We start from the raw sequence: 144,179 nt of genomic DNA, 5'->3' as shown, positions 1-144,179 counted from the left end.
GTTGTCTGAAAGGATGGGGTAGTGGAAATGGCAGAGAACTCAAAGATACGTACAAGATAGAATTACAATATTGATTTACCTTGACAACCGTATGACCCATCTGAACCCATAAAACACTCAGCTATAAAACAGGACATAAATATACTAGTATTATCCTTCTGGTAACATATGAAAAAGAATATATGTGGATTTTATATACTATGAAAAGTGATAAGTAAGACTCAGATTGGGAAAATTAAGGACTCTCAAATTCATCCTTTCTTCCTATGGCTTTAACGAAAAATAGAAACAACAACAGCAAAAAACCAATGGTGCTAGTATGGCATGGAAGTGAATTTTCAAACCAGAGCACAGACCCATTGTTTTATGGCTAATATAATTAATGCAGGCTGTAAATCCCAACTTTATATTAGAAGTACTACATAAGTAAACCCAGCTCGTATTTCTTCTTAACATACATTCATTTCAGATAGCAAGAAAAAATAATTTCTTTTATAAGCCATGAGAATTGAATTTGAATTTGAGAATTAGTTTAGTTCTAAACCGCACATGGATGACTCATAAAGTTAACACTCATCTTTGAATAATAATATGTCCCTAACAAAAGAATGAACAAAATCTCATTAGCAGGTTGTGTTATGTAAATTTTATTGTATATGACCCTTGCTAATTTCTCCATTATTCCATTTGCATTCTCACTGGCTTTGTTTTTTCCTCGTTGCTAATTACTTAAGATATTTGTTTAAGAAAAATTTGTTGTATGTTTGCACTGCTCCAAATGCTGTAACACTGCTGCAGATACAAAAGGAATCAGAAACACCCTCTGTCCTTGTTTTCAAAGGGCTGCTAACTGGAAGGTGGCTTCTCTCTGCCACAGGGTCTTTGCATGGACTGTCCAGTCTGTCTATAAAAGCTCCCCTCTTACCTTATCCTCTTGAGATGTCCTTGCCCCATTCTCAAAACAGTCTGCACTTTTCCTTTGCAATATTTGTTGCAATGGTAATTAAATAATTAAATAATTACTTATGTAATTATTTATTAAATGGCTTTATCTCCCACTCTAACACTGAGAGCAACTATGGTTTACCTAGAGCCTTACACAGTGCCTGGCATATAGCAGAGGTTCAAAAATAGTTTTGGAATGAATCAGTGAATGAATGAACCAACAAATGATTGAAAAAGGAGGCAATTGCCCAGAGAGGGCAGAGGTAGGAAAGGAGACAAGCCAAGAACAGACCAAGGTCATCAGTATTTTAGAGGCAGACACTGCTAAGAAAATTAAGAAGTAGAGATACCTAAGAAAAATCTCTATGAAAAATAAAAGAAAATTAATAAATTAACTTTAAACTTAGAGTTACAGTGTCAATATGTGTTAAAAGTGATAAGCTGTAATCTCAAATAGGTCTCCCTGACCCCTTCATTGCCCCATCCTCTCATCCTTCTTAATCTATCTTCACAGCACTTATTGAATGTTTTATATACCACATCTATCCATCCATTCATGAGTACACTTGGGTGTACTATTTTTATAAATTTCATTATTATTATATAAACTATATAAATTTTTATTATCCTCTTAGACCACATCTGTAATGGTATTGGGGAATGTGTTCTCTCTGATAGCGTAACAAATTTCTTGGGAAATTCCTGCTCAAGGAATGTTGGGGATTTGAGGATCACCTAAATCTCTAACAGTCACAGAATTTCTCAGTCCAGGCTTAGAGTTTCTTTGACAATATAAATCTCTCAAAAATTGATTCTGAATAGTTCCTCAAGCCAATAACTACACCCACAGATATTTCTTTTTTAAGTAGCTCATAGATCTGTTTTCTTTCTCTCTTTTCTTGTCTCCTTACTTCTCTCTCAATTTGAAGGAGGCTTCTCTGAGATTTTTCCAGCTTCTGAGTGAAACTTACACATTTAACCTGATTTTTCCTGAGTCAATTTATGTTGTTCTGGGGTTATAACGGTAGGTGCGAAGGCCATTTCTTTTTGTCACCAAACTAGATTTTAGTTAGGCTTTATTGTGCAAAGGCCTTCCGTTTTTGTTCTCAAAGGAGTCAGCCGTTCTCAAATTTTAAATCTTTCAATTTTCAAAATCTCTAGAATATCTTTCATTTCTTTGCTGAAATACACCTCTTCTTCTAATATGCCAAATGCAGTCATTTTCTCAAAAAATCACACTTCTGTCCTCCGACTCTTTCTCTGATGCTACAAGTTCATTAAACATGCATGCTTCTTTACAGATGATAGGAAGCAACAGTTTTACTAAATATTTTATTTCTGTAAAATGTGGATTGCCATGTTTCCAAATTTCAGCATGTTTCCTTACAATCCTAGCCCTGATTGCCAAGCCAATGCCACATCTTTTGATTTCATTGTTAGTGGAACAGTCCACTCCTTGTGCAATTTCTATATTTGTTGGGATAAATTAACCTGTGTTTAAATAGCAAATTACCCCTAAATCTCAGCAGCACAATCCCCCAAATTTGATTTCTGTCTCATAAAAAATGAGAGCCAAGGTATGTATCTTAGTATGCTGTGCGGTAATTCTGACTGCCTCAACCTAGCGGCCACACCATCTCAACTCAACCCCTCACACACAGTTTCCAAAACCCAGGAAGTACACTCTTGCAAACAGATTGGGCTGCCTTGTTAATGTCGGAGTGAAGACTACTGCTTGTCTGACTCAGAGCTACAAGCCAGACTTGGAAGTTGAAGAGTATGACTGAGCTTTGGAAACTCCTCTGACTTGTGGCAGCAAGTGGATTAGGCTTTCCCCATTTCTTCTTTTAGATACAACTGATCTGGTTTATAGTTTACTTGTTCTTAGAGAAATTCCTGAAAGATCAAGCAGTTCTGGTCAGGGTGATTGGAAATGCATCTTCATATTTACCCTTCTCTTCCTCTGCCCCACTCCTCAAGTCCAGGACTCATGTTCCCTGGATTTGCACTCCTAAAAAAGTAAGAGATAAAACAAAAATGAAGATAGCATCTAAGAAGTCCTCTAAATTGCCTGAGAAAGCAGCCGAACTGCTGGTCCAGTCCCCCTGACTGTGAAATGTCATTTGCCCTCAGAAATCTCTGGTTTGTCCATTCTGAAACATTGACCATAAGTTGTCATTGTACCTGGTAAGGTATTGATTGTTTTCCTTACTAGGAAGACAACTTCTGGGTACTGTTTATACATTAATACATTTTACCAATAGTGACTGAGAGACAGGCTTTATACAGTTCCCAGAAAAAGAATTAAACCGAGAAGACAGAGATGCCTCCTAAAGTACTGGTGGGAATGGTCAACCTGCATTCAGTCATTCAGTAATTAAGTCCTGACACCAGAACACAACTCAGATCAACCTCAATTTCAGAGCCACACTCCCATTACAAAGCTCGACTCATTCTCTCAATATTTATGACTTGTTGCACTCTTACGATGTGAGTATAGTGAGGAGTATAGTGGGTTATTTATTTTCTACATTTGGGTCTGTGGGAGTGTTAAAGGTCAAGTGATGGTGAAAGTCGTTATGAAGGTGCTGCTCGGAGGATGTCTCCTGCAGAACTCACATGAAAACGCATTTGAGGAAGGACAGTTAAAACCCTATATGTAGCCATGTAAGAGGAAAGTGTTTTTTTTTTTTATTAATTTTTTTGGCAAAAATAAGTCCCTCTTGCCTCCCTTCCCCTTTCGTTCCCTTTCTTCTTTCCTTCGTAAGCACTCTGATTCTTTTGTGTTGTAACCTTTATCTCACATCTAAGTAAGTTTTCTAATTCTCAACATTACAAAGATCACTAAAAAGCAACTATGATATATTCACTTAACCACAAGGCACAAAAATGACACTCTTCTTAAAAAAATAGCTTCTACCAGTTTTTTTCTTTTTTTTTTACAGTGTTGCAGAATTCTTCAGTGTCTCACTTAATTCCTTTGGTGCTACGATGCAAATAGTAATGCAAGTTTAAAAAAATCAGTGAAAAAACTGATGAGTGAAATATCATTCAGTTTGGGTACAAAGCATACTTTATTTTGTTATGGATTCAGTATTTGAGGGAATGAAAAATCTTAATGTGAAATCTCTGGAAATAGAGCCTCCTAATCTAAAAGTTAATGCAGAAAGCATTGTATCATTTGCAAATCAGTGATGTTTTTCATCTCTAGAAACTCATGTAAAATATTGCATCATTATTTTATTAGTAATTTTTCTTAATTTTGCTTTATAATATATATTAAGCATCCTTGATAAGATACAGAAAAAGTTTCCCTAAAATGTAGGGAGCCAATTTCATTAGTATAGTCAGCCTGACAGTTGGCTTTCACAGACAAAAATGTAACTTGATTTTTAAAAGTAGAAACATGGCCCAATTAATTTTACAATTAATTCATTTGTTCTAAAAAAGCTTTGATTGTTTTTTTCTGCCTAAAGATTTTATGTAGGACAGTTAGAAAGACAAGCTCTACAGTCAAGATGGATAATTATTTTGTTCACCAACTCTTCTAAATACAAAGCTACACTAATAATAGGAAAATTAAAAATGATGATTAACATAGTAATCTATGAAAACAAACTACCTTTTGGCTGGATGACTAAAAAGTTATAAAGCATTATATCAGTGTCCCTAACAATAGATGCTGATTTTGACAAAAAGTCTCATAATCACAATATTTTGCTTTTCATAAAGTGTGAAATTACTTGCTCTAAATAAGTTAGGTATCATCTAAAATAAATGATCACCTGTGTCTACTTCTAAGCTAATGGAACCAAAATTAATACCAAGACAGAGAAAAGTGTGAGAATTGCAAGTAAAATTTTGAGAACAGTGGCCCTCAAGTGATATTAATACAATACCAGAATGATCACATTGTCTAAGCCGGAGGATGTAGAGGATCCTCCATGTAGGATACGAATTCTACAAGTTTAATTCAAGGCTCAAGATAGTAAACTTGCTGAACATTAGGGATTCTAGATTTTTAAGTGGTATGTGATGGGATTTGGTTTGGTTTTGTGGCTTAAAGTTAATAACTTCCATTCAAGGAAATTGCAATGCTTTCTCCATACTATAAAGCTCTTCATGTGTATGTGTAAGATTAGAGTGGCTTTGAGGCTACAAACATGTCTCATGCGTAAGTGACAGTACCTTGGTTTACAATGCAAATTTTATGTTATGTGAGTTGCAAAACAATGTTTAGTACATACTGTTGTTTCCTTAAAAAATTATTAGATTACATAAGTTTATTGTATATTTGCATATGATATGGGATTTACATTTGATCCATTCACTTTAAGGTTGCAGATATAAATCTAACAATTAATAAGCTTATAACTTAATAAACATGGTTTTCTTCATCTTTAATCAGCAAAGAATAAATCATCTGGATAAGAATTTTATAAGAATATAAAAAGATTTTATGAAGAAAGAGCTAAGTAATGTTCATTTAAGATTTTATTCAAAAAGAATAACATAGAGTCTGTGGACAACTTTGCATATAAAAATAAGAGTCTGAAGCCTCAAAGGAATCAAATTCATAGTTAATTTTTCAAAGATGAAAAGCAAAACTGTCAACCAGTCACATTATATAAATGGGCCACTAATGATAAATAATGAAACAGTTAATTTTCTTTAGTGAACAATGACAACAAATTTTGAAATTTAAACATTTAATTTCATGTCTATTAAAAAATAACAAGGTTTGATTTCAATATTTAAATGAGAATGAGCTAATATTGTCTTGGCCTATCAAACAGTGACTCTAAAATTCTTTTGAAGTGTCTGGGACTTGTAAACTTCAGTTTACTTGGTTTCACTTTATTGGCTGGATATTAAATTACTGTATGTTATTTGCTCATCCCATCAATATATTATTTGAGCTTTATAGGATAAATTAGTCTCCAAACATGTATTGAGTGCTTATCCACTACAGTGTGCTAGATGACACAAAAATTAATTGAGAAAATTCCTCTTTCCCAATTATCCTCCCAAAGCAATAGACTCTCAAGTTACACTTATTAAAACAAAATCTAAGAAATGCATATACATTCTCAGTCCATCTATAGCTAGCCGTTTCCAATCTGCTTCTCATTCTGTGCTCTGAAAGCCATGGGATTACTTCTAATGTGCTCTTCCAAGTTTCTCTGCTCCATCAATACTGATTCAGTATGTGCTACTCAGACTATTTTGTGGCTGTATTATTTACTCCAATATCTACTGCTCAAATGCTGAGAAGACAAGATGTTAAAAATGACATAACAGTAGTATCAGGAAAAAAAAATCTCAGCTACTCTGTCCATGTGGTAGAGACAGAACAATATAGTTAGTTTTTTGGTTTGATGGGATTTGGTCAGGTTTTATGGTTTAAAATTGATCATTTCCATTCAAGGGAATTGCAATGCCTTCTCCTTACTGTATAGCTCTTTGTGTATACTTATAAGATTAGAGTGCTGTTTTTCCCACTTCAGAGAAATGTGGTTAAAGCAGAAATTTAAGATATGGAGGGTTTCCCAGGCAGATTCTTTACCACAAGGTTACTTGTGGTAAAGAATCTGTCTTCTAATACAGGAGATGCAAAAAACACCTGTTAGATTCCTGGTTTGGGAAGATCCCCTGGAGTAGGAAATGGCAACCCACTCCAGTATTCTTGCCTGGAAAATTCTATGAACAGAGGTCCATGGGGCTGCAGAGAGTCAGATACGTTGGGCATGACTCAGAGACTAAGCACAGCACACACCAAGATTATTGAAAAGACAGTACACATCAGAAAAGAAGAGGAAGAAGACCCAGTGACTTAAGTCATGTTTTACATTTAAAAGAAAGGGAATTGGTGATGTCACACAAGAGCAACAGCAAAAGGAGCAAAAACTGGAGAGAAATCACGTGCCATCAAGGTTGAGAAAACTGTGCTGACATGAAAGAAGTGTGCTAGAGGCATGAAAGGACTCCTCGTGGCTCAAGGACTAGGGGTTTGTTTGCAAATGATACATTTTCAGGGACTTCCTAAAATGATGAAAAGATTTTGCAGATGGCCAAAATAACGTTTAATTATAATTATTGTGACTGTATGTTTACTCCAAGGTTATGCAGCCGATTTTGGTATTCTGTTTCCCCTTCCACTCACAGCCACATTTCTAGAGAAAACAGTCCATAATAGCTGTCTCTATTTCCCCACTTTACTCACCAGTAATCGCCAATGCTGATCACCCTGAAATATGGCATCTTTCGTTACCAACGGCTCTTGCCTTTGGTTAAGATCACCAGTGTCCTTCAAATTACCCAGTGGTGGGAGAATTTTTGTCCTTGAACTTCCTATAGCATTGATGAATTGAACATATTCTCTTTTTCAAACACCTATTTTCTCTTTGCTCAAAATGCTTCTTGCCCTAGTATTTTTCCTCCAATGTACCGCTTTCTTGCAATTTTTCTAGCTATTCCCCTAGTTTCTTTAGTTTCTATCCATTTGAAAAATATGTCTCTTCCCTGGATTGTTTCACTGACCCATTTTGCTTTGCAATTCATACTTCTCAATTTGCCCTCAATTCACACTCTGCTTAGGTAATTTCACCCACTCACATTGATTCGTATGCCAGTTAGAAAGTAAAAGGAATCCAAGAGTGTCTTCTCTGTATTTTATTCACACAGTTCAAAAAAACTCACCTCCTCCAGAAAGTCTTCAAAGTTAGTTGAGTCGATTTAAATACATAACCTGTTTTCTTTTACAACTCATTTATATTTACCCTGTAAACATCAAGAGCCCACCTGCCAACGCAAGTAGACATAAGAGACGCAGGTTTGATCCCTGGGTTGGGAAGATCACCTGGAGGGGGTCATGGCAACGCACTTCAATATTCTTGTCTGGAGAATCCCATGGATAGAGGACTCTGGTGGACTACCATCCCTAGGATCGCAGAGAGTTGGAAAACTGAAGTGACTTATCACACACGCAAACATTATTTACACCCACCTTATTCCTTTGATGTTCTGAGTTTTATGTATCTTGTGCCCCTGTCTTTTCTTAATTATATTGAAAAGAAAGTAACAATTTATGAAATAGTAAGATTTATAGAAAAGCAGTAAATTTTCATTTGGGTGCTAAAAATACTCTTCAAAAATTTTCAAGGACATTTTTGACAAAAATCATATCAACATCTCAGTGCTTTTAAAATTTCAGCTGTATATACACTGATACACACACATAAAGAACCAGAGTTTGTCACATTACTGGGAAATAATGATCATGATCTATCTCAAAGATATTTTTGTTATATATGGTTTTCCATTATTCATATTTTAAGTAAGAAATCTTAAAAACTAGAGCATCGCATACAATGAAATGAAACCAGCTGGAGAGTCTTTAAAAATTCTTGGTGAAAATCAGACACAAATCTAAGACTAACAATATAAGGTTATAAAAAAATACAGACCTTTGTTGGCAAAGTACTGTTGCTGCTTTTTAATATTCTGTCTAGGTTGGTCATAGCTTTTCTTCCAAGGAGCAAGCATTTTTAAATTTCATGGCTGCAGGCACCATCTGCAGTGATTTTGGAGACCAAAATGAAGTCTGTCACTGCTTCTATTGTTTCTGGGTCTATTTACCATGAAGTGATGGGATTTCTTTGGAAGGAATGATGCTAAAGCTAAAACTCCAATACTTTGGCCACCTCATGCGAAGAGTTGACTCATTGGAAAAGACTCTGATGCTGGGAGGAATTGGGGGCAGGAGGAGAAGAGCACGACCGAGGATGAGATGGCTGGATGGCATCACGGACTCGATGGACGTGAATCTGAGTGAACTCCGGGAGATGGTGATGGACAGGGGGGCCTGGTGTGCTGCGATTCATGGGGTCGCAAAGAGTCAGACACGACTGAGCGACTGAACTGAACTGATGGGACCAGATGCCGTAATCTTCTTTTTTTTAATGTTGAGTTTTAAGCCTGTTCTTTCACTCTCCTCTTTCACTTTCATCAAGAGATTCTTTAGTTCCTTTTCACTTTATGTCATATCTGAGGTTATTGCTATTTCTGCCAACAATCTTGATTCCAGCTTGTGCTTCATCCAGCCCTGCATTTCGCATAATGTACTCTTTGAAAGTGAAAAGTGAAAGTGAAGTCGCTCAGAGATGTACTCTGTATATAAGCAGGGTAACAATATACAGCCTTGATGGACTCCTTTTCGTAATTTAGAACCAGTCTGTTGTTCCATGTCCGGTTCTAACTGTTGCTTCTTGACCTGCATACAGGTTTCTCAGAAGGCCGGTAAGGTGGTCTGGTATTCCCATTTCTTTAAGAATTTTCCACAGTTTGTTGTGATCCACACAATCAAAGGCTTTACCATAGTAATAAAGCAAAAGTAGATGTTTTTCTGGAACTCTCTTGCTTTTTGGATGATTTAGTGAATGTTGGCAATTTGATCTCTGATTCACTGACTTTCTTAAATCCAGCTTGAACATCTAAAAGTTCTTGATTCATGTACTGTTGAAGCCTGAATTGGAGAATTTTGAGCATTACTTTTCTAGAGTAGGAGATGAGTGTAATTCTGCGGTAGTTTGAACATTCTTGGCATTGCCTTTCTTTGGGATTGGAATGAAAACTGACTTCTTCCAGTCCTGTGGCCATTGCTGAGTTTTCCAAATTTGCTGGCATGTAGAGTACAGCTCTTTAACAGCATCATCTTTAGGATTTGAAACAGCTCAGCTGAAATTCCATCACCTCCACTAGCTTTGTTCGTAGTAATGCATCCTAAGGCCCACTTGACTTTGCACTCCAGGAGGTCTGTCTCTAGGTGCGTGATCATGCTATCGTGGTTATCTAGGTCACTAAGATCTTTTTTTGTATAGTTCTTCTGTGTATTCTTACTACCTCTTCTTAATATCTTCTGCTCTTGTTAGGTCCATACCATTTCTGTCCTTTATTGTGTTAATATGAGAACTAATTTCATTTATTTCTTAAATTTATATTCAAAAGTTAAAGTAAACTTAAACACATTGATAAGCTGCCATTGATGAAAAAGATAAAGTTTGACCTAAAATTATGAGGGTTTAGTGTCTTCATTGATTGATTATGCCTTGGCTCTTCTCATCCTCCATTTTGCTGATGGAGGTTCAGGTAAAGAGCTTATTATCATCGAAAAGAAAAGCTTCAAAGTGTGCATTTACTGTAATGCTTTGGAGAAATGTAAAAAGATCTAAAGCATATGCTTTTTCCACAACTGTGTGTACATAACACAGAAAAACCCTTAAATGCATTTTGCATTAAAAAGTTTGAAACATTTCATAATTTTATATTTGAAAATAATTTCTAATGACAAAGTGTTAGTCACTCAGTCACGTCCAACTCTTTGTGACCCCATGGACTGCAGCCTGCCAGGCTCCTCCATCCATTGAATCTTTTCAGGCAAGAATACTGGAGTGGATAACCATTTCCTTCTCCAGGAGATCTTCCTGCCCCAGGGATTGAACCCGATCTCTTGCATTGCAGATTCTTTACTGTTTGAACCATTGCTTTTCTGTAACTTCTAATGATAAAAGGGTCTACCTATTTCCCATACTTGTGTATTTGCCTTGGAGCTTAGAATTCCTGCAATGATTTATTTATTTTCTTTTTTGCTTTCAATCTCTTTCTATTGTCATATAATCTCTTTTTTAATCTTTATTTTACTTTGAGCTTTCATTTCAAAGTGAATAAGAATAGCACAAAGTGCTTACACTTATACTTAGTACTTACTAAACACTCTCCCCAAGCACTTTGCTTCTATCACATCATTTCCTTCTTTTCAAGAATCTGTGAGGTAGGTAGTATTATTATCTTATTCATTTTACCACTGAAGACATTGAAACACAGAAATAATAAGCAATCTACCAGGTCTCCCAACCAATAACCTGCAACCCTAGGATTGAATCCCCACATGGGTCTGGCTGAAAGACCATGTATTAACCACTACACTGTACTGACTGTTTAACATTTTTGAAACAGAGATGAAGAGTTCTTTCAAATGTCCTTTTGCTGGCTGGCTTATTTTTATTGGCCAGTATGTAACAATTTTGTGTGTGTTTTTTAAGTGAATTGGTTTTATATAATTCCATGCTGGTTCTTTTATAGTGTTTGCTCACATTTGAGTGAGGGAAATCTTTTTTTAATAATTTAATTTATTTATTTATGGCTGTGGCTGGGTCTTTGTTGCTGTGCACAGTCTTTCTCTAGTTGTGACTAGCAGAGGGTACACTCTAGTTGCCATGCACAGACTTCCCATTGCAAAGGCTTCTCTGGCTGCACACCACAGGCTCTGGGGTGCAAGGGCTTCAGCAGTTGTGGCCCCCAGGCTCTTGAGCACAGGCTTGCTAATTGTGTAGCACATGCTCAGCGGCATATGGGATCTTTCCAAATCGGAGATCAAACCTGTGTCTCCCACATTGGCAGGTGGATTCTTCACCACTGAGCCACCAGGGAAGCCCCTGAGTGTGGGAAATTCTTTTAAAGCTAGTTATTTTCCAGAATTTTGAGTGAAGAAGTGGAATTTAAGGAATTGATCTGGCAGCTTCAATTGACAACCAGCATCTCTGAACTTTTCCCCAGGTCTGCACTATACTTTAATCTGGTCATGTGCATTCCTACACGGCATGGGATATTTGAAAGTTGATCATTTACCTTCAGCAGAATGTAGTCAGCTGCTGGAAAGCTCATAGCCACTTCCCCACTTCCTCACCTCGCCTTGCCTACACCATGCTTGCTTAGGTTTTTATAAATGTCCTTTATTCTTGGTGTCTCTTGCTGTTCTGAGGTATAGAACCAGATTCAGGAAATCCACAAAACTTGCCTATGACTTTGGGATTTGTTTTCACAAGTAAGCAGAAAGGATGTTTCCTCATATTGGAGAAATCTGGCCTGGATAGGACATGGAAGTTTATCTGTGACTTCCAAATTCCCAGACCTCAAGGACTCTTCTGAACCCATCTAGGATGCACAGTGATGTCTCTCCATCTTTATTTGAAATTTTGTTCTTGCTTAGTTAGCATCAGTAAGAATAATTCCTCCTGTCTCTGATGTCATTTTTCGGTCCTGCTTTCATCTTGTTTCTTCATCCTACTCCTTCAACACTGCTGTTCTCCAGGCTTCCACACACGATTCTCCCGAGATGAGATATATGTTTCTTTGATGATCTTATCTCCTCCTCTCATCAAACAAGAGCCTCACTTATGCAGGTAACTCCCCTGATGAAGCTCAGTCTGGCTTTCCTACTGTTTATTTTTACATTTGCCTGCTGTTCCTGTACATTTCAAACTTGATGTCCCACCAGCATCCTTTGCCATGTTCTGAAGGGACCCAGCTTTCTTTCCTTATTAACTTGTTCCTTATTTATGTTTTTATGTTGGTTAACGATATTGCTCTGTTCTCAGTTAACTAAACTCTCCCTACAGTTTTCATTTTCCACATCCTGCTTTTCTCACATGACCACATCCTTCTGTTCTGTCTGTGTCTGTCTACCACATTTCTTTTTTCCCCCTACGTTGCACAAGCCACATCACCTTACTTTAAGTCCTCATCAAGCATCATTTGCACTAGTGCAGTTATCTCCCAATCTGTCTCCCAGAATCCATCTTACAGGCTTACCTGGTTGCTCAGTGGTGAAGAACACACCTGCCCATGCAGGAGATGCAGACTTCATCCCTGGGTCAGGAAGCTCCCTGGGAGAAGGAAATGGCAACCCACTCTGGCATTTTTGCCTGGGAAATCCCATGGACAGAGGAGCCTGCTGCACTGCAGTCCATGAGGTCACAAAGAGTAGGACAAGACCTAGTGACAATCCAACAATCTGTCTTACATGCCTCAGCTACCCTGCCTCTCTTGCTGTTAGAGGAATCTTTCTAGTCTTCAAAATTGATTGTATCACTTCTAGGAGTATTACTACCGGTGTGACTCACGCTCTCAATTCTTCCATTTCTTTCGCTGCAACATGCAGACAGTAGTACTTCCTCATAGTATTGTGTTCAAAATCAAGTGGACAAATCAGGAGAAGTGCCTGGCACACATTAAGTGCTCAAGAAAATATGTGCTCACTTATTCTGAATGCTTGATATTCCTCCAAACTGGACTTTTTCAGTTTTCTGACCATACCCTTGTCCCTCTCATCTCTGGCCCTTCACAGATACTTCTTCCTGGAAGCCTTTCCTCCTTTAGCAGAATAATTTCTAATCATCTCTTGTGTTTCCACTTATCACTAGATGACATCTCTGATACTTGGAGAGCCAGTGTCAGTGCCACGTGCTCCCAAAGCATCCTCCGCCTCCTCAATCTATGGATATCTTTATATTTTAGGCACTGTGAGAATCCAGCACAGTACCTGGCATATAGAAATGCCTTAATATTTTTGAGTGAAAGGATAATGATGTATGTTTTAAAGGTTCAGAGTATAGGCTTTTAGATTGGCCCATATTATCTTTTATAGTTAAATTTGGTTACTTGTAATTCAGCCCTCATGATAGAACACTGCAGCTCAGTCACCTGCTGTGCCTATTAACAGAACTCAAATCAGGATGCCTGAATTCTGGTTGCTCTGATCCACTATAAAACTAACATGGATTCAATCAATGGAAATGAATCCCCACCTGTTTTGTATCATTACTTTCTTCTAACATGATCTCTGACCTGATATTTATTTACATAGCCAACAATCTGGTTAATCTGTGAGATCATTATTCATATCCTGTCTTCAGCACCATGCTGGCTATTCTCAGTTGCCAACTGCCCCCCACCCCTCCATTCTCTGCTTTTAGTTGTCCTGCCCTTGAAGCCTGACCCCTGTGGACCATATCACCTGGGCTCCCTTCTTCCTGGCTTCCCTGGGGTCCAGCCAATGGAGTCCAGGAAGGAGGTGATGGGCAGAAGAGGCAGTTCCTACTGGGAGACATTCCCTCCTCATGTCCTGGTAGCTACCATTCTAACTGTACATCTGATTATATCATTTTTTCTTGCTCCTTCAAGTCTAGTGGTAAAATTAATGGCTTTCTGAATTCCCACTGTTTTTAATCTTGGAGACCTGAAAAAGTCACTGTAGATTTTTCTAAACTTTGCCCATACCTCTGTAAATAGACCCTTTAAAATTTTACTTCAAAATCTCAGCTGAGAATTTCCAGCTCTTCTTACCTGCTGAGATTGCTGCTACTGCTGCTGCTGCTGCTAAGTCGCTTCAGTCGTGTCCGACTCTGTGTGACCCCATAGACGGTAGCCCACCAGGCTCCCCCACCCCTGGGATTCTCCAGGCAAGAACACTGGAGTGGGTTGCAATTTCCTTCTCCAATGCATGAAAGTGAGAAGTGAAAGTGAAGTCGCTCAGTCGTGTCCGACTCTTAGCGACCCCATGGACTGCAGCCCACCAGGCTCCTCCATCCATGGGATTTTCCAGGCAAGAGTACTGGAGTGGGGTGCCATTGCCTTCTCTGCCTGCTGAGATTACATATGATTAAAGGAATCTTCTGACAAATAAATGATATTGATAAATCAGAATTTGTTAACTAAGCACACAAAGTAAGTGAATGCATGAGATTTAGTTCATTCAGCCCATCCCCCTTTGTGAAAATCTTGCTTTTTCATTATTAAATAATCTGCCCAGATGGGTACAATTAGTAGTCATCAATTATTATGAGTCTTTGAGAACTTAATTTCTATTGAAAGTATTAGTCATTCAGTCGTGTCTGATGCTTTGCAACCCCATGGACTGTAGCCTACCAGGCTCTTCTGTCCATAGAATTCTATAAGAGAGAATACTGGAGTGGGTTACCATTTCCTACTTCAGGGGATCTTCCCAACCCAGGGACTGAACCCAAGTCTCTTGGATGCAAGCAAACTGACAAAGTATAATAACCAACAAAAATATCTCTTTAGAATCAAACAGTCTCTCTGTAACTTTTCATATCTGGCAGTATGTTGCTCTTTAAAAAAAACCCTGCATATTTCATAAAATATATATGATTTTTAGGGGAATATTTTGCTATTTCAATGCAGGCATAGATGGATTCAAAGTTGGTGCAAGAGGAAACGCTGTTATGGTTGTAGTTGGAATGTTTAGTGTCAGAAACCAGCAATGCTAATTTTTAATGTAAAATGTATTGCTGAATATTATCTTTCAAGCTGCATATCTCAGCAGTCTATTACATTAAAAAGTATACACATGGATAGATATTTCATAAGACCTGTAAATTATCTCACAGTTGGTTATTGATCAGCTTATAAAGACAAGTAAATAATTACTTACAGAGAATAACCAGGAAAAGAATGTGACAAGATTAAGGAAATATAATAGATGTTAAGGAAGAGAGCAGTTATTACACCAGTGAAAACTAAACCAACAAATCCAGGAAACAGTGTTAGTTTTACCTGGAAAAACAGATTCTTCCTTTAAATAATAAGTTTAAGAATTATAGACTGTTACATTTTTTGCCCCTGAAAACTACCCTAGTATTGTGGATTCTAAACATAGATTAATTTATCCAAAAGTAAAAAAAAATAATATTTCTGACAGTTTGGCTAAACAGTAATTTAGTAAATATTTTGATATGGTTTCCTTATTTTTAATAATTGAGGAACATTACTGAGGGCCAAAGCAGCTCTACTACAACAAAAATAAATTGAAAGTAGATCTATTCTTTTCTATTTCATAGATTGGACATATATACCATGGGATTTTATTAGAAATGAGAGAACAGATCATCTTGCTCATAAAATATTTAAAATGTTTGTTAAGGAAAATGCCATCCCAAAGACTTCATACAGACATATCAGCTATTTTATGTCACAACTACCACTTAAAAAAGAATGTCCCAAGGAGTAAAAAGGCAATTGCTGACTATTTTTCTTTTATCTCTCCTGTTTTAATTTTTACTCTGTGGTCATCTCCCCTGTAGAAGATTTTAGGTGAAAATTACATTTATCGTTATATTGTATTGTTCTCATTACCAATGAGTAGACACACTAACTATAGTAAATTTAGATGTGCACAATATGTTAAAAAAATTATAGGGAACAATCTAGAAAGTTTGCTATTAAATTATGTTAAAGAATGATTTTGTAAGTTAGATTTATCTATTCAGGGGCTAGGTATACAGATGTAGATATTTCAATTTAAAATTCTAAACATATTTAATGAAAGAATAGGATTTCGCTGAGTTAATATTTGCTAAAGGAAACTAATTAATAGATTTCAGGAACCTTGTCTAGCTCTTTTCAAGATGATGTGAGGTGAATAAACCAACCTGTAATAAAGGTGATCATTTACTAGTTTATAGATTGACACGACTCTCACGAAGGTTAAGTTTTCTTCCATCCGTTTTCTTTTTTTTCTTGTTAAATTTCTTCATGCTGTTTTCTACAACATGTTCTCTGATGAGCCTGGAATCATTGGTGCACACAGGCAAACAGCCCATAAATTCTCCCCATAAATACAAATATGTGCTCACATTCACATGCCCGTAGAGACAGAGGTTTCGGCTCTAAGGTGAAGCGATTTTCAAGCTTGTGTGTTTAGGACACTTTTATTCTCAGCCGTCAGGATGCAGTGCTGTAAAGATCCTCGGAGTGGAGCTCAACCCCAGCCCACGGCAGTCTCTGAGGGCCTCACCACCTTGGTGCAAGGTCATTCACATCCCCTCCCTCCTCCTCACTCCCCTTTAGCCAACTGGGAATTCAACAATACAATCTTGACTAGAGTCTTCAGACTATACCATTAGCTTATTGAGCAACTGCACCTGCTTTTAAATTTTAATGATGCATTTTTAATATGATAAATAGAGTATACTTGAACAGTTTTATGCAAGTCGGATAAACTGATCTTTGTTACTCTTCAAATATCACTTTCTGAAGAATAGACTTCTAATCATAAGGTTGATTTAGTTACAGAGGTGCCTGTGGCTTTCAAACGACTGCTGTTTTGTCCCAGTGAACAGAAAATAGAGATTGGGAGCAAGTGTTTTAAGGGTTTTATAAATGGAAGCATTTTAACTTAGAATTGATGAGAAAAAAAAATAAGTTTTACCAATACTCTCACTGACAGTGTTTAAGGAAACTTCTGTTTACTGAAACACTATAAAGGTGACATGTAGAAATCACCATGAAAGTGATTCAAGACTCCATTATTCCATTGCTTAGGAAAACAGAATTCAAGAAGATTTGCTATGGTAATTGCCTGATTAAGACAGGAAATCATCTGGAAATCAGATTGGTTTAAAACCTGGGATCTTCTAGCACATCCTAGACACCTTTAATCTTATAATTCCACAGGGAGCTGACAGTGACCCAGAAGGAGTGACAGAAGGAAACAATTTTATTGCGGAGAAGAAGACTACGTAATCTGAAGTAAAATAGAATACTGAGGGGGAAGATCGAGGCCATTCCCCAGGTAATTTTAATTACCCCAGATATCTAGGTATCTCACAGAAAGAGAAGACACTTGATTTAAATGAATAGGATATTAAATTAGTTTCTGAAGTTTTACTTTAGTTTCTTAAAAAACATTTTTTGAAACACCATTATCTTTTAAGGTGTCATTTCTTTGTAAATATAAAAATCTCTATCACTGGATAAGAAATATTTTGTGTTTCCTGAATAAGTGACATTCCTTGTTTGTTTAAAATTTTGTTTGTTGTTCTTTCTGATATAAGTGCTATTGCACATACATTTATCTTTGTGTGGCTCTTTTGAAGTGTTGCATATATGTACTTTAAAAATACATAAGAAGCTGCATAGCTAAAATCTGAAATAATCATCTTAAAATAGTCTTCATTTAAAGATAATTATAGAAGGTATCAGGAAGTATCAGTGTTTTCTGCAAAGGAGCATTAGCAAAGTAAACCTAACGCAATAATACAATATTATAAAAATGGTCCAATTTAGTCCTAAATTTCTCATAAAGCATAACACAAAGTCCTATAGAACTACAAAGGAGGATCTTGAAAACACATACGATGTGCATATGCATTTATATCCAAATTACTAACATTCAAACAAGATTATGGACAATGCAGGTGATTTTAAAAGGAAAAAAATTCCTTTTTAACATGTATATACAGGACTAGAGAAAATAAAATTCATATGATAAGAATCTCATTTTTTTAATGAGACAATTCACCAGAAGAGTGTGCATTTTTTTTATGACCAGGAAGAAGAATCATTTGTTTTATCCAACAGTAATTTTATATACAGCTACTCCTATATCTTTCCTTCTGTCACGGAATTTGGCGATGGTTCAGTATGAACTAAACCCTGAAGTTAATTTAATAAATTGCATAACCCGCAATAGTGGAAGGAATCAAGAAATTAGACAGGAATAATAGATAGTGTAATGTATCTCACATATCAAATGACAATATTTATCATCATGCTTTGCGATATATTAACTAATTTGTGTTACTCTTTTAATATATTTTAAAGCTTTTTTTATACATTTAACTAATTTGTTGATTCTGCAAACCAGCTGGTTTTAGAAAACAAATCGACTTTCTGGCAAATGGCAAGATGAGAAACCAGAACCAGACTAAGATCTTCCTGGTCTCAGGAGACCTGGGTTCCATCTGCCTTTGAGGAACCAATGGGATATGTGGGCCCCTTTTCTCTCACTTGATTTGGAGTCAGTGATGCTGCAGTTTCTTTCAGATCTGGTTTTTTGAATGTGAGGGTATTCATGTTTCTAGTATGGCACATCTCAGCCAACACCAAGGTGAATCATTTGTGGGTTTTGTTCTCCTCGCTAGACTGTGAACTCTTCCTGAGCAGGAATTGTAACATCTAATGTCAGCATCCTGAGAGCTGAGCACAGTGCCTGACACATACTTATGACCTAAAAAGATGGGATTAAAAAAAACACACACACATATAGATATAGACATATAGTATATATAGGGCTTCCCTAGTGGCTCCGTGGTGAAGAATACACCTGTAATGCAGGAAATGTGGGTTCAATCCCTGGGTTGGGAAGATCCCCTGGAGAAGGAAATGGCAACCCACTCCAATATTCTTGCCTGGGAAATCCCAGTGACAGAGCCTGGCAGTCTACAGGTCTATTGCATTGCAAAGATCCAGACATGACTTAGTGACTGAACAACAACAACAAGATATGTATATATCTTGTACATATGTATATATGTACATATATATATGTATGTATACACACACACACACACACCCCTATGATTTTTCTGGTAAACATCAACAGTTCAATGAATTTCACTCTACAGGGCCTCTTATGGAGGCAAATCAACTAAACACATTATGCCTCCTTTCCACTATCTAGAAAAAGGGTAAAATATATTCCTTATCATAAAAAAAACAATAAAGCTGCACACGTTTAATTCATAAGCATTATATAGAGACCATGGGCAAGATAACCTTCTGGAGGAGAGGAAAGATGAAATTCTAGGGCTCATGTGCACCCTGGCCTCTTTGGTGATATTACAAACATGTGCACATTTGCTCTCATGTGCTTTTGGACATTAATTTACTCGAAACTGAAGTGAGTCCAAAATCTATTTCTATTCTGGCAGAGTAGCATGCCAGAGCTCTTTTTCTTTATGTACTTTTGGCATATATTCAATTATAATTAATTCTTAAATATAATATTTCCGTTTCATTCTGGTTTGAAAATTCCAAGTCTCGTGAAAGTTTTCTTGCACAAATAAGGACTAATCTTTGCCTAAAAAATAGTGAAAGTAGAGGTTGGTTTTGTAAATAACAGTAAAAGAGGTAAGATTTTTCAAATACAACACATGAATTGAAAAGGCTTCTATTTGTACTTGTAAGGCAGAGTGATTTAATCCACACACTGAAACTTAAATTCTGTTTTTCACTTTTTAAAAAATTTTGTTTCCTTTTTTGTTTTCAATATCTTCCATTAGAATGCAATGGTAGATACATATTCTTTTCTGCTGTATTCTTAGTGCCTGATGTATAGTGGTTATTTAATAAATATTTACTGAGTTGACTAATACAGTTCCAAGGATCTGTGGAACACCTACTATGTGCAATATTTTGCTAGTGATTAAAGATGCTCACTGATATCAAGAAGCAATGGCTAGGTCACATATAGTAATTAGAAAAACATAAAAGATAATCTATAATTAAGTGCAGAGAAATTGCTGTAGAAGATATTTTTTGATAAGGGTGCTGATATAATCAGTAAGTTCATATGGTTTAGTGACAGATGTCTTCATATAGGCATTAGCACTTGAGCTTAACCTTGGATAATGTGTTATGTATTATATATATTAGGGCTTCCGGGTGGTTCAGTGGCAAAGAATCTGCCTGCACTGCAGGAGATGCAAGAGACGCAGTTTTGACCCTGGGTAGAGAAGATTCCCTGGAGGTGGGCATGGCAACCACTCCAGTATTCTTGCCTGGAGAATCTCATGGATAGAGGAGATCTGGTTGCCAGCTCACAGCTTATTAACTCATTCAACATCATTATTTGTCACTTACCATGTGCTTCCCTGGTGGCTCAGAGGTTAAAAGCGTCTGCCTGCAATGCAGGAGACCTGGGTTTGATCCCTGGAGAAGGAAATGACAACCCACTCCAGTATTCCTGCCTGGAGAATCCCATGGATGGAGGAGCCTGGTGGGCTACAGTCCATGGGGTCCCAAAGAGTCGACAATGACTTCGCTTTCCCTTTCACTTTCGCTTTACCATGTGCTAGATAACATGCCAGGCAGGAGGGATCCAAGTGCGGAAAAGAAACGCATGTTCCCCTCCTCCAGGAAAGAGGTACTATCCTCCCGAAATCCTCAGTGTGACTGGCAGGAAACCAGACCTACAGACTCTGCCTTTTGGAAGAGAGACATAGACAAGGTGAGCAGCATGTGTAGAAACTTGAAGGAAGAGAATCTAGAACATTCTAGAGGGTAGCTAAATGTAATCAAAGTATACACATTCTACTCAATTCAACTTGATTCTAGCTTTGGCCTTCACCTTGGCCTATGTCAGTCTTGAAGTGAAGTGAAGTGAAATGAAATTGCTCAGTCGTATCCGACTCTTTGCAACCCCATGGACTGTAGCCTACCAGGCTTCTCCCTCCATGGGATTCTCCATGAAAGAGTACTGGAGTGAGTTGCCATTTCCTTCTCCAGGGGATCTTCCCCACCCAGGGATCGAACCTGGGTCTCCCGCATTCCAGGCAGACTCTTTAACTTCTGAGCCTCAGGGAAGCCCTATGACTGACTATTATGTTGGTCATAAGTTCAATACAGTTCAGTTGCTCAGTCGTGTCCTACTCTTTGCTACCCCATGAATCGCAGCATGCCAGGCCTCCCTGTCCATCACCAACTCCTGGAGTTCACCCAAAGTCATGTGCATTGTGTTGGTGATGCCATCCAGCCATCTCATCCTATCGTCCCTTTCTCCTCCTGCCCCCAATCCCTCCCAGTATCAGGGTCTTTTCCAGTGAGTCAACTCTTCACATGAGGTGGCCAAAGTATTGGAGTATCAGCCTCAGCATCAGTTCTTCCAATGAACACCCAGGACTGATCTCCTTTAGGATGGACTGGTTGGATCTCCTTGCAGTCCAAGGGACTCACAAGAGTCTTGTCCAGCACCACAGTTCAAAAGCATCAGTTCTTCAGTGCTCAGCTTTCTTCACAGTCCAACTCTCACATCCATACATGACCACTGGAAAAACCATAGTTTTGAGTATACGAACCTTTGTTGACAAAATAATGTACGTCTGCTTTTTAATATGCTGTCTAGGTTGGTCATAACTTTCTTTCCAAGGAGTAAGCATCTTTTAATTTCATGGCTGCAGTCACCATCTGCAGTGATTTTGGAGCCCAAAATATAAAGTCTGACACTGTTTCCCCATCTATTTCCCATGAAGTGATGGGACCAGATGCCATCATCTTGTTTTCTGAATGTTGAGCTTTAAGCCAACTTTTTCACTCTCCTTCACTTTCATCAAGAGGCTTTGTAGTTCCTCTTCACTTTCTGCCATAAAGATGATGTCATCTGCATATCTGAGGATCTGAGGTTATTGATATTTCTCCCAGCAATCTTGATTCCAGCTTATGATTCTTCCAGCCTAGCATTTCTCATGAGGTACTCTGCATATAAGTTAAATAAGTAGGGTGACAAAATACAGCCTTGACGTACTCCTTGTCCTATTTGGAAGCAGTCTGTTGTTCCACATCCAGTTCTAACTGTTGCTTCCTGACCTGCATATAGGTTTCTCAAGAGGTAGGTCAGGTGGTCTGGTATTCCTATCTCTTTCAGAATTTTCCACAGTTTATTGTGATCCACACAGTCAAACTAGTGCACAAAATGTGGATCCATTTCTTAGGATAAAATTAAAACATGCACACTAATTAAATATAATGAATGTCCATAAGGGTGATGTACACAAATTTACATAAAAATTAATAAGTAACTCCAGGCATTTTTGGTTAAGAAGGACTTAGCAAATCATCAATGTTTTTCATAGAAGTGATACTATGTGGCGTTCTGGTTACTTATAGGTCCTATTTTGTCCGTTCTACTTGGAATGAAGTATAACTGAATCCTCTGTATCCTGACAAAGGTATATCCCACACAATATCACTTCATTCACTAATATGAGAAAGGAAAAACAAATTTGCAACATGGGTCCAAGAATCTTCTATAAAATAAGAGACTGAGACCTCAGTTTTTTTTTCATCTCTGCAGTTAAAAATTAGGGCAACCCATTGGGCTTCCCAGGTGGCTCAGATGGTAAAGAATCTGTCTGCAATGTGGGAGACCTGGATTGATCCCTGGGTTGGGAAGATCTCCTGGAGAAAGGAATGGCTGCCCACTCCAGTATTCTTCCCTGGAGAATTCCATGGATGGGCAGAGGATCCTGGTGGGCTATCATGGGATCGCAGAGAGTTGGACACGACTGAGCAAGTAACACTTTCAGTTTCACTGGAAAGAACTAAGGGGGCTAAGATTAAAGCATTGAGAAGACATTAATGGTTCCAAAGGAAAACTTTAATCCAGTGACCCAAGCATAATCCACGTATATACGTGTTGAGAGGGAGGGCAGATCTAGCACCATGTGTGAGTGAGACTAGAGCCCATTAGGACTCAGAACTCCTGGGGTTCTATCATGCTCACAGGAAAACAACTGTAAATATGAATATAAACTGGTATAGCCTGAGGCCTAAAGCAGTTACAGAAAAAGATCTGTTAGACTGCCTGTGTTCAGAAACAGCAGCAGTAGTGAACTGAATAGATTATCCAGTTCTCTCTTGCTGAAGGGTTGGATTGGCCCACCTGTGAATCAGGAAGACTGGACAAGCTGAGATCAAGGAGGTCACAAAGAAAAGACAGAACCTTCTGCTTAAAAGAATGGTGTGTGCATTTTCAAAAGATTAGCAGAAAGAGGGGAAGAGTTGTAATTGCCAATACTGCATAGGATTGTTGCAAGGATTAAACAAATTCACACAGAAACAGACTTACAGACTGAGAGAATAATTTATGGTTACCAGGGGGCAAGGGTGGAGGGAATAGTTAGGGAGTTGGGGATTGAGATGTACACACTGCTATATTTAAAATGGATAACCAAGAAGGACCTACTATATAGCACAGGGAACTCTGCTCAATACTTTGTAACAACCTAAATGGGAAAAGTATTTGAAAAAGAATAGATATATGGATATGTAAAATAAATAAATACCAACAAGAAAAACACAAAATCTAATCATCATTAGATAACTTTAAATATACTTTATATAATCCATTTGAAACATGTATTTAGAAGAGTAGATTGAAATAATAAGGCATAACAGTGAGGCTTTTCTGAAAAATAATACACTTAAGCTAACTTAACAGTTTAGAGGTAATAAAGTATCATTGTGCTTACCCCAAAACAAATAAGCAAACAAACAAAACACTTAGAACCATGCATGATGTATGTTAAGTCCTCAATATTGAGAACTTGATTTGGTGAAGTGGCTCATACCAAAAGATATGGAAAAGATCTTTTCTTGGTAGAGAATTACTACCTGGAAAGCAAAATCATCAGAAGTATACTTCACGATCATGAGACAAAAACAAGGTCAAGTTGGTGTTGAGTTTTCTTAATAGGATCTGTATGGATGATAATACCAAAGGAAACATTGTGATGAAGTCCAAGTGGTGAAGTCTTTCGATGCCCTGGGCAGTTTCAACATGAGTGACCTTAATGCTCATTTGTTGCTCTGCCTTTTCTCATTTGGGGCTCACCAGCTTTCTTCCACTTTTATGGGTCATATTTTTTTCTTAAGTCATGTTAACATAATCAACCATGTTAACATGTTAACATATTCAACCAGATATTGTCATACACCTGGGAACACTTCTGTCCCTATGTTTGAAATTTAATCTTAGTGTTATGTGGCATGCACCCTAATGGGTGTCCTAATACATTCCATTAAAACCATCTCTCCATAGACATTGAGGAGAGAAGATGACAGAGAGATGAATTTAGAGGAAAAGCAGTGAAGGATATGTTTCCTGAAGCAGATTTTAGGTCATAAACTCATTGGATAGGCTTGAGGGAAGGCCTTGTCACACAGTATGTCTTATAGGTCTTCCAGCAGAACCACTTTAGGATGAAATTCTTCTGCATTCCTACATCATGCTTCATCTGATCTGGTTGTAGGAGCGAACCATTATTTCCTGAGGTCAAAAGAATTTGTAGAAGTGCTCTCAATGTTACCATCAATCATCCCTGAGAAAATAAGAAGTTATAAGATTATGGGTGGGAGACTGTCTCATTTTAGTAACAAAAAAGGATGTATTTTAAAATCTATAAATCATGATCCCACAGCTTGTCCCTACTAGTATTCTAGAATAGTTAGTCAACATAGCAAGTGACACTAAAAATCAGCATGGATTCAAAGGCTGTGCTTGCTAATCCCATTTCCTTCTAGATAGCATTGCTGGATCACAAGATGATGTAAGAGGTGCTGAGTATATCCGACAACTTGTCGTGAAACCACTGTGGGTAAAATGAGAATGTGGTGACTGGATTATGTCAGAGGGACCTTCAAGTGACTGATCATTCAAATTCAAACACAAATATAGCAAAGAGCAGAGTCTTATGTCCACTGCTATGGAACTGCTTAGGTATTCTTTCTTCCAATGATGAAGAGAATTTCTTCTTAAAACTGTAGATAGAATTGAGTGGAGAGGTCTATCAAACTACCAGTTGGATAAGTATGGGATTTGAACACATGTCTACAGGCTGTACATAAAGTTCGAACCAAAAAGATCAAGTCAGTGTCCCCTTGGAGTGGTTCTCCGTCAGTCAACTTTTACTGAAATACATTTGGAAAAATGACCTTGAACTCAGTCTATGTGCCTAAAGAGAAAAGTACTCTATTACATATTTCAATGATCATTGTTCCCCGCACAAAAAGACCTTAGGAAAGGAAGAATTCCAAAATGGCAGCTACTACTTGAACAGAATGTAACTGACACATTGGAAATTTGACAGTAAGTACAATTGTATGCACTCCTTGCTTCTCCCCTAACACTTGGGGGTCCAGTTATGTATAATAACAAGAATGTTTCTGATTAAAGGCATACTCTGTATTATATGCATACTTTTAAAATAAGTAAAATGGTGACATGCTATTTCTATTTAGATTTCTGGGCTCAACACTGGATTCTACTAATGGACATTGAAATAAAAGTTAAATATTTTAGCTGCTAACTTGTCCTCTTCCCCAGAATTCCAGGTTTTGCCAAAACAGTTTCACCTAGGAATCCCAACTGATATAGGAACAGTTGATTAACCGTCTTTGGAAAAAGGGCCCTACTCACCCTGATAGAATCCACTGGAAATGTTCTCTGGTGTTGGTTTTGTGCTTCTTTTCCTACAGTATAAGCTCAGTGAGGACAATAATTCCTTGTACACCTGTACACAAATTCTAGTATGTTATTTATTATGGAATAAAATTTCAATTCTCATTGTTGCCCTGTTGACAATAAATGTGTGTTCTCCCCGATCCCTTCTCTCTTGGTGTTCTCCAGTTGATTAAAGCAGATTGCCTTTCTTTAGAGAAAAGTTACAAACTCAAAGTATTTCATCTTCTTAGTGAAGCCCAACTATTCTCTTTTAGGTTAGTAAGCAGACAATGGATCCATACAGCATATTCTGAAATATCCATAGGATATTATCTATCAACATTAACCTCATTGGTGGGAAGCTACTATTTCTGCACAAGTACTATCATTTCGATAGCTCCTCCTTGTCAGTTTTTTTAAACAAAATGTATTAGAACTGTACTTTAGAGAAATAACAGAGATTTATCTCTCCCCTTTATCTTGTAGAAGAAAGCATGATTACACTGATTTCTCCCTTCAGGTTTTTGCCTGGAATAGTGAAAGCTAAAATATTCATTTTGGTATCATTTACCAGAGTTAATTATAACACAATCACTAACCCAAAATACCTTTGTTTCCAGCTTCATTTAACTCCATTATAATTACCCTTTACTTCAGTCTGCAAAGTCCTTTGCTTTTGAGGGTGGGAGTAACTGGGAGGTACAGTGTAAAAATATTTTAGGTGTTAGAAGATGAAATGACCTTTTGTATTACTCACTTTTGAACCATATTTCACTTTTTGGCAGCTAAAAAGTACAAGTTGCCATGGAAATGAACAATGGTATTAAATGTGGGTATGCACTCAATGGTCTCTATCATTCTCCTAAGTAAGCAGAAATGTTTGAGTTAAATGATAGGAAATGCAAGATGCTCTTACACATTATTATGAAAAGATGTGCAATTTTGGATGATGTGCTGTAAAATTCGATACTCCATGCAGGGCAGGAAACTCCAGTGGTACAGAATTAGGGAATAATAAAAGATATTCCATTAATAGATGCTGGAGGAAAATGTGTGGAATAAAAATGTTCTGGAAGTTCAGATTCACAGTTAGGCTCCGTAGTTTTATTTTGGACTGTATATTAAGTGCACTTCTTTTTTTTTCCAACTTGTAATATAAATCTCATTACAAGGTACAGATTAAGTACTTAAAAATCTTGAGTTTGTGCTTCAACTTGATGGGCAATGAGTCAGAGATTTCAACCTTTATAAATGAAATGTATTAATATGCATGTAGAGCTGAATCCTACCTAGATGTCTGGCGAGCAGAGAGATAATACTGAAATTTCAAGATGGGAACTATAAGAGAAATGTGGTGTCTAGAGTTAAATAGCTGGACTCAGAAAACACGAGTTCTGGTCTTGGAATATGAAATTTGACCAGATATTTTTGATTCGCCATCTCCCCTTCTTTTTTTTTTTAATGAAAAGTGCTAGTTTTGTGTTCTGGAAAGAAGTGGAAATGTGGGAATGAATTAATTATTTCATAAGCCCCTTGAAGATTCAAAAACAATCACTGAACAAGTGCCAGAATCTGTAAAAGGTGCAGCCTTCAATCACTCTTCTCACTCTTCCGCATACCAGATCTAAGGGCTGTGGAGTGCTTGGTTCCCCAACTGTTCTCATCATGGGCAAAATTTTGAAAAAAAAAAAAAAAGTGCTCAATTTATGTTTTTCACACCTAATGAGGTGAGAAATTCTAGGCAGGCCCCCAAAACATTTTTGGTGTACTGGAATTTGATCTCTGTGAAATTTAGCAGTTTCATCGTGACAGTTTTAGCTGAATTTTGCTTAGTTCTCTATGCATTGTTTTAAGCTTATGCTACATTTTCATTGCTGATAACACAGATGGCACCAAAAAGAAGCCAGTGAAATCCTACTTTTTTTTTTTGAAGTGCAGAAAAAAGTGAAAATTCACATGAAAAACTCTCAAGTTATTGAAGTACCCTTTAAAAATATAACGTTAGAATAAGAATGTCACAACGTTCCTTGGGACATTTTATTAAAAAATGAAGAGAGGACATAAAATATCTTTGCCATTAAAACACAATGTTTACTGGATATCAATCATAATTTATGTCTGTAAAGTTTTTAGAGTGGGGGCATTTTTTCAAGACATTGGAAAAATATTTGCCAAATGTGTTTGTGTGTTAATGAAGTTTTGCTCTTTTTCCTACATATATATTAGTTAACTCTTCAAAGGTATGTCAATTCCTTTAGGTCACTAGACATTCAGAGCTGTCATATTATTACTTTTGTGCAATTAGGTGATAATCTTCCCAGGTTTTAATTGATACTAAGGAAGCAACTTAACTCACCAAGGAAAGAAAACTAAGTATACTATTTGATGAATTATCCAATCATCTTGTCAAGTCTAGATAAGTCGGGAGTGAGGGTGATTGGTAAATCTCTTTTAAAATTGAGAGGAGAAGATAAACTGTATACTACCAGCTACCCATTTTTCTTCACAATTGTATTTTCCCATTCCAACAATATCATAGATAATTGCAATGACTTTTTAACCAGTCCCTTTGATCACAAGGCTTATTTTCCAAAACTAATGTACATACTGATATGGGATGTCTTCCTGAAGTACTTCTTTAGCCATTTCTTTGCTCAAAAACAACCAATAGCTCCTTATTGTAGCTGAGATTCTCCATAATATGTCTTAAGTTTTAGCCTGCCGTTCTCTCAAAATCCACTTGGTGTACTGAACCCTGCTGAAGATAGGCTAACTGTGGACCAGGCTGAGTTTGAGAACCAAACTCAGCACTCACTTAGATTACTTACACACTCTGTACCCCATCTGCTGAATGGGGATAACAATAATAGTACCCACCTTCTAGGTCTTTTGTGAAAATGAAATGATTTAAAACAGGTTAATGCCTAGAGTGGTGCCTAGCACACAGGATGAGTTCATTCAGTGCCAGAGATCACTTTTCCTACAGCTGGCCCTGTGACTAAGCTCTTGCTGTACCTACCTGATGTGTCTCCCTGGTTCTGCATATCCAACAATCACTCCCCTTCAAGGCCAGAGTCAGATGCTTTGTTGCTGTTGTTCAGTTGCTAAGACATGTCTGACTCTGTGTGACCTCAGGATCTGCAGCATGCCAGACTTTCCTGTTCTTCACTGTCTCCTGGAATTTGCTCAAATTCACAGCCACGGATTTAGTGATGCTATGTAACCAACTCATCCTCTCCACTCCCTTCCCCTTTTGCCTTCAATCTTTCCTAGCATCAGGGTCTTTTCCAATGAATTGACCAAAGCATCAGAGCTTTGGTTCAGCATCAGTCCTTCCAATGAATATTCAGAGTTGGTTTACTTTAGGATTGACTGGTTTCACTCCTTGCAGTCAAAGGGTCTTCTCCAGTACCACAGTTCAAAAGCATCAATTCTTCAGTTCTCATCCCTCTTTATAGTCCAACTCTCACATCCATATTGGAAAATCCATATGACTATTGGAAAAACCTTAGCTTTGACTAGATGGACCTTTGTTGGTTAAGTGATGTTTTTTCTTTTTAATATGCTGTATAGATTTGCCATAGCTTTTCTAACAAGGAGCAAGTCTTTTAATTTCTTGGCTGCAATCACCATCCACAGCGATTTTGGAGCTTAAGAAAATAAAATCTGTCACAACTTCTACTTCTCCCCCTTCTTTTGCCATGCAGTAATGGGAGGAGATGCCATGATCTTTGTTTTTTGAATGTTGAGTTTTAAGCCAGCTTTTTCACTCTCGTCTTTCATGCTCACCAAGAGGCTCTTTAGTTCCTTATCACTATCAGTTATAAGAGTGGTAATATCTATATATCTGAGGTTGTCGATATTTCTCCTGGCAATCTTGATTCCAGCTTGTGAGTCATCCAGTCCAGAATTTTGCATGATTTTTCATATAAGTTAAATTAGCAGGCTGACAATATACAGCCTTGACATAGTCCTTTCCCAATTTTGAACCAGTCAGTTGTTCCATGTGAGAATCTCAGTGATTGTGTGTGTTAGTCACTCAGTTGTGTATGACTCTGTGTGACCCCATGAACTGTAGCCCACCAGGCTCCTCTGTCCACGGAATTCTTCAGGCAAGTATACTGGAGTGGGTTGCCATTCCCTTCTCCAAGGGATCTTCTCAACCCAGGGATCAAAACTGGGTCTCCCATATTGCAGGCAGATTCAAATGTTGCTTTTTGCTTTATTATGAAGTTTGAATGATGATTAAAATCAAATGTGATACTCTGAGTTACCAAAGCATCTTTCTTTTTAAAGATTTTTTTTTTCAGTGTGGACCATTTTTAAAGACTTCATTGATTTTGTTACAATATTGCTTCTGTTCCATGTTTTGTTTTTTTGGCCACGAGGCATGTGGAATCTTAGTTCTGCAACCAGGGACTGAACCCACACCCTGAATTATAAGGCAAAATCTTAAGCACTGGACTCCCAGGGAAGTCCCCAAAGCATGACTTACTCCTATCACAATGCATTTCTCTTAGCTTGCCTTATATTCTAGTTACATGCATGGTGCCTTTATCTTGCCTGTGGGAGATTGAAACCTATAGGGGTCAAGATGGCATTTCATGCCTTATAACCCTCAATATGTCAAAATAGTAATTATTCACAGTAAACATTGAAGAACATCTCATTAATAACTATTACAATATCTTCCAAAATGGGAAGTTCATGTTAGTCTGTGTCTAGATTCCATTTTGTAGCATGAAATTTTAACAAATCTTTTCTGATAGTTCAGATGGTAAAAAAAAAATCTGCCTGCAATGTAGCAGACCTTGATTTGATCCCTGCGTTGGGAAGTTTCCCTGGAGAAGGAAAGGGCAACTCATTCCAGAATTTTTGCCTTGAGAATTCCATGGACAGAGGAGCCTGGTGGGCTACACTCCATGGAGTCTCAAAGAATTGGACATGACTGAGTGACTAACACTAACTAAATAAAAGTTCTCTAATAGATGGTTTGTTAGCATTAGTTTCCCCTGGGTTTAATGAAACAAAACTAGGATAATTTCTTTTGAGAAAAAGTTATATTTTTCTTTATGGTAGAGTATACATTTTGTGTTACATGCTACTGTGTAATGGTCTTAGATATTTAAATTTAATTTGTAGAGTTTTTAAAGTGCATGGCTTAATATTTTATTTTTCTCCTCATGGGGTCATCTATTAATACCTTCATGCATAGGGAAAGTCATTCAAAATTCACATTATGGTATTGGCCCACTGAGATCTGTTCAGATTTCTAAAGATCTTATCCCTCTTTCTTCTTTCTGTTCACCCATGTTCCAAGCATAACTTAATGCTTGAATTCTAGGTTTCAAGAGAATATGGAGAAGTATATTTACAAAATCCAGATATTTTTCATCCGAATTTCAGCCAAGAAACAACTTATCATGCCACTGAAGCAAGATATGTCACTATGGAATTTGATTTATTACATGCTTCAGCTCTTAATGGAACAGAATAAGGCAATCTACCATGATTGTTGCTTCGAGCATAAGGTTAGGGAAGAAGTAATGCAAACAACTTCAAAATGGGGATGATGGAACCTGTCTCCTTCTCTCCAGGCTTCTGGCTGACACCCACCTTGGATCCTCGGGTCACCCTCAGTCAGATCATCTCCATCATCAGCCTCCTCTCATGACATCTGAACAAGCTGAAAAATTATTTTTTTTAAATTGGAAAAATGAGTGGTTCTCCTGCATCCTCTGTGGAAAATTTGGAAGACTACTTTATAAATATGAGAAATTCATGAGGCTCAAGTGATTTATATCCTCCTTCAAGAGAATAGGGACTGAGGTAACAGAGAACCTTCTTATAACTCATGCAACTCATTGCAAGGTCAGTAGCCAATAAAGACATCACCATTCATGATTAATTGTGGACGGGTCCACCCATTTGATTCCTTTTATCCCAGAGTCCTAGATAAATGCCATGATCAGGCCTTCAGTGTTCCAGCTTTGTCCTTCTTAGGTACCTAGCAAGACATAGCAAAGGAGGAAATTTAAAGAAAAAATGTTAAGCTGGTAAAATTTCATCTTAGAAGTAAAATACCACCTATACTGAAGAGATGTTTTTGCAGCATAAGAAATAAAAAAGAACTATTTGACTGATGTGAGTGTTATCTTAATATGCTTGGCAACATAATTTACAGGTTTCTGCATTTTACTTTGTGTCTTCAAGATACCTAGTTCATTGCTTTTTTAGTAAATGAGAAATAAATTTGGATTTTTGTGGGTAAACAGTGACTCAGACTTCTTCTCTGATGATATTTAACTATACTCACAGAGATAATCACTTATTGGTAACAGTTTCTAAGGTCACATTCATAGGTGGTCATTCTTACTCATTTCCATAAGCCGACTGATAAACTCAAATACATATTACAAGCCTTTTTATTATCTCATGTTCATTTGGAACTCACTATGTATTTTACACAGGATTCTAATTTCCTCCCCCTACCCTATGTTTGCAAAAGCAGGGTACACAATGTTTATGTACTCTATATACCACACCAGCCTTATCCACAGTGGAGAAGATAAAGACTAGTAACATTGCCAAGTGTTTGTAGGAGACTGCTCAGTTTTCAAAATAATCTCATATTTTTTGATACATAAAGTAATCCTATAAGACACACATAGTATATCACCATTTTAACTCCAGTTTGCAGATGAGCAATGAGGTATTAAAAAATCAGATTATTAGCCCTTAATAAGTATCAAAGCCAAACTGTGTAAGAAGTAAGGATACCTGGGATTCATATTTCTTTTCCTCTGAACCTGGTCCCCAAATCTGTTTAATCTTTAGCAAGCATTAACTATGTTCGAAACTGCAATGTGCAGAGCTGAAGGAAGCATACTGAAAAAGCAGGTTTTGGCCACTGCGTTTCAGAAATGGCATTTGTAGAGGAGAGGGAAAATGTTACTATGCTACGGTTCAGGATTGGGAACTCATGTACACCCGTGGCTGATTCATGTCAATATATGGCAAAACCAATACAGTACTGTAAAGCAAAATAAAGTAAAAATAAAATTAAAAAATAAATAAATAAAACACAATTCTGCCCCTAAATGTGCGTGTGTGCTAAGTCACTTCAGTCGTGTCTGACTCTTTGTGACCCCATGGAGTAGCACTCAAGGCTCCTCTGTCCATGGGTATTCTCCAGGCAAGAATACCTGAGTGGGTTGCCATGCCCTCCTCCAGGGTGTTTTCCAGACCTAGGGATGCAACCCATGTCTCTTACATCTACCTGCATTGACAGACAGGTTCTTTACCACTCACACCACTTGGGAATGTGATTTGTTTCCAGTGTAAATGGCTTTGATCAGAAAATAAGTCTTCCAGGGTAGGCTTTCAATGGAAACGCCAAAACAAAAAGATAACCAGACTTCTCTGTGTTAGAAGTGAATGTGAATTTCAGGGTGAAAGGGCAAAGAGTAAAGGAAGGAAGAGATGAGTGAAGGAAAAAGTTTTCTATGTCAGAATCAGGATAGCTACATAGAATACAGGCTGAGTGACTTCACTATCACTTTTCACTTCCATGCACTGGAGAAGGAAATGGCAACCCACCCCAGTGTTCTTGCCTGGAGAATCCCAGGGACGGGGGAGCCTGGTGGGCTGCCGTCTATGGAGTCGCACAGGGTCGGACACGACTGAAGTGACTTAGCAGCAGCAGCAGCAGGGAAATTATTCCAAGAGAAGGCATTTGCATATGGTTCTGAAATTGAATTCTCACTTGAATCCCCAATCTGCAGTAAAATTCTCTATACTCATATGATCTTCATATGTATATATCCCCCTACCCTTGAAATCAGGAAAAGGGTCTGCGTTTCACAAATGGGTTTGTGAATAGTGTATATAAACTAGAGGAGGTGAGACAAGAAGAGCCTGAGAGGGGATATAACACCAGATAATTTGTTGTTGCTGTTTAGTAGCTCAGTCCTGTCTGACTCTTTTTGGTGACTCCATGGACTGTAGCCCACCAGGTTCCTCTGTCCATGTGATTTCCCAGGCAGGAATGCTGGAGTGGGTTAGCATTTCCTTCTCCAGGGGATCTTCCCCATCTAAGGATTGAACCCGTATCTCCTGCACTGGCACTCAAGTTCTTTACCACTGAGTCACCTGGAAAGCCCAAAACTAAATAATAGTGATTGTCAAAGCAAAAACAGTTGGGAAGTTTCCGAGATTTGGGAAAGGTTAAGCTTTTTAGAAGAAAAGGTAAGCTCTTAGGAGACCAAGCACAAAATTACAGTGAAGTGATTCAACTTGCTCATTCTGTATCACCTCAGTTTATTTCTAACTTGCTTAACGTCTGTACTTTGATTTTTTCCCCCAAAGTACTTCCTCCTAGTGGTTAACAATATAATTGTGATGTCAACTAAACTGTGAAAACGCATATCGAATTCAGGAAAGGTGAGAAAAGAAGCCTAACTCATCCAAAAATTGTTTACTTAATGATGGAAAGATGGAAAGGAAGAAAGTTTTGACAAAAGAACAGTCTCTGGATAGGCTCTCAGTGCCTCTTTGTTCTCTGACGGTCAAGGTGAATTTAGGACTCAAAGTTTCTTGGACTTGTGAATGTTGAAAGTTATCCTTTCCCATGATTCCTGAGAATTTCCTAAAAGTTGCGCTTACAAGCTTTTAGAAAAAATTACTTTTCTTGAAGTTTAGTTGATATACAATGTGGTATTAGTTTTAGCTATACAGCAAGGTGGTTCAGTTATATATATATATATATATGTATACATATATTCACTTATATATATGTATATATATATTGTTATTATTTTTCAGTCATATCCAACTGCGACGCCATGGACTGCAGCATGCCAGGCCTCAGTGTGTGTGTGTGTGTGTGTGTGTGTGTGTGTGTATACCCTTTTGAAATTTTTCTCCCTTATAGATTATTTTAAAATATTAAATATAGTTCCTTGTGCTATAGAGTAGGTCTTGGTTAGTTATCTATCTGTTAATCCCAAACTCCTAATTTATCCCATCCCCCCCCCATTTCCCCTTTGGTAACCATAAGTTTGTTTTCTATGTTTGTGGGTCTATTTCTGTTTTGCATATAAGTTTATTTGTATCATTTTTATATTCCATATATACATGATATCATATGATATTTCTCTTTCTCTGTCTTGCTAATTTCACTTAGTATGATAATCTCTAGGTCCATCCATGTTGCCTTGCAAGCTTTTTGGCTTCCTGTTTCCCTCTTTTTTGAAAATCAAATCCTTTTAGCAGAACTCACACTCACACACACATGCATATCCACTCAACATTTTTTTTGTGTGATTGACCTTATTAAACCTTGGGACTTCGTAAGAACTGTCATAATGTACAAACCTTCTTCGTTTTCTTTACTTCCAGTCTCTTCCTATCCCCTCCACTGTTTTTCCCCCCTTTCAGCCTCTAAAGTAGAAAAAATTTCTCTCCACATTTCATATAACTTAAACATACCTTGTATAGTTCAGTCAGTAAAGAGTCTGCCTGCAATGCAGGAGACCCTGGTTTGATTCTAGGGCTCTGAACATCCCCTGGAGAAGGAAATGGCAACCCACTCCAGTATTCTTGCCTGGAGAATCCCATGGACAGAGGGAGCCTGTCAGGCTACAGTCCATGAGATCCCAAGAGTTGGACACGACTTGGTAACTAAACCACCACCAGGTATATCCATTGACTCCAGATTTATCTAATTTGTATATAGAGAAGGTAATTTAATTAAATGTTTTATTTGAAAAAAAAAAGTAGATTAATACATCTGTGCTTTCAGGGGTTATCTGGCTAATAGAAATCCTGTTTTAGAAATCTTTGAATCCAAACAAACTCAAACAATGGAAACAGCATTTTCTCTTTCCTGTTTTCACCTTTCTATTTCATCTGCTATTTCACTTTGGTACCAAATTGCTCTTCAAAAAATCTTAAGCCCATTTCAAATTCTCACTAATTTCAAGTGATAACTAAAATCATTGGTTATAGATCTAGTGTCAAATAAGTCTTTATCTCTTCCTGTGGGCGGCTATCTTCTTGACTGATGTAAGTGAAAGAAAGAACTGCATTTCTTTTTTCTAGTTGAAAATGGACAATTTAGCCACCACATGTCTGCCAATGTACCTCCATATGAGATGTAATTATATGTGAAATAATAACCTTGCTGCCAAATAGTTTTCAGTGCTTTGCTTTATATGAGAAACAATACATTTTTCGTTCCAAAAGGCAATAAGATAATGACATTCAAGTCAATCTCTTGCTGCTTTTACTTTCTTACTAAGTTTTAAGTCTCTCGCTCATCCCTCTCTAGTTTTCAATATGTTAAGATGACAATCTCTTATTATAATTAAGATAGCATAGCCTTTGGTTAATTTTCAGCTTAATTTTTTTTCTCTGAAAATGTATGTATTAAAAAATGTCTATTCTCAATTTATGATAACAGGTTTTAGAAAACACTTCTCTCATATAAACCATCATCTATTGGGAAGTGTTAGGAATTTATAATAAACTATTTTCACTCATTTATTTTAGTGAATTAGAAGCCTGTTCAAATATAGAAGGAGTCAAGCAAAAGTCAGTAATAATAACCAATATTTATTTAGCACTAACCATAGATCAGTTTTCATGCTAAGCACGCTGCTACTGCGACTGCTGCTACTGCTGCTAAGTCACTTCAGTCGTGTCCGACTCTGTGTGACCCCATAGATGGCAGCCCACCAGGCTCTCCCGTCCCTGGGATTCTCCAGGCAAGAACACTGGAGTTGGTTGCCATTTCCTTCTCCAATGCATGAAAGTGAAAAGTGAAAGTGAAGTCACTCAGTCGTGTCCGACTCAGCGATCCCATGGACTGCAGCCTACTAGGCTCCTGCATCCATGGGATTTTCCAGGCAAGAGTACTGGAGTGAGGTGCCATTGCCTTCTCTGGCTAAGCATGCTAAGATCTTTAAATGCAGTCTCTCACTTGTCCCCTTCAAAACACCTACAAAGTAGTTACTACCTCCTAATTTCCATTTTACATATGCTAAGTTGAATTTTTTATACAGAATTTTTTTTTCCTGCTTCTCAAGAAATCAGCCAACCTCTGTATCCAAGGCTGAGTATATTTGCCATTTATAGGTGAAAGCAAAGTTGTCAGACACACAGACCTTTCTCTTGTCTCTTAATTTTAATATCCCAGACTCCCTGAGGTAGAAAGATTGCAAGAAAGAGTGTACTAACATTTTAAGAAGAGCAAAATAGGGGAGAATGGAAGGCACAGAAACAGCAGAAACTTAAGGACTGGAAAATGAAAACATCAATAGAGACCAGCTGTGTTAGTGACTAATTGCTGTTAAAACTAACCTCAATGCTCTGTTGATCAATTATCTGTTGGTCAGAAATTCAAGAGCATCCTAGCTGGGTAACTCTGGCTCAGGATCACTTATGATGTTGCAGCCAAGATGTTGTCCAAAGCTGCAGCATCTGAAGACTTGAATAGAGCTGGGAGATCTATTTCTAAGATAGTTCCTTCCTAACTGCTGCTGGCTATTGGCCAAAGTCTGGCTATTGTGTGGATCACAATAAACAGTGGAAAATGCTGAAAGAGATGGGAATACAGACCACCTGACCTGCCTCTTGAGAAACCTATATGCAGGTCAGGAAGCAACAGTTAGAACTAGACATGGAACAACAGACTGGTTCCAAATGGGAAAAAGAGTATGTCAAGGCTGCATATTGTCACCCCGCTTATTTAACGTATCTGCAGAGTACATCATGAGAAACGCTGGGCTGGAAGAAGCTCAAGCTGGAATCAAGATTGCTGGGAGAAATATCAATAATCTCAGATATGCAGATGACATCACCCTTATGGCAGAAAGTGAAGAGGAACTAAAAAGCCTCTTGATGAAAGTGAAAGAGGAGAGAGAAATAGTTGGCTTAAAGCTCAACATTCAGAAAACAAAGATCATGGCATCTGGTCCCATCACTTCATGGCAAATAGATGGGGAAACAGTGAAAACAGTGTCAGACTTTATTTTTGAGGGCTCCAAAATCACTGGAGATGGTGACTGCAGCCATGAAATTAAAAGATGCTTACTCCTTGGAAGGAAAGTTATGACCATCCTAGATAGCATATTCAAAAGCAGAGACATTACTTTGCCAACAAAGGTTCATCTAGTCAAAGCTATGGTTTTTCCTGTGGTCATGTGAGAGTTGGACTGTGAAGAAAGCTGAGCACTGACAAATTGATGCTTTTGAATTGTGGTGCTGGAGAAGACTCTTGAGAGTCCCTTGGACTGCAAGGAGATCCAACCAGTCCATCCTAAAGGAGATCAGTCCTGGGTGTTCACTGGAAGATGCTGAAGCTGAAACTCCAATACTTTGGCCACCTCATGGGATGAGTTGACTCATTGGAAAAGCCCCTGATGCTGTGAAGGATTGGGGGCAGGAGGAGAAGGGGACGACAGAGGATGAGATGGCTGGATGGCATCACTGACTTGATGGGCATGAGTTTGAGGGAACTCTGAGAGTTGGTGATGGACAGGGAGGCCTGGCGTGCTGTGATTCATGGGGTTGCAAAGAGCTGGACACGACTGAGTGACTGCACTGAACTGATGGCTTCAAAGCCCTGCTTTAAAATCTTTGTATAACTACTGTTGATACCAATTGCAAGTAATGATTTTCATTAATTTTGCATTATGATCATTAAGCTTTCCTTCTACTACAGTTTAAATTCTTTCATTCTGACCTCAGGTAAAATATAGTATAACCTGCAAACTGCTGTACTTCATTTTTTAAAAAACCTTTTATTTTATGTTGGACTATAGGCGATTAACAAGGTTGTGATAGTTTCAGACGGACAGCAAAGGGACTCGGCCATACATACACATGCATGCATGCCCAGTTGCTTCAGCTGTGTCTGACTGCAGTCCCAACGGACCATAGCCTGCCTGGCTCCTCTGTCGATGAGATTCTCCAGGCAAGAATACTGGAGTGGATTGACATGCCCTCCTCCAGGGGATCTTCCTGATCAAGGGATTGAACCCACTTCTCCTGTGTCTCCTGCACTGCAGATAGATTCTTTACCACTGTGTGGTTGGGCTTCCCCAACCACACATATACATGTATCCATTTTCCTCCAAACTCTGCTCCCATCCAGTCTGCCATATAACATTGAGCAGAGTTCCCTATGCTATACAGTAGCTCATTGCTGTTAATACATCTTAAATATAGCAGTGTACACATGTCAGTCCCAACCCCTCTATCTCTTCACTCCATGCCACCCCTCTGCCCCATACCCTACCCTAGCAACCGTAGATTCATTCTCTAAGTCTGTGAGTCTGTTTCTATTTTGCAAATAAGTTCATTTGTATTTCTTTTTAGATTCTGCATATAAAGGATATCACTCTACATTTCTCCTCTATCTGACTTACTTCACTCAATCTGACAATCCCTAAGTCTGTCTATCCATGTTGTTGCAAATGGCATTATTTCATTCTTTTTAATGATTGAGTGTATATGTACCACATTTTCTTTATCTGTTCCTCCATCAATGTATATTTAGGTGCTTCCATATCTTGGCTATTGTTAACAGTGCTGCAATGAACACTGGGGTGCATGGATCATTTTGGACCATGCTTCTCTTCTGGGTATATGCCTAAGAGTGAGATTGCAGTGTCATATGGTAGCTTTATTTTTAGTTTTTAATGAAACTTCCATACTGTTCTCCTTAGTGGCTGTAGTGATTTATATTCCCACCAACAGGGAAGGAGGGTTGCATTCTCTCCACTCCCTTTCTAGCCTTTACTGTTTATGAATGTTCTGATGGTAGCCATTCTGACTGGTGTGAGGTGATATATTGTAGTTTTTATTTGCATTTATCTAGGAAGCAGAAACCCACTCCAGTATCCTTGCCTGGAAAACTCCATGGACAGAGGAGCCTGCTGGGCTACAATCCATGGGATCGCAAAGAGTTGGACACGACTGAGCACACCATACCACCACCACAATAACTAGCGGTGATGCCTCTTGGCCATCTGTATGTCTTCTTTGGAGAAATGTCTGTTTAGGTATTCTGCCCATTTTTTGATTGCCTTGTTTGTTTTGATGATGTTGAACCTCATGAGCTATTTATAAATTTTGAAGTCTAATCCCTTGTGGATCACATCATTTGCAAATATTTTCTCTCAATCTGAGGGTTGTTCTTTTGTTTGGATTATTGTTTCCTTTTTGCAAAAGCTTTTAAATTTAAGTAGGTTCCTATGTGCTCATTTTTGTTTTTATTTCCATTACTCTGGAAGATGGATTGAAAAAGATATTGCTGTGATTTGTCAGAGAGTGTTCTGCTTATGTTTTCCTCTAGGAGTTTTATGATGTCTGGTCTCACATTTAGGTCTTTAATGTTTATTGTCTTAAAGGAATTCTTGGTTTGAGTTGGAATTCCGCAGACTTAATAATCATGAATTAATTAATTAATTAATGATTTTGATGGTGTTTATATTGATCCTGCAGTTCTTGAAGCATAGCATATCTCAAGATAGATGACCCAGGAACTTCCTTGGTGGACCAGTCGTTAAGACTCCAGGTTTCTAATGCAGGGGACATGAGTTCAGTCCCTGGTCAGGGAAATAAGATCCCATATGCCACATGCTGCTGCTACTGCTAAGTTACTTCAGTCGTGTCCGACTCTGTGTGACCCCATAGACGGCAGCCCACCAGGCTCCCCCATCCCTGGGATTCTCCAGGCAAGAACAATGGAGTGGGATGCCATTTCCTTCTCCAATGCATGAAAAGTGAAAGAGAAGTCGCTCAGTTGTGTCCGACTGTTAGCAACCCCATGGACTGCAGCCCATCATCCTTCTCTGTCCATGGGATTTTCCAATGGAGTGGGGTGCCATTGTCTTCTCCAATATGCCACATAGTGTGGCCAAATTTTTTTTTTTAATTAAAAAAAAGATAGGTGATCTAGATATGTGCTGCATAGGGAAGTTGTTGGAAAGTAGTCTTAGGGCAAACAGAACAAATAAGTTTGAGACAAGTTGTGGAAAATTCTGTAATTAATAAATTTATTTAAATACACTTAATCCAGAATATTCTAAATGGTTTCTCTAAGTTATCTGAACTGAAACATATTTTTAAAAAATTTGATTAGTATCTATGGAACACTAGTTTTTGAGGGGATAGTAGGATCTTTCGAAAAGCAAGTAGGAAATATTATTGTGAAGATTTATGAATTTTATGTTTTGATGGCCAGAACTTAGTATTTTTGATATATAAAGAGAACACCAAAGAGTAATTCTTTTTTTAAAAAAATGAAAGAATTTGTTAGGTTGATTGCTGATTTTGAATGTCTGAATGGTAATTCTGCTCTTAATGGATTAAAAACATTAAAAAAAATGAGTGTTTTTAATTTTCTCTTGGGTAGTATAGCCTAATTGGTAAAATGTTGGATGGTGTTTCTGTCCTCTTTATTTTCCACTTCTAATATAGAATCAATTAAGAGTAAGCAGTTGGAAATAATTCTTAACATAATTCTGTGATCCCTTTTATAATATAGTTAATGCAATTCCTTCAAGTAAATGGATATCAATTTCAATAAGTTTCCTAAATGGAGGGTGCTGTATGAGGCCTTTCATCCTGCCCTTTCAAAATTGACAATTAAGTACATAAGAAATAAGTGGTGATTTTATTAGAACCCTGCAAATACCTAGCAAAGTTAACTGCTTTTACTACAGTCATAACTTTTTTTTGTTTAAAAATATGAGAAATGAATTTTGTCCGTTTCATTCGAGGCAGTTGTAGCAATTAACTAAATATATAGTAATATCCAATATATTCACATAATTACATATATTAATTTATGCATTATATAAACAATTTTGTCTATATGTAATTTTATCTACTGTTTCAAGTTTATAGAATCATAGGCAAAGCTAAGAGATGAGAATGATGGTCACAGATTTAGAGAAACAAACTGGTGGTTACTAGTGGGTAGAGGGGAAGGGGGAGAGGCAGCATAGAGGATGAGGATTAAGAGGTACAAACTATTAGGAGTAAAATAAGCTACAGGGATATACTGTACAACCTGGGGATATAGCCTATATTTAATAATAGCTATAAATGGAGTATAACCTTTAAAAATTATGAGTCAGTGTATTGTTTATCTGTAACTTATAGGGTGACCCTGGTGGTAAAGAACCTGCCTGTTATTATAGGAGACATAAGAGACAGGGGTTCCATCCCTGGGTCAGAAAGATCCCCTGGAGGAGGAAATGGCAAGCCACTCCAGTATTCTTGCCTGGAGAATTTCATGGACAGAGGAGACTGGCAGGCTACAGTCCACAGAGTTGCAAAGAGTCGGACACAACTAAAGCAACCTAGCACACAGCACACAACTTATATAACATTGTACAGCAACTATAAGTCAATTAAAAAAGGGAAAAAAAGAGAAAGGAGTAACATAGATACATAGTAAACGTAGAACAAAGACTAAGTGAAAATGACAATATTCATTTATTCAGCAAGTATTAATTATCTACCATGTAAGCTTTTGGAGTTTCAATTCTAGATAAAGGAGAGCATAGTAAAGAAAATATACGAGTAAATTGCACGGTATGTTGGAAGGGAAAAAATATTTTTGAAAAAAACAAAGCAATGAAAAGGAAATAGAAAGTGCTGGTAGGGGGTAGTTATAGCCTACACGTGTTCATTAATGAAACTTCAGCAGTACTAAATTATGAAAGAATAGGTTTCTTAGCATAATGTTGACCGGCATATTAAATATATACATATGTATATGTGTGTCTGTACATTATATTACATGTGGTTATATTTTATATAGAGAATAACCACCTTTGTGAGAGTCTTAATTACATCTCTTAAGGTCACCTGGTGAGCTTATTTCATCTTATTTATTTTATATCATTTGATATTTTTATCTCCAGTTTATTTCTACAGTAATAGTATATTACAGTGTGTGAATTCCACTTCCCTTTATCTTCTTTATTCTTCTGAACCTATATACACAGTTTTAATACCTCATATATTTTTATTATTGCTTTAATCTCATTATCCTTATTACAAAATATAAATGCTTTGACTTTATTTTAATGCAAAAATCATTTTAAATAATCCTTCTTTACATATTTGCAAGTCATATTGTGAAATCAGAGTGAAAAATTTAATGTTGTGATACATTAAAGTTACACTAGAACATTATTGCTTGATGCTCCGTGTGAAACAATTTAAACTTACATAAATGTGAAAACATTCTATTCAAAGTGTGTTCCTATTACGTTGTATAAATTGTAGCTTCTGAAAGAATATACTGCATAATAATTTTCAAGAAATAAATGTTATCATCTGATAGTCTTTTTTCAATGAAGATTTGATATGCTTAAATATAAAGACTCAAAATATGCAGGAAATAAATTTGAATAAAAGTTGAATACAAAAGATATAAAGAAGTATCTTCAGTATTTTTCACTTACCTTTTATTTTACATGAACTTGTATTATTGTTTTTCTCTGCCTTATCGAGGGTAGTAACGTCCGACCTTGGTAAGCATTACATCTCAGAGGAAATATAAAGCCTAGTCATTTGATTTTATATGTATTCACTTACCATGATATGGTAAATTATGGAAATATCATAATGTGTGTCTTCTACTACTTACTGAGGGTACAAATTCTAAAGATAGTTTTAATTTAGTGGCATAGACAAACAAACGATTAAATTATCACCAGTAGGTGGAAAGCACCAAAACAAAGGTATCCAAAGATGCTATGAGAGCCTGGATGAGGGACTGCCTATCAAAGTCATAGGGGAAGAGTTCAAAGGATATTATGAGAATTCAAGGAAATAATAGAATGTAAGAAGAGCATTCCAGGTACAGTGAAGAACATGAATCAAAAAGTAGAGGCGTGCAATCCAGCACCCAGATGAGAAATGGTGGCTCCAACAGCGCTGAAGAGCAGCAGCTGGGGCGGCAATGGCGAGCGTGGCCGAAAGGAGCTACCCCACATCCAAGGTAAGGAGCAGCTGCTGCGCTTTGCTGAGCAGCTGTGAAGAGATACCCCACGTCCAAGGTAAGCGAAACCCAAGTAAGACAGTAGGCACTGAGAGAGGGCATCAGATGGCAGACAGACTGAAACAGACAACTAGCCAATCTGATCACATGGACCACAGCTTTGTCTAACTCAGTGAAACTAAGCCATGCCGTGTGGGGCCACCCAAGACGGATGGGTCATGGTGGAGAGGTCTGATAGAATGTGGTCCACTGGAGAAGGGAATGGCAAACCACTTCAGTATTTTTGCCCTGAGAACCCCATGAACAGTATGAAAAGGAAAAACGATAGGACACTGAAAGATGAACTCCCCAGATCAGTAGGTGCCCAAAATGCTACTGGAGATCAGTGGAGAAATAACCCCAGAAAGAATGAAGGGATGGAGCCAAAGCAAAAACAACACCTAGTTGTGGATGGTGATAGAAGCAAGGTTTGATGCTGTAAAGAGCAATATTGCATAGGAGCCTGGAATGTTAGGTCCATTCATCAAGGAAAATTGGAAGTGGTCAAACAAGAGATGGCAAGAGTGAACGTCGACATTCTAGGAATCATCAAACTAAAATTGACTGGAATGGGTGAATTTAACTCAGATGACCATTATATCTACTACTGTGGACAGGAATCCCTCAGAAGAAATGGAGTAGCCATCATGGTCAACAATAGAGTCCGAAATGAAGTACTTGGATGCAATCTCAAAAATGACAGAATGATCTCTGTTTGTTTCCAAGGCAAACCATTCAATATCACAGTAATCCAAGTCTATGCCCTGATCAGTAACGCTGAAGAAGCTGAAGCTGAACAGTTCTATGAAGACCTACAAGACCTTCTAGAACTAACATCCAAAAAAGATGTCCTTTTCATTATAGGGGATTGGAATGCAAAAGTAGGTCAAGAAACACCTAAAGTAACAGGCAAATTTGTCCTTGGAGTACAGAGTGAAGCAGGGCAAAGTCTAATAGAGTTCTGCCAAGAGAACACACTGGTCATAGCAAAAACCCTCTTCCAACAACGCAAGAGAAGACTACACAGGGACATCATTAGATGGTAGACACTAAAATCAGATTGATTATATTCTTTGCAGCCAAAGATGGAAAAGCTCTATACAGTCAGCAAAAACAAGACCAGGAGCGGACTGTGGCTCAGATCGTGAATCCTTTATTGCCAAACTCAGACTTAAATTGAAGAAAATGGAGAAAACCACTAGACCATTCAGGTATGACCTAAATCAAATTCCTATGACTGTACAGTGGAAGTGAGAAATAGATTTAAGGGACAAGATCTGATAGAGTACCTGATGAACTATGGATGGAGGTTCATGACATTGTAAAGGAAAAAGGAATCAAGACCATCCCTAAGAAAAAGAAATGTAAAAAAGCAAAATGGTTGTCTGAGGAGGCCTTACAAATAGCTGTGAAAAGAAGAGAATAGAAAAGAAAAGCAGAAAAGGAAAGATATACCCATCTGAATGCAGAGTTCCAAAGATTAGCAAGGAGAGATAAGAAAGCCTTCCTCAGCAATCAATGCAAAGAAATCGAGGAAAACAACAGAATGGGAAAGACTAGAGATCTCTTCAAGAAAATCAGAGATACCAAGGGAAAATTTCATGCAAAGATGGGCACAAAAAAGGAGAGAAATGGTATGGACCTAACAGAAGCAGAAGATATTAAGAAGAGGTGGCAAGAATACACGGAAGAACTGTACAAACAAGATCTTCATGACCCAGATAATCACAATGGTGTGATCACTCACCTAGAGCCAGACATCCTGGAATGTGAAGTCAAGTGGGGCTTAGGAAGCATCCCTATGGGAAAAGCTAGTGGAGGTGATGGAATTCCAGTTGAACTCTTTCAAATTCTGAAAGATGATGCTGTGAAAGTGCTGTACTCAAAATGTCAGCAAATTTGGAAAACTCAGCAGTGGCCACAGGACTGGAAAAGATCAGTTTTCATTCCAATCCCAAAGAAAGGCAATGCCAAAGAATGTTCAAACTACCACACAATTGCACTCATCTCACACGCTAGTAAAGTAATGCTCAATATTCTCCAAGCTAAGCTTCAGCAATATGTGAACTTTGAACTTTCAAATGTTCAAGCTCGTTTTAGAAAAGGCAGAGGAACTGGAGATAAAACTGCCAAGATCTGTTGCATCATCAAAAAAGTAAGAGAGTTCCAGAAAAACATCTATTTGTAGATGTTTTAGAAACATTTAATGACTATGCCAAAGCCTTTGACAGTGTGGATCACAATAAAATATGGAAAATTCTTCAAGAGATGGGACTAGCAGACCAGCTGATCTGCCTCTTGAGAAACCTGTATGCAGGTCAGGAAGCAACAGTTAGAACTGGACATGGAACAACAGACTGGTTCCAAACAAGAAAAGGAGTACGTCAAGGCTGTATATTGTCACCCTGCTTATTTAACTTCTATGCAGAGTACATCATGAAAAATGCTGGGCTGGAGGAAGCACAAGCTGGAATCAAGATCGCTGGGAGAAATATCAATAACTTCAGATATGTAGATGACATCACTCTTACGGCATAAAGTGAAGAAGAACTAAAAAGCCTCTTAATGAAAGTGAAAGAGGAGAGTGAAAAAGTTGGCTTAAAGCTCATCATTCAGAAAACGAAGATCAGGGCATCCGGTCCCATCACTTCATGGGAAATAGATGGGGAAACAGTGGAAACAGTGTCAGACTTTGTTTTTCTGGCTCCAAGATCACTGCAGATGGTGACTGCAGCCATGAAATTAAAAGATGCTTAGTCTTTGGAAGCAAAGTTATTACCAACCTAGACAAGCATATTGAAAAGCAGAGACATTACTTTGCCAACAAAGGTCCGTCTAGTCAAGACTATTGTTTTCCCAACGGTTATGTATGGATGTGAGAGTTGAACTATAAAGAAATCTGAGTGCTGAAGAATTGATGCTTTTGAACTGTGAGGTTGGAGAAGACTCTTGAGGGTCCTTTGTACTGCAAGGAGGTCCAACCAGTCCATCCTAAAGGAGATCAGCCCTGGGTGTTCATTGGTGGGACTGCTGTTGAAGCTGAAACTCCAATACTTTGGCCACCTGATGCTAAGAACTCATTCATTTGAGAAGACCCTTATGCTGGGAAAGATTGAGGGAAGGAGGAGAAGGGGACGACAGTGGATGAGATGATTGGATGGCATCACCTACTCAATGGACATAGGTTTGGGTGGACTCCAGGAGTTGGTGATGGACAGGGAGGCCTGGCCTGCTGTGGTTCATGGGGTTGTAAAGAGTTGGGCATGACTGAGCAACTGAACTGTACTGAACTGAAGATCATGTGGACAATATTCTGTCAAAAGAAGGATGATGGAGGTAAGCAAGTATCATGCTTAGGCTGGATGTTAAAAATTTCACTGTGGCAGCAACCTGGAGAATAGAAAGTAAACGTAAATATGGTGGCTATTTATCCTGTGATTTCAATAGTCCAGGAGAGAAATCTTAAGCCACTTGAATGAAATCAGTAGTGGTATGTTTGTGGTATGTAGAGTGTAGGTAAGCTCAAGAGATGTAAGTGGTAAAAATTGATGTGATAATATGATGGAAATAAAGGGCAGCACAATGGCTTCTGAAAGTTGTGAGGATTCAGTGGGATGAGTTATGCCTGTTGGAGATAAAGAATATAGGAGTAAGAGTAGGTTTGTGTGGAAAAGAGATGAGTGCAATTTTTGAAGATCCTTGAGATATTCAGGTACAGATGTTCAGATCCAAGAGACATGTATTTTGGCAACATGTTTCATGAAATATTCAGAGAAAACCTTGACACAGAATAACCAAATATATATATATATATATATATATATATATTTAAGAACTCATCAGAAGTGGTGTTAGCAAAGTAAAAGAAATACTTGTAATAGAAATGATGGAAAGCAGAAATCCAGAGAGGTAATTGGGCACTGGAGCCTGTTTTGACCATAAGGTAGTCTGGCAACCCTCAGTGTCTCAGGGGCTGGGTTAATAGACTAACAATTTTTAGAGTCAGGAGACAAAATGTGGGCTGGAGGAGGGAGGCAAGCAGGAAATGGAGATTTTTCCATTTCGAGGTTCAGAAGAATCCATGGCTCAAGATTTAATGGCTTATTGGGAGGGCTAGCACTCCCATAGGTGACACCCATAGTAGACAACTAGAAAAATCTAACCGTAACAGAAGATAGTAGGTATGCTTATGTACCTTGACCTTGGCTCTTGGTCAAGTAAAAAAGGGGATAAACATATCCTTTGAGACTCTGTAGCTATAAGCTCTCACCATAGGATTGGAATAGAAAGTCTCATGATTTATCTGTCTAAGGAAAACCTAAATAAAAATTTAGTTTATACTAGCCCCTGGTTGATACTATACACAGAAACTGGGTAGAATGGATTTGATAGCTTCACTAGAAGGACAGTTGCTTTCTTCCTAGGTTTCTCTGATGCTGAATCTGTGAGGCCTATATATAGCTACCTGGTACATTTCCACACGTGTGGAAGTTTAAGGGCAGGCTCTACCCAATCAGGCATGGGATCTAGTTAAAAAATGCTCCTCTCTTTTATCTGTTGGAGGAGACAGTCCTGAAGGGCTGGCAGTTGAGAATGAGTAGACTTAAGCCCCAAGTGCCCACACTGATGACATAGTTTTCTCTTGGCTTTCTGTTCCAAACTTGCCATCTCCTAATGTAAGCTCCCTTCATCCACCCTTATGTTTCAGTCTCTGCCTTATGTGGAAAAGAAGGATATGGACTCTGCTTTCTCTGCTGAAAGACAAACCCAGGTTAAGACAGATGGGACTACAAGTGACTCTAAGAAGTAGACATTCAGGATGAAATTCTGGAACTGTCATTGATGAGAAAAGGTGAAGTGGTGATAACCTCTGCCATGCAGTTATAAGTACTGACTCTCACTGGTGAATAAAGACAAAATTCAAGTGGGAACTTGTGCAGTGGCAATGGCACTTGAAAGATACGAGGGCAATGATAATTATAAGGCTTCTGGGGTTTGCTGGCCTTTGTTATCTTCTTTAGGAGCCTCAAAAAAAAAAAAAAAAGAGAGAGAGAGAAAGAGAGAGAAAATGACAGACTCAGGCTAACCAACTATCATTTAAGGTATGCTTTGAAAGCAAGAGGGTCTCTATGTCAGTGTTTAAATGTCTTTTATCTCACACAGCCATGTGACAGATAGTGATGAAAACCAGCCCAGGGTTTAATTGTAAAGTTAACAGAATGACAAGGAGACAGCAGAAAGCACAGACTAAACAGCCCTACGTTAAATGCAGGCATCTATTAGATAAACAGTGGTACCTTCAGAACTGGCATGAGTACATTTGGTCAATAAGCCAGAAAATCTTGAGCCATGGATTCTTCTGAACCTTGAACTATGCTTTCTTTACATGATGAACCTGGAAAGATCTCAGCTGGGGCAGCTGCCACATTAGCTGTACATGTCTTCCTCAAGATTCAGTCCTGTCCTCTCTCACACATTCCAGACCAGTAATCAAGGTCAGGTCAGTATAGCCCAGGCAGGGTAATGCTGATCCCTTTTTGAGAGGAAGTAGAATAAACAGGCCCAGATTGCAAGACATGTACCAGAAGGAATTGCTAAAACATGTGATTGAGTGGAACTCGGGAGTGGTGGATCAGGGCGGGTGTTAATTGATGTTGGAGTATTCTCCGTGACTCAGTCTTTAAGATCCAGTCAAGGGATCGCTATGCAGGTCAGATGGGTCTCTGATGCTTGGACAGATTTCTGGCCTAAAGAAAGGAAAATCAGAAGCCTCAGGGAAATGACAGTTTTAAAATAAACTCTTTACAGGTGATTGGAGTATACTCACTACTTGGGTTCCCTGGGAGGATTCAAAATATTCCCTTCAGTACGTTACTAAGAAACGTACTGGTGAGATGCTTCTTTTAGAAACTGGGTTGTGGCTTTCCTCTATGGGCTAAAGCTGAACATGTGGTACATGAAGTTTTCTTAGTAACGGGAATAATGATTCAAAATAGCAGAAGCCATGTTGTGACAATTAACCAACAGAGGTAAGGTGGACATAATTTTTATTAATGACAGCAAGACTACAGCGGCAACTGAATGACTTGGCCAGAGGGATTGTGGTGACAGCTGATAGTCTGTAGTGGTGGTGCTTGTGGTAAAGAACCTGCCTGCCAATGCAGGAGACATAAGAGACACAGGTTGGATCCCTCTATCAGGAAGATCCCCTGGAGGAAGGCATGCAATCCACCCAGTATTCTTGCTTGGAGAATCCCATGGACAGGGGAGACTGACAGGCTACGGTCCATAGCATTGCATAGAGTCAGACACAGAAGTGACTTAACAGTAGCAGCAGATAGACTGTAGTATGCTTAAGGATTACATAGATAAGCAGTCAGAGGTGTTCCTTGACATGTACAACCAGGAAAAAATATTGGGATCTGGCAAGGTGAATGGTGAAGTCGACTGCTGCACTGGAAAATCAGGACGTTTCATTAAGTTTCTGTTCTGAGCTAGTTTTCTGACTCAGCATTGATTGAAGGGAAGACTCAAGATCCCTTTGAGTAAGAACCTTAACACATTACCACAAGTTTATATGACAAATTTCCTCCCAATCTTTCCCTAAACGGGCCGGGCCTATCACAACCTACTGGATTATATTCTCAGCTGACATGGATACTGCTGCTGCTAAGTCGCTTCAGTCGTGTCTGACTCTGTGCGACCCCATAGACGGCAGCCCACCAGGCTCCCCGTCCCTGGGATTCTCCAGACAAGATCACTGGTGTGGGCTGCCATTTCCTTCTCCAATGCATGAAAGTGAAAAGTGAAAAGTGAAATTGAAGTCGCTCAGTCGTGTCCGACTCTTTGCGACCCCATGGACTACAGCCCACCAGGCTCCTCCATCCATGGGATTTTCCAGGTGAGAGTACTGGAGTGGGGTGCCATTGCCTTCTCCGGACATGGATACTAGGAGACTTAAAATAGCATCCTGGTTGCCCATACGGAGTAGAGGCTTGAGAAGGTGAAGGGACAAATAGAAACCTGGCCTGAGTTGACCTTATATTGATCCAGTGGACCTGGGAAGCACAAAATAAGTTGGTAGATACCAACGTAAATGGTCTATACTGTAAAAGTAGAGACCATTTAATTGTAACAATGATGCCCAAATTAACTGTACTCTATTTGTAAAAGACACAGCAACAACAATGAACTCAAAAAAGCTGAAAGGAAAGACATTCTAGGTAAATGAGCAGGCAAAAAAAAAAAACTCAAAAGAGAGCTGGTGTAGTTATATTACTATTAGATACAATAGACTTTAGGGAAAATTTTAAGTATTAAGAAATTATCAGAGTCTCATATTCCCCAACATAAGTATAATTGATTAGAAAACAATAATAAATACATAAGTATATGTTTGAAAAAGAACCTAAATAACTCATAATTCAAAAAGCAATCTTGTAGAAACTGAGCTATAATATACAGCTATTTATCAAAACTTGTGGGAGGCAATTAAGCTGTATTTAGAAAGTAAGTTTCAAAGATGGATGAAACTGGAGCCTATTATACACAATGAAGTAAGCCAGAAAGAAAAACACCAATACAGTATACTAATGCATATATACGGAATTTAAAAAGACGGTAATGATAACCCTATATATGAAATAGCAAAAGAGACACAGATGAATAGAACAGTCTTTTGGACTCTGTGGGAGAAGGCGAGGGTGGGATGATTTGAGAGAATAGCATTGAAACATGTATATTATCATATGTGAAACAGATCCAGGTTCAATGCATGAGACAGGGCACTCAGGGCTGGTGCATTGGGATGACCCTGAGGGATGGGATGGGGAGGGCTGTGGGAGGGGGGTTCAGGATGGGGAACACATGTACACCCATGGCTGACTCATGTTAATGCATGGCAAAACCACTACAATATTGTAATTAGTCTCCAGTTAAAATAAAGAAAGAAAGAAAGTTTCAAGATTAAGTGTTAATTTTAGACAAGAACTGAATAAGTTAACAAGAAAACAAAATAAATTCAAAGGAGACAAAAAGAAAGAAATGCAAAAATAACTATAGATGTTATGGGGAGGGAGGTGGGAGGGGGGTTCATGTTTGGGAACGCATGTAAGAATTAAAGATATTAAAATTTAAAAAATAAAAAACTAAAAAAAAAATAACTATAGAAACTAATGAAACAGTAGGCATGATGCACGGGAGAGGATTAGCAAAGCCAAATGTTAGATCTTTGAAAATACTCAGAAATCAGATCAAGAAAAAGGGAAGCCAGAAATAAATATTAGAAATGAGGATATTACTCAAACAACAGCAACAGAAATATAATAAGAAAACATTTAAAACATGCATGTCAATATATTTGAAATATTAAGTGAAATAGGCAACTCCTAGAAAAAAATTAAATTAAGGAAAATGAAAGGCATGCAGTTACCTTCAGTGAAAAATGTTAGCAGTATTTCAAATTTCTTTCCAAAAAAAAAGAAAAAGAAAGGAGCAAGGCCATTCAGCTCTACTCAACATCAAGAGAAAATAAAACTCTTTCAGAAAGTAAGGTTTGATGTCAAATTCATTTTGATTCTAGTGTAACTTTATCATAAAAACTAATAAAAACACAAAGGTAGAATTTATGAACCATTTACACTAATGTACATAGGTGGAAAAATCCTATGTTGGCAAACTAATGCCAGTAATTAAAAAGGAAAAAAATGCATCATAATTAAATGAAGTTTATTATAAAAATATAAGCTTCTGGGTTCAATATTAGAAAACTATTATAATTTACTAAGTAATAGATTAAAAGAGAAAAACTATCTTCTCAATAAATACATAAAAGTTATTTGATAACATTTATTAAGTTTCCTTGAAATATACACTTGCATATGCACACATATTTAGCAAGCTAGGAGGAGAGGAATCTGCCTTAAATTGACAAAGAATAGCTGCAACAGTGGCAGCAAAATATCCTATTCAATGGGGAAATGTTAAAACCATTCATTCCAAGAATCAATCATAGGCATATCTATTTAGCATTGTATTGATGATCATAGTAAGACATACAGAAGACTGAGTAGTGTCCCTCCAAAATTCACTCTCCTCTTTCACTCTCATCAAGAGGCTCTTTAGTTCCTCTTTGCTTTCTGCCATTAGAGTGGTATCATCTGCATATCTGAGATTGTTGATATTTCTCCCTGAAATCTTGATTCCAGCTTGAGATTCATCCAGCCCAGTATTTCGCACGATGTACTCTGCAGATAAGTTAAAGAAGCAGGGTGACAATTTACCTATGTTGAAAAGTCAATCCCCATTTTACACCATAAAAAGCACCGAGTTCCAGATAGACTGGTATTTAGTGTGAAATGCAAAAATTTTAAAACCTTCATAAGAACATATCTTCATGAATTGCAATGAATGATTTCTTAAGGCAGAAAAAAAGCACAAATCAAAAAGGAAAAAAGAAGCCATTTGCATATATTAAAATTTTAAACTAAGAAAACATCTAAAAGTGAGTATATAACAAATTAAATATTGATAGAAAATATTTATGACAAATATAACTGGCAAAATATTTAGTACATTGAATATGTAAATATAATTAGTAAGAAAAAGATAAGTAAATGGCATTATTGTCAAAAGACTTAGACATTTCACAAAAGAAGAAACATAAATGGACCTCAAATATAAAAAAATACAAGAAATGCTCTCAATCTTATTAGGAAAAAGGAGAGATTAAAATCACAATGTGATGTCATATTACAACCTACTGATGGCAATGTATTATGACAATATCAACTTCTCAAACATACACTGGAAATATAAATGAAAATTGATCTAACCAGTTTTGAAAATGAAGTTTCTATTACCTGCTGTCTAGGAAAAACTGTTTCCTCTACTAATGCTCACAACACTTTGACAACATATGTGTGGATTCCCCCCGATACACACACCAAGCAATTTGGCAACACCAGGTGAGTGTCCTACAATTCAATTCAGTCTGACACTATTTACCTGAAGATAGCATCAGATTCCACAGGTCAGGAGCTCAGTCTCACAAGACTGCTTGCTACCACCTTTCCATCAACCCAAGTCCAACTTGTTATTTGTACTTCTGATCGATGGACTGCAAATCAGAGGTTCCCACAAGCCCCTTCTCAGATTCAATTAATTTGCAAAAGCCACTCACAGAACTCAGGAAAACAGTTTACTTACTAGATTACCAGTTTATGACAATATATATTAAGGGTATGAATGAACAGCTAGATAAACAAATACACCCCTCACAGAGTGAGGTCCAGAAAGTTCCAGAGCACAGAACCTTCTGTCCCTGTGGACTCTGGGACACACCATTCTATTAGTGTGTGCATGTATTCTTGTTTACCATCCCAGAAGCTCTTTAAATCCCATACTTTGGGAATTTTTATGGAAGTTTCATTATGCACATATGATGGGTCATTTACTCAATCTTCAGCCTGTCTTGGCTTACTAGAGGATGGGCAAGGAAGCATTCAAGTTTCAAGAAATTCCAAGATTCTAATTAGGGGCCATTATATGTACTACTGTGGACAGGAATCTGTTAGAAGAAATGGAGTAGCCATTATGGTCAACGAAAGAGTCTGAAATGCAGTACTTGGATGCAATCTCAAAAATGACAGAATGATCTCTGTTCATTTCCAAGGCAAACCATTCAATATCACGGTAATCCAAGTCTATGCCCTGATCAGTAACACTGAAGAAGCTGAAGTTGAACAGTTCTATGAAGACCTACAAGACCTTCTAGAACTAACACCCCCAAAAGGTGTCGTTTTCATTATAGGGGACTAGAATGCAAAAGAAGGAAGTCAAGAAACACCTGGAGTAACAGGCAAATTTGGCCTTGGAGTACGGAATGAAGCAGGGCAAAGGCTAATAGAGTTTTGCCAAGAAAATGCACGGGTCATAGCAAACACCATCTTCCAACAACACAAGAGAAGACTCTACACATGGACATCACCAGATGGTCAACACTGAAATCAGACTGATTATATTCTTTGCAGCCAAAGATGGAGAAGCTCTATACAGTCAACAAAAACAAGACCAGGAGCTGACTGTGGCTCAGATCATGAACTCCTTATTGCCAAATTCAGACTTAAATTGAAGAAAGTAGGGAAAACCACTAGACCATTCAGGTATGACCTAAATCAAATCCCTTATGATTATACAGTGGAAGTGAAACATAGATTTAAGGGTCTAGATCTGATAGATAGAGTGCCTGATGAATGATAGACTGAGGTTCCTGACATTATACAGGAGACAGGGATCAAGACCATCCCCATGGAAAAGAAATGCAAAAAAGCAAAATGGTTGTCTGAGGAGGCCTTACAAATAGCTGTGAAAAGAAGTGAAAAGCAAAGGAGAGAAGGAAAGATATAAGCATCTGAATGCAGAGTTCCAAAGAATAGCAAGAAGAGATAAGAAAGCCTTCCTCAGCGATCAATGCAAAGAAATAGAGGAAAACAACAGAATGGGAAAGACTAGAGATTTCTTCAAGAAAATTAGAGATACCGAGGGAATATTTCATGCAAAGATGGGCTCGATAAAGGATAGAAACGGTATGGACCTAACAGAAGCAGAAGATATTAAGAAGAGGTGGCAAGATTACACAGAAGTATTGTACAAAGACAGACCAAGATAATTACGATGGTGTGATCACTCACCTAGAGCAAGACATCCTGGAATGTGAAGTCAAGTGGGCCTTAGAAAGCATCACTACAAACAAAGCTAGTAGAGGTGATGGAATTCCAGTTGAGCTGTTTCAAATCCTGAAAGATGATGCTGTGAAAGTGCTGCACTCAATATGCCAGCAAATCTGGAAAACTCAACAGTGGCCACAGGACTAGAAAAGGTCGGTTTCATTCCAATCCCAAAGAAAGGCAATGCCAAAGAATCCTCAAACTACTGCACAATTGCACTCATCTCACATGCTTAGTAAAGTAATGCTCAAAATTCTCCAAGCCAGGGTTCAACAATTCGTGAACCGTGAACTTCCAGATGTTCAAGCTAGTTTTGGAAAAGCAGAGGAACCAGAGATCAAATTGTCAACATCCGCTGGATCACTGAAAAAGTAAGAGAGTTCCAGAAAAACATCTATTTCTGCTTTATTGACTATGCCAAAGCCTTTGACTGTGTGGATCACAATAAACTGTGGAAAATTCTGAAATAGATGGGAATCTCAGACCACCTGACCTGCCTCTTGAGAAACCTGTATGCAGGTCAGGAAGCAACAGTTAGATCTGGATATGGAACAACAGACTGTTTCCAAATAGGAAAAGGAGTACATTGAGGTTGTATATTGTCACCCTGCTTATGAGAAACGCTGGGCTGGAAGAAGCACAAGCTGGAATCAGGATTGCCAGGAGAAATCTCAATAGTCTCAGATATGCAGATGACACCACCCTTATGGCAGAAAGTGAAGAGGAACTAAAAAGCTTCCTGATGAAATTGAAAGAGGAGAGTGAAAAAGTTGGCTTAAAGCTCAACATTCAGAAAACGAAGATCATGGCATCCAGTCCCATCACTTCATGAGAAATAGATGGGGAAACAGTAGAAACAGTGTCAGACTTTATATTTTGAGGCTCCAAAATCACTGCAGATGGTGACTGCAGCCATGAAATTAAAAGACGCTTACTTCTTGGAAGAAAAGTTATGACCATCCAGTGGTCATGTATGGATGTGAGAGCTGGACTGTGACGAAAGCTGAGCGCTGGAGAATTGATGCTTTTGAACGGTGGTGTTGGAGAAGACTCTTGAGGGTCCCTTGGACTGCAAGGAAATCCAACCAGTCCATTCTGAAGGAGATCAGCCCTGGGATTTCTTTAGAAGGAATGATGCTAAAGCTGAAACTCCAGTACTTTGGCCACCTCATGAAGGGTTGACTCATTGGAAAAGACTCTGATGCTGGGAGGAATTGAGGGCAGCAGGAGAAGGGGACGATAGAGGATGAGATGGCTAGATGGCATCACTGACTTGATGGATGTGAGTGTGAGTGAACTACGGGAGTTGGTGATGGACAGGGAGGCCTGGCGTACTGCGAATCATGGGGTTGCAAAGAGTCAGATATGACTGAGCGACTGAACTGAGCTGAATTAGGGTTTGGTCTTTCTAACACTTTGAGGAGCTCTCCAAGAGTCATCTCATTAGAATAAAGACACTTTTATCATCCAGGAAATTTCACAGGATTTAGAAATCATTGTCAAAATCAAATATTAAGATAAAAGATGCTTGGTACTCTTATCACTTAGAAGATTATAAGAATTTTAGGGACTCTGTGTCAGGAACCAGGGGGCAGAGTGTCCAATTCATATTTGCTATTATTTCACAGCTCTACTGGTTGATTATGTTTATGACTCAGCAATTTGACTCTTATCTAAGTGCCCTTCCTAATCTTCTGCACCAGGATATAAGAATATTGATAACAAATTTGTCTGTAATAACAAAAAATCAGAAATCATGATGAGGACCAACACTGAAATTGATAATCATTTCTTTATATTGTATTCCAGTGACAGTGAATGAATGAGATCTATAAATATCACCATGCAAGAATCTCTCAAGCATAATGATAAGTGAAAACAAAACAAGCTTTAAAAATTCATTTGTGACAACCACCAATCTTTCTTTCTACTACAGATGGTCTTTATTGCTTTTTCTTGACCAATTAGCCCAGCTAGAACCTCTGGTACAATGTTGAAAAAAAGTGAAAAGAGGAAAAAACTTATCTTATTCTTGATCTTGGGAAAGCCTTCAGTCTTTGGTATGTTGTGTTTCACTTGATTCATCTAAAAGTATTTTCTAAAATTTCCCTTGTAATGTCTTCTTTCATCTATGCATTATTTAAGAGTACACTGTGTATATATATAACATATATATGTATATATATAACATATATATATAAGTATATATATAACATATATATGTATATATATATACATATATATATTCCTTCTGTTACTGATTTAAAGCTTTACTCCATTGCAGTTTGAAAAGATACTTTGGAGTATTGATGCTCTTTAAATTTATTGAGACTTGCTTTGCAACCCAACATATGCTCCAGTATGGAGAATGCTGCATGGACACTTGAGTTTCATGTGTATTCTGCTGTTGTTGAGAAATATGTCCCATAGATCACTGGCAGGTCTATTTCTTTTAATGGAGAAAAGCAACTACATTTATGTACTGACAGTTATGACACAGTGAGATAAACAACTGAAAAATAAAAGATGAGGGTGGGGCATAAAATACTCATCGATTTGGGAAATGTAGACTACAGTTCAGATGGAAGCATTCCCTTGTAGAAGAGATGAAAGTGAAACTGTTAGTCGCTCAGCTGTGTCCGACTCTTGCAACCACATGAACTGTAGCCCACCAGGGTTCTCTATCCATGGAATTCTCCAGGCAAGAATACTGGAGTAGGTTGCCATGTCCTTCTCCAGGGGATCTTCTCGGTCTAGGGATCAAACCTGGGTCTCCCACACTGGAGGCAGATTCTTTACAATCTGAGCCACCAGGGAACTCATGGCTTTTCCTTTCTATAATGGAAGGAAATAAATGGGAATGGACTTAAAATTATCTGACTGTTAGCTTGTAAGAATAGAAAGTTCAGTCCATGCATAGCTATTTCACTGCCCTTTAAAGACATCAAAAATAAAATATATGATAAAATTGAAAAGCTTTCTGAAATTTCTAGCTTTGAAAATATTTGCTATGCTAGAAGTTGCAGCAGACCACAGACAGATACTTAACTGGAAGTAATAAACAGTTCCTTTTTATATCTCACAAATCTAATATAGTTGAAGGAGGAAATGGCAACCCACTCCAGTATTCTTGCCTGGAAAATCCAATGGTCAGAAGAGCCTGGTGGGCTACAGTCCATGGGGTCACAAAAAGTCAGACATGACTTAGCAACTAAAAAGCAAAAAACCTTGTTTCCTTTGGAATCCTGACTCTATAATTACAGTCACTAAAATCCATCTCCAATGCAGGAGATGCAGGCTCAATCCGTGGGTCAGGAAGATCCCCTGGAGAAGGAAATGGCAACCCATGCTAGTATTTTTCCCTGGAAAATCCTATGGACAGAGGAGCCTGGCTGGCTATAGTCCATGGAGTCGGGAAAAGTCGGACGTGACTTAGCAATGAAACAGCAATGGATGGAATGATTCTCAGATTATTTCTGAGGCGAGGCAGTAAGTAATTTCATTTTAGTAACCATATATCAATTAGCTCAAGGTCTCCTGAATATGTTTTCCATCTTTCAGGTATCTTGACTCAGATAATTTCTGGGAAACTCAAATGAGGCTTCTATTTTCTACAAATCTTCCCTGGTGCTAAATGATTGTAGAAGCAGTATGCTCAGAGGCTGCCTCTTTCCTTTGACATCCTCAGTTGGTGCCATTTGTCCCAAGTGTATGCATGAGTTTCTGTTTTAACGAGCCCCCCGCTCCAGTGATCAAAGGCTTCCTCTGTGGTTCAGTAGTACAGACTCCGCCTGCAATGCCGGAGAGATGCCTACAATCCCTGAGTTGGGAGGATCATTTGAAGGAGGAAATGGCAACCCACTCCAGTATTCTTGCCTGGAGAATCCCATGGACAGAGGAGCCTGGCAGATTACAGTCCTTGGGGGTCACAAAGGAGTCAGACGTGACTGAGAGAATGAGCACACACAACACACCTAATGACCGAAGTTTGATATTTAACAAAGTATTAAGAGGAACTTGGGGCAAAATATGAATACATATACAAAGTAATTTACATCTATTATTCAAAATGTTGATTTTTTTTTAGGATGAGCTCCAACCCAGTCCAAACCTGACCTGGAATTTCTGCCTAACATCTTGAATTTCTTCATGGAGTATGGAGAATGCCTTAAGCTTTTGAATCTTTAGATGGTTTCCCACCTTGGAATCCAGACCCCAGAAATCAAAAGAAATCTCTTCCTTTCCTGCTCAGAGCCCACCTCATAGTACTACCTCAAGATAATTTTCAGGAGAACATCCATATTTGTCCATTTCCCTTCTTACCTTTGATTGTGTAGCATTTTTAAGATAGAGCATTGCTCCCTTGTCCTTTTTTTAAGACCTTATTTTTTAAACAAGTTACATACTTTCAATGTGTTCTAAAATAGTCCAATGTGTAAAGATCATATTTACACCTTTCCAAATTTCAAGATTATATTGTTATAGGTAGACATATGAGAAAGGCATAAGGAAGGATGATCAGAAAAGTAGATTAAATGTGTGAATGAGGTGCTCTGAAGTCTCAAACTTTCTTTTGAAGTCAGTGAAGAAATATTATAGTGATAAAATTTGAGGTTATTAACTCAATTTTGATGGCACTATTATATAAGAAAGATGGAAATATGTGCATTAATTTTTAAACTTTTTTGCTTTATTTTCTTTCTTGCTTTTAGACTCAGAAATATAAACAACAGCATTAATAAAGATTTTCTGGCTTAGCTGAGAAAAGTTATCCATATGAGTACTATCTTCTGAGATACATAATACTGAGCTAACTATTGGAAGAATGAAGATGTGGAACATATAAAATTCCATAACCAATCTGGAAAGACAGCTTAAATGTATTATTGGGTAATTCTTCATGATGTCAAAGATAATGTCTTCCATGAATGTATTATCTATGTGATCATAAATACCTGATGAGACTTAGCTGGGAATGGCCAGCTAGGATATATCTTAGGTAGCAGATATAAGAAGTTTATTAATTTAATGGACAGAGAGCTCTCTTAGCTAAATTTCCTTTCTTGTTATTGTTGACAATCAAAATTCTGGATCTCTGACCCCAGACTTTCTTTTGAAAGTAGAGATATTTGAAAATATTAAAAAAATGAATTATTCTGAAATATGCCACAATTAATTTCATTTATTTAAATTGGTCTTGAAGACATCCTTTGAGATTGAACATCATGAAACATGCAAAGAATCATGAAAAATGTTGGTGGAACTTCAGAGCTGAGTAGCTTCCATAGTGTTTCTGCTCTGATAGATTGGGAAATGAGGTTTAAAAAAAGATGATATGAAGAAATGTATATTTTTTTACTTTATTTTTTAACATTAGGTGAGAGAATGCTTATAATTTCAGTCCCAAAATAATCCTTTAACAAGAGATGTGAGAACTAAAGAAGGGACAAGTGAATAACAATATCTTTGCTGAAAAGCATAACAATGGAAATAATAGAGGTGATCTTGATTTTTTTCTAGCTTGAAAATACATCCTTTGGATTCCATGGTTTCTGTAATAGGCAGTTACTTAAACAGTTTTTAAAAGTGATTTTCCATCATATTATACTAATGTGATATTTTTAATTATTCTATATTCTTAAAATTAGCATTTCATAGAAATTTAGTGATGAAATGGACCTTAGAGATAATATTGTCCGAAGTGCAAAATCATCATTTGCATTCTTCTTTTTCCTGGTAATGATTCAATTAACTTCAGATGTTCTATTTTTCATCTGCTTGATAGCTTCCCTATCATAGTTGGAAAGGAATCCAAGTTGGAATACTCAATGATTCAATCCATTACCAGGTGCTACCACATGGCTTTAAAAAAAAAAACTAATTGTATTCCAATCTAACTCATGTATGTGTTGGTAAATCCAAGAAATATAGTCTAATAAACTTTATTTTATAATAAGCATAATCTTTTGTTTTATAATAACTAAATCTTCGTTTCTGTTTCAGAATAGGAGCCATAGCTTCTTTCCTGGGCTTCATACTTTCTTTAAATCTAATTAACACCTAGATATTAATTCTCTCATCCTTACCCTGGGCTTTCCAGACATCTCGTGATTTCTTAACCTATAAGGCAAAAATTCTGTCCAGTCAGGATACTTTGTTAAACCTTGAAATGCTGTGTGAGATTTTTTGGAGCTTCTGTTTAAAACTCTATATTAATGACTTAGTAATTATTAAATTACTTTTCCAATAAAGTTTGGAGTCAGTAATTTAAAGGCTCCTACTTTATCTTGGTAGCACCTACCAACTCTGTTTCAGGTCAGAAATCAAATACTCTTCCAGCAGTTTTTAATAAACCAAAAAAGGAAAAAAAATTGATTTTGAATAGTTTTTACTTTGAGATTGTTTGCCAGTGGAAAAGCATCACAACCTTTGCCAACCTTGCCTCTGACGTCTACCACAAATATGCACTGATCATGTTACTTTTAGAGTCATTCGAAGTTTAAAGGAATAATTTAATACCTGTATTTCTCAAAGCAAAATTTGTTGAGTGAAAACATTCTTAATATTTCAAATGTTCCAGGATCTTAAGATTATTTTTGATAAATGATCTAGAACATCATAGCTACCACTTATCCTTACCACCTTTGTAAATTCTCAGAAATAAGACAGAACTTTTCTTAGTTGAAATCTTGCAATTTGAGCACAAGACTATATTTCCCCACAAATGGGGAAATTTGAACCCAGAGAGGTTGAATGACTTAAGCTCACAAAGCAAAATACCTTAAGTTGGAATTTCTCTGCTGAGACTTTCCAATAGTAATTTTATCATGCATGTTTATTATATTTGACTGAATTGTATTCAAATCATGTGTCCGTGTTTCCCCAGAGATGTTAAACTCCTCAAGGTCAGGACCTCATGACTAGCACAAATTAGGCATTTGATAAGCTGACCTGACCAAATGCTTTTTCTTTTAGAATTAAGGAATAATATACTCCCACAGTTATGCCTTCACATAAGCAAATAATCTTTGCTTAAAGGTTATTAATGCATATTTGTCAGTAAATCAGACATATTATCAAAAATATCAATGAGGAATTTTGGGATTAGGAGATGGCAACTATTATAGAATAGATAAACAACAGGTCCTATTGTATAGCACAGGTAGCTGTATTCAATAGCCTGTGATAAATCATAATGGAAAATAATATGAAAAATATATATACATACATATATATACTTGTATGTATAACTGAGTCACTTTGCTATACAGCAGAAATTAGGCAACACTGTAAATCAAATTCAATGAAATTAAAAGCATATTATATGCCTAAGTTTTCTGCCTGGCAGATTCCAGATCATTCTGGAGAATCTATAGCATTTCCATTGATATTGTTGATACTGGAGGCCTTATTCACTCACTTCTTATTTACTCACATTTAACAATTAGCTGTTCAGAGTTCTAAGCTGAGTTTGTTTATCAAATGAGTTTAGGAAGTGTAACTGGAAAATCGGATATTAAGAGCAAAAGACTGAAGAATTAAATTCAACCTGCTCGTAGAACTTATCTTTTTATGTAAGGTGCCTTATGTTATTGTTTTAGAAGGTACTCTTTGTATTTCCTTGGTTCCATTGTGCTTTGAAAATACTTGCATGAAGTCATTGTCTAGAAGTTACACTTGGTAGTGTATAATTGACTTTGATTTTGTTACATTTCAGCCTATTTGACTTATGCCTCTAAAGCACGTTACTTTTCCATTAAGAAGTAACTTGTCAAGTGGTGAATCTTCATGGAGACAATAAGATAGCAATATCTAACTGTAAAGGAAAAAACACAGTGGAGTGCTTTCCTTAGAAAGGCATATTTACAAGGTTGGTCCTTTGCTGGCATCTGGGAACTTGGGTATTGAGAGAGTTTCCAAATCTTAACTGATAGGAGTGGATCACTGCCCAAATAGTTTGTGCAAACCATATAATTTATGCTGGACACCTGCTTTCCTTTGGGGAGTCTGAAATCTTGATACGTGTTAGGCAAATGTGTCTATCTTACCAACTCCCAGTGAAAAGCCTGGGCTCAGATTTTCTCCTTAGCTTCCCTGATAGCCAACCCTTCACATGTGTTATGATAACTCATTGTTGGGGTGCTTAGGTATGTCCTATTTCACTCTGCTGGAAGGACACTCTTGGAAGCTTATGTCTGGCTTCTCCTGGATTTTGTATATATATACATACATGTATATTTACATACAAAGTAGTGCCTTTTCCCTTTGCTGATTCACTTTGTATCCTTTAACTGGAATAAATCACAGGCATGGTTCTGACTATATGCTGAGTTTTGGGAGAGCTTCTTGTGAGAGTGATTCTAGGGTGTTTTTAAAGACCCTGTCACACTAACTTAAATAATAATTATTCTGGCTAAACTGTACATAGCATTTAACCTTTTGTAGGCACCATTCTCGGAGAAGGCAATGGCAGCCCACTCCAGTACTCTTGCCTGGCAAATCCCATGGACGGAGGAGCCTGGTAGGCTGCAGTCCATGGGGTCTCTAGGAGTCAGACACAACTGAGCGACTTCATTTTGACTTTTCACTTTCATGCATTGGAGAAGGAAATGGCAACCCACTCCATTGTTCTTGCCTGGAGAATCCCAGGGACGGGGGAGCCTGGTGGGCTGTCATCTCTGGGGTCACACAGAGTTGGACACCACTAAAGCAACTTAGCAGCAGCAGCAGCAGCAGCAGCAGGAGGCACCATTCTAATAATATTATATACATGAAATCATTACTTCCTCACTCCATCTTCACTATATACTCACTGTGTATACTATTATTAACATCCCCATTTTAATTATGAAGAACCCAAGGCACAGAGAAATATCTTGGTAAGTTTTAGAGCCAAGATGATAAAAGGAAGGCAACTATAAAAAGAGCTGACGGGAAAGACTTCAAATCAGTGAACCACAAACTTTAATTTTAACCTTATTTAGCTCAGTGTTTGGCTAATGATGAATAACTTGAATATAAATTTTATTTCTTTTTTATTAAAAATAAATAGATGATATGATTAGATTGTTTCTATGCAATTGCTACTATGAGAACACTAGGTTTTTATTTTCAACAGTGATTTTTTTCACTTCTTTTAATATTTGATGGGCAAATGGTTTCCCATCAAACAGCCCATGCACCTGTGTTTTCTCTTATGCCACAACAGTTATGCAAATGACATTTTCCTTCTTAGGCTGCTCTATCAAGGTAAAAGAAAGAACAAGGAAAGTCTGAAAATGTACCTAAAAACTTAAAAAAAAACTCTTCTACAATTTTGTCACCAAAACCATTAGTCAAACTCAGAATTACATTTAATTAAAATACAATAAAAGGGATATTTTTGATCCAAAGAAAATTATTTGCATTTGTTAGACCAATTATCTAGTATCATGGATAACTTCTTTTTTATGAATACTATTCTGGAAAGTTTTCATTCTTGTATAGATCATTTAATTCTAAACTGTACTGTATTTAGTTTTATTACCCATAACATAAAGATGGTGGGCAAGGTGAGAGGGTAAGCTGAACTAGGTTTATATGAATGGTGAGTCAAAGGACAATTGATTCTTAGATCACTAAATCTGGATACCCAGAAACCAGCTCTCTGTTAAAATTTTACAGAGGATGAACATACATACGACCCTCTCAAAAATGAGAGTATTATGAGAAGACACTTAATCATTACAGAGAAACCAAGAGGAACAATTTAGCGGTGAAGCCTGGTGGATATCACCTTAATCAAGTAACTGGTGTTAACATCACAAGTTAAGAAAAAAAAAAAAAAGTCCTGTGACTACTAATATACTGCAGTGAATGGAATCCAGTTCTGCTTGTAAGATACTTTTGCCAAAAATGCATAGTCTGGGTCCAGTCAGGGTATACACCAGACAAACTCAAGCTAAGGGACACTTTACAAAATAATTGCATGCTTCAAGAATGATAAAAAATTCTGATAGTTTGTTTCAGATCAAAAGAGACTAAAGAACCATGACAATTACATATAATATATGATCTTGGATTGGGTCTTGGGTCTGAAAAAGTAAATGCTACATAGTTTATCCATGGGACAAGTAGTGACATTTGAATAAAACTGGTATATAACAATCATGATTTTGATAATTGTACTGTGGTTATATTATTGACTTAAGGAAATATACTGAAATATTTAGGGCTAAAAGGGCACTATGTATCAGATGTACTATTTAATATACTATTTAAAGTATTGCTAAAACTAATATATATGTGTGTGCATGTTTGCCCATGTGTATATGTGTGTGAGAGAGAGAGAAATAGACAGATACATACAGAGAGAATGATAAAGGCAGACAAGGTAAATGTTAATGTTTGTAGAATATGGGTTAAGGATCTGCAGTAATTCTTTGTACTAACTTTTCCTGGATCAAATATTTTGTTTTTGTTAATTTTTTCTCCTATTTAAATCGAAGTATAGTTAATTTACAATGTGTTAATTTCAAGTGTACAGCAGTTAGACACACACACACACACACACACACACACACACACTCATAATTTATCTCTCCTTAGCCTGCTATCCCCTTTGGTAACCATATTTTTTTTTAATGTCTATTGATCTAATTCAGTTTTGTAAATAAGTTCATTTGTATCATTTCTTTTTAGATTCCACATATGAGAGATATTTTATGATATTTGTCTTTGTACTACTTTTACAACTTGGCAGTAAGTCTAAAATTAATTTTAAAAAATTTTTAAATTTTAAAAATTTAAATTTTTAATTTTAAATTTTAAATGCCTGGGCCAGGCATTCTCCTACTAGACGTTAGCATGAATGAAAGGAACAACAAAGCCCCCTGCCCTCCTGATGCTTATACTCCAGTGGGAGATTACAGGTACAAACACAAACAACGTGATATAGACCAGGGAAACTGGAAAACACATGGAAAAATAAAAATAGCCTAGAGCCAGTGAGACAGACAGGCACGGAGGCGGCAGTGATTATTGGCACAGAGGCTGCGTGTCTGGAGGACTCTCCACATGCCCATGAGAGCTCCTGTTCAGTGCAGGCCCACAGGGTGACAGTCCCTGCGACATAATCACTGCCGCCTAGACAGCTGGATAACTCGCCTAGGCTGGATACAGGGTTTTCGTTTTGTTGTTGTTGTTGTTTGCCAAAAGTACCCATTTTTATTTACTGGGAAAATATGGCCCATAGCAAGAAACACAGTACTATTTCTCTGACACTAACAAGGACTGATATTTGATCCAAGTTATGTAGGTGAGTAAAGGTTAGGTTTAGGTTTCAGGTAGGTTATTTTACAAAATCCTTTGAGAGAAATAGCCCAGAGTTTATACTTTTGATGATATAGCTTCCCCGTTGAAACCTTGCACTTTTGCCCACATTTGGGCTATGTGGTCCTCTATAATGGTGAGGTGCATCCTCAGGTCATGGGGACACTTACCTTCACAGGAAAGAGGCCCCAGTTTTGTTGTTCAAATGACTTAGCATCAGGTCAAACTCATCACGCCCCATTTGAGTAATTGAGTCTTTGCCTTATTCTTAGAGCTTGTCTGCAAATGCTTTCCACCTAGCTTTACTCAAGGGACTGGAGACCTACCTGTGCAAGAGAGACAGGTCAGTGTGCTCCCTGCTGACTTGACGGTGACAAGAAACACTATTTATCAAGTGCTTAGTCTGTGCCAGATACTGTGCTAATGTCCTTTGTTCCTGATGGGGGTGACTGGATGGTTCTGGACACAAGAAGGAAACCCTAGAGAGTGTGAGTTAACTAAGGTTGCCATAGTATTGAGTTTTAAATCCAGCAGTCACTCCAGAGCTAGACTGTTTCCTTACTGCTGATTTCAACACATTGAGATTTTCATATTATATTCTTTCCAATCTGTCTTTTCTCCTGCTCTCCTCTTATCCGACTTCATTCCTCTCTTGCTAGATTGACACCGGTGTCCACATAGGGTGGCTTTTTAAAAAATTAAATGTAGTTTATTTTAAATATTGTATTAATTTCTGGTGTACAGCAAAGTGATTTAGTTATACAAATATATATATTTTTCAGATTCATTTACATTATAAGTTATGACTAGATACTGAATATAGTTCTCTGTGCTCTACAGTAAGATATTGCTGTTTACCTATTCATTATAGCAGTTTGTATCTGCTAATCCCAAATTCCTGATTTATCACTCCCCCTGCCTGCAATGCAGGAGACCTTGCTTCGATTCCAGGGTCAGGAAGATCCCCTGGAGAAGGGAAAGGCTACCCACTCCAGTATTCTGGCCTGGAGAATTCCAGGGACTGTATAGTCCATGGGGTGGCAAAGAGTCGGACACAACTGAGCAACTTTCACTTTCCACTTCCCTTTTGGTAACCATAAGCTTGTTTTCTATGTCTATGGGTATGCCTTTCGGTGTCTTTCCTTTTGCCACAAAGTAAAGGTGGCATCTTACTTTCTGGTGACTAACCGAAGTTTGTTTTCTATGTCTGTGAGTCTGTTTCTGTTTTGTAAATAGCTTTATTTGCATCATTATTTTTAGATTTCACACATAAGTGATATCATACTTGTTCTCTGTCTGACTTACTTTACAAAGTATGATAATCTCTAGGTCCATCTATATGTATATGTGTCAGTTGCTCAGTGGTGCAACTGCAACCCCAGGGATGGTAGCTCGCCAGGCTCCTCTGTCCATAGAATTATCCAGGCAAGAATACTCTAGTGGGTTGCCATTTCCTTCTCCAGGGGATCTTCTCAACCCAGGGATCGAACCTGGGTCTCCAGCATTGCAAGCATATTCCTTACCATCTGAGTCACTTGGGAAGCCCACATATGTCTATATCTGGAACATATATTTTCCCAGTTTCTATAATGATTTTGAAAGGAATTGAATTTAAGAATGCTGGGCTACCAAAGTGGTTCCAGCCAGCTTTCCCCACTAGCACACCAGCAAGATGCCAATAGGCTTCATCAGGAGCTGTGACTCACATTGGGGGAATTATTTTCAACAACAGAAGAGCAGGCAGTTTTCCAAGAGGGCATTTAATCACTTCTGTAGGGTGGGGTACAATTTGAAAAATGCCTCTGAACATTCCTGGTGTACCTCCCCATTGAAAGAGAGCATGTAGTTCTCTGGAAAAATATTTCTTTTCTATTAAAATCTGGATTGGAGAGGGAAAAATTTGAAGAGCCCCTGAGTTATTCTTACACCCATATAACCACCCCTCCCCACACACTCTTTGAGGGTAGGATTCACCCTGGCCAGCTGAAATATCATTGCAGTGACCCCTTGCAAATACATATATTTTTCACAGCAGTTGAAAAATTCTTCATGCCTATGATCTGCATGATAAATGAACATCCAAAGTATGTCAGCCTAATGTTGAAACAATTACGTGAGTTATATGTGGTTCCATTTGAAATTCATGTCTTTGATATCTTGGCACTCTAGTAATATATTCCCTTTCCTAAAACCATTTTACAATCAAGTTATTCTAATTAATTTTCAGGAAGGATTTTGCCACATATATATAATTTTTACCTTTTCAGCCTGTAAAGTGACTAATAAGATTATATGAATATACCAAAAGTGTTATGCAGTCTCATCACATAATAGTGTGACATATTTATTTATTATTTTAAATTCAATATAAATATTCAGACTACATACATACATATATGTTTACTTAAATTGATTACATATATACCATATACATATGATATTTTAGTGTACATGAAAATACATGACATCATACCTGACATGATAATATCAAATAAATATGATCTTTTTCTCTTTTGTAAATGGAATTGGAGAAGGGTAATTGAGAATGTGATGAATGTAGTTCCGTTGAGATTTAAGAAGATAAAAAGGGATATGAATAGCATTAGTAGTCTTCATAATGCTAGATAAATGGTAAAGATGATAAGGGCATAGCAAGATGAGTAAGGACTGTTGGAAAGCTGATGAGAAACTCAAGATAAGGGGTGTGGACAAGAGCCAACCTCAGGCCACACTGATGCTTGAAATGCTCACAATCCTCCTTTAATTGAGACCTGCGGAGAAATGAGGGAAACTCGTATTTACTGAGCTCCTCCTACATGCTAGACAATGTCAGATACTGTTCTTACCTTATGTCTCTTAACTTTCATAAGAATTACACACCAAATAGTCATTATTAGCCCCACTTGGTAGAAGAGCCTAAGATTCAGAGAGGTGAAGTTACTTACATATCCAAGCATGCATGCCCACTAAAGGGCAGTTCTGGAGTTCCAGTGTGGTGTGTCCCTTTTAAAGTCTAAAACCCTTGTTTGGTCCATCCTGCCAAAGCACCTCCCTGAGCCTGTACTCCTTAGTGAATGCAAGGCAGAGCACAGCCAATTCAGCCTGAGTAAGGTCTTGCAGTTGTAGACACTCCCAACATACAGCATAGCCCAAGAAAAGTGCTTCCCTCTTGACCTAGTCAGTTTTATCTCCAAGTTCATCATGTACTCTCTGAACAAACACCTGGGAAGCCCAGCAACTCATTCTAGCTTCAAATCCAGGCCTGTTTCTCTATTGTCCCAAGATGGTCCTTGTGAGGGTCAGCAGCCACAAGGCTGGCCTCAACCAGCTAAGCTTCTGGCCCGGCCTCCTTCTGATTTGCCTAAAGGCTCCCTATCACCAGTTCTGACTGTCTCCTCTGGATGGCATGTGACCAGCTGTCCACCATGGCATCTTCCCACAGCCCTTTATCCAAGTGAAGTCCTTCCCTTCTTCTCTGTTTTCACTGTGTTGACTTCTGCAGGTGATCGTAACATTTTTATGATTAAATTTATGTAGAGTGCCCTGCCAGCTTTCCAATTTGCCTTCTATTTCTGAAGACCGCTGTGATTCCTTTTTTGAATACTGTCATTTTGCAGAGCCATTGCTAAACATAACTGCCAAATCTATATATACTTATTTGAGCACAAAAGTCAAAAGGTGAACCAAACCATCATAAGTGAGAAAACATTACTTAAATGAGTGGCAACCATGTCATAGTGTGCGTCACTATACAGAAAACGAAAGCATACATGGATCAGTGTATTAGTTTCTCAGTGGTGTTGTAACCAGTTGCCACAATCTTAGTGGTTTAAAGCAACACAAATGTATCATCTTATAATTCTGGAAGTCTAAAAATAGACAGGCAGGACTGCGTACCTTCTGAAAAACCCTCAAGGTGAAAATCCGTTTCCTTCTAGGTCTTTTCTAGCATCTAGGCTCTTCACACATTCCTTGCCTCGCTTCATTGCATTACTGACCTCTGCTGCAGCTATCATATCTAGTCCACAGTCAGTCTCTGACTGACCCGTCTGCCTCTCTCTGATGAGGATCTTTGTAATTACATTGGATCTACTCAGATAGTCCTCAAGATCCTTCTCTTGAACACATTTGCAAAGCCCTTTTGTCACATAAGGTAACATATTGTAGACATTATAATGTGAGTGTTGTGGGTGAGTCACTACTTCACCCAGAACAATCAGAGAGAAGAAAAACTCTGGAGTATTAAACTAGTAGAAAGATGATTAAAGGAAGAAGACCAAAGTGCAGGTTCCATCAGCACCAAATGGCGATGCCTACTACTAACACTTTCTAATACTACTTTAGGACAGTAGTAGAAATGCCTTGGGTGGCTCAAGTGGTAGAGTCCACCTGCAAATGCAGGAGACATAAGAGTTGTAGGTTCAATCCCTGGGTTGGGAAGATCCCCTGCAGGAGGGCATGGCAACCCACTCCAGCATTCTTGCTCAGAGAATCCCATGGACAGAGGAGCCTGATGATTTACTGTCCATAGGGTAGCAAAGAATCAGACACAACTGAAGCAACTTCGCAGGCAGACAGGCAGAAATGCATTACTAGTGAACTATGAACTGCAAAATATCAGGAGTTTAGACTGTGCTTGTTCAAGTTGGATTAGATAAGCTAATTAAAGTAGTCCCATGATGAGCATTTTTGATAAATCTGATGACAGAAACTGAACTTGAAACATCTGATTTGTTACTCACATGTCATTATTATTAGCTAAAATAATGCGTACAGGTATGCATGTTACTGAACCAAACTTGGATCTGTCTGTGTGCAGCAAAGCCAGTCTACTGACGTTGGGTTGTGGTGAGGGAAAGGGGCTTATTTATTTCAGGGGGCCATTCAAGGAGTCCAGGCAGCTAGTGCTTAAAAAGCCTGAACTCTTTGGTGGCTTTTAGGAACCATGGCTGATTCATGTCAATGTATGGTAAAACCAATACAGCATTGTAAAGCAAAATAAAGTAAAAATAAAAATTAAAAAAAAAAAGACAAGGTGATGAAAGTTGTGGGTTACCTGATCAGCTCATGGATATTCTTCTGACTGGTTGGTGATGAGGTAATCAGGAGTCAGCATTATTCACCTTCTGGTCCCAATCGGCCTGGGGTCTATATGCTTGTGGACAGCATTCGTCCACTTGGTGGAGGTTTCAATATCTGCAGAACAGCTAAAAGGATAAGGCTTAGAATACTATTTACAGTCCTTGAGGAAGGTCCCTGACTTTGTTTAATGGCTAAACTATTATTCTTTTATCTTGTTGACAGTTTTCCTTTCTTTCTGTATTTTCTCACTTCCCTGATTAAATTTGTTCTTTGGAACTTGGGGGAGATGCAGGAGGCTAAAGTTTTTCTATACCCAAGAAGCAGGCAGAGGACATGGGGCAGTGGTCTGTCTTGAGAAGACCCCAAGGGGGCGGGGTCAGTTATGTCCATGTATCACACACACCTCTATACACATATATAGTCACACATGAACAAAAATATACATAAAAGTATGTAATTAATGCATCTGTAAATAAAGGAGTTAGGAATGTTCAAATTAGAGATGAAACTTCAGAGAATTTCTGGATTATCTCCACCTAAAAAGTATCATCAATCCTATGTTCTTTTGACACAAATAATACCTTATATATATTTTTGTCTATAAACAAGAAAGTTGCAGTCTTAGAAGTGTTCCAGCACTTCCAGGCTTCCAGAGGTCTCATGTGTTCCCTCCACGTGACTTTCCAGCAGGTTGTTCAGTGGGCACGCATGTAGTCTAGTGGACAATGCAATGTCATCAAAAGCACTGGACATTTAAGACTGTTTCAGTGGCCCCATATTTGTTATTAAAGTCCATGAACTCATACACATGAAAATCTTCTGTCTCTGTATATGGGTTACGATCAATAAGAGGCAAGGGGGAAAAAATAAATGTCTTTTTTCTCAGAATATGGCACATAAATACCTGAAACAAGGATTTCATAACAAAAGGGCAAGCTAACCTTACTAATGCTGATTACTCCGTGTATAATAGAAAAGGAAATAAAAGCGTTTTTATAAAATGTATCAAATCCTAAGAGTGCTGTTAAACTCATTAAAGAAAAAATGAAGTTAGAGAAACTGGTCTTATTTTTTTTCACTCCCAGTAGAGTTCATTTCTACTTCAACAACTAAGCCAAGGTCACATTTAACTCACTTCAATTTCACCCAGTGCACAAGCTAATGTCAATAGTACAGCTGCCATGCAGAGCTAAAGACTGATGGTTAGACAAAGCCATTTACACAAGGCTGGGTCTTTCATCTTCTCTCAGCCAGTGACATAAGAAAGCACTGAGGTTATTCTCAACTAGAGACGAAAACTGGCGTATTAGAAAGAATGTTATTCTCCTTAGCTGTCACACAAAGGATCTGAAGAAATGTAGAAATGTTTTTTTTTTTCCTCCCCTCCCTCTGGTCATCTGGGGAGATCACAAAGTGACTCTAATAGCCTTCACTCTGAAATTTTCTCATGGTTTAAGTGATTGCCAAGTCTGATATTTTCCATTTACACTTCATTGCCATCAGAAAAAGAAAAAAAAATCAATATACCTACCTACTCAAGTGTGTCACAGGATGAGCTTATAAAAAAAGACATCAGTCTTTTTAAGGCTTGAAAAATATACTTATTCAAATATATCTTATTTAAAATGACATAAATTGCAGTGGTTAGTCAAGATTCGATTTCCTCTAAAATATAAGATTTAAAATATTCCTTGACTTGCCAGGAATCAGAATCTTTCAAATTGTTGATATATACAGATGTACTTGTTTTCTGATGTAAGTCATTCTGACTGTATTTTATTTTAGTGCATTACTGACTATGTTTATTAATTTCACAGGAACTAAAGCATCCCATTTTATCAGACTGCACAAGGTAGCAAATTTTTTTTATTCTTCTCAGTAGATACTTTTATTTTCAAACTAATTTTTCTATTGTATAGCTTGTTGTACTTTTAGCTTGATGTCTTAGAGAAAAATAAGGATATTTCTTCATATTATTCTAATAATATTTTACATTAAGAGCCTCTTCCTTCTTAACTTGTTTAACTATTAAACTTCTTTATGCAGAAAAGGTGTAATGACTTCGGTGTAACATTTCAAATGCTTCTATTAAAATCAGAGGCAATTTTAACTGTCAAATGTCAGATTGGTCTTTCAATTAAAAGAAGTCTCATGTCAAGTTTGAGTGCAATGGCTGTGTGTTATATACATGGATGTTTAGAATTCTTTGATTTCCATATTTCTTCTGGAAAAAAAAAAAGGTGGGGCAGAGTGTTGGTGGCTATGCCCTAGATTTCCTGAGTTAATGCATTGCTTGAGTATCTTTCTCCTTGATCTTATTATATGTGTACAGCATCATTATTGCAAGGAACCAAGAAGGACAACACAATGCTTTCAAGTTTAGACATAGTATTCAAATGTCACTTGTCAAGGAGTTCTGAGTGATGGAATCTTTCCCTTCCTATTATTATAGTGTCAACCCTCAGGTCTGCAGGTTCTTGTATTTATTTACCTCTGCTCCCCAGATGAGAATGCTAAACCGCCTGCCCCTCCCCCCATTAAAAAAAGACAAAATAATTTTGTGCACGGGGTCACTCTTGACTCAGTTCCCCATGTGACGATGCAACATACTAACAATCTGAGTTACTGGGCCGTCCCCCACAGTTACAAGTATTTCAAGGTCAATTTATCAATTTAACAGCTTCATCTTCTTAATCACTAAACTTCTGTCTCTTTGAGCTTGTGCTGAAAGACTGTGGCTGCTAATTAAAATGGAGCTTTACTAGCAAGTACACAAATTAGATCCTGTCAGTAAGTTTATTCTAACTATTGGTCATTTCTAAATGCCTTTTTAATCCCCTAATTTTTACATTAAAATTCAAAAGCCTAACAATCTTAATCACCCCTACATCAAATTCATCATTAAGAACAGGAAGCCAGATGGTATAATTTTGATTTACCGGACTTCAGCGTGAATTAATGTACTGAGTGCCGATAATGAATACATCAAACCTGATATTGCAGAAACCTATGAATCTGGCATGTGAAATTAATAACACACTCTGCACAGTGAAAGCATGTAAGCTCATATAAAACTGAGGAGTAATGGGCCCTTTTATTTTAAATGGTCTTTATTAGCCTTCCGTTTTGACTCAAGAAAAAGATGAGCGTTTTGTTTAGTAGTGTACTTGTCTGTTGTACAACTATTTTTCCCCAATGTAACACAATGGGAACAAAATTAGGATGATTAATAACAAAGCTTGTCTCGAGAAATTTGCTCGAAGGGTTCTCAGAATAGCTGCCGCTTCTGCATTTATTTGGGGAATTGTACATATTAGGAAGCTGGAAATTGTCTGTAAAACACCATGACCTACAAAATATATGTTATTATTTTCTTATAACTGGACCAATTGTTCCTAGTATGTATGCCTCAGAATCACTCTTGAATATTAAGGTGTTGTTTTTTTTTTAATAGATGTTTGCTATTTTATCCCTATTGTTTCATTACCCCTAAGGGTATACTATTTTAAACCCAAGAATTAAATCGAATCTGTATCCAGGCATGTAAGTCACGTGCACAAAAAGATGCTCAGAGTGGGCCATTACAAGAAGTTGTTCACTACATAGAAATTATCGACGTCTGAAGTAAGTGGAAGATGCTGTTCAGTGATAATGTTTATTAATGCCCTTTGCTTATTTATTAGCATATTTTCATTAAACATATTTTAATTTTTGTTGACTCAATAAGAATTCCAACCTTTATTAAGAATGAGGAGAATCAGAAATAAAATAGATTCATGAATTAACTGAAAAATCTGTGGAAGAAAGACATAAAATAGAATTATTTTTTAGGCACCTCAGCGTTTGTATAAAATAAAGTAGTATCCTCTAGGAGAGTGAGAAATATGTATGTTTTCCATCTGAATTTTCTAAAACACAGAGTTTCTTCCATCACCTTGTGACCGTTGTGTGAGAAGGCTCGGGTGTTTTTCTTTCATACGAGCTGCAGGATTACAAATCGCCTGTCCAATGTGAGCCTGGAAATGGCCCCATGTAATATACTTTGTAAATGAAGTCTTTTAAACGTTTGAAGTGGTTTTGCCTCGTATTCCTAATACATATCAATAGACAATGGAGAGATTCAGAAATGTGGCAGGGAACAATCTCTGCTTTTGACTCAACACTATCTATAATGGGATTTGAAGAAGGAGAACTGCCTATTTCACTCTTAAAGCAGTGATAGAGGTGGCCAAAGGCTGTTTCGCAGTTGCAGGGAACTTCGTTTTTCACTGCTCTGTAGGTTCACCAAATATTTCAGCAGCCTGCCTCTGAAATGAAGGCAGTGCCACAAATAGGATAATGTTCAAAAAAATGGTACAAACCTTACACTAAGTGCTATTTTCTAGATAACATTGCTCATTGGTTCCATCTATACTCACACTTGTAAGACAGTCTAGAGGATAATTTGTATCTCTTAGAGATACAGCACTAAGATTTATTACAGAATAGGGAAGGGATGTATTAGTGCTTTATCTTAAGGGTAGGGAAAATAAAAGCACTTTTTGGGCTCCTGGTATTTATTTTTGTGACTTAGCCTTCAAAAAGGGTGCGTTTTAATAAAGATTAGGCTGTTAAGAAGTACACCTTTAAACCTTACATCACTTTGAATGGAAGAAGTCGGTTATTTCTGGCTGAAAATTTTTCTTACTCTTAAATCTCTTTAACTGAAGCTCATTTGACAAACCTATTATAAAATGAATAAATGCAGCACTGTGTGATTTGTCCACTGTCAACATGTTAACACACTTTATTTGAAGGTAGATTGATGGAGGGTGGCTGGAAGAGTTTACCCTCCTGAGTTAAAGAATAGAAAACCCTTTTTTCTGAGTTTTTTTCTTTTTTTTTCTTAGAAGTTCAGAAGAGTAGATATACAATTATCCTCGACTTGCTGATGCAAAGGAACAGAGCATTTAGTTTCTTGTCACTGTCTCTGAAATTCCTAAAGGTACAATTAGCATTTCATTTGACATAATGTTGAAAGGTTCATAGATTGATCTTCCCTAAAATGCAGCAAGAATTTTTTGAAATGCAAATTTTGACATTTATTAACTTTTATTCCAGATCTGTTTATAGACTGTAAAACTGTGCATACATTTAACTCGAAGAAGCTAAAAGGACAATGTTTAGGTGGATACTCTGTGTTATAATAAAAGTCTATTTTATTGTTTCAACAATGAAATTTTTATTATCAGAGATTTATGATATCAGCACAGCAGTTTTTACTGCATGATTCACAGTGTTTTTATAGATGTATATTCAACAAAACAAGGAGAGAAATTGTACTGCAGTGCGCTGCCTCTCAGGAGTGCATTTCCCCATTGAAATAATGTCAGCAGTTTTCCACCTTCAAAGCCCTATGTTTTCAAATCAATTAACAATTCTAATTGTGCAGGAGCAGTTGTTCACTTAGCTTGGCAAATGGGACAGGAAACATTATTTCCTTTCTTTGCCGAAAATGAAGACTTTAATCTTCAGAACCATATTTAACATATAAAAAAACACGCAACTGAAAAGTTAGACAGTTTGAAACTCAATCCGTCGGCCTGTGCCCACTTGATTTCTGTGCAGCCTACATTTATTTCCCAGTCTTTTCAAGCCCAGAGTAATAACAGTTTTACATCTCAGTGTGGACAAACCATCTTCAGATTCATTTAGACTTTTCTTTTCATCAGATATTTATCTAGCCAGGCAGTTGTAAGAGTTATTACTTTTTGGAGGTGGAAACCAAACATTGGTTCTGACCTGACTTGTGACACTCGAATGCAGATCTGTATCTGCAGGTTAGAAATAGCTGACACGGCAGCGTGGGGAGCCAGGACTGCTGTTCCACTTAAAGTCCTAATGTCATTTCTACTTAAAAAAATTTTATTGGGATTAAAGTGCAGCTTGTAAGATATTGAACAACGTGGTTCATAAAACAAGAAACACGTGCAATCTTATAAGATGTTATTAAATATGTACAGTTTAACCTTTTCTTTTTTACAAATGTATATATGAGTTATAGCTCCTAATGTCTATCCATATTTATAAAACACATAAATGCTAAAATTAGAGGAGGCAATCTTTAGGACTTTGGCATCAGTGGAAAAAGGTACTTTCTTAGGTTTTAAATAGCTTGTGAGTTTATTCAAATATATACTTTCAGAAAGACAGCTTATATTCTTGACTGATTAAAGGCTTTCCAACAAAAAAAGTATTTTTTGATTCACATTCTCACCAATTTTCAATCTGATGTCCTCCCTTGCATGGGTCTCACTGTGAAGGACCCTGGGGGCTTAGGATTTCACTGGAATCTTCCAGTTTTCAAACTAGGCACATGCTATTTTTATCCGTCAAGAATCCTAGAATTTCTTGATCGTGTTTTCTTACACATTCTGCTGTAGCAAGGTAAATATGGAGGCTCTTCAGGTCCCAGAAATAAAAATGAAAATATAATCTTGGCATTCTCAGACAGATCAGATTTGCAGGAAAATTGTACATAAACCAGGCCAACTGTGTATGGACTCTGTTCTCTCAATGGAACTGCAGCAGCTGATTGAAAAGTAGGAATGCAGTCCCTGGCTGCTCTGGTTTAACACAGAAGTGCAAAATCACATTTTGGCCAGGTGAATTTCAAATGCTTCTGAAGGTAGTTCAAGATCATCAGTCACAATCCCTTGGGCCAACAAAGAGTAGAGAATTACGAGACAGCATAACAGCTAATATAGGACAACTCCATGCGTATTTTCTCTTAAAAAACAAAGATCAATAATAGGAAAAGACATTCTGTGTATATATGTCATTTTCCCATTGTAGTATAAATGAATAGAACTTGGTATTTTAAGCATATTTATGTTTTTGAAAGGAAATAGTTTTTGCGACATCTTATATAAAATGGTCATGTCTCCCCAAACTTCAAAACTATTCAAATGCTACCTCATGCCTGAAGAGTTCCCTTGTCTCTGACAAGTGAGGAGTGAATGATCTCTCCTTTCTGCATTCATTTAGCACTTTTTAAAAATCACCCTAATTGTGCTTATCCCTCCTGATTTATTATTCCTGCTTGTGTACACTGTGACTCCTACGATGAAGTAGACTATATTATAGACAATGATGCGCTCTCTGTCAAGCCAGGTGTGTGGCCAGAGCGTGATGTACAATAAGCCCTAAATGACTGGGACAGAAGCAGGTGGTAAGACAAGGTTAATGCAGCACAGACTGTCTTAGCCTCAGCACTATGGACGCCAGGGCTTCCCTGGTGGCTCAGACTGTAAAGAATCTGCCTGCAATGCAGGAGACCTGGGTTCAGTCCCTGGTTGGGAAGATCCCCTGGAGAAGAGCCTGGCAACCCACTCCAGCACTCTTGTCTGGAGAATCCCCGTGGGACAGAGGCGCCTGGCGGGCTACAGTCCATGGGGTCGCAAAGAGTCGGACACGACCAAGTGACTAAGCACACACATGGACATTTGGGGTCTAATAATTCCTTCTGTGGGTTTTGTCTTGTGCATGGCAGAATATTTAGCAGCATTCCTGGTCTCTACCCACTAGAGGATGTCTTCCTTAAGTTATAACAACTAAATATGTCTCCAGACATTGCCAAATGTCTCCTGGGGGGCAGAGTGTCACTCCCTCTCCTTCTCCTACCCCATGTTAAGAACGATCGATGTGCATAACATCTTAAATGCCAAAAGAATGGCTAGTAGAGTATTTACGAAGAAAGTCATAAATTAGCAACCCAAACAATTTAGGAAATATCTAACCCTACAAAGTCATCTCATTGATTATGCTCACAAATCTTCATGGCTACAGCTTTTCTTACCCCATCCTAACTTCCTATTACCACATTAATTTGCACAGGTTCGTGTAAAATGTTTCCTCTTTATAGTTAGGTGCTGTGAACTTTATGCCCATATTCACTGCCCCACATGTGATTGTGAGAATCATTCCTTAAATCTTAAGCATTTCTTAGTGAAGTGAGTTTGGTTCAGCTAAGTAACCTAGTCAATGTTGTACCAAGATACCTGTTTCAAAGAGGAATTGAAGTTGAGCTGCCTAGATTTCAAGGAGTTTCATTGCATTATCTACATTGTCTCAATTTTGACCTCAGTATGTCCCTACTCAGAATGTTGTTAATGCTGAGAAGATACTAAAGAAAGAAGTAAATGTGGAGATTTCCAAAAAAGAACTGTATCTAGGTGGGGTTTGAGGGGCACTAAGAAAAAGAAATCAGGAGGTAGGAAAAAATGGAGAATGTCTCATCAATAAAAATTAGTCATGCTTTGTGTGTCCTCCATGGTTTCTTTTTTTTTTTTCACAATTTCTCTCTAGCTTGAGCCATGGGCTTTTATCATTCTCTCAGCCTTCTTACCAAGCTAAATTCTTGTCTCTCCCTCCTTGTTAGCTTTGAATCCCACTATTATGTTATTATTTTATCACAATATTATAAAATATCCTCATATCATGCCTACTTCCAGAAAGGAGTTGCATGATTTTAAAGTGGGAAAACAAAACTGGAAGTTGCAAGAATAAATATAAGAATATCCATGTAACAAAAATCTGTGATAGCTGTTCCACGTTGTTTATTCATTCATTTTTCTTTAACCAATAAAAATAGGGGGCTATTTAAAAATGGTTTATGCAGACATTAACACTATGGTTAAATGTGCAAGAGCAAACCTAATAAGGGAAGTACAGCAAAGGCAACAAAAGACGTCAGATGGATCCAGCAGAGATTACTAAACAAAAGGCATCCCATTAAGCCTGATGCACTTACTGGAGCTAGGGCACAAAACTGTCTTCAAGTTTTCTTGCAGGTAATGTGAAGGCGGAAACATGATGGGAGAAGAGTCGGTGTCCATTAGGTGAAGAACAAACCATTGTTGAAGAAAGGCAAATAATATTTTATCCTAAGATCAGAAAAAAAAAAACCAAAAACCCCTTTCCTTTTGGAGGATGAACTAATTATAACAATAAAGAAGTAAAATTAATTTTGCAATTTTTAAAATAGTCAAAAAGAAGAACATTATGGATTACATTGTTTTAAATACTCCTCCAAAAGCAGAATAGAAACTTAACTGGAGGGAAAAAATATATATTTCCCTGTCACTAAATGATAGGAAAAATGTGTCACATGAATGCTCTTAAGAGAGACTTTGGGTTATGTGATATTCAAAGTCTTTCACTGGCTTTTGCAAAAGATACAGAATGGCTCTCCAAATGGATGAATGACTATTCTTCAAAAATGACCTTTTATAAAAGCGGAGGGCATAAAATTAAATCATAATTCAGTGAAGGCATTTTTCCAGAAAATAAGATAATACAGTCCAGGTATATTCCTTTCAGATGCCCTCACCTAGGTCAGTAATAGCATTTAGATAACTTTGGAGGAATAGAAAGCTAACATCCCTTAGACCAATGGTCCTTAAATATTTTCTTCCCCAACCAGTGCTGGATAACCCAACAAGCAAACCTTAGGAGAGAGAGGTGGAGAATAAAGGAGAAAAACCTGAAAAGCTAATTTTAATTTCTATATATATGTATATTCTATCATTCTGAGCAGTTTCATTTTTATGTAGATCATTATGATTATTTTAATTTTAAGCTAATGGCAGTGGGGACCACAATATTTTCAGTGATGTGGGGAATAGAATTCTCTCCCATTCGAGGGAAGGATTAGAGGCTTGGGATTAGCAGAAGCAAACTAGAATATATAGGATGGATAAACAACAAGGTCTTATTGTATAGCACAGGGAACTATGTTCAATATACTGTGATAAACCAGAATGAAACAATATGAAGAAGGATATATTTTGCTGGACAATAGAAACTAGCACAACACTGTGAATTAACTATGCTAAAGTAACATTAACCATAGATAGATAGATAGATTTAAAAAATAGTAATTCTAAAGATGTGATTCTCGACTTGGGAAGTTAGGGTTGGTGTGGAATGGGAGAGGCAGGCCAAGAGAATGAGAAAAATATGTTTGGGAGGAATGGAGTCACTCTAAGTGTCTGATTTTTAGCAATCAGTGAAGAATCTGCTAAAACAAGATCTTCAAGCAAGTATTTGTGACCTTCAAACACTTTACAATGCCATCACTCTCCCTTCCCACTTTATAAACACAGCTTTCCTCTCAAAAATCAGCATCTCTACTGAGCTTTCAGCAAATAGTTTATTACAGTCAAATTAGAGCTGAATTTTTTCGTGAGAGCCTCAAGTGCCAACCTTCTGAGCTATTGATTAAATAAAGCTACGTGTCTCTTACTTACCAACCGCTCAAGTAGAAAATTAGATAAAGCTTTGGAAATTCAGGAGTTTCACAGGAATCCTTGCTTAAGTATTGGAAAATTCACTGTAGGTGTGTAGAAGTTTATGTCTGGAAAGGGCCATGATTTTTTCTCAAAAAACAGCATTAACTCTTCTGAAATGAAAACTCCAAAGAACTAATACCCCCATATTCTAGGCCATAAAGCATAAATTTTGAATTTCTTAATTGAAAAAAAGGAGCATAAAACAAACAACAGCAACAACAAAAACCCAGTACATAGAAGAAGTGATTTTGAGTGTCTTCATTCTAATTAATTTGCCAACATGAGTCATTTGCCAAATTCACCCTTTGATAGTGAGCTGACTTCCTCTATAGGGACCAGAACCTAGGTTTAATTTATTTTTATTTATTTATTTAGAGCCTAGATTATAGAAACTCTTGAGCCTAGCGAAAATATTTTCTTAGATAGGAATACAGTACATTCTTATTTACTTTTATTTATATTAATTGAGTATAGTTGCTTTCCAATGCTGTATTAGTTTCTATTGTACGGCAATATATGTATGCAATATATCCCCTTGTTTTTGGATTTCCTCTCCATTTAGTTCACCACAGAGAATTGAGTAGAACTCTCTGAGCAATAGAGTAGTTCCTCATTAGTTTTCTATTTTATACATAGTGCCAATGGTGTGCATATATCAATCCCAATCTCCCAGTTAGTCCCATGACACTTTCCCCCATTGGTGTCCTTACGTTTGTTCTCTGTCTATGTCTCTATTTCTGCTTTGTACATAAGATCATCTCTATCATTTTTCTAGATTCTACATACATGCATTAATATATTGTTATTTCATTTCCTCTACAGAGAAGGGCTTTCCTGGTGGCTCAGTGGTAAAGAATCTGCCTGCCAGTGCAGGAGATGCAGGTTTGATCCCTGAACTAGGAAAATCCCCCGGAGAAGGAAATGGCAACCCACTCCAGTATTCTTGCCTAGATAGCCCCATGGACAGAGGTGCCTGTGGACCACAGTTCATGGGGTCATAAGAGCTGGACACAACTCAGTGCCCAAACAACACCACCACTGAGTGAAGCAGGAATGGCAAATTAGGAAGAACTGTTCTGGAGTAAATACTGGAAGAAGGTGAAGGAGTTTTGTGATTCTCATCACCATACTGAGTCTTGTTTTCATACAATTCTTATACAATTCATGTTTTCACGTGTAACTGAATAAGCCCACAATGTTGTCAGTCAGTTCAGTTCAGTCGCTCAGTCATGTCCGACTCTTGGCGACTCCACGGACTGCAGCATGCCAGGCTTCCCTGCCCATCACCAGCTCCCGAAGCTTACTCGAACTCATGTCCATCGAGTCAGTGGTGCCATGCAACCGTCTCATCCCCTGTGGTCCCCTTCTCTTCCTGCCTTCAATCTTTCCCAGCATCAGGGTCTTTTCCAATGAGTCAGTTCTGTGCATCAGGTGGCCAAAATATTGGAGTTTCAATTCAGCATCAGTCCTTCCAATGACTATTCAGGACTGATTTCCTTTAGGATTGAAACTGTTGTCAGGGTCTCTCAATTTGTTCTGAACACTTCAAAAGTCAGAATTAATGCTGAATTTAAAATGAACACATTAACAGAGCCACTATCATTTCCATACTATGGATAAATCCAATTATTGCATTTATGTTAATATCTTTTTCTCATTGTTTTTTGAAAGGAATTCTTTATCTGGCAAAAATACAGGTATTCAGTCCTGCTTTTGTTTTCTATTCACAGATGTGTTTTTAGTTTACATGTGGTACAATGTGTATTTTCTCACAAGTATCAAAATTGGAAAGGAAAGGCTGTGACACACCTCTATGAGGACAGGAAGTATGGAAGAAGAACTTGTGATTTTGGTTTGCTTTATTTTTTTTTTTAATTTTTATTTTTACTTTATTTTACTTTACAATACTGTATTGGTTTTGCCATACATTGACATGAATCCACCATGGGTGTACATGCATTCCCAAACATGAACCTCCCTCCCACCTCCCTCCCCATAACATCTCTCTGGGTCATCCCCGTGCACCAGCCCCAAGCATGCTGTATCCTGCGTCGGACATAGACTGGCGACTCGTTTCTTACATGATAGGTTTGCTTTAGAAAAAGGGTCCACGTCTTCTGTGCCAGTCTCAGTTCTCTGTTTTCACCCCATTTTGCTAAGTATCTGCGTCTTCTCCATCTGGTTGATTTCTGGCCTATCTTTTCCTTGATGTGAGCAGAAGCTTGTGATTTTCCACCACCTATTCTGCTCCTGAACACATCTGCCTACACTTCTGGATTGGACTCTGGTCCAGTCCTTCCAGATTAGCGAGTTCTTTCTTGGTGTTTCCATGACCTCCATAAATCCAGTGTTGTGGTGAGGGACCCCTTTCAGGGGATGGCTTTGAAAGGGAAAGTGAAAGTTGCTCAGTCGGGTCTGACTCTTTGTGACCCCATGGACTATACAGTCCACGGAATTCTCCAGGCCAGAATACTGGAGTGGGTAGCCTTTCTCTTCTTCAGTGGATCTTCCCAACCCAGGAATTGAACCGGGATCTCCTTGGAAAGATTCCCTGGAGAAGGAAATGGTAACCCACTGCAGTACTTTTGCCTTGAAAATCCCATGGACGGAGGAGCTTGGTGCAGGCTACTATCTATGGGGTCACAAAGAGTCAGGCACAACTGAGCGACTTCACTTTCTTTCTTTCTCTCTCCCGCGTTGCAGGCAGATTCTTTACCAACTGAGCTATCAGGGATGGCTTCTTTTGGGGCCAACCCCATATTTTGTCTCATCCCTTCCTCCTTTCCCAGACTGCATGCCTCCTCACATCTGAAAGCCACATTGGATTATTCCTTCCTGAGAACTGACATAGCTGAGGAAGTAGGGGAATCTCTGGGCAGGGCGAAAAAAGACTTAAGACAGATATGTGAAAATCAGTTGAAAATAATTGGGATATCATAATTTTAGTGAAAGAGGTACACAAGGCACTTGAGAAGATCAAGGAGCGAACTTCAGAAGGCACAGAGAGTAAACACATTGACTTATAAAAATATTGAAAGAAAGGGGGTCAATTTGTCGAAACAACAGTCAAGAGTAGTGACTGTAGGATTAACGGTTACAATGGAAATGGTTTCTTTACTGATTTACATGCATCTAGAAAATGATATTCTAATGGCAACATTTTTATCATCTAAGTTTGCCTCCTATAATGATTATTTTTCTCTTTCCTTACAATATCTGCTATTGGGAAAATTCTATAAGTAAAGCATGCTTTTTTCTTGCTGGGTCAAAACAAAGTATTGCAGTTGCCTCTTCATAAATGTCAATTGCTTTCCCTTTTCTCTAAGCCTGGAATGACGCTAACAATGTTCTCCTGAAGATTCATAGACTCATAGAATGTTTTATTTAGGGAGGAGTTTAGAGATAATCTCACCCAACTCCCTCTAAGAAAGATGAAGACGTTGTGGCCCAGAGACTGAAAGTGGCTTGTAGGAGGTTGCCCTGCAAGTTCACAGTACAGCCAAGAGCAGAAGCCAAGTATTGGTTGGAGGGAGAAACAGGAGGAAAGGTTCTGATTTAGGGAGATGACACATTCCTGAAAACTGAAAGAACTGTTCTCGTAGGCTGAAGAATTAGGTTGGTGTCATACTGTCCAGGGTTGGAAAAGCCATGTTAGTGACTTAAGGAGTAGACAGAGACATTGGATGCTTAGAGGGATGATGATATTAGACTGCATTTTGAGAAACATACATTATTTTTTCTGTATTATTTCCACTGAGTAATAAGATTCTCTACCTCTCAGATGTCCTTACTCTCAATTCAGGATGTAATCTTGCTCTCTGCAGTCATCCTTGTCCTGATGATAATTTCTCCTTCTACATTTTTTCCACCACTTCTATTTATCCTCCAGATCAGAATATTCTGCTTCTAGGTCATTTTCACCCTCAGTTTAAAACAGAGATAACCTTTGTCTACCTTATCTATCTCCCTAGGCTCTTCTGTCTTCTCCCATTTCCTGTGTGATCATGCTTCATTTCAGAGATTTTGTTTGGCTTTATCTAGTCCTTAGACTCTTGAACAGGAATGGATACAGTGTCTAATACTTCCATTAATTTTACACTGCAATCCACACTTTTCTGTGAATATCTTCCTCACATCAGAAGACAAGGAAACACTCTGTCAGTGAAGAATTTTCATATCAAACATTTGTAGGCATTTACCCTATTGCTAAAGTCCTGGCCTTTGTGTATCTGACAATAAATTATTTATAGTAATAATTTTCTTTCTTTGTATTATGTTCACAATTATCTTTCACTATCACACCCTGGAAGGTCTAGATTGCATTGCTTTAAATCTTTAAAGGCTTAAACATAATACCAGGATTAGAGGAGACAATTAGCATTTACTGAATAGTTGCCATGTAACAGACACTGTGCTATGACATTTCCTCATTAGGTTGAGTTGAGCCAAAGTGAAATTCAGAATCTAGACTTCAGCAAAATGTATAAGCTGGTGATACTTCTAAGTATCTTCTAATGAAATAGCTACACAAGGGAACTTTTGTATGCTGGGTGAAGTCAGAGGGATGGAGGTGGGGAGAAGGAAGACGGGAAAAGAGAAGGAAGAAATGGCTGATGCCTGGGAAATCCACTGCCCCCTTCTCCATTAGCTGGAGAAACTGATTCTACGGCTTAAAGGAGAGATGGTTTAAAAACAATACATGCAGAAGTTGTATTGGTGAAAGTAATTTTGCTCTGGGCAAGAAACAAAAGCCCTCAGAGGCTCACCTAATAAAATATGACCCTAAATTGGAAGAAAACAATTTGCTTCCCACCTCTATCACAAACCATACTGTGGTTTCAGAGGTTGCAGAAATTACCAGCTGAGGAAGGTAGAGTCTGGAAGATAAGTCCTCTGAACAAAAGGATGGATAAGAGGTCATGATGAGGTTCCATAGCAAGAAATTGGTGTAATACAGAGATAGGGCATGTGTAATGACTGAGAGGATATTGAAGAAATACCTGGTCATAGAGGTGGGCTCCAGTAGGCATAAATTTTAATGTGATCCCAAATGAATAGAACCGAGTGACATGTATACATCACACCATATAATTCCTTTAAGTATCATTTGAAAACAGAACTATTATCTTCATTTCCAGAGAAGGAAATAAATACTCAGATTAAACAGTTTTTCATGGTCATGCAGTTCATCAGTGGCAGTTCTGTTTCTAACTCTGAGCCTTGGTAATATCCCACACTGATGTTCCTTAGGACTATACACATTGCCTCCTGACTACGTGGTACTTGCTTTCTGATTGGTTGAGTATTCAGGTAGGGGTGGCCAGAATAGAGTAAAGGGTATCCAACAACTCAGATTATGTATTTTTTAATTCATTTATCTGCTGAAAGGCATCACAGAATTGTTGAAATAGTATAGAAATTGAAGGCAGGCATACTTGAGCTTAGATCTCAACATTGCCATTTTCTAGCTGTAAGCTTTTTTGAAAATGACTTTTCCTCTGTCAGTTTTGGTCCCCTTGTCTGTAAGTGGGAATAATAATATGTCTTTTGAATATAGTTGTGAAGCATAAATCTATAACTTGAAAGCATAAATCTATAGCTTAAAGCATAAACCTATAAACCTGTAGCTCATATTACAGTGCCTAGGACTACAATAAGTGAAAATGTTAGTTGCTCATTCATGTCCGACTCTTTATGACCCCATGGACTGTAGCCCACCAGGCTCCTCTGTCCATGGAATTCTCCAGGCAAAAAGCGGGTAGCCATTTCCTTCTCCAGGGGATCTTCCCTATCCAGGGAACAAATTCAGGTCTCCTGCATTGCAGGTAGATTCTTTACCATCTGAGTCACCAGGGAAGAAAGAACACAGTAGGTTCTCACTAAATGATAGCCACGTTTATTATTGGCAGTTCCCTTGCCTGAACTCTTGTATCCATGAGAGAAACCATGTGGAACATGTCAGCACAAAATACCAGCAGATTGAGTGTTGGTGCTGTCAGTTCTTAACTTCACTTTACATTTTTCCCTAGCATGTCTTTTTTTAATTTTTGCTTCTATATATAAAATAACATATGGGAGTGCATTGTTTTGACTCCTCTTGCTAGGAACCAAGCCATCACTTTTTTTTCTCTATAAAAGGAAGGGGATTGTATTGACCTACATCTTTTCTCTTTGGCAAATGCCCACATTACATTTATTGACATTTCAGAGTTTTTCCTTAAAGCACTTCATTCTGTGGCTAGCAAGTGTGTTTCTTTCTCTTGAAAGGCTATCCAAAAGGCATTCCTGTATAAAATGCACTGAGTTTTTCTTAACTATGCATTGTCATGAGACCATATGGCCGTAAATGATTTAGTTTTTCATGAAAAATGGTTTTAAATCAAAAGTGAAACCTGCTAAAAAGAATTTGCATACTTGATGAAAAATAAAGGCAATAAAATGTTTAATCTGGCTGTGAGAAATGTACTGGGATTTCATAAGCACCCCTCACATAATAAGGAAATACATTTTCATTATGATCTTTGCATTACCAGTGTTATGGAAACTTGGCCTCTTTAGAAAGTGATATAGAAAGCTAGAGCATAAACGGTGTTCACCTTAAGATTCAAGCAGATCTGCTACATCTGGAAAGTTGTGAAGTTAGACCTGCTCTGATCCATGTAAATGAGGAGCTTAGTGGATAAACAACCCACTCTAGTACACTTGCCTGAAGAATTGTATGGACAGGAGACTGGTGGGCTACAGTCCATGTGGTCACAGAGCTGGACATGATGAAGCCACTTAGCAGACAGGCAGGCAGTGGGAAAACACTTGGACTCAGGGAAGAAATGGAGCAGTGTGATGGGCTCTAAGCAGAGGAGAGAGTCTGATCACAGTATTGCGAGCTTCATTAATAGGAACCAGAAAGTTACATCAATGTTTGACATACGCACAACAAAATACTTAAAGAATTGTTGTTGTTGTTGTTCAGTCACTCAGTCATGTTTGACTCCTTGAGACCCCCTGGACTGCAGAACGCCAGGCTTCCCTGTCCTTCACTATTTCTTGGAGTTTGCCCAACTCATATCCATTGAGTCAGTGATGCCAGCCAACTATCTCACCTTTGTCATCAGCTTCTCCTCCTGCCTTCAATCTTTCCCAGCATCAGGGTCTTTTCCAGTGAGTTGGCTCTTCGCATGAGGTGGCCAAAGTGTTGGAGCTTCAGCATCACAGTCCTTCCAATGAATATTCAGGGTTGATTTCCTTTAGGATTGACTGGTTTGATCTCCTTGCTGTGCAAGGGACTGTCAAAGTCTTCTCCCACACCATAATTTGTTTCATTAAAACTTTCATGGGAAACTGAAAGCAAGAGGACTCAGCAGCAATGAAAGCTGTAGTTCTGGCAGGCTTGGGGAATGGTATCTTGGTCCAGATGCTGAGTGGTGTCAGCAGCAGAGTAGCTGCCTTGGAAAGCATCATCTGACAAAGAAGATACCATCTGACAGAAAGATGCCCAAGAGAAAAATGGCCACCACCTCCTGGGAGCATGTAAACAGAAGGGCCAGGAAGTGGAACTCACATGAAACTCACTTTGGGAACTCTTAGATGTATCTAGAAAAAGTTTGAGGTGACTGCAATTCCTAAGGTGCTGATATAGTGGAGAAAGATACTGCAGCAGTGATTCTACCTTTATTCCAAGTGGGTATCATTCATTGCATGCTTAATTTCTTCCTACTTATATCAACTAACAAGTGATGTTATAAAATGCAATCCCTGGTTGAAAACTTTCTTTAATGGTATGGCACATTTCAAAGTGTATCTAAAGTTCATTGTACCACTACTTTAAATTGGTGTTGAAGAGGCAACATTAAGAAAACATAGTAAAAGGAAAAAGTAGAATGTAAAAGTAAATGTATCTCAATATTAATAGTTGCAAATGCTAATCAACTTGGAAAAAAGATTATTCTCAATTTACTGCATCAATTGGATAACACCAATTGGATAATCCTTATGATGAAATTTCATTCTGTGTCATTCAAGAGGCTGTCCAGTAACTTCAAGCAAGGCTGTGCATAACTCCATCCTGGAGATGTTTTTAGTCCCCAGCCATCCTGGGATCAATTCTAAGCACCTGGCACAGGCACACAGAATCTCAGGAAACAGATTATTTCTGGGTCAGTATGAAGAGCTTCACAGTCTGTATTTAAAAGAAATGGTCAAAATATTGCATCCTTTCCTCACATAAACAATAATTTATTTGTTTCTAATACTTATTTCTCTTAATTTGTTACAGTCTAAAGATCCTTAAGATCTAAAGACATGTTAAGACTTGAACAATCACGTAGGGAATGTGTTGGCCATTAAAGATTTGGAGGAGTAGAAGATAATAAATATGTCTGTATTTAATGAGAGGCACAACTTAGGAGTCAGATCATTGTCTTCAGCTTGTGATCAAAAGGTGTGAAAGACTGACATATATGCACGATTGAAACTATGTGTAAAATGAATAACTAATGAGAACCTACTGTATGCAGGTCAGGAAGTAACATTTAGAACCTGACATGGAACAACAGACTGGTTCCAAATAGGAAAAAGAGTACGTCAAGGCTGTATATTGTCACCCTGCTTATTTAACTTCAATGCAGAGTACATCATGAGAAATGCTGGGCTGAAAGAAGCACAAGCTGGAATCAAGATTGCTGGGAGAAATCTCAATAACCTCAGATATGCAGATGACACCACCCTCATGGCAGAAAGTGAAGAGGAACTAAAAAGCCTCTTGAGGAAAGTGAAAGAGGAGAGTGAAAAAGTTGGCTTAAAGCTCAACATTCAGAAAACCAAGATCATGGCATCCGGTCCCATCACTTCATGGGAAATAGATGGGGAAAAAGTGGAAACAGTGTCAGACTTTATCTTTTGGGGCTCCAAAATCACTGCAGATGGTGATTGCAGCCATGAAATTAAAAAAAAGTTATGAACAACCTAGATAGCATATTCAAAAGCAGAGACATTACTTTGCCAACAATGGTCCATCTAGTCAAGGCTATGGTTTTTCCAGTGGTCATGTATGGATGTGAGAGTTGGACTGTGAAGAAAGCTGAGTGCCGAAGAACTGATGCTTTTGAACTGTGGTGTTGGAGAAGGCTCTTGAGAGTCCCTTGGACTGCAAGGAGATCCACCAGTCCATTCTAAAGGAGATCAGTCCTGGGTGTTCTTTGGAAGGAATGATGCTAAAGCTGAAACTTCAATACTTTGGCCACCTCATGCGAAGAGTTGACTCATTGGAAAAGACTCTGATGCTGGGAGGGTTTGGGGCAGGAGGAGAAGGGGATGACAGAGGATGAGATGGGTGGATGGCATCACTGACTCGATGGACGTGAGTTTGAGTGAACTCCAGGAGTTGGTGATGGACAGGGAGGCCTGGCGTGCTGCGATTCATGGGGTTGCAAAGAGTCGGACACGACTTAGCGACTCAACTGAACTGAATGAGAACCTACTATTTAGCACAGGGAGCATTCTGTTGCAGAATTCTGTGTGATCAGTGGTGTCTTTGATAAAACTTCACAAGTGTTACAGATTCATGCTTAGGAGTTGGAGTTCTTCAGCCAGGTTCCCTGAGTTTATATCCTGGCTCCTCTACTTCCTTCCGGAGTAAACATGGATAAGTTATAGAAATTCCTCTAAGCTTCAGTTTCTTCCCCACTTCAAATTGGAATCATGCTACTTCTCACATGGTAGGGCTTCAGTGAAGTTTGAATATGTGTTTGGCATGTTGTAAGCAATTAATATCTCTAGATTGTTAATTTTTTGCTATAGAAACCATAACAGCCTTCCTAGATATTCCAAAATCAGATATAACAATGAAGAGAAATTTGAATAGAAAGTGATATCATAAAAGAACCCTTAATCATCTATAACTGTTTTCACCTGGGATAGGGTTAATGGTGCCAAGAAATAATTTGTGCATCAAGCTATAGAGGTCATAGAAATTCTTTGCATGTATTATCACATTGGAGAATTATAATTACAGATGGATATATGTGGGATTATTGAGGCTAAGTGCAGGGATTGAAACCACGCCATTTTTAAGCAGCAGAGTTGAAAAATGTACTGAGAGTGTCTAACTCTAAAGTCAGTGTTTTTCATTTCATTATTCACCTTCTTAATCTTTTAAAGTTGAATACTTGCAGGTTTTGAACCATCTTTGAAAGATTTATTTGCATCAAGAAGTATTTTCAACACATCTGCTTATACTGAGATCTCATGGCTTTTCTTACATTAGTGGATAAAAAGTTGTCACTGATACTGAAATTATAGGGAGTTTGTGATGCTGTGATTTCTGGGGCCAGTAGTTAAAAGGTCACTCATGGTGAGCTAAAGAGTTGTTTGTCTCAAGACACCTGGGAGCAGGGCAAAGACTGAATCTGTCAGGACTCATATTTTAGTCCACTATTTCAGGAAAGTATAACAAAGATTATAATCTAATATTACCCTTTTGCTACAATCTTGTTGAACTTTGAGTCAAACAAAAGGCTACAAAATAGTTTCAAAGTTAAGAAAAGCAACATAAGTCTGAGAAACCACCATCAGTTCAGTTCAGTCGCTCAGTCCTGTCTGACTCTTTGCGACCAATGAATTGCAGCATGCCAGGCCTCCCTGTCCATCACCAACTTCTGGAGTTCACCCAAACTCTTGTCCATCAAGTCGGTGATGCCATCCACCCATCTCATCCTCTGTCATCCCCTTCTCTTAGTGCCCCCAATCCCTCCCAGCATCAGAGTCTTTTCCAATGAGTCAACTCTTCACATGAGGTGGCCAAAGTATTGGAGTTTCAGCTTTAGCATCATTCCTTCCAAAGAATATCCAGGACTGATCTCCTTCAGAATGGACTGGTGGATCTCTTTGCAGTACAAGGGACTCTCAAGTCTTCTCCAGCACCACACTTCAAAAGTATCAATTCTTCGGCGCTCAGCTTTCTTCACAGTCCAACTTTCAGCCCTGACTAGACAGACCTTTGTTGGCAAAGCAATGTCTCTGCTTTTCAATATGCTATCTAGGTTGGTCATAACTTTCCTTTCAAGGAGTAGCATCTTTTAATTTCATGACTGCAATCACCATCTGCAGTGATTTTGGAGCCCCAAAAGATAAAGTCTGACACTGTTTCCACTGTTTCCCATCTATTTCCCATGAAGTGATGGGACCAGATGCCATGATCTTCGTTTTCTGAATGTTGAGCTTTAAGCCAACTTTTTCACTCTCCTCTTTCACTTTCCTCAAGAGGCTTTTTAGTTCCTCTTCACTTTCTGCCATGAGGGTGGTATCAACTGCATATGTGAGGTTATTGAGATTTCTCCCGGCAATCTTGATTCCAGCTTGTGCTTCTCCCAGCCCAGCATTTCTCATGATGTACTCTGCATAGAAGTTAAATAAGCAGGGTGACAATATACAGCCTTGATGTACTCCTTTTCCTATTTGGAACCAGTCTGTTGTTCCATGTCCAGTTCTAACTGTTGCTTCCTGACCTGCATACAGGTTTCTCAAGAGGCAGGTCAGGTGCTCTGGTATTTCCATCTCTTTCAGAATTGTCCACATTTTTTTGTGATCCACACAATCAAAAGCTTTGGCATAGTCAATAAAGCAGAAATAGATGTTTTTCTGGAACTCTCTTGCTTTTTCGATGATCCAGAGGATGTTGGCAATTTGTTCTCTGCTTCCTCTGCCTTTTCTAAAACCAGCTTGAACATCTGGAAGTTCATGGTTCACTTATTGCTGAAGCCTGGCTTGGAGAATTTTGAGCATTACTTTCCTAGTGTGTGAGTTGAGTGCAATTGTGCAGTAGTTTGAGCATTCTTTGGCATTGCTTTTCTTTGGGATTGGAATGAAAACTGACCTTTTCCAGTCCTATGGCCACTTTTGAGTTTTCCAGATTTGCTGGCATACTGAGTGCAGCACTTTCACAGCATCATCTTTCAGGATTTGAAATAGCTCAACTGGAACTCCATGACCTCCGCTAGCTTTGTTCATAGTGATGCTTTCTAAGGCCCACTTGATTTCACATTCCAGGATGTCTGGCTCTATGTGAGTGATCACACCATTGTGATTATCTGAGAAACCACCATAGTTAAGGAAAAAAAAGGAAACATGGTGGCTAAATGTAAGGAGCATCCTAGCTGGAATTCCGAAATAGAGATAAAGAGACTAGGAAAGAACTAATGAAAGCTACCAGTGTCAGTTTCTTAGTTTTGACAAGTGCATCATGGTCGTGTGAAATGATGATGCTGGGAGAAACTGGGTAAAGGATGCCTATGCCTGCTCTGTACTATCTTTGCAGCTGTTCAATTTTTTGTAACTGTTCTGTAAATCTAAAATTGTTGTTGTTTAGTTACTAAATAGTGTTCCACTCTTTTCGACCCCATGGCCTGTCCAGGCTCCTCTGTCCATGGGATTTCCTAAGCAAGAATATTGGAGTGAGTGGCCATTTCCTTCTCCAAGGGGTCTTCCAGAAACTGACCCTAAGGGTTTTTCAGGCTGTTGCTAGAACATTTATGGAGTAATCACTTACAGAGAGTTCAGTGTCTCCAAAGCACAGCTTGAAGTGCTGGGGACACAAAAAGAAACAAAGTAAAATCTTTGCTCTTAAAAGGACTTGCTCTAGTTGGTAGATACAGAACAGAGAATTGCAATACATAGAGATGTAGAAAGGATATCAGAGGAACCTAGACAAGGAGAACAGATACCTCATACAGTCTGAAGAAGGTCAAGGTGACGATGCTGGTGGAAGCAGCCTCTAAACTGAGTCAAGTCGGTGTGCATGAGAGGGAGAATAATTGCTGAGGAGGTAGTCAGAGAAGAGAGAAATCTTCAGGCAGCAGGCAGTGCACCCAGGGCATTCTGATAAGAGCAATCAGATGCTTGGTTGGCAATGAATGTAGAGAAGGAGTCAGAAAGCAGCAGGCGATAAGCTACTGGGATAAACAAAGCCCTCAAACTGGAGGCATTTATATGTGATGGTGGGCAGTTTAGATTTGACCTTTTAAGAAAGGAAGCAGACTTCACCTCTGGTTCAGTTCAGTTCAGTTGCTCAGTTGTGTCCGACTTTGCGAGCCCATGGACAGCACACCAGGCCTCCCTGTCCATCACCAGCTCCCAGAATTTGCTCAAACTCATGTCTATTGAGTCGGTGATGTCATCCAATCATCTCATCCTCTGTCGTCCCCTTCTTCTGCCCTCAGTCTTTCCCAGCCTCAAGGTCTTTTCCAATGAGTCAGTTCTTCGCATCAGGTGGCCAAAGTATTGGAGTTTCAGCTTCAGCATCAGTCCTTCCAATGAATATTCAGGACTGATTTCCTTTAGGATTGACAGGTTTGATTTTGTAAAGTCACCTCTGGTAACTACTTTCAAACCTAGTTATCATTCTTAACCATTTTTTTTCAGTCTCCATGATCTGTTTAATCTTAATAAAAAGCATCTGTATTGCTGCATACTGGTTTTTGAGGTCCAGATAGAATAAATACGGTTAAGGACATGGAACTTAGAGTCATAGCCTTCCTGTTCATAATTCTCTTCTCCCCCACCTCTGTGGGCTTCTCTGGTGGCTCAGATGGTAGAAAATCCTCCCACAATGCAGAAGATGCAGGTTTAATCTCTCGGTCAGGAAGATCCCCTGAAGAAAATGGCAACTCGCTTCATTCTTCCCTGGGAAATCCCATGGACAGAGGAGTGTGGCAGGGCTCCTCTGTAGAAAGGATATCAGAGGAACTTAGAAAAGGAAAACAGAGTCAGACACGACTTAGTGACTAAACAATAACAACCATCTCTGTACCTTTCAGCAGGTTGGGCTTCTATTTTCTCATCTGTAGAATGAAAGTTATAATAACACAATCTATTTTATCTGGTTACTGAGAGGATTAAATGAGATTCATCATTAAAATGAATTAACCTCATTAAACGAGATTAAATGCCATTCATCCATGCATTCATGGCATGGAGAAAGCACTCAAGATTTCACATGACATCATATGGTACATCGTACGACTGAGCAGTTAGAGGGTGCATGCCTGAGCCAAGGTGTCCTGATTTTGTCACTTACTGATAGTGTAACCTTGGGCAAATTTCTTAACTCTCCATACCTAAGTCTCCTTCAGTTAAATGAGCATCATTTTGTTTAAAGGACTGAATGGGCTAATATACAGAGTACTGAGAACAGTACCTAGTACATGGATTCATTGTGAGCTGCTTATGTGAATTTATGCACAGAATAAGCATTCACGAACTGTTATCTATTTTTTCATTAAAAAATTATTGATGTGTAGTTAATACACAAAATTGTGTTCATTTCAGGGGTACAACAAAGTGATTCAGTTATACATACATCTGTATCTATTATTTTCAGATTCGTTTCCCTTCTAAGTTATAAGATATTGAGTATAGTTTCCTGTACTATACAATAGATCCTTGTTGGTTGTCTATTTTATATATGGGAGTGCATATAAGTGTTAATTCCAGACTCCTAATTTATCCTCTCTACTTTCCCATTGGTAACCATCATTCTGTTTTCTCTGTTTCTGGCTCTATTTCTATTCAGTAGCTGCTCTTAACTATGATCTGAGACTGGGATCTGATGCCCTGGGCTGGCTCAGGTAAGAAATAAGGACCCAACCTTGAAGTTGGCCCCCAAATTATCAGGAAAGCAGTTTTTGCTTTTTGTGGTTTTTGGCTCCCACCTGCCAGTGGAGGTTGTCAATTACCTCTTTGTCCTAGTATTGCTGACCCTTGTTTAAAATAAGAACAAAAAAAGTTAGCTAAAGAAAAACACAAGCAATTTACCACAAACCTCCCAAAGTTTCATTTCAATGTTTAACAGAGCTTTGTGAAATCTGAGTTTGACTACTTCTGTCCCAGAGCTTCTTTCATGTCTTAGTATGATTTTATATCAGTTATCCTAACAGGAGGAGGCACTCCAGTATTGAAGTAGAGTTATGTTATAGGATAGCAAATGGCTCAGATATATATATATATATATATATATATATATATATACACAAAAATTGCATTTGCTTACAATTGAGGTTTGAATAGATTCAGACAAAAATGAGATGCAAAAATTTCCCCAGCATATTCACGTGTAATTACTAACAAAGAAACCCTTTCAATTTTGTCCCTCTTTTATTTGGGACCTTGCATACAAGATAATTATTGCCTGGGATATTGAGATGTACTGAACCATATAAAAATAATTCTTCAAAGGTACACTCCACAAACCATTGAGCAACATGAACAAGACTCTTGTCACAAATCTAGACTGACAGGTCATTCCTTGGCATTTTCACACAATATTGAAAATCAGCCTGAACTGGCAGGTGTAAAGTTCCTAGATTCTCACTTGACAGAATAATTCAGTACTGATAGTTTGTGACTGATAATAGGCAAAAGGTGTGCAACAACAGCATCACAGGAAAGAATATAATTTTATTCAAGAGCAGCTAAAAGTATAAATATTTTTCTATTAAGTTCTCAACAACATTGCTCATGGAATTCCAATTACCTAAACACAGCAGAGGATCTTGAAAAAAATCACAAAGCAAACTCAGAAAAACCTCACAACACATGCCTCCTCCAGGTTTCTCTCAGTTCCTGGCTGATGAATATTTATGAAGGCAGAAACTTACAGGTCGGTCTCCACATAAATGCTTGCTCCTTTATCCCTCCAACAGTGCCCACTCAAGAGATTAGCACACCAGCCATCTCTGCAATCTCTTGCTTGCTTATGATGTTCTGTAACAATTCCAATGGGCTTTCCAGGTGGTGCTAGTGGTAAGGAACCCTCCTGCCAATGCAGGAGACTTAAGGGATATGAGTTCGATTCCTAGGTTGGGAAGATCCCCTGGAGGAGAGCATGGCAACTCACTCCAATATTCTTACATGGAGAATCTCATGGATAGAGGGGCCTGTCAAGCTACAGTGCATAGGGACACAAAAAGTCAGACACAACTGAAGCAACTTAGCACATAGCATGCACAATAATTCCAAATCAATAATGGACTTCATCTTTCTCTCATCAGCAAGAAGAGAGGTTAGCACAATAGCCATTTAGAAAATTCATCTGGTGAAAGAACAGTTCTTTGTAACTAAGCCCCCCAAAAGATTCCCTAATGCTCCGTGGCTTGGGGTGGCCATCTAATATCTCCTAATCAACAGATGAGCTGACTAACCTTCAGTCTATCTGTATTCCAGGGCTTTTTACCCAACTGATCCTCCAAAAATATGACCTAGGACAGCACTTCTCAAATTCTGATGTAAATGCACATCACCTGGGTTCTTGTTAAATCACAGGCTCTGAGTCAGCAGGAGATGGGGCTTGAGATATTGCATTTCCCTTAAGTTCCTATGAGATACAGATACATCTGGTCCAAGGACCACACTTTGAGTAACAGGGCTCTATGAGATTCAGAATAACTCAGGATACTAGAGAAGGCATCTGCCTGAAATCTATCAACATATTTATTTGCATAATAACATGTATCCCCAATGCATTAACATCTTTTTAATCCCAGAAAAGGGAAATGGAGTACCATCTCTGCTTTTGGTAGATAGGATGAACTAAAAAATGTTTGTATTTATCTTTTTTAGAGAAAAAGAGAAAGTAAGGGACAACAGAATCCAAAAGAGAGAATTTTTCTGAATAATCTAGAGCCCATACAGAAGGTACTGGCAACAAAATTATTCTTCCCTTTTCTGGATAAGGAAAACTGTGCTCCAGGTTGGTAGATGTCATGAGACAACTCCATCCCCTTCTCAGATGCCACAGAGATTGACATTAATGTTTATGTTGAGGTAAGTGTCTAATTTTGCAGGAATAAATTAAGGCATGAAATTAGGAATAGTCAACATTACCTTATGATTTTACAGTGGAAGTGAGAAATAGATTTAAGGGACTAGATCTGATAGACAGAGTGCCTGATGAACTATGGACGGAGGCTTGTGACATTATACAGGAAACAGGAATCAAGACCATCCCCAAGAAAAAGAAATGCAAAAAAGCAAAATGGCTGTCTGGGGAGGCCTTACAAATAGCTGTGAAAAAAAGAGAAGCAAAAAGCAAAGAAGAAAAGGAAAGATATACCCATGTGAATGCAGAGTTTCAAAGAATAGCAAGGAGAGATAAGAAAGCCTTCTTCAGTGATCAGTACAAAGAAATAGAGGAAAACAATAGAATTGGAAAGACTAGAGATCTTTTGAAGAAAATTAGAGATACCAAGGGAACAGTTCATGCAAAGATGGGCAGGATAAAGGACAGAAATGGTATGGATGTAACAGAAGCAGAAGATATTAAGAAGAGGTGGCAAGAATACAAAGAAGAATTGTGCAAAAAAAGATCTTCACAACCCAGATAATCACGATGGTGTGATCACTCAGCTAGAGCCAGACATCCTAGAATGCGAAGTCAAGTGGGCCTTAGGAAGCATCACTATGAACAAAGCTAGTTGAGGTGATGGAATTCCAGTTGAGCTATTTCAAATCTTAAAAGATGACGCTGTAAAAGTGCTGCACTCAATATGCCAGCAAATTTGGAAAACTCAAAAGTGGCCACAGGACTGGAAAAGGTCAGTTTTCATTCCAATCCCAAGAAAAGCAATGCCAAAGAATGCTTAAACTACTGCACAACTGCACTCATCTCACATGCTAGTAAAGTAATGCTCTAAATTCTCCAAGCCAGGCTTCAGCAATAAGTGAACTGTGAACTTCCAGATGTTCAAGCTGGTTTTAGAAAAGGCAGAGGAACCAGAGATCAAATTGCCAACATCCTCTGGATCATTGAAAAAGCAAGAGAGTTCCAGAAAAACATCTATTTCTGCTTTCTTGACTATGCCAAAGCCTTTGACTCTGTGGATCACAATAAACTGTGGACAATTCTGAAAGAGATGGAAATAGCAGACCATCTGACCTGCCTCTTGAGGAACCTGTATGCAGGTCAGGAAGCAACAGTTAGAACTGGACATGGAAAAACAGATTGGTTCCAAATAGGAAAAGGAGTACATCAAGGCTGTATATTGTCACCCTGCTTATTTAACCTATATGCAGAGTACATCATGAGAAATGCTGGGCTGGATGAAGCACAAGCTGGAATCAAGATTGCCAGGAGAAATATCAATAACTTCAGATATGCAGATGATACCACCCTTATGGCAGAAAGTGAAGAGGAACTAAAAGCCTCTTAATGAAAGTGAAAGAGGAGAGGGAAAAGTTGGCTTAAAGCTCAGAAAATGAAGATCATGGCATCTGGTCCCATCACTTCATGGGAAATAGATGGGGAAACAATGGAAACAGTGTCAGACTTTATCTTTTGGGGCTCCAAAATCACTGCAGATGGTGATTGCAGCCATGAAATTAAAAAACTCTTACTCCTTGGAAGGAAAGTTATGACTAACCTAGATAGCATATTCAAAAGCAGAGACATCACTGTCAGCAAAGGTCTGTCTAGTCAAGGCTATGGTTGAGAGTCCCTTGGACTGCAAGGAGATCCAATCAGTCCATCCTAAAGGAGATCAGTCCTGGGTGTTCATTGGAAGGACTTATGTTGAATCTGAAACTCCAGTACTTTGGCCACTTGATGCGAAGAGCTGACTCATTTGAAAAGACCCTGATGGTGGGAAAGATTGAGGGCAGGAGGAGAAGGGGACGACAGAGGATGAGATGGTTGGATGGCATCACCAACTCAATGGACATGGGTTTGGTTGGACTCTGGAAGTTTGTGATGGACAAAGAGGCCTGGTACGCTGCGGTTAAGTTCAGTTCAGTTCAGTTCAGTCGCTCAGTCACGTCCGACTCTTTGTGACCCCATGAATCGCAGCACGCCAGGCCTCCCTGTCCATCACCAACTCCTGGAGTTCACCTAAACCCATGTCCATCGAGTTGGTGATGCCATCCAACCATCTCATCCTCTGTCATCCCCTTCTCCTCCTGCCCCCAATCCCTCCCAGCATCAGAGTCTTTTCCAATGAGTCAACTCTTCACATGAGGTGGCCAAAGTACTGGAGTTTCAGCTTTAGCATCATTCCTTCCAAAGAATATCCAGGACTGATCTCCTTTAGAATGGACTTGTTGGATCTCCTTGCAGTCCAAGGGACTCTCAAGAGTCGTCTCCAACATCATAGTTCAAAGCATCAATTCTTCGGCACTCAGCTTTCTTCACAGTCCAATTCTCACATCTGTATAGATGTGTATAGATCTGTATAGATGACTACTGGAAAAACCATAGCCTTGACTAGACAGATCTTTGTTGGCAAAGTAAGGTATCTGCTTTTGAATATGCTGTCTAGGTTGGTCATAACTTTTCTCCCAAGGAGTAAGCATCTTTTAATTTCATGGCCGCAATCACAGCTGCAGTGATTTGCAGCCCAGAATAATAAAGTCTGACACTGTTTCCACTGTTTCCCCATCTAATTCCCATGAAGTGATGGGACCGGATGCCCTGATCTTCATTTCCTGAATGTTGAGCTTTAAGCCAACTTTTTCACTCTCCTCTTTCACTTTCATCAAGAGGCTTTTAGTTCCTCCTCACTTTCTGCCATAAGGGTGCTGCAGTACATGGGGTTGCAAAGAGTTGAACGCTACTTAGAGACTGAACTGAACTGTACTGAATTATAAATCAAAATTACCTATGAAGTCATTCAAAGAAAACAGGTCTTTAAAACTAGGACATTCTATTAGCATGAAGATACATTTCAATGCAAAATGTATTACTTAATAGGTAAATTCTTGGGACTGTCTATTGATCCCTGATATCTACCATCTGGCTCCATGGCTCCTTAGCAGCTCCCAGTTGACTGCACATCAGGAGCTCATGGAGGAAAGCTGAAGTTTCCCCATGTCCACCAGTGTTGCCATGAGAACCCCAAAGTTCTGCTGTGATCATTCCTTGACGTGGCTTTCTTTTGGCAATTACTTGCTCCTACACTATTTGTTTGTACTTGTGAATGTATTCAGTTCAATCCAGAAAACATTTATTGTCCATTATTATCAGACTCTGGGGGACATCGAGTTAAATAAGCCTTGATTTTTATACTCATGGCAATGATCACCATGTAGTTTGTTTTATAAACATGGTTAGGTTGAAAAGTAATGCTATTGTTATTGTTTAACTGTTCTCACTAACTAGGCTGTAGGCTCCTTGAAAGCAAAGATCTTTTCTTAATGATCTTTGTGCACAGTGTTAGTTGCTCAGTCATGTCCTTCTGTTTGCCACCCCATGGACTATAGCCCACCAGGCTCCTCTGCTCATGGAATTCTCCAGGCAAGAATCCTGGAGTGGGTTGCCATTCCCTTCCCCAAGAGATCTTTGCAGCCCAGGGATGGAACCCAAGTCTCCTGCATTGCAGGTGGAGTCTTTACCATCTGAGCCACTAAGGGTTCAGTATCTGTGGAGCTCCCAGGCAGAGAGTCACAGTCAGACTCCAGGAAAGATGGATGCATTTGCCACAGTCATTTTCCATCATGACCAGAGTCTCCCCACAGGGCTCATCTACTCACTGGGAAGCGAGGCACACACCCTTGGGCAGTCAGGTCGGGGGAGGAAATTGGAGAAAAAAGCCTCACCTTCTCTCAACCCTAGAAATAATGACCTTTAATTAAATTTTTTTCTTCTTCAGCTGACTGTTTTTAAAACTTTCTATTTTACATTGGAGCATGGTTGATTAATGATGTGTTGGCTTCAGGTATATTGCAAAGTGATTCAGTTGTACATACACATGTATCTATTCTTTTTCAAACTCTTCCTGTTTAGGTTATTACAGAATATTGAGCAGAGATCCCTGTTCTATACAGTAGTAGGTCCTTGTTGGTTATCTATTTTAAATACAGTAATGCATACTTGTTAAGAGTGTCTTTAGTTTACTATTTTATTTTATTTGTAAAAATGTAAGACATCAATAGGGCTTCCCTGGTGGGTCAGCGGTAAAGAATCCACCAGCAATGCAGGAGGCGCAGGAGCTGCGGGTTCAATCCCTGGGTTGAGAAGGTACCCTGGAGGAGGAAATGGCAACCCACTGCAGTATTTCTGCCTGGAGAATCCCACAGACAGAGGAGCCTGGAAGTCTGCAGTCCACAGGGTCGCACAGAGTTGGACATGACTGAAGCAACTTACCAGAGCACACAAGACATCAGTATAACACATTGTTCTTAACCTTATAAATATTAATTTATTCAATCTGAATAATAAGACTATGAGGTAAATTCCTATTTTAGAATGGGGCAGAAGAGGCACAGAGAGGTTAAGTAACTTGGTCAAAGTCACTCAGTGTTTTGAAGAACACTTTAGTAATGACTCAATATTTTATCCTCTGGCATTAAATATATTGACACCAAGAAAGTTAAAAGAAAGTGTAAAGCTAAAGCCATTTCAATGTATGCAAACATTTCTTGCACCCTATTCTTTAAGGCCTTTCTTACAGAAAAATTTTTTAATCACTGATTTGATTTCACTTTGAATATGAATTACACCTTCTGAGGATTATCATCATCGTTCTCACGCTCAGTTGTGTCTGACTCTTTGCGATCCCATGGACTGTAACTCACCAGGCTTCTCTGTCCATGGGGTTTCCCAAGCAAGAATACTGGAGTGGGTTATCATTTCCTCCTCTAGGGGATCTTTCAGATCCAGGGATCGAACCTGCGACTCCTGTGTTTCCTGCATTTCAGGTGGATTCTTTACCCACTGAGCCATCGAAGAAGCCCTCTGAGGATACACACCCCAAATCAACAGTGAGTCTGCCCCATGTAATCCTTGCAGCCCTCCAATTACCCTGTTGGTTGATGTGACTATTGGACTATCATCAGCTCAGTTGCTGAGTCATGTCTGACTGTTTGTGACCCCATGGACAACAGTACTCCAGGCTTTCCTGCCCATCATCAACTCCTGGAATACATTGTTGCTCAAACTTATGTCCATTGAGTTGGTGATGCCATGCAGCCATCTCATACTCTGTCGACCCCTTCTCCCCTTGCCTTCTCTTCCTGGACTATCATGTGTGCCCGCATTAGATGGAAGCTTCATGAGAGCAGGGTGCTTGTATCACCAAGGTCAACACCATACTCTCAGCCTATAGAAGAGACTCAATGATTCATAGAAGAAAACTGAATGAATTCCCATTTTATGAGACCCAGAGAGATGAGAAATAACGCACCCAAGATTACACAACTCAAATGAGATAAGATCAAGCAAAGCTTTGAATCTGCTTCTTCCCAAATTTAAAACCCATTTTCTACTTCATACCACATTTTACTTTATCCACCCATTAATGAGAGCATTTATTTCCTGAATGGAGTCATTGTAGTAGTCACAGAATGCAAGTGATATATATGAGGTATTAAGACTGGAATTGGAGGATATTTTGACTTATTAAATGTTGTTGTAACATTTATTTGTAGTAAATGGTCTTTTTTTTTAAACACATCCCACGCTGAAATTGCAAGAGTTTTGAAAATACTCCAAGTCAAGTACCTCAGGCTGCAGGTTTATTTTTAAATTCATTCTTAGCTTGTAACAGTGTCTTTCACCTAGTAGGGATGTAGTCCATATATGAGGAATTGAATTGAAAAGAATGCCTAGGAAGCAGACCTTCTTTTGGGACTTCCCTGCTAGCTCAGACAATAAAATCTGCCTGCAATGCAGGAAACCCAGGTTCAATTCCTGGATTGGGAAGATCCCCTGGAAAAGGGAGTGGCAACCCACTCTAGTATTCTTGCCTGGAGAATCTCCATGGACAGAGGATCCTGGTGGGCTATACAGTCCATGGGGTTTCAAAGAGTTGGAGACAACTGAGCAACATAAAACCTTCTTTATGTTTAAGATATTGTTGATGGAAAAACATGGATAATGCTGAGGCTTGGGGTTGGTTGATCAGTCTCCTTTTTAATTTTATAGGAACCATTTTCACATCTAAAAGTGATATTCCTAATAAAGTCATAGCAAAAAACAGCACCAGTCTTTCTATTAATGGCTTAGAAATAATTTAAATAGAAGACAGCACAGTATTACATTGTTAAACTTTATTCAAGAATTATAAGAAATATGTTATTAGACCTAAGGTTTAAACTGAAGAATTCTCCTCTAGAATATGTTTCCTGATTAGACCTGAATTGTTTTTCTTTGCCACCACAAAGACAATGCAAATGCTGGTTAAAGCAATTAAAACTTTCCTTTGTTTGCAGAAAGAGATGTACCCAGATATGGCTTTTTGTTTGTAGACATCTTAATAAGCAGTAGCAGACTGAAATGAAATCTGTCATCAGTTATATTTTTCTCTTAGACAAACTGTCTACTTCACATACATATTAAGCAAGATGTGTTACCAAGGCTTCCTTATATTCGTATTTGTTGTTGTATAATGGTAAATGTAGAAATAACACTAGATCTATCAATTTGATAATATAATGCAATACATCTGGCAGCTGAACAGAAAAAAAAATTGTAATGACATATTTGGCAGAGTGAATGGTTTTTATTATGGGTTTTTTCTTTCTTTTTTTTTAAACACAATTGTGCCATTTGTTGTAGACTAATGTCAAGGAATATAAAGTATTATTGGGAATGCAGAATTTAGCTTTTGTAGAACATAAATTGACTGCCATGTAAATAGAACCATCAGTTTCATTGCTTGTTAAACATTTATTTACTGAAATGTTTTGAATAGGAAAGCTTGCTGAAGGGAACCATGCCTGTGTTTAGCTGTATATTACAGAATTCTTTTATAAATTTGGCTTTTCTTCTGTTCCCATATTTAAAATTTTATATTAAAATCTACTGTAGAATATTGTACAACTAATTTTCTAGGTTATGTGGAATAATCAATTCTAAATATGGCTAGGGTAGATGAAATTTTATTTGCTTTAATAGTATTATGAATTCATAATTTTAATGAAATAGACCAGGAGCAAAAAGAAATATTCTCAATTCATTCATTCGCTCTTAAGTTCATCAAACTTTTCCTGACTGCTGTGTGTCAGGCATCAGGCTAGTTTCTGGGAACATAAATTTAAATGAGCTATGAGAAGTCTAGCCTTGCTGGGGAGCTATGCACATAGAATATATTGGACATTATAATAGAGAAGCTTGCAGTATATTCCCATAATATGTATATGAAAACAAATTAAGGTAAGACATTATAAATACTTTTCATTTCATTTCCATTTATTGGAAGTAAACAAAAGTTAATGAGTATGAAGTAATAATGCTATAATCCATGAGCTCTTGTGGCCTAAAGAATGTTACATTGTGCTACTCATGAAGTATCATAGGGCTGCATGCATGGGCATTGGCTTGGGGTTTGGAGCCAGAATAAGGATGAATCTTCCTTGTAAATAGACTTGGAAACACCAACTCCAGTTTTCCATGGGCTCAGGAGTATGCTAATGGAGCAGAAAGACTCCAGCCACCAATAGGTGGCAAACACTGAGTACAGAAAGGCACAGAAAGTAGCCACATTACACAACCATCTGCAAATGAATTATATGTGATCACAAGTTGAGCCTTGAAGAAGTGCACATAGCCTGAGAAGGATGAAAATCAAGTGGGCCCCAAGAAGACAATCCAGTTTGTGCCTGAAAACAATCTCCTTAGACATAATAGAAAAGGTTGTGATAGTCCTTCATGAGAAGAGATAAAAGATGATGACCTTGATGGAAGGGATGGAGGTCCAAAAGGGAGGAGATCTATGTGTATATATAGCTAATTCACTTTGTTATACAGCTGAAATTAACATAATATTGTAAAGCAGTTATACTCCAATAAAAAGCAAACAAACAAAAATGAACAAAAATCCAAAACAAACAAAAAAATCCAGTAACAAAAAGATGATTACCAGAGCTCATTGTTTATCTTTCTTAATTTTCTGGGTATAATGATATAGGAAAATTATACAATAATTTCAGATTATGGGTTCCCTGATTCTCAACAATTCTTCTGATATCTTCATAAAATCTCAAGAAGCATAAGCCATCAATGTAGAGATACATGAAAATAAATTAATCTCTTGTATTAGAGTCTAGATTTCAAATACCAATTTGAGAAAAATAATTTTTAAAATGATCATTAATACAGAATTCTGTAAAGGGCTTATTTCTATTGGAGTGTGCCATACATTTTCTATTTCATACTAGGAAGTAAAAAAGAGATATAGAATTTATCTGATTTACTTAATCAATATATATAGTCATTCTGGAAAACAATTTCCTATACAAACTTTATGCTTAAATGAGTATAAACACCCCATGGTTATTCTGGTTTTCTTCTGGACAGAATCAAAGTTTTTGACCTTCCAATTGTGTGATGGCTGAGCAGGAGGGCAGGGCAGGATGGGACCAGAGATTGTGTCCTACCTGTCCCACCATGACTGGATCACGGAAGATACTTCTCTCAACCTCAAGGTTTCTCAACTGTAAACTGAAGCAAATACAACTTACCCCTACCTTGGAGGCTGTGGTCAATAACCAATAAAAATAACACTATTGTTAATTTTCTGTAGTCATTATGAGGAAACTGGTTAAATAACATGAAATAAGTAAAAAAAAAAAAAAAAGAAAGAACACCCTTAAAACTCAAGTGTGCCTTTTGCTTATGAGTTGCTACTAATTAAATGTTACTTCTACCAGAAAAATATTCAGTGTTACGGTCATTTATTTATAAAAGTAGGGATAGTAGAGTTGAGTTATAAGTTAGATGGCATTATATATGCAAGCATTAGGAGAGTCCCTGAAACTTGTCGAGTCTCTTAAATGCTATTGATTTAAACTGAATATAAATTTGCCGGGAATATAATATACAAATATTTCACTTCTAAATGCCAATTCCCTCTCTGAGCTTTCACTTCATTGTTTATTGGTAAACTTTTGGTTGTCTATAAAATTAAAATAAACAAACAAACTTATAGGAGAAACAAGCTCAATATCCATTAGAGAAATATGTGTATAGCTTATGGCCCATAAAATAAAAGCACTAAACAAATGTTGAAAATTACAAATGGACCTGTAATAAATGTCCAAGTGGAAAAAAAAGCAGGTTACAAAGGAGAATGTATCAATTGATTCCAGTTTCAAAGCAAATGTGTGTTTGTGTGTTTGCGCGTGTGTGTGTGTGTTGTATTTATGTATTGAAAAAACATGAAAGCTTATGCACAGAATATTAATAGTGATTATTTCTGAAGGAAGACCTTTACTTTCTATTTATGTTGTCTGAAAGTTTTACAACTGATATGTCCTATATTTATAACTTTTAAAAAGCTATTGTATTTTTAAAGTATTTCTGTGACAAAGTTTCTAAATATCCTTCTACAGAGAAATTGTTAACACAAACATTCTTACCTAGATACTATCAATAAACTATATAAAGAAGTAATAAAATTTATAATTTGAAATTACTGAATACACATTTTTGGTTTATTTAATTTTATAAGCAACTCATTAAAGATAGTTTTGAGGTAGATGGTTTGAAGAATTTTGATCGCCAATGCCACTAAAAACCACAGATTTCTAGAAAGGTTTAGAACATTAAAGATTAACTGCTTAGTTTTGCTAGACAAAGATATTCAGAATTTGAATGTATTATTTTTTCCCTGATTTGATCACAGACCTAATTTGATAAAGAGGTCAGTACTTGGCACATTTGAACAAATATCAAAATGGTAATGGATATTTTTAGAACTAAATTAGATGTTTAACAAATGGAAATTATAATTTAAAGAAAGAAAAGATGGGATAGTTATAGCTCTCTTAGTATGATAGGAATTTTTTACTTTTATACTAAAAAGTAATTTTTAATTGGTTTAAAAAATAAGTCACTTGAAATATCTAATAATATATTTGTTTTTCACCTGAATTATGGAGATTTTAGGTAAACCTCATGAATACTGAAGGTATACTGTCCTGAGTTTTCTTTCCACAGGAAAAAATCGATAGGAATGGTGATGAAGTAATGTTGAGTTAACACTGGGGTTGAATTGTGTTGGCACAACTTCTGAGCCTATATTGTCATTCATCCTTTCAAAGAAAGTTCTTGGATTTGCAATAGCTACTAACTGTAATCTGGAAAGGTAGCTACAACTCTAAGCAGGACTACATTGTAAGAACACGGATCTTGAGCAATTTCAAGCTCTCCGTGCTTTCATTTCAACATGAAACCCAAAGCCCCTCATCTCATCCAGAGAAGTATTCTAGTGCCAGATACTGAACATACAATGAAACTATACAATATTGTATTTTATAGAGAGTTTATGCTTTCCAGGTGGCACGAGTGGTAAAGAACCCACCTGCAGGAGATGTAAGAGACCTAGATTAGATCCTGGGTTGGGAAGATCCCCTGGAGAAGGAAATGGCAACCCATTCCAGTATTCTTGTCTGGAGAATCCCATGGACAGAAGAATCTGGCAGGCTACAGTCCACAGGGTCACAAAGAGTTGGACACAACTGAAGCTATTTAGCACACATGCACATATTTTAAAGATAATTTGGACTATAGGCAATTATAGTATGCAACTCCTGAACAAGGTACTACTTTACTAAGCAATTGTTTCAAAGGTCTGCATTGCCCTTAAACAAATTCTATTCCACCTAGCAAATCATTTGTTCAACAATAAGACTTTTATTTCTAGAATACACAACTTGTGAGCTTTTCCTACTGAAGAAAATTAAAAAGACATGGAAGGGACTACTAGGAAAAGTAAAGGAAGAATGGGAAATCCCACCTCAGGGAGTGGTAAAAGGTTTTGCCTAGGGAAAGAATAAACAGACTCATGCAATGTAATCTGAACATGTCAACTCACTTTCTATTTCTTAGAGAGAAGAGAACTGAGCTGTCTGCAGAAGGGGCTTGATTTGTTGGGCGAGTCTAGGCAGTGCCTTTGAGAGAGAATTTGAGAAACACTTTTTAGCATGTCAGGAAGGTTACAGTGGTTACCCAAAGCTTTGTTAAATCTCAAGTGTCACTTTGCATTTCTGGGATTTGGGAGGCATCAGTTAATACTCTTGAATCTTAATACTTTCTAGCTTGAAGTGCCTTTCTAAGCATTAATATTCAATTAGAAGACATAACTGGGCTTCCCTGGTGGCTCAGCTGGTAAAGAATCTGCCTGCAATGCAGGAGACTTGGGTTTGATCCCTGGATTGTGAAGATCCCCTGGAGAAGGAAAAGGCTACCCACTCCAGTATTCTGGCCTGGAGAATTCCATGGACTGTATAGCCCATGAGTTTGCAAAGAGTTGGACATGACTGAGCAACTTTCACTTCACTTCACTGTCAATCAGTCAGGTTGCCACGGCTGTTTGTAAACACTGCTTCCCCTCATCATTTTATCTCTTCCAGCTCTCAATCCCAAACTCTAAGAAAGTGTACAGAGCAGCTATAGCCCTAGAATATTTGCTTTAAAAAAAAATCACAATGGAGATCTTCTTGCTGGTGAAACTGGCATCTGAGAATGACAAATTTAACTTTTCTATAGAACAAGTTTTCTGAGAATAATAATCATAAGAACCTTTAGAAAGTTTTATAATAGTATACTTTTCCCCACACATGACTATCATAGTTAGAATTTTACATAACTTAAAATTCCCCTGATTCAATATTCACTTTCTTTCTCTTGTGTGAAATCTGTGAAGGCATAGAATTTAACAGAAAAGAAAACCCAACATATATATTAATGTTATTTTTAGGTAATTCCTATTGATTTTTCTCATTTTTTCCCCAGAGTAGTATTTCTTTTTCTTTTCAATTGTGAATATTAATTAAGGGAATTGTTTGTCAAACATGAGATTAGTTAATTTCATAAGAAATCTCTTATATAACACTGATATGGTGATTCACGCACAATTTTGGCTGAGAGTAATTCTACTTGACAGAGTAATTCTACTTCATATAGTAGTTGGTGTTACCACTTAATTGAGATAACCTGAAGAGTCAAGATTTGCAGAAAAAGATTTAAAAATTAAATTGAATTAAAAAGATTTAAAAATTATATTGAAAGGGGTTTTCAGCTGAAATTATTGGTGTATAACCTCCATCAACCCCACCACCCCCACCAAGGGTCAACCAGTTGGATTCAATGCAGTATCTATCTCTAGTTGGCTGAAGCCAGTTCCAGAACTTGAACAACACTATTATGCACTTGCCTGAGAAAGGAACAAAACAAACGCCAACCTGTCTCTGCCTTCCCAGAGGTGTTAGGCTGAATCACTGATTCCTACAGTGTGGCCCACGCTGGATGGTGGGGGCTTTGAGCAGTCCCTGTCCCAGGTAGAGGGGGGCGCTCTCTAGCTCCCTGTCAGTTGAATGTCTCAGGCTGATTCTCAACAGCAGCTTTCAGCAACTGGTTGCTCTCAGCTCAGTCATCTCAGGAAATGGCATCCGATACCTTTCCAGGAACCTTCCATCTTCTCATACTTGATCACACGCTCAGCAGCTGGACCTCAGAGTGAGACACACCCAAGCAAAGGCATGGGGCTTCAGAGCAAGCTGAGTACTAAAATCTCCTGTGTATGTGTTAGGATCTCTTACTCTACTCTCAAGGAATAACTCTTTCAAGGGACTTACTCAAACCCCCTAGAGGTGTGTTAAAAGAACAGACTGTAAAACTGTATTCATCACATCCCTAGCTGGTTTCTTTTGTCAGTCAGGAGGCAGACAGGATGTCCCCGTGCCTCCCCTATGATTTAGACTGTTCTCAGTCCTTCCCTGTGCCTTCCAAGAGGTGCTGTCATTTCATACCACTGGGTTTGGGACTGGCAGTTTCATGCACAGGAATCTAGGATCCTTGGCAACCACTACGAAGACGGTCCCTGCTCTTCAAAGGTACATCTTATGCCGTTTCACTGTTTTAAAAGACCTACATTAGTACTACCCGTTTTCACTAACCAACAGAAATCTGAAGAAAATTTTTGCTTTCATGGGAAAAAAATCGAAATGCAAAAATGCCGGTAAGCGTTGGTTTTGCCTCAAGCTATTCACCGGAAGAGCAGAGAATGCAACCGCCAAGTTCCTTCCCCGGGAACTCAACTCAGCATCTTAGCAAACCAACACAGCTTTGAACTGTGTGAGGCATCTGTACTTTATCTCCATTTATTTTTTGTATCAATTAGCAAGATGTGTCCTAAGGTAACTGCTTCTTGATTTTACAGTATTTTTGCTTAGGAAAGGTTTCACAGCAATATTCTACTTTTGGATTGTGGGGAAACCTGTACCTCTTCCCTGGTCTTTCATCAGGGTCTGGGAGTACCTAGACAAATCATTTTATTCCTCCTAAAGTAAATGTGCCAACCTAAGTCTAGGTATTCCCAGACCCTGATGAAAGACCAGAGAAGAGGTGCAGGTTTCCCCACAAGAGTCTGGCTTCTTTATCCCTGGTGGCTCAGACGGTGAAGTGTCTGCCTGCAGTGCCAGAAACCCGGGTTCGATCCCTCCGTTGGGAAGATCCCCTGGAGAAGGAAATGGCAACCCACTCCAGTACTCTTGCCTGGAAAATTCCATGGACTGAAGAGCCTGGTGGGCTACAGCCCATGGGGTCGCAAAGAGTCAGACACGACTGAGCAACTTCACTCTCCACTCACTCTGGCTTCTTTAATCCAGGCAACAGGAAATACATAACAATGATGAGAGGTTAGTTCTGAAGGAAAAGAAGTTGCTTTGGGTTGCTATTTTTATAGAAAGATCAAACACCTGAGCTCTAGAGGCCTGAGTCACTCTTTTCCAGCTTAAGCAGTTCTGGACAAGTTCAAGCAAAAAGGAGCAGAGCTTTACAGTAGACCCTCCCTACTTTCATCAGCTGTACTCCCAGACTTTCAGTCTGGCTGGCGGGTTTACCTTCAGGAAGTCAAAGGCATTTGTCAATCTCTAACTGCATATTTTTTCTCTTCTTAATCACTGCTTAAGGGACTGCTACCTGCATAGGAGAGTTTTCCATCTTAAAATGTATGAAGAGGGACTCAAGAATCAATAGTCCTTTTATACTTATAAAATTTCTCTATTTGCAGAGAGATGGACCTCTCTTGAATGACAAGATGAATTATATCTCTTTGTTGATGCATTTTCCCAAAGTGAAGTTTTCCTAATTTTAAGTTAATATTTTAAGGTTCTTTTTTTTTTTTTTTTTTCAATTTTAACACAGCAACAATTTCAAGCTTCAATGAAAGGTACACCATTGCCTGGAAAAAACAAATCCAAACTCTATCAGTACTCTTTCTTCTTTTGAAAAGTTGGCAGGTGGTGATATCCAATGTCAAAAGGGCATTGTATAAGAGAAATGAATTAATACACATGGCAATACCAAAAATAATGTTGGGTGCACAGTGATAGTAGAAAGTATAACTGATCTAAGTGTTGCTTCTTTAATCTTTTGGCTTGTATTAATAAAAAACAGAACTTTACATATTTTCTTACACAAATATACTACACAACAAACATGGGTTAAAATGTTAACTAACACGAAAGATTGACACCACATCTGTTCACACACTGTAGTCAAGAATAAAAGAAGGAAGAGCTAGTTTCACTACATTATCTCTAAAGGATCCCAAATTCTTACTTTTTTCCAGCGTGCGTCAGAATTCCCACTGTCATTATTCTGCTCTTTGCTTTTCATTTTCTCATTTCTTCCCCAGGGCAAGTGACTCAGCTGAAAGACTCAAGCAAGTTAAAAATACACCAGCTCAGAACTACTGGTGATAACATTTCTACATCCTATTGTTAGATGCTTCACAGGGAATCCCTTAACCCCAAGGAAGCATCTTGATAAAGGAATGCACATGAGGTATCTATATGTACAATTATTCCAGGTCAATATATTTTGGTGTGTAAGAGTCTAGACTCTATGCTGAGTCACGTACCCCATGGAATAGAAGAAAAAATGAAAAACAGGTGGTGAGATTATGATAGTGGGAACTCTTGGGTAAACCAACTTTTAAAAATATTTGCAGACTGCTTACAATAAGCTAACAGTCTATGCTGGTATAGTCTTTCATCTTTCATTGTAATGGTCAGTATATAATATGGCAAAATCAATCAATTTGGATAAGACTGTGCATATATGAATGTAGTATATACACATAGGAAAATGGCACAGTTCCTATTGGATCACTAACAGCTGTGTGTAATATGGCTCTAACATTTTCTAAAAGGGACAACTTCAGTGTTCAGAAATATATATAGACATCTCCACAGTAGATTTTTGTTATGTATAGCAACCGAGGCTTATAATTCCATTGAAATGCATCTTCTTTGTGCCTGTAACTAATGGCAAATTTGTTACACAACCTCAGTGGAGAATTTCACAAGGTCTTTTCAACAGACAGTCAAGTCTTTTAATCTTTTTTATTAATATACTACAGCCTTGTGAATTTATTTAACTATTATCAAGTTGGGAAACAGGACATGTGATGCTAAATCTGGCCCTCAGTTCAGTCCCTCAGTCTTGTCCAACTCTTTGCGATCCCATGAACTGCAGCATACCAGGCTTCCCTGTCCATCACCAACTCCTGGAGCTTGTTCAAACTCATGTCCATCCAGTCAGTGATGCCATCCTGCATGCATCCTGCTTCAAATCGGGCCCTACCACTCTTACTTGATAAACTATCAATTTTGTAGTGTTTTGTAGCAAAAATTTTCTTTGATGTGTTTTTCCTGGTTTGTTTGACCTCAGTATCTATCCTCAGAGAGGAAGGACCATCCTGGAAAGTAACTACGGCAATTCAATTTCAAATAACTGTGGTGATAAAATCTTAGCACTAATTGTCTAAGGAATCTAGACTCCAAAGTAAACGTGTGGTTCAGATTTTGTGCTAATATATCACATGGAAAGATAGAAGAGATCCTTTCTGGCTGGGAACTAAATAGAGCAATAGGTGACCAATACAAGAGCAAGCCCAGCTGTTGTTTTTCTTTTGATTTCTCAATTCAGTTTCTGGCAATTACTACAGTGAGCCTCTATTGTTTGTCTTCAGGTAGTATTATTATTACTGGCTTCCATTCATGAAGGGGAAATAATTCTTCTCTTATAGACCAAGCAAGCACCATTGGCCTTGGTCCCATCTCCCTGTCTCTGTCTCCTTTTGAGAAAACAGGTCTAGGCTGGTAAAAGTTCATTTACAAATGAAACAAATAGGTCAGGTTACTATTGGGTAAGACCAGACACAATTTCTCTATGAAGGGAAATATTTCAAATGGATATCATCTTACTAGTTGAAGTGTTCCAGTCCAGTTTTAGGATGGTGACTTGGCAGATAAGAAAAGATCTTGTTGACTTTTCTTTCTACTATACTACATTGACTATATACTTTCTACTTTGCTCTTTATATTACTTACATTTTCCTTCTATTACTTTTTTCTTAGTCTAATAAAAATTGGTGTTAATTTAAGTCATAAAACTGTTGGAGTGGTGAGTAAGATATAAAGACCGATTATGATTTATTATTGATTTTTTTCTTATTCTTATCATTATTCGTTAGTATGAAGGTGAAAATGAAAGTGTTAGTCACTCAGTCATGTCCAACTCTTTGCGACCCCATGGACTATAGCCCACCAGGCTCCTCTGTCCATGGGATTCTCCAAGAAGAATACTGGAGTGGGTTGCCACTTCCTTCTCCAGGAAATCTTCTTGACCCAGGGATCAAACCTGCATCTCCAGATTGGCAGGTGGACTTTTTTTTTTTTTTTTTTTTTTTTACCACTGAGCCATTTGTTAGTATACTCATACCAAATCCTAAAAGGTGGGTAAGAGTATCAGTTTTTCTTAGTCAACTGTTATTAAATACTGATAAATTGTCTTTGGTCCACTGACTTCTCAGTAAAGGAAGGACATAAAATGTGTCATCAGAAGAAAATCAGAAGGGAAAAAATCTGTTTTGTTTTTAACCACTGTCTCTGTGGAAGCAGATATGGACTTCTAAAGTCTTTCTAGAAATCTGACCTCTGATTTGTGCATCAGAAGAATTAGGCTGAATAATCCAAAGAAATATTTCAGTGCTAAAAAACCTAGTAAGTGTATAACAAATCCACAGCTTTTGATCTGCTGTTGAGAAAGGAAGTTCAAGTTTGTTGAGCCCTCATTATTATAGGTTTGAACAACTTCTCCTCCAGAAGCTGAATCTGCATGATTATGCTGCCAACCATGAGTTGAGCTGAACTGAATGCTATTCCCTGGAAGCCTAATTGACAATTTTGTTGCCCTTCTCTGACTATTTAAGAAGTGTTGTGAGGTCAGTGGCAAAGATACATCTTCGAGTCATAAATGCCTTCTAGTAGAACTGTTTTTTTTTTTTTCCAGCCTGTTCTTTTAGAAAGCTCCTGTGTCAAATATTTAAAAATAAAACGTTTTACAGGAGAGAGGGAATCTGACAGCACTGCTGACCCACATTTCAGAAGGAAAATGAGAAATATAGGGGTCAGATCCCAGCCACTGGAAGCACAATGAGCACTTATGCTGTAAATGAAGTAGTGAAATCGTTCACTGGAACAAGCAATTTTCATAACCAGTACACTTCAGTAAAATGAATTTTATCGTATCCTGTGACCTCCCCAAGTTCCCAAACCAAAAGTCTTCAGGGTACATTAGACTGGCAAAAAATACACAGCAACCTCAGTAAATGGCAAGATAGGAAGTATCCAAATACCAATTCTCAAAAAATAACCCAAATAATATGCCATGATTGATCCTTGGGGAAATTTAACTTGTTAAATGATCATTTATCTTCATAATTGTGTTATTTTTATTTTTCTACTGTAAGAGATGGTTTGAGCATCATATTGTAAAAAATCTCTAAACTGAAATATTGAAACTAAGAGATTGAATAGAAATATCAGAATCAAAATACAGAATCCAAATGTCTAATGGAAAAGTAAATATTAGGGTTGAAAGCATAATAGCAATTAGTTACTGTATATATTAAAAAAATTTTTTTTGTCTTTCAATGCACAAGAAAATATTTTACTTTTTTTCACCGGTCAGTTAAATATTTGAAAAATATTAAGACAGTGAAAAGCAGTTTCAATTCCTTCTCATGAATTTTAGAGAAGAAATATTTATTCAAAAGCCATTATTTTCCAGAAGTATTTGCGAAGGGTCACATGTTCAAAATATGAAACTTGTAATGTTCTTACTAATCTTTCACATTTTCTAAGTTCTAAAAATGAGATAATGAATATGTCTATATAAACAAAAGTGCATTTCCCTTGAGTCATTTGTGTGTTTTTAAAGCAAATATATACTGGAAATTTTGTCTTGAAATTACATAATTATGAATCAGATAATAAGATCCCTTTAAAAAACCTGATATGGATAATGCAGTTTGAATGTAGTATAATGTCCTGGATAAAAACAGTTACTATCTTTTGACTTCCAATTCATATTTAGGAGAACTACAACAGTGATATAAAATCAAATACACCAAACCTACATTTCATAGATCAAGTTGAATTATAAAGAATTCAACTTAATTATCATATTTTTCATAATATAACAATTTTTATAAACTACATGAGCTACAAACTGATGCATTTAGAACAATATAGGGTGAACATCATCATACTATATAGACATACTTTTTCAAGTCTAATACAAATTTACTGTTATTCCAGTGTTTAATCTTATTGACATATTTTCTAGGATTATCTTTGTACAGACCTTATTTTGTACTTCAACAATGGTGGATCAAATTCCTTAAGTGATAATAAAACTGAGAGTCATAAAAGAGATGGTCAATAAGTTATAGGGTGTTTTTTTTCAACTTTCAGTTCTGGGTTTTCATTCTGACAGCATTTCCCCAAGTACACATCTGTGACTACTCAAGGAAAATGCAGTTGATATGTGATCTTAATTTTTCAGAGGAATTTGTAGCTGTAGTTTTGCTTCTCTATAAGCACATGAATACTACGTGATTAACAATAGCACAAGAATAACTTTATTTTGAATTTCATCTTTATAGCCTCATAAGAATCTCAACTTGTTTCAGAATTTATATCTAAGGCACGTATTAGCTAAAACTAAAAAATATATAGTCTCTACACATTATTTTATTGTTTAAATGGTCCTCATTCATGTTTCATTTCAATAATATTTCCCCAGCTTGTAAAGCTTATGTTACAGTGAGCTCCTCTTTAAATTCACAATGCATAAAACTGCCAGGTGGCCTAATAACAGAGTGCATTAACAGATTGAACTATAAATCAGATGCTTGTGTTCACGTACTGTAAAAATACCACCAATTTCTTTCAGATTATAGTTTGTACACTGATTCCTAAGAGTGATCACAAATGCTTTGGGAAATTTAAAAGGAATAAAAAGGTCATATATCCCAATCTAAAAAATGATATTATCTTCACTTTCACTTTTAAAAAATTACTTTTGTCTACCTTTTATCATTATTGTGAAATTAAGATAATAAACTCAATACCCATGCAACATTGCCTAAGCAAAAGCTGTTATTATTCCTATTAGTATTTAATACTATTAAATCTGTGCTCTGAATGAGCTGTTTTGTTGAGTGATTTAATACTATAGTATATAGTTATTCATCTCAACATTTATTAAGAATGAGTTTATGTAAAATATGATGCAAATTGGAAGTGTATAAAAATTATCTTTTGTATATTTGAAAAATAAGGGAATAAGCCACATTTCTTTTTTCAAGAGGATGAAATTTGTGAAAAGCACTAAAATTAATAATTGCTGATTATGTATAGAAACCTAGACTTTCACTTCACAGAAAGAGAAATAAAAATCAACTTCTGTACAATCCAGGATATAAGTAAGGAACCTGAAAACCAAGAAGTCAATTTATTTGTGTTTGTGCAGCTCAGTTCCAACAAAGCCAGAGCAGGAGACCTTTGAACACACTGATAAAAACTCCCCTTTGTGTGCACATAATGATTTACAAAGTGTATTTGTAGGCTGTATCTATCTTATAGCAATAAACTGGTAGAGTCATACTGGGACCCCATTTTTCTACCTTAGGTACAAAGCTCTATGTGCTACCTCATTACCCCATCTCAGAGTTCTTTCTATAATTTTATGGTACTTCTATGTCCCATGAGTAACTTCAGGTTAACAGAAAATATTTTACAAACTAACAGGAGCAAATAGAATTAGATTCATGTTGCAAATTGAAATAAATATAGGGCAATTGAGAACATATATAAACTAAAATTGGATAGAAAAGGTAAAGTCAATAATACAGCCCTATGCATGAGGGCACTAGAGCAAAATTTTAACAGCAGATCAAATACTGCTTTAGGAAAGCTTTCGAAAGTGGATGATTTCAAAACTCTGTTGATTAATCAGCAAAATGAATCCAAGGAACAGGTTCACATAAGAGAGTGGTAGGTTAACAGGCTGCAATGATAAAGTTGACATTTTAAGAGGAATCATGCTGACATAAGCTAGCATTTTAGGAGTGAGCAGAATTTTACATGAGTTTTTTAACAATAATCACATGCATATGGAACTGAAAAGCTGGAGGTAGCATTTTGGTTAAACAATGTGCTCTTACTCTTACTCACATTACATATCCTTTGTATGTTTGTGAAGTGCTCACTGTGGATGCAGAATGGAATCGCTGATAGCAGCAGCAGAGAGGACAGGGAACCTGAGGATCTCAGGCCAGCAATTAAGAACTCTGTCCCAGAAATGGCTCAAGTCACTTGCACCCATCACATAATGGCCAGAAATAATAGTCATACTCAACTGCAAAAATAATGGGTAAATACAATGTCCTTATGAGCCTGAAAAGAAGGAAACTATATGCAAACATTAGCAGATTCAACCATAACTACTAGTAACAGTTAATTTCTCCTTTCTGACAATACCTCCTGGTGGTACTTTTAGACATGTCAGAAGCCTGTTCATTACTTAGTACATAATTGTCTGTTGAGCATTACAGTTGGCACTCTGTGGAAAGGGAAGATGGGAAAAATCATTCTAATTCTGGTCTTCTTATCTGCAGCAGAGGTTCTCACTCTTGACACTAATTAGCATTTTAGGCTGCATAGTCTAGTCTTGGTTGTAGTGACTGTCCTGTGTGTGATTATAGGATATTTGGTAGCATCCCAGGTTCTACACACAGGATGCCAGCAGCAGTCTTCAACCTCCCCAGATTTTGACAATCAAAATAGTCCTTTTGTTGTTGTTCTTTAATTGCTAAGTCATGTTTGACTCTTTGTGACCCCATGGACTGTAGCCTGCCAGGCTCCTTTGTCCATGGGATTCCCCAGGCAAGAATGCTGTAGTGGGTTGCCATTTCCTTCTCCAGGGGATCTTTCCGAGGGAAAGATCAAACCCAATCTCCTGCATTGGCAGGTGGATTCTTTACCACTAAGCCACCAGTGAAGCCCCAAATAACACTGAGACATTGCGAAATGTTTCCAGGGATTCGGGCTGGGAAGTGGGAGAAGGGAAACAGCAGTCTTAATCGCATGTTTCATAGAGATGCAAACACAAAATCACACCAGAGTAAGTTCCACACTTCACTGCTAGTTAGAGAGTCTGGGTAAGCCTTTTGGAGAAGATGATTGACTGAGGACTTTAAAGAAAGGACACATTTTTGACCAGGCAAAAGTGAGTTGGTTGGTAAAGAAGGCGAAACACTAGGAGCAAAATCTTAAAAGTAGACTAAGGGTGTGTTTCGAGAGAAGTCAGAGATGTGGTGCAGACAGCCGATCTGAAATTAACTTTGATTATAGCTAATATATGAAATGGTAAATTCATACACAGATAATAAAAATAATTACTTTGGACTGCTTCCTACATTTCTTAGAGAACCAATATAAAATAATGGGAATAATGATTATGATGACTGAATAGGAAAATTGATGTCATTTTTGCTACCACCATCTTCGATAAAACCAAAGGACAGTCTTCATAATGTATGAAGATTCCTCCTTGATGTTTTGCAATGGACACTCCCTGTAGACCAGAAAAACTGGCTAAGAAGGCTCAGGATTGAAAGTGACATAAAAGGTGTTATTAGAATTGCAAGCAGGCATGTTGACTGTTTTTCTTGTTGCCATTGGACTAAGTCTCAGGAGTTTGAATGGTGGTGTCATTATTACACAGAGAACCTCAGGATGATGTCATTTCAAGGCTTCTTTTTAATGCTCCCTTAGGTATTAAGTGCATATATTTAAAAATTTCACTTATCACAGGGAATTTAAAGCTGATTCATAAAAAAATGATCTTTTCAGGATTTCAAAGGACATGGAAATTTGTGAAGTATAATATTTTTCTTCTTAAATCCCTTTTTCCCTCTTTTAGTTCTGCCACCTCCATGTTGTCTACTATTAATGAAATTTTGTGCACATCATTCTGTGTGTATTGATAAACATATTAATATCCAAGTCATTTTTGGCAGATCTATATACTGGCTACAAATGTCTTATGCAATAAACATGGTTTATATATAAATTGCAAATTTATCCAGCTAATTTGTTGTTCAGTTGCTCAGTCATGCCCGATTCTTTGCGACTCCATGAACTGTAGCATGCCAGTCTTCCCTGTCCTTCAATATCACCCAGAATTTGCTCATATCCTACTAATATGTTGAAATACTTCCAGTGAATTTGACTGCTAGTACAAAATTTATAGTTTGAGTTCAAACTGTGTTTCCCCTGCTGAATAGATGGGACCTCATCAATCTTGCCCCCCAGTGTTTATGTGGGTCTGTTTCCTAAAATGGTATAAGTGTTAGATTTTTAATCTTTAGTAATATGTATTACAAAGAAATCTCATTTCTTTTGCTATTGTTCAGCTTAGTCATCTTAATATATGCTTAATCCTTACTAGTCATTTGTGTTATTTCATTTTCTTTTTTTTAATTTCCACTGGTTTATCAATATCTTTGTTACTGAGTTCTAAGAACTCATTTATGACTAAGAATAGTGACCATTTGTCTTGCAAATACCATATTTTATTGTCATCAACTTACTATGGTATTTTGTAGATTGGTTTTGTATTAAAATATAATTATGTATTTAATTTTTTACAATTTCCATTTATGGATAGGATAGAGATTAGTAAGCAAGAGTTTAGAGAAGATACTCACCCAGTTATTAAAAGGCTAGGAAATAAAATCTGCAAATTTAAGTTTTGAGAACAAGAAGTATTTTAAGAAACAAGAGGTCAGTAAATTTTATGATGTGCCTTCAACTGATGCACTACCCACATTAAAAGGTATAGCCAAGACAATGGAACTCACCAAATATCTCATCTGTCCCCATATGTTTTACACCCTTCTGTAGTTGGATGGCTTCATGACTTGGCCAAAAGAGTATGGGGAAGCAATGTGCCAAGTTATGAAAACCCAGCTTGTGACGCCACAGCTGGATTGTCCTTTTCTGAAGCAACCTAGAAGCCAGTGTTCCACATGGTACCACCGAGCAACGAGGTTGCCTCAGTAAACTTGGATCTCTTGAGTGACTGTGTGAGGCAGTCTCCCACCAGCCCACAGTGCACGTTTACTCTTCTGTGAGTGAGAAATTATCCTTGGTAGTGTTTGACCTGTGATATTTGGGAGACTGTCTTTTTATCACAGCATTAAATAAACCATTTGGGCTAATAAAAGCCTTCTCCAAAGAGAGTTTAATTTCGTACTGAGGAGAAAATAAGCCCAAATGGAAGAAAGAAATTCTAACGTGAGAAAGTTAGTAAAATCACTAATTCTATAAAAATCACCAAAATGGGAAAAGAATTTTTCTCTAATTCAGTTTTTAAAAGTATGGTCTTAGGCAAAAATTAAGTATGGAATAAATAACTCTTTGAGATCTCCTTTTGCACTAAGATTCAGAAGTTGATAGTAATGTTTTCTAAATTTATTTCCTACAACTCACTCATGTAAACCACCTTCTCTAGCCAAATAACTTAAAAACTTCTCCAGCTCCAAATCTGTTGATACCTCCTTTTAACCTCAAAATCCCCTCTTTTTATCTCTGTTTATCCAATTTATATCTTCCTTTCAAGGATTAGCTACATCCACACCCATATGAGACCTTTAGACCCTAACTTGATATAATTCTCCTATCGAATCACTTGTCTTGAAATTCAATCTTATAATGTTTGTGGAAATCGTTTATTTCTGGCTTAGTCTGTCACGAAATGTGTTAAAAGTTCCCGAGAGACAGAAACTCAATTGTTCATGCCCCATAGTAGTGGATAACATGTTTTGAACATAATAAATACATACTTAATAAAGATTATATGATTGCCATTGCCCTGTGGTGTTAACCCTTAAATATCTAATTTACATTCCTCTGTTTTAAAATCAAGAATACTCACTTCCTTTTGTTACCTACAGAGTTAATATCATATCTAATGTTACAACTAACATCAAAGGGCAGGTCAGAATACTTTCCAACAGAAAACTTCCCATATGCTAGCCCTTCCCATGCAGATGGAATTGAAACACATGTAAAGGGACCATGTATTTACATGACACTTGTTTGCTTTTTATGTCATAACTGACCTTCCTCTAGTAAATGTATTCTTCATTTTTGTTTTGAATATGAGGGTCTGACCACCCTCATGTCCTTTGTACTCACTGACAGAACATATTAAGAAAAATGTAAATGATCAAGACACTTACAAAGGATAGATGGAAGATTCATGGAGATGCTGGAACACCCAGCCTTAAGCAGAAACTAGGGTAGAAAAGAAAGGACCCCAGATAAAGAACAATGTGGTTACTGTGTGATTATTAGATCTTGAGATGTATCACAGAATAATTAGAACTCTGTGCCAATCAACAAAACAACTGTGGCAGGCCAAACCACTATCCTCTCTGCTTCCAAATTTAAAGGTTTTCAGGAGTTGAAAGATATTTGCCCACCCACCGCTGGCAGCGTATAAGAGAAGTGTTAGAACATGTTGAAAGAAGCAATCCATTTACAATGCTTTTGTCCTAGCTCTTCAAGTGTCTACAAGGTTCAGCTCAGTGAATTTCTACTCCACAGATTTTCTTGGTACCAAATTCAGCAGCACATATGTGAGTAAATCCTAGATATTCTTACCTGAAATTCTAGGTTTTATTAAATATAACCATATGGGAGTATTCATCCTCCAGTTACTTGTCATCCAAAAATGTAAATCAATCAATGAAAATATTTCTGTGAATGTTGTTTTATTTTTAAATTCCAGTTATTTTTAAGGTAATGCATTTCTAGGTTTCCAGACTGCTGTCAGAAATTGTGACATATCTGAGTTTATCTAAATGTAAGCATTGAATATTTACCTTTTTTATTTCTCAGAAAAAAAAGAGACATTGGTGTACACTGTGACTGTGACATGCCACTGTGGTTTAACGACATTAAGAGGTCAGGTGTTAATGAATGCTGCTGTGTCAATGAGCTAGAAATACATATTCTGTTAATAAAATCAATTCAGGAAAATATATGAGTAGTTCAATATTTTCCATATTAACTATCCTTCACTCAAATCTACTTCTGAGGGTAAACAGAACATGTGTGAAAGGATCACTGGAGAAATATGTATTATTTCAAACTTTTGACATTTCTGAGAGACTTTGTTTTCAAGCATGAAGTTAAATGTAGTTCAACGTCCAGATTTTATGTTTATTTTCTGGGAAATATTGTAGGTCAAACTCACCATAAAACCATGCCAAAGTGTGATATAGTGGCAAGTTCTTAGAGTTGAAGAAATTGCACAAGAGAATTCTTGTCCTCAATATGCTACATCATGACAGGGGGTGATTTCTTTGAATGTGGTTTCTGAATTTTCTCATCTTTGTGGTTTCCTCTAAAAAGTTAAAGGTTAAATAAAGTTTGAAACAAACCAAAAATATGAGACCAGTCTTCACTTTTGGATTTTACGTGATAGTAGCATGAAAATAGTACTGTTTTCCTTGCTTCTTGGTAATTACCCAGAAATAATAAGGATGACAAATAACTGAAAAACAAAACAAAACAAAAAAACTGCATCTGTGATGCAATTAGAAAAACCTCTGTAACCTGAGCCACAGTGTATCAGTGTATGTGAAATGACTCCCAGGTACAGAGAAGGTCAAACAAGAGGGCAGAAAATGCAAATAAATGATGCTTGGAGCTGCAGAACTTAGATTGAAGGCAACAATTATTCAAAACAGTAGCCTGCACTGTGGGGGGAAATCAAATGACATAATGTTTGGAAACATAGAACAGGGTCTTGGGTTGGTCCTCGTTGCTTCCCAAGAACCAGTTTGGTAGGAAGGAAACGCAAAGGAGGTGGAGGTAACAGAGGAATCACACAGGTGGTCCCACTGGCAGGAAGCTGCTTATTAGTGAGGCAGGCAGAAGAGAAGAGGCTTGACTTTGTAGTTACCACTACAGCTATCAATCTTGGTTGTTTAAGAGAAGAAAAAGCAAAAAGAACTTGTTCCCACACACCCTTATTTCATAAAGAGAAGTACTTCCAAGGTTTAGACGATGGCCCTGACCACTCACCACCCTGAACACAAATACCACTGAGACAGTGGCTTCTGGGGGAATTCATCTCACTCAAAGCTAATTAATTATGTTAAAGAAAAGTACCTGTCTCTACAAAGACACTGAATTTTTAAAAAAAAAACTAAAATGAATAAGGGGAAAGGAAAGAAAAGAACTCACCTCAGAAGTGTTTGCCATCCAGGATATAAAAATTGTATTTAAATTATGTGACATACAAAATGTTTTTTTTTTTTTAATTAATGACATAAAGGGCTTCGCTGGTAGCTCAGATGGTAAAGAATCTACCTGCAATTCAGGAGACCTGGGTTTGATCCCTAGGTTGGGAAGATCCTCTGGAGAAGAAAAGGGTAACCCACTCCAGTATAGTTGCCTGGAGAATTCTATGGACAGAGAAGCCTGACGGGCTACAGTCCGTGGGGTTGCAGAGTCAGACACAATGGAACAACTAACACTTCACTTCTCTTTCAGTATTCTTGCCTGGAAAATCCCGTGAACAATGAGCCTGTGGCATATGGGCCCAATCACTCCCCTGACATGCAAGACCCTCTCCAACCAGGGATGGAACCCATAGCCTCTGCACTGGCAGACAGATTCCCAAACACTGGACCATCAGGGAAGTCCTGCTTACTGCTTGTAATAGGTAGTCACTAGGTACTAACTGAAGGATACTGGATTAAGGCTATTATATTAAAAAGCTTTAAAACATAATTGCTAGAAAAAAATATCCAATTCATTAGAAGGCACCCAAATATAAATAAGAAAGTATACAACAGAGTCAAATATTAAATAAATGCAATAAAAATAAAGATTTTAACAACAACAATACACAAATACACACACACACACTACTTTGTCCTTTGAGTGAAGTCACAGAAACCTGGACTGTTGTTCTGGTAGTCCAGAGGAAGCGTTGAAAAGGGCCAGGACCAGGTCTTTGAAACCCACCTGAGCTTATTTAGATAGTGAGGGGTAAGGGGTAAGACCTAAAAACGCACTGGCTGTACCACAGGGAGAGATTCCCTGTGACAGTGTTAAGGGCTGAACTGTCCTCCAAAAGAGAAATGTTGAAACCCATTATGGTCATGTTTATGCAACCAAATTTGACTGGGCCCAAATTAAATATGATTTCTGGGTACACTTTAGGAATCAGTGAACTAAAATGGACTGGAATGGGCAAATTTAATTCAGATGACCATTATATCTACTATTGTGGGCAAGAGTGCCTTAGAAGCAATGGAGTAGCCCTCACAGTCAACAGAAAAGACCAAAATGCAGTACTTGAGTACAATCTCAAAAATGACAGAATGCCATCTGTTCATTTCCAAGACAAACCAATCAGTATCACAGTAATCCAAATCTATGCCCCAACCAGTAATGCTGAAAAAGCGGAAGTGAATGGTTTTATGAAGACCTACAAGACCTTCTAGAACTAACACCCAAAAACGATGACCGTTTCATCCTAGGGACTGGAATGCAAAAGTAGGAAGGCAAGAGATACATGGTAAGTTTGATCTTGGAGTACAAACTGAAGCAGAGCAAAGGCTAACAGTGCAATCTCAAAAAGGACAGAATGCTATCTATTCGTTTCCAAGATGAGGTCAAGGGCAGCGGCCAAGAGGAACAACCCCACATCCAAGGAGATATGGCTGTGCAGGTGCAGGAGGGCCAAGAGGAGCTATTTCACTTTCAAGGTCAGGAGGGGCAGCGGTAAGGAGATACCCCTCATCCAAGGTAAGCAGTGGTGGCTGCGCTTTGCTGGAGCAACCGTGAAGAGATACCCCATGTCCAAGGTAAGAGAAACCCAAGTAAGATGGTAGGTGTTGCGAGAGGGCATCAGAGTGCAGACACATTAAAACCATAATCACAGAAAACTAATCAATCTGGTCACACTAGGACCATGGCCTTGTCTAACTCAGTGAAACTAAGCCATGCCCTGTGGGGCCACCCAAGATGGGCGGGTCATGGTGGAGAGGTCTGACAGAATGTGCTCCACTGGAGAAGGGAATGGCAAACCACTTCAGTATTCTTGCCTTGAGAACCCCATGAGTATGAAAAGGCAAAATGATAGGATACTGAAAGAGGAACTCCCCAGGTCAGTGCCCAATATGCTACTAGAGATCAGTGGAGAAATAACTCCAGAAAGAATGAAGGGATGGAGCCAAAGCAAAAACAATACCCAGTTGTGGATGTGACTGGTGATAGAAGCAAGGTCTGAGGCTGTAAAGAGCACTATTGCATAGGAATCTGGAATGTTAGGGTCAAGAATCAAGGCAAATTGGAAGTGGTCAAAGAAGAGATGGCAAGAGTGAACGTCGACATTCTAGGAATCAGTGAACAAAAATGGACTGGAATAGGTAAATTTAACTCAGATGACCATTATATCTACTACTGTGGACAGGAATCCCTTAGAAGAAATGGAGTAGCCATCAAGGTCAACAAGAGAGTCCAAAATGCAGTACTTGGATGCAATCTCAAAAATGAAAGAATGATCTCTGTTCATTTCCAAGGCAAACCATTCAATAGCACAGTAATACAAGTCTATGCCCCAATCAGTAACCCTGAAGAAGCTGAAGTTGAATGGTTCTATGAAGACCTACAAGACCTTTCAGAACTAACACCCAAAAAAGATGTCCTTTTCATTATAGGGGAATGGAATGAAAAAGTAGGAAGTCAAGAAACACCTGGAGTAACAGGCAAATTTGGCCTTGGAATATGGAATGAAGCAGGGCAAAGGCTAATAGAGTTTTGCCAAGAGAATGCACTGGTCATAGCAAACACCCTCTTCCAACAACACAAGAGAAGTTTCTACACATGGACATCATCAGATGGTTAACATCAAAATTAGATTGATTATATTCTTTGCAGCTAAAGATGGAGAAGCTCTATACAGTCAGCAAAAATAAGACCGGGAGCTGACTGTGGATCAGATCATGAACTCTTTATTGCCAAATTCAGACTTAAATTGAAGAAAGTAGGGAAAACCACCAGACCATTCAGGTATGACCTAACTCAAATCCCTTATGATTATGCAGTGGAAGTGAGAAATAGATTTAAGGGACTAGATCTGATAGATAGAGTGCCTGATGAACTATGGACGCAGGTTCCTGACATTGTACAGGAGACAGGGATCAAGACTATCCCCGTGGAAAAGAAATGCAAAAAAGCAAAATGGCTGTCTGGGGAGGCCTTACAAATAACTGTGAAAAGAAGAGAGGCAAAAAGCAAAGGAGAGAAGGAAAGATATAAGCATTTGAATGCAGAGTTCCAAAGAATAGGGAGAAGAGATAAGAAAGCGTTCCTCAGCAATCAATGCAGAGAAATAGAGGAAAACAACAGAATGGGAAAGACTAGAGATCTCTTCAAGAAAATTATAGATACCAAGGAAAGATTTCATGCAAAGATGGGCTCTATAAAGGAGAGAAATGGTATGGACCTAACAGAAGCAGAAGATATTAAGAACAGGTAACAAGAATACACAAAAGAACTGTACAAGGAAGATCTTCACGACCCAGATAATCACAATGGTGTGATCACTCACCTGGAACGTGATAAGACATCCTGGAATGTGATAAGTGGGCCTTAGAAAGCATCACTATGAACAAAGTTAGTTGAGGTGATGGAATTCCACTGGAGCTATTTCAAATCCTGGAAGATGGTGCTGTGAAAGTGCTGCACTCAATATGCCAGCAAATTTGGAAAACTCAGCAGTGGCCACAGGACTGGAAAAGGTCAATTTTCATTCCAATCCCAAAGAAAGGCAATGCCAAAGAATGCTCCAATTACCCCACAACTGCACTCATCTCACACGCTAGTAAAGTAATGCTCAAAATTCTCCAAGCCAGGTTTCAGCAATATGTGAACCGTGAACTTCCAGATGTTCAAGCTGGTTTTAGAAAAGGCAGAGGAAGCAGAGATCGAGTTGTCAACATCTGCTGGATCATTAAAAAAGCAACAGAGTTCCAGAAAACCATCTATTTCTGCTTTATTGACTATGCCAAACTCTTTGACTGTGTGGATCACAAAAAACTGGAAAATTCTGAAAGAGATGGGAATACCAGACCACCTGACCTGCCTCTTGAGAAACCTATATGCAGGTCAGGAAGCAACAGTTAGAACTGGACATGGAACAACAGGCTGGTTCTAAATAGGAAAAGGAGTATGTCAAGGCTGTATATTGTCACCCTGCTTATTTAACTTCTATGCAGAGTACATCATGAGAAACTTGGGCTGGAAGAAGCACAAGCTGGAATCAAGGTTGCTGGGAGAAATCTCAATAACCACAGATATGCAGATGATACCACCTTATGGCAGAAAGTGAAAAGGAACTAAAAGCCTCTTGATGAAAGTGAAAGAGGAGAGTGAAAAAGTTGGCTTAAAGCTCAACATTCAGAAAACGAAGATCATGGCTTCCGGTCCCATCACTTCATGGCAAATAGATGGGGAAACAGTGGAAACAGTGTCAGACTTTATTTTTGGGGGCTCCAAAATCACTGCAGATGTTGATTGCAGCCATGAAATTAAAAGATGGTTACTCCTTAAAAGGAAAGTTATGACTAACCTAGATAGCATATTGAAAAGCAGAGCTATTACTTTGCCAACGAAGGTTCATCTATTCAAGGCTATGATTTTTCCAGTGGTCATGTATGGATGCGAGAGTTGGACTGTGAAGAAAGCTGAGCACTGAAGAATTGATGCTTTTAAACTGTGGTGTTGGAGAAGACTTTTGAGAGTCCCATGGACTGCAAGGAGATCCAACCAGTCCATTCTAGAGGAGATCAGTCCTGAGTGTTCTTGGAAGGAATGATGCTACAACTGAAACTCCAATACTTTGGCCACCTCATGTGAAGCATTGACTCATTGGAAAAGACTCTGATGCTGGGAGGGATTGGGGGCAGGAGGAGTAGGGGATGACAGAGGATGAGATGGCTGGATGGCAACACCGACTTGATGGACGTGAGTCTGAGTGAACTCCTGGAGTTGGTGATGGACAGGGAGGCCTGGCATGCTGCAATTCATGGGATTGCAAAGAGTTGGACACAACTGAGAGACTGAACTGAACCGAACTAAAGGCCAAAAGTGTTTTGCCAAGAGAACGCACTGGTCATAGCAAACATCCTCTTCCAACAACACAATAGAAGACTTTACAGATGGACTTCACCAGATGGTCAATACCGAAATCAAATTGATTATATTCCGTGCAGTCAAAGATGGAGAAGCTCTACACAGTCGACAAAAGCAAGACCAGGAGCTGACTGTGGCTCAGATTATGAGCTCCTTATTGCCAAATTCAGGCTTCAGTGAAGAAAGTAAGGAAAACCACTAGACCATTCAGGTATGATCTAAATCAAACTCCTTACAATTATACAGTGTAAGTGACAAATAGATTCAAGGGTTTAGATCTGATAGACAGAGTGCCTGAAGAACTATGGACAGAGGTTCATGTCATTGTACAGGAGGCAGTGATCAAGACCATCTCCAAGAAAAAGAAATACATAAAAGGAAAATGGTTGTCTGAGGTGGTCTTTCAAATAGCTGAGTAAAGAAGAGAAACTAAACGCAAAGGAGAAAAGGAAAGATATACCCATCGGAATGCAGAGTTCCAAAGAATAGCTGGAGAGATAAGAAAGCCTTCCTCAGTGATCAGTGCAAAGAAATAGAGGAAAAGAACAGAATGGGAAAGACTAGAGATCTCTTCAAGAAAATTAGAGATACCAAGGGAACATTTCATACAAAGATGGGCATAGTAATGGACAGAAGTTGTATGGACCTAACAGAAACAGGAGATATTAAGAAGAGGTGGCAAAAACACACACAAACTATACAAAAAAGATCTTCATGATTGTTTTTAAAGATAACCATGATGATGTGATCACTCACCTAGAGCCAGACATCCTGGAATGCAAAATCAAGTGGGACTTAGGAAAGCATCTCTACAAACAAAGCTAGTGGAGATGATGGAATTCCAGGTGAGCTATTTCAAATCCTGAAAGATGATGCTGTGAAAGTGGTGCACTCAATCTGCCAGCAAATTTGGAAAACTCAGCAGTGGCCACAGGACTGGAAAAGGTCAGTTTTCATTCCATCCCAAAGAAGGGCAATGCCAAAGAGTGTTCAGACTACCGCACAACTGTTCTCATCGCACACACTAGCAAAATGTTGGATAAGACAGTGCAACTAAACTGAACTGAACTCGGGGTACATCTGTGAGAATGTTTTCTGTTTGAGATTAGCATTTGAATCTGTGCACTCAAATAGATGACTCTCCCCAACGTGAATAAGCATCATGCAATCTGTTGAGGGCCTGAATAGAAGAAAAAGTGGAGGTAGGAAGTATTTGTTCTCTTCCTGTTTGCCTACTTGAGCTGTCATCATTAAAACGTCTATAGACAATACATTCTTAAGAGGATGTGGAGAAAAGTGAACTCTAAAAGTCCATTGACAGATTAGTGGATAAAGAAAATGTGGTATATATATACAATGGAATAACACTCAGCCATATAAAAGAAAGAATAATGTTATTTGCAGCAATACTGATGCAACTAGAGATTTATCATACCAAGTACAGTACAGTCAAAGTACAAGTAAGTTAATCAGAAAAAGACAAATGAAACTGATCTGTGAAACAGAAACAGAATCAAGGACATGGAGAACAGACTTATGGCTGCCAAAAGGGACAGGAGTGGGGAAGGACTGGATTGGAGTTTGGGATAGCAGAGGAAAACTGGCATATAAAGAATGGATAAACAATAAGGTCCTACTGTACAGCACAGGAAACTATGTTCAGTATCCTGTGATAAGCCACAATGGAAAAGAATATGAAAAAAAATGTATAACTGAGTCACTTTTCGGGACAGCAATAATTAACACAACATTGTAATTCAAATATACTTCAGGGAGCCCCTCCCGTGAACTATTAGTCTGTTAGAGCTGGGATGGAATTAGTAGGGGCTCTGTTCCCATTGTTCTCCCTTCACATGAATGAAGGGAGAAATTGACCCTTAGTGAGGGTATATTCCTGTGCCCCCAAAGAGGCACCAAATGCATTTTCTTTCAGATGCATCATGGTAGAAATTACTAGAACTATAACTGTTCTTTTGGAAAAGTGGTACATACAGAACTTTCCTTGGAAGACAAATTCTCTTTATCACAGTGTTTCAAGGGGGGAAATACTGTCTGTTGCCAATGCATCTTTGTGATAGGGCATGCTCAGATTGACCATTCTCTGACTATATGTATAAGTTTGAGTAAGCAATTTTTGTGGGGCTCAAATTAGAGCACCTAGGTGACTTTCGATAAATTACCTCTATGTTCCTTATCCCCAAAATGGGCGTGATATTTGAAATGGTGATTTCCTAGGATTAAGAAATTTGTCAAGTGTGAAAGTGTTTCAAGTCCTTCACTTATATTGTTTACTTTTTTTTATTATTCAGAGAGGACGTTTTATAACAGGACATTTCTAGATTGCTCTACCTGAGGAATTTAAAATCATCTCTGTCAAAGCTTGATTAATTTCCTTCAGTGCTGGTTTTTACTTTGTAAGTCAGCAGCCCTCTCACAGAGAAAGATTCCAAATTGTAAGCAGGATCTGTGCAAAGTTGTGTTTTGTTACCATTTGTTCATATGAGAAGCAATTTTCACAGTCCAAACACACCTTTATTCTTTTTATTAACAAAAGTAATCAAATATGGTTTTAACAGTATGAAGTCATTGAGACTTTCGGAATATTGAGGTAATGCTGGACTGCTAGGAAGAACAACACAGAACCTGTGAAATTCAAGATCAGATGAGGTTAAAAAATAAGGAACTCAAGGACCCACCTTGACAAACATGTTCATGGTCACAGTACACTGACTAATATTAATTTCTCTTTTAATTATTTCTATGCTCTTAAACAGAATTGCAGAAACTGTTTACATTGGGAGTTCCCCAAGATGACTTCAAAGTCAAAATTACACTACCTCATTCCTTATATTTCATAAAATTTGGTTTTCATTGAGAATTTTTTTTTTAAAGTAAGACAGGCAAAGCTCTATCAGTTCAAAAGTAGAGAGAAATCTATTCAACTTAAATAGCAAAGAAAAAACAAGTCTGACTTTAGGCTGATTTTATATTTCAATCCATAGTCACGAACCACAAAAACAGCAATGTTTCATATGATGACCTTTTGATCTATACTTTTTCCCCCCTTTTGGTTATTTTTCATCAAATGTAGTTTTCATGTCTGGCCCTCAGTACAGGTATTTATTCAGCTTCATTTAATTTCTTATTATGTCCAGCTTTTCTGTCAATAGTGCATTTGGAGAACAAATTTTCAAGATTGTGGACAATCGCCTTCCTATTGCTGGTGTCTGGACAGAAATTGGGATATTGGTGTCAGATTGTTCCTATTGATCTGTGTTTGTTTCTCTTTTGAATGAAGCATCAGAGACATCTGTGCTTTTATTTATGAACTCTGTCCCAATCAGTCGTGATGGCAGGAGGTGAAAAGTCAGCTGGCAGAACTGGACTCTTAACATCTTGCAAACAATCAACAAGCATGCTCACATCTGGCGGGCACAACCAGAAGATGATTCTGAAATTTCCATTGCAATGGAGCTCAACTCCCAAGAGTTCTAGCTATACTTTTGTAACCTTCAGTAGTTTCTGTGTTTTTGACCTTCCTGAACAGCTGTTAAAGGAATTATTCTTTCATGCTTGGCAGTTTTGTTTTGTGACTATCTTAAAATCTCCCGTAAACAGAGATATAGTGATCTGCATGAGCCCATTTCAGGAGAGTGAAGTCTGACTTTTTATTGCAGACATAGTATTTTATTGTATTGTCCTAGCTTCTGTTATCATCCACCTTTGTAAAAAGATTGTAAATGGAATGCTATGCTGCTGTCTGTCATAAAATTATAACTTCGTATACTTCTCAAAATGTGCAGGTGTCTCTCTGCATAGATTCTGCTCCTGAAATGGAAGAATGTCTATTTCACCTGAATTATTAGACCATATATTTATCATCCTCAGTTTTTGAGAGTGAAAGACTGAGATGGTTCAGGACCACAGTATCTCATCAGATTGTAAGAGATCAGAGGACTAGAGATGACCTAGAGAATATAGGGATAGAAATATTTTTGTAAGTACTATAGAAATACAACATGATGATTGTGTATCATGTATATATCGTGCATATGTATATTATATATAACTATATATAAGAGTGGTAAACTGGTAACATGATAGGAGCTTCTGGAATTCTGCTTGCACATATTACCAGGCTATAATCAGGATGTGTTACTATTTCTAGAAAGTGTAAGAATAAAGTCTTGGCCAATAATTTATTTGCCCTTAGAGTCTCTTCAAATGGAAGACCTTTTAAAAACCTGAAAACCACTGAATTTAGAGATTTTTAGAAGTCATTTATTTTACCCCAGTGCTCATGCAAGGCAGTACATGACACCTCCCTGCTAGTAATAGTGAACCTTCTGGGCCTCAGAAGAAGGGTTTTCTGCAGTGAAATACCCCTTGCCAAAACACAGCAGCCCTCTCTGTCAGCAGGCCTTCACTGTGCCCAGGCCCCACTGTTCAAACTTCCCTAGATTTGGACACCATTGCTCTACCCATAAAACCTTTCATATTCTTGAAGATTGTTAAATTATCTCTGACTTCTCATTTAGAGGAGAAATAATTCTTGTTCTTTTAGCCTTCCCTCAAAGGTATGAGCCTTCAAATCCTTTATCACTTTCATTGCTCTCCTTGGAACCTCTCCAAGAATTTCACAGGCCTCTATAGTTTTGGAACTTTGGACTGGAAGCCATGTTCTGACAAGTGAGAGAATGACCTCAAATTTAACATCACATACATTTCCAACATTCCTGGAACATTGCGTTTGCTCTTGTAAACTACAGTTGATGCAAAGCAAACAGTCTTTTCTTCCACGTGACTCTCTGTGAATTTCTAATGGTTCTAAAATATAGCAGAGAGACATTTTCTGTCTGAGCTGTGTGTCACATTTTCCCTCAGGAAAGATACAAGTAGAAAACAAACACCCAGAGTCACCAGGAAAAGAGCAGTTATTCTATTTATAGATGCGCAACAAAGACGATAAAATAGACACATATAGAAGCCGGGCCTGCTTGTTATGTGGGATGAAAGAAGGAACAAAAGAGTGGACAGATTGAAGGGGTCTTTCAAAATTATAAAAATTTCCGCATCTTTTCCTGAGTCTGATGTGATGCCGTTTACCATCATGTACTTTGTGATCCCAGGCATGAAGGAGGAAGCCCAGGCTGTGAGGCGGCTATATGAGTGTCTACTCTGGTGAGCTCTGAACTGAGAAAACCAGCTCCATTCTATTTGCCAAAAGCCAATTTATTGAAAATATGGCTTGGAATGCCTAGGCAGGATCCAAATAAAAGTTAATTTATTTGCACTAAAGAACAAAGATGATTCACAACATTTTTGTTCATTTAGTTCAATAATTCTTGACTTTTTAAAAAAAATAATCTTCAAAAGTGTTGTACAAACTGGTCCTTCTCTACTCTCCAGCCATCTCACAGCACCTCCTCAGGCACACGCCACTCTTAACACCCATGCTTCCACCTTTCTTGGACTCACCATGCTTGTTTCCCGCTGTTCCTTCTGGCAATCCCCATCCCCTGGGCTGTTCCTCTTTTCCATTTTCATATAGCAGACTCCACTCACCCTTCAATATCAGGTTAATGTCAGCTGTGCTAGAAAGCTTACTCTGAATTCCAAGCCTACTCCAAGGACTTCTGCTGCGGGCTCCAATGGCACCCATATGTCCTGTTCTAAGGCTTATTCTGCTTTATTGCAATGGCTTGTGAATTTCTCTTCCTCCATAGGCTGGAAGACCTAGGAAGGCAGGATCATCTTGCTCCTCTTGTTTTTCACAATACACTCGAAAAATAGCATAATGCTTGGCATGAAGGCAAGTTCCATACATTTGCCAAAAATAACTACCAATACCAGCGTTATCTCATTAAACCACAAGGATAATTGAGTCAATTTTCTCTCTCAAAATCTTTGATCATCTTAATTGACTACAGGATCAAGCTGCTTTCACAAAGCTTTTTTTTTTTTTTTTTTTTGGTTCTTCACAGTATACCCACAATTTAACTTTTTATATTTTCTGAGTTTTACACACACATTACTGATATATAGTCTCTCAGCCTCACATCCCTTTGATCTGATATTTTACTCCATTGCAGTAACCAGTCGTGCAGTTATCCCCTGACATCTCACTCCACTGCCCAGAATCTCTCTCATTTCCCTCCTCCTTCTCCCTACCCAGACCACCCCAATTTTTTTTTTCTCTTTTGAAACTCCTATTTATCATCCAAAGCCTAACACAAATGGTATCTTTATGGTGAAGCATTTCTTGATTTCCAGATTTAACTACTGCATTCTGTAAGTTCTGGTTGCATTTTTATGCATTTCTTTTATATCTCACATTATAATCACATGTTACAAAGCTATGAGAATGTGAAAATGACATATATTCAATCATGTAACTTAAAAATATTTATAAAATTTAACATATGTTTGTACGTATAGGTATTTTGAAAAGAATCTAAGTAAACAAAAATTTGTACTATTGATATTCAAATTAGATGTATTCATTATGCCTGACTCTTTGCGACCCCCTGGACTGCAACACACAGATATGTATTAAATAATCTCTATTTGCAAGCTTCCTTTGACTCTTGCTGAACCTATACAAAGCATGTATTTTACACTGAGCAATATCCTACTTTGATTATTTGGTGGGTTCATTTCTTTAAGGGGTCATTTTGTACCTATTAGTATGAAAGATAGTTTTTCCTCATGACTAAAAGAAACAGGGGCTCCCAGAGACATTTCTGGTTACCCCAGTTGCCTTAAGGAAAAGTTGGAAGTGAGGTTGGCAGAGCCAGAGGTAGATGAAGCTGCTCCCAGTGCTGGGGACTGCCTACTACACTTGAGCTGAGGGGTTATTTTCCTGTTACTTGGGAATTCTTGGGTGAAAACATCATTTTCCTGATTTCTTTTGCATTGCCCTAACACTCGTGTGTGTGTGTGTGTGTGTGAGAGAGAGACTGAGCACGCACTCAGTCTCTCAGTGTATCTGAGTCTTTGCAACCCCATGGACTAGAGCCCACCATATTCCTGTGTCCATGGGATTCTCCAGGCGAGAATACTGGAGTGCATTGCCGTTTCCTTCTCCAGAGGATCTTTCCAACCCAGGGATTGAACACTTGTCTCATGTGTTTCCTACATTGGCAGCCGAATGCCTGGCAATCCAAAGCCCTCCCTGGGTACCAAGGGCTGCTTTAGGGGTGGCAAAACCAGTGAAATTTCAATCATACTCTTTTCGTGACACTGTGGTACCAATCTGGAGAGATCTGGAGAAACTCTGGGTGTGTACTCAATGAAGTTTACTACTTACAAGTACAAATTTGGCATCAGGAAAAGAGATTAAAAATATGTTTTTTTTCACATTCCCAAAGTGTATAAGAAATAATAAAGATTATGTGTCATTTTCTTAATTCTAAAATGAATATAAAAATTGTGTTTTGGCTGAGAACCAGACATGCTACTTTTAACCTTAAAATGTTAATATATGATAATTCCTTCCAGGTATATACTGTGAGTATATGGATGTGTCTTTTTTTTACTGCTTCTGTTAATTGGTACTTTTTAGCTTCTCATGTAAAACCACTTGTAAGGCTACATTTCATGCAGAAAATCTGCATGACTCCTTAAATTATGAAAATCTTATTCTTCAAAAGTCAATAATCTCAGGACCCTATGAATTTATGATAAATATTAAGCTTTAAATAATGTAAGCTGATCCTACCTGATGGGATTTTGTTCCTGTCTTCCTCTCACAGCCTATTAGAACTATCAATGATCCTCTGGAATAAACCCTGTGGATGAAAGGGATGTCGTGGGGGAGTTTCCTCTGGAAGTTTCATGCTTCAGTGGATATCAAGTCCTCTCCAGCTAGTCAGCTCATCCACTAAAATGCCGTTGTTAGTTTCATAGGAGGTCTCTTAGTCATTAAGAGTTTCTTAATCATTAGCATGTTTTTTAACTGGATATTTTCTGAGCCACAGTACTTCGTATTAGAAGCAGGAGTTTTGGAAGTGATATTATATTCATTATTTGGAAAATCTGTTATTTAAATTTTTATCCCCAATTACAGCTTTAATAAGATAATTTGAGATCTATGAATATCACAGAGAATATCTAATTCTAACAATATTATAACATTATTGCAAAACAAATGTCTCATTACAGAAGCTCAAGCACACTTTCTGTTCTGTCCCCCAGTCACGTCCAACTCTGCAACCCTATGGACAGCAGGCCTCCCTGTCCCCCATCTTCTCCCGAAGCTTGCCCAAGTTCATGTCCGTTGCTTTGGTGATGACATCCAGCCATCTCATTGTCTGATGCCCTCTTCTCGTTCTGCCCTTGATATTTCCCAGGATCAGGGACTTTTCCAATGAGTTGGCTGTTCACATCTGATGACCAAAATACCAGAGCTTCAGCTTAAGCATCAGTCCTTCGAATGAGTATTCAGTGTTGATGTCTGTTAAGATTGACTGGTTTGATCTCCTTACTGTCCAAGGGATTCTCAGGAGTCTTCTCCAGCACCACAATTCGAAGGCATCAGTTCTTTGGCATTCTGTCTTCTTTACGTTCCAGCTCTCACAACTGTACGTGACCACTGGGAAGACTATAGCTTGACTACATGGACCTTTGTCGGCAGAGTAGTATCTCAGCTTTTCAACACACTGTCTAGGTTTGTCATAGGTTTCCTGCCAAAAAACAATCATCTTCTAATTTCATGGCTGCAGTCACCATCTGCAGTGATTTTAGAGCCCAAGAAGAGGAAATCTGTCATTACTTCCACCTTTTCCCATTTTATTTGCCATGAAGTAATGGGGCTAGATGCCATGATCTTAGTTTTTTGAATATTTAGTTTCAAGCACACTTACACATTATTTCAAACACTCTTACAAATTATTTAAAACAGGAAAAATATTTTTTCTTTAATTGGCATTCTGCAAAACTCAGAGATATTGATTTTATAGACTAATAATACACTCTATACTCTAGGTTGGGAGGGAATGTATACTTTAATGTTTTTAAATGGTACCATAAAGCTTGTAAAACCTACAAAATGATCCTTTCCACATTTCTAATGCTTCCTGGCATGTAGTATCCAGCTGTAACTTCAAAGGTATCTATGAACATTAATGAAGTGACAAAACTAAATGAAGCAACATTAAGTTGAATTAGTTGGTACAAGTTTGTCTACGTAATTAAGGCTCTGGGACAATGATGCTGATTGTCTTTCCCTCTACTGAGTATAGAATTGTCTGCTCTAGACTCTCAAAGTCGTGGCCAAAGTTCTTCGTACCATTGTTTAGTCTCCAAAGTGGTCATGACAAAAGAACAGAGGCTGAGAGCTCTGAAAATCCTCAGCGGGACAGCTGATCTAGGAAGGAGCATTAGAAGCCTCCAGTGAATGTTTGAAGGGAATGTATTCCCAATGAGATTAAACCCTGACTGACTGAATTCAGATTTCTCTGGATGAAATAAAAGATGGGCATCTTAATATCACTCTTTATCTATTTATCTATTGATGGGCATTTAGGTTGCTTCCATATCTCAGCTATTATAAATGAACATTGGGGTGCATGTATCTTTTTGAATTATCATTTTCTTTGAATATATGCCCAGAAGAGAGATAGTGAGATCCCTGGATCACATGGTAGATGTGGTATGTGTATACGTGTGTGTGTGTGTGTGTGTGTGTGTGTGTGATGGAATATTACTTGGCCATAAGAAAGAATTCATTTATAAGAAAGAATGCCATTTGCAGCAACATGCGTGGACCCAGAGATTGTCATCATGAAGTAAACCAGACAGAAAAAGACAAATATCATGTGATACCACTTCTATGTAGAATCTAAGCAAAATGAACTTATTTACAAAACAGAAACAGACCTACAGACATAGAAAACAAACATATGGTTACCAAAGGGGAGAGAGGAAGAAAGGAAATATTAGGAGTCTGTGATTAACAGAAAAACAGTACTATATAAAAAATAGATAACCAGGAGATAGATGACAAGCACAGTCACACTGAAGAATAGAAAACCATTAGGTAGAAGGCAGGAAAACTGGCTACAAGCTGTTTTATGGAAGAAGTAGTATAACTATGAGAAAGAATTTAGTCCTCCTTCCGGGTTTGTTGAATTTGAATCAGGGGAAAATGTCCAATCTATAGACAATTTCTTTAAAATCAAGGCAGGTTGTCATCTGGCTAGTGTGGCAAAGTCATGGTCTTGCCTAAAAAGACAAGAGACAAACATCCATTGTTGGATCCATTGACCAACAGCATCATCATTGCCTAAAAGTTTGATAGAAGTTCAGAACCTCAGGCTTCAGCACAGACCTACTACATTTGAGTAAAATCCCCAGAGTATTTGTATATACATTACTGTTTGAGAAGCACAGGACTGAACTCACTTTATGGATTTCTGCTTTTGTGCAAAAACAAAACGGGTTTTAAACAGGCCACTCTATTGTTCATGTGAATGGCTGGCTGGGTTAAAGTCTGATCCTTGATTAGGAGCATCAAACATAATGAATTCCCCAGGTTGTCCCAAGATGGTCCTCCCAGGATTTTGCATTGCGAACAGGAGGGCTGTATCAGGCAATGAAGAGAACCCTTCAAAAGGAAGTAGTAAGGCTTTTTATGTTGCAGAGAGCTTCATCAAGCAGGAAACAGAAACTCATTCTTATTAAGAAGTGATCTTACTGACTTCCTTTAGTGAAACTCTTTTCTCTCTGCTACAGTTCTAAGTAACTTGTCTTTCATCCCAGTGTGTCTCCAGTGTTTGAGTGCAAGCTGCAGACACTGACCCAGGCCATCACGTTGCCTCTTCCTTCTAAAAACAGTTTTGAAATATAACAAAATTCACTCTTTCTCAGCCCAATGACTGTAGAAGAAAGTCATAGGATTCAGTTCTAGAATGACTGCACAGACCAACCTGGCTGAACTTGTTTTGTTTAAGAGCTGATCAAATCTGTATCATCGTACAAACTTTTCTGCTTGCTTGGCCTTGTTTTAAAAACAATACCTTCAAGCTGTTGGGACTAAATCCAATATTACACAACACAAAGGTTAACCTTTTAGAAAATATTGCTCAGTAGAAACATGAACAGTGGAATTAGTCTTCCAACACTAAGCATTTTCATCCTGAAGAATTGCTCAATAATTTTTATGTAGTAGTCATAATTTTAATTAAAACATTTTAATCAGCATGTGCTCAGAGACAGAGGTAGAAAGCAATTCTAAACAAATCTGAAAGAGAACAGGTATTAAAGTTCCATGGAAGGTGCGGTTTAAGGGTGTTGTTTCATGGTTTATTGAGATAAAAAAACACTGCAAAAGTAAAGACAAGAAGACAATACTTTTGGCCTTTTGACGCAGAAAATTTTCTAGATCAAGGCTTTACTTTGTAAGGTAATAATATGAATAGGATTTGTCTTTGCCAGTGGTTGCTCTTTAAATGTTTCTGAAAGGGAAGAATTTTTTTTTAAATAAGAAATCCTTACAGAGAAACTAATAATTTCCCTTAATATAATTTTTAGATATACTAAAAATAAATTATGCTCATAAAACATATTTTAGTCCTATGGTTATCTGATTAAAAATCTACAGAAAAAGGATGATTTTAGAAACAATTTTTGAATTGTCCATATATTTCATTTTTTTTTAAAAATCTCTGTGTATAAAAATGAGGCCCACAAATGGCCTGGTAATAAAGCAAAGAGGCTAAGATTCCAGACTTTCTTATCAAATAAAACTGGTTTGCCTAACTCTTTGCAATCCTATGGACTGTAGCCTGCCAGGCTTCATTTGTCCATGGGATTCTCCAGACAAGAATACTGGAGTGGGTTGCCATGCCTTCCTCCTGGGGATCTTCCTTACCCAGGGATCGAACCTGTGTCTCTTATGTCTCCTGAACTGGCAGGCAGGTTCTTTACCACTAGTGCTACCTGGGAAGCCCAAAACTGGCTTGACTTCTCACTAAACCACTTGCTAGTATGACGCTGGGGAAATTACCAAAGCACTCTGTGCTTCACTGATCTCATTTAAAAAGCAGAGTTAAAGAGAGATAAACATTAAGAGATACATAGCACAGGGCTTCCCTGATAGCTCAGTGGTAAAGAATCCCCTTGCAATGTAGGAGGCAGGGGTTGGATTCCTGGATCGGGAAGATCCCCTGCAGAAGGAAATGGCAATCCTCTCCAGTATTCTTGCCTAGAGAATCCCATGGACAGAGGAGCCTGTCAGGCTACAGTTCATGGGGTTGCAAGAATCTGACACAACTGAGGGATTAAACCACCACAGGAGCAGCATATATAACACAATGGGACTATTTTGCAGATTTAATGAGGAAATGTCTATAATGAGCTTGGTCAAATGATAGTAAATGATCAGTATTATCTTACTAATGTTTACTATTATTTTGATCACTTAGAATACATAACAGACAAAAAATGCAGGATTCTTAAAGTACATGAAAAGGCTAAGTATCTTTTAATAAATGCCATATTCTAGTTTTTTAATGGAGAAGCTATGTAATAAAGCAATTTCTTTCAAACCTATGCAAAAAAAAAGCCCCACTATTTTTCAAAAAAAAAAACAGAAAAGCTACTTTCTGTGCTTAATAAAAGACTTTAAGCTGAAATAGAATTTAACAACTTAATTGTATTCACTGAAGTTGTATTTGCTGCTGCTTCTAAGTTGCTTCACTCATGTCCAGCTCTTTACTATCCAATCGGCCATAGCCTGCCAGGCTCCTCTGTCCATGAGATTCTCCACAAGAATACTGGAGTGGATTGCTGTGCCTTCCTCCAGGGAATCTTTCTGACCCAGGGATCAAACTTTCATCACATGTCTCCTGCATATTGGCAGGGAGGTTCTTTACCACTAGTGCCACCTGGGAAGACCATAGTTATATCTAAGTTAATATAATTCAATAATTTTATTTATGAAAATGAGGTACTCAGTCAATTAAAATTTAAAAAATATATAGATAATTAATATCTTTTCAACATTTCCTATGAGCCAGATACAGATTACATAGGTTAACATAATTAATCTTCACAAAGATCTTATGTGATAGTCACAAATTTTTAAGCAAATTGAGTAGCAGGAAACTTGCCTAAGTTCTCACAGCTAAAAGGTAATGGGACAGTTTTCATGCCAAACATCCTGGCTCTAGAGCTTGTTCTTACCTATCATGCTGTGTGACTGGACTAACACAGATTAGCAATCAGACATACTCATGGAGCAATCAATCACAAAGGACTAAACCCCCCAAATATATATCTGAACATTTAATTAAATTGACATACTTGCT

The sequence above is a fragment of the Ovis aries genome, chromosome 10 (assembly GCF_016772045.2).
Source record: "Ovis aries strain OAR_USU_Benz2616 breed Rambouillet chromosome 10, ARS-UI_Ramb_v3.0, whole genome shotgun sequence".
Classification (NCBI taxonomy): domain Eukaryota; kingdom Metazoa; phylum Chordata; class Mammalia; order Artiodactyla; family Bovidae; genus Ovis; species Ovis aries.
Note: the sequence above shows the minus strand (reverse complement) of the source record.